The sequence below is a fragment of a genome, unplaced genomic scaffold (genome assembly GCF_019419815.1).
Source record: "Pyrus x bretschneideri cultivar Hongxiangsu unplaced genomic scaffold, Pyrus_bretschneideri_v1 Contig9, whole genome shotgun sequence".
Taxonomy (NCBI): Eukaryota; Viridiplantae; Streptophyta; class Magnoliopsida; order Rosales; family Rosaceae; genus Pyrus; species Pyrus x bretschneideri.
Window position 1 is genome coordinate 3387502 of NW_025999831.1, and position 142626 is coordinate 3530127.

The 142626-nt window shown below is 36.9% G+C and overlaps 10 protein-coding genes, 1 long non-coding RNA gene, 1 other non-coding gene and 1 pseudogene across 19 annotated transcripts; 9 read left to right on the top strand and 4 right to left on the bottom strand.

Annotated features, from left to right (window-relative positions):
* Nucleotides 1–6939: 6939 nt before the first annotated feature.
* LOC103928539 lies at nucleotides 6940–10729 on the top strand. Of its 2 annotated transcripts, none has more exons than XM_009337594.3 (3): nucleotides 6940–7284; nucleotides 8039–8386; nucleotides 10016–10729. In XM_009337594.3, the coding sequence occupies exons 1-3, from the start codon at nucleotides 7051–7053 to the stop codon at nucleotides 10538–10540; spliced, it is 1107 nt and encodes a 368-aa protein (XP_009335869.2). In that variant the 5' UTR covers nucleotides 6940–7050; the 3' UTR covers nucleotides 10541–10729. The 2 variants fall into 2 exon arrangements, with proteins under 2 accessions (XP_009335869.2, XP_009335870.2); XM_009337595.3 differs by having other exon boundaries at nucleotides 8042–8386.
* A 3904-nt stretch (nucleotides 10730–14633) lies between these two features.
* On the top strand, nucleotides 14634–15678 carry LOC108865647. The gene is made up of 3 exons (XR_007255361.1): nucleotides 14634–14830; nucleotides 15327–15398; nucleotides 15601–15678. It is a non-coding gene; the product is annotated as an uncharacterized LOC108865647 (long non-coding RNA).
* Nucleotides 15679–19479: 3801 nt separating this feature from the next.
* LOC103928541 (probable inactive dual specificity protein phosphatase-like At4g18593) lies at nucleotides 19480–20711 on the top strand. The gene has a single exon (XM_009337596.3). The coding sequence runs from the start codon at nucleotides 19732–19734 to the stop codon at nucleotides 20167–20169; it is 438 nt and encodes a 145-aa protein (XP_009335871.2). The 5' UTR covers nucleotides 19480–19731; the 3' UTR covers nucleotides 20170–20711.
* Nucleotides 20712–24181: 3470 nt separating this feature from the next.
* On the bottom strand, nucleotides 24182–24253 carry TRNAG-UCC. The gene has a single exon. It is a non-coding gene; the product is annotated as a tRNA-Gly (tRNA).
* Nucleotides 24254–25145: 892 nt separating this feature from the next.
* Nucleotides 25146–27957, top strand: LOC103928554 (fatty acyl-CoA reductase 2, chloroplastic). The gene is made up of 9 exons (XM_009337613.3): nucleotides 25146–25527; nucleotides 25656–25759; nucleotides 25845–26044; nucleotides 26158–26258; nucleotides 26353–26560; nucleotides 26650–26811; nucleotides 26915–26996; nucleotides 27174–27571; nucleotides 27795–27957. Exons 1-9 carry the CDS (start codon nucleotides 25146–25148, stop codon nucleotides 27955–27957), a joined length of 1800 nt encoding a protein of 599 aa, XP_009335888.2.
* A 714-nt stretch (nucleotides 27958–28671) lies between these two features.
* LOC103928542 (lipid phosphate phosphatase delta) lies at nucleotides 28672–31839 on the top strand. Its single transcript, XM_048576395.1, has 8 exons — nucleotides 28672–29028; nucleotides 29150–29245; nucleotides 29385–29459; nucleotides 29556–29686; nucleotides 30026–30129; nucleotides 30215–30343; nucleotides 31004–31119; nucleotides 31291–31839. The coding sequence occupies exons 1-8, from the start codon at nucleotides 28873–28875 to the stop codon at nucleotides 31699–31701; spliced, it is 1218 nt and encodes a 405-aa protein (XP_048432352.1). The 5' UTR covers nucleotides 28672–28872; the 3' UTR covers nucleotides 31702–31839.
* A 553-nt stretch (nucleotides 31840–32392) lies between these two features.
* LOC103928543 (serine/threonine-protein phosphatase PP2A-4 catalytic subunit) lies at nucleotides 32393–37667 on the bottom strand. The gene is made up of 11 exons (XM_009337600.3): nucleotides 37403–37667; nucleotides 36530–36586; nucleotides 36288–36371; nucleotides 35949–36020; nucleotides 35447–35518; nucleotides 35123–35163; nucleotides 34039–34105; nucleotides 33402–33593; nucleotides 33163–33252; nucleotides 32961–33068; nucleotides 32393–32831 (listed from the first exon to the last, which is right to left on the bottom strand). The coding sequence occupies exons 1-11, from the start codon at nucleotides 37493–37495 to the stop codon at nucleotides 32766–32768; spliced, it is 942 nt and encodes a 313-aa protein (XP_009335875.2). The 5' UTR covers nucleotides 37496–37667; the 3' UTR covers nucleotides 32393–32765.
* Nucleotides 37668–60897: 23230 nt separating this feature from the next.
* On the top strand, nucleotides 60898–65475 carry LOC103928546 (DEAD-box ATP-dependent RNA helicase 37). The gene is made up of 7 exons (XM_009337601.3): nucleotides 60898–61078; nucleotides 61525–62325; nucleotides 62414–62497; nucleotides 63474–63716; nucleotides 63904–64071; nucleotides 64179–64292; nucleotides 64871–65475. The coding sequence occupies exons 2-7, from the start codon at nucleotides 61573–61575 to the stop codon at nucleotides 65372–65374; spliced, it is 1866 nt and encodes a 621-aa protein (XP_009335876.2). The 5' UTR covers nucleotides 60898–61078; nucleotides 61525–61572; the 3' UTR covers nucleotides 65375–65475.
* Nucleotides 65476–65886: 411 nt separating this feature from the next.
* Nucleotides 65887–68757, bottom strand: LOC103928547 (protein WHAT'S THIS FACTOR 9, mitochondrial). Its single transcript, XM_009337602.3, has 2 exons — nucleotides 67185–68757; nucleotides 65887–66267 (listed from the first exon to the last, which is right to left on the bottom strand). Exon 1 carries the CDS (start codon nucleotides 68637–68639, stop codon nucleotides 67245–67247), a length of 1395 nt encoding a protein of 464 aa, XP_009335877.2. The 5' UTR covers nucleotides 68640–68757; the 3' UTR covers nucleotides 65887–66267; nucleotides 67185–67244.
* Nucleotides 68758–69026: 269 nt separating this feature from the next.
* Nucleotides 69027–73951, top strand: LOC103928548 (F-box protein At3g58530). 5 transcript variants are annotated; one of them, XM_048576710.1, is made up of 13 exons: nucleotides 69028–69272; nucleotides 69403–69462; nucleotides 69803–69886; nucleotides 70810–70952; nucleotides 71043–71103; nucleotides 71404–71474; nucleotides 71813–71899; nucleotides 71978–72050; nucleotides 72141–72208; nucleotides 72300–72368; nucleotides 72896–73001; nucleotides 73078–73169; nucleotides 73586–73951. In XM_048576710.1, the coding sequence occupies exons 1-12, from the start codon at nucleotides 69099–69101 to the stop codon at nucleotides 73141–73143; spliced, it is 1062 nt and encodes a 353-aa protein (XP_048432667.1). In that variant the 5' UTR covers nucleotides 69028–69098; the 3' UTR covers nucleotides 73144–73169; nucleotides 73586–73951. The 5 variants fall into 5 exon arrangements, 4 of the variants coding, with proteins under 4 accessions (XP_048432667.1, XP_048432666.1, XP_009335878.2 ...); XM_048576709.1 differs by having other exon boundaries at nucleotides 69029–69272; nucleotides 71043–71118; XM_009337603.3 differs by having other exon boundaries at nucleotides 69030–69272; nucleotides 70822–70952; nucleotides 71043–71118.
* A 1536-nt stretch (nucleotides 73952–75487) lies between these two features.
* Nucleotides 75488–81171, bottom strand: LOC103928550 (carbon catabolite repressor protein 4 homolog 1). Of its 3 annotated transcripts, none has more exons than XM_009337606.3 (12): nucleotides 80968–81171; nucleotides 78194–78947; nucleotides 77850–77936; nucleotides 77656–77739; nucleotides 77470–77556; nucleotides 77287–77373; nucleotides 77066–77119; nucleotides 76810–76901; nucleotides 76603–76717; nucleotides 76328–76475; nucleotides 76081–76235; nucleotides 75488–75676 (listed from the first exon to the last, which is right to left on the bottom strand). In XM_009337606.3, the coding sequence occupies exons 1-11, from the start codon at nucleotides 81123–81125 to the stop codon at nucleotides 76090–76092; spliced, it is 1812 nt and encodes a 603-aa protein (XP_009335881.2). In that variant the 5' UTR covers nucleotides 81126–81171; the 3' UTR covers nucleotides 75488–75676; nucleotides 76081–76089. The 3 variants fall into 3 exon arrangements, with proteins under 3 accessions (XP_009335881.2, XP_009335882.2, XP_009335883.2); XM_009337607.3 differs by lacking the exon at nucleotides 75488–75676 and adding an exon at nucleotides 75719–75980; XM_009337608.3 differs by lacking the exon at nucleotides 75488–75676 and adding an exon at nucleotides 75719–75992.
* Nucleotides 81172–101214: 20043 nt separating this feature from the next.
* On the top strand, nucleotides 101215–101962 carry LOC108865652 (putative defensin-like protein 165). Its single transcript, XM_048576668.1, has 2 exons — nucleotides 101215–101266; nucleotides 101802–101962. Exons 1-2 carry the CDS (start codon nucleotides 101215–101217, stop codon nucleotides 101960–101962), a joined length of 213 nt encoding a protein of 70 aa, XP_048432625.1.
* A 3196-nt stretch (nucleotides 101963–105158) lies between these two features.
* Nucleotides 105159–109621, top strand: LOC125473596 (annotated as a pseudogene).
* Nucleotides 109622–142626: the final 33005 nt, after the last annotated feature.

Genomic DNA, 142626 nt, shown 5'->3' on the forward strand with positions numbered 1-142626 from the left:
TTTAGTGATTTTTCAAAATTTATCGGAATTTAAATATTTTTAGGTTAAAATGTTCATATGATTAATTTAAGATAGTCTACATAATTTCTTTTTTAAAACAAAAGTTAATTTAAAAAAAAGGGGCTTTTGGATCTAGGTCCAAAAACTTAGATAGTTTTTGGGACCGAGTCCAGTTATCCAATTACATATTTTGATATCAATTTTACCCTTTCAGATAAAAATATTTAAATTCTTTAATTTTTTTTTATCATTTATTCAGTTTTTAAATTTTGAATATTTAAATACTCAAACTAAAATATTATCTAGTAACTACCTACTATTTATGAAGAAAACAAGACCGATATAATCTAGTAACTACCTACCTATTGTATAGGAAGAAAATGTTTTATACCTACACAGCAGATATAATCTACCTGCAAAACAAAAATAAACTACCTATTGTATTGGAAGAAAAATGTTGGCAACCTACATGGCGGAATATAAAAATATAAATATGATATAATATACCTCCATTAAAGGAACGAATTTGGAGGGAAGAACACAAAAATATCACCCATGAAAAGAAGAGACAAAAAAGAGGAGGATTGATAGAGGGAATTGTTTGGAAGAAGAAAAAAAGGAGGGATGAAACAGACTGGGGGTTGAGGTGATTATACGGCTATAACTAATCCTACAATTAAGGGATTAGTTAAACCACAAATTATCTCATAATTAAGAAATTTTGTGTATTTACTACAATTCGTAAGCCTAAGGGGTAAATATGGTACAAACCATAAATAAACATACATGGAATCTCAATTATTGGACCTATTTCAATGAAGTGGATTAATTCTACTAATGACTCACAAAATTGGATCTATATCAAGTTATCCCTAAAAAAAATTAGCCTTAATTTATTCTTTAATAATCTTGGTCTAAAATTTTAGGTCAAAAGAGTTGGAATAGAAAAACCGTTTCTGGACTAAAACCTAAATTTTCAGGGCTAAATATTTTTAGGTTTTAGGTCACCATTGAAGATGTTCTAAAAATGATGTGAAGTGTGTCTAATCCTCGTGCAAGACAGTATAGCTAGTCAGCAACAATAGAGTGCTCGTGGAGCAGCTGGAACCTCTGAACAATGCCACCTAACATCAACAAATTAGATAGGAACGCCGCCACCTAACCTCCTACCAACACCTCATGTCAAACCAATGTGGTGAGTCAACAACGTACTTAAACTTCAGTACATACCTAAACGCCCTTTTCGTCAAAAGCCACAAGCACTTGATGAATCCTTTACCTTTTTCCAAAAGTCAAAATCCGGATTTTAGTGTTTCGATCATTTCTTTCAAATTTCAAAACTGAGGAGAAAAAAATGTACATTTTATCTTTGCATTTAACAGATATTTAACGAAATAATTAATTAAATTTATTAACAGATTAAACTATAAGTGATTTGTATCTTAATTGGTTAAAAACATTGTTCAAACATCCGATGTCCAATGCTCAAAAACCTTTCCGGAGTGTAAATTCTTGTTTCGTTAGCTAAAAAATAAAATAATAATTGAAATTGGCGTATTTCTTTTTTGGTAATTAAAATTGAAATTGTGTGTTAATTGGTTGAAAGAGAAGGTTGTAATCAAGGTTTAAATGACTAACCAAAATTCGTAATCTCTAACGTATCAAAACACAAATCTATACCAAAATAAGGGTTGTATATGTAACAATTATGTACCAAATCATTGGTATGTTATGTTTAATACATATGTGCATTCATATATCATGAAATTACATTATGGTTAGTAGGATGTTAGTTGTACTTTTAAGTTTTTATAAATTAAAATTATTAAAATTATAAACAAAAACTAGGCTCTGTACATATGTTATTGATATATGTTGATATAAGCCTATATTTAATGTTGGCAAAAATCGACATATTCCTACTAGGTGCTCAACGAAATGATTCAATAAATATTTTTTTTGTAAAAATTTTGACTATTTTATTTAAAAATTCTAACTCCGCACTGTAGGCTTATAAAGTTAAGGTGTATTTGTTGCATAGGACTATTTCATGATTGGATTAGTTTCAATGGCTAAGCTGAATTGACTTGACATGAACTAAGTAATACAAGAATAATAAAGTGTTTGGTGCAGTGTTAGACTAAATCGTAAACTAATTTTGAAATCCAAGTATTTTTTTATATTTTTAATTCACTCTCGCTCTCTTCTCTCTACCTTTCCTTCTTTTTCTTTTCCCTTTTGTTTCCTCTTCTTTTCATTTCCAAATGCTGGGATTCCCTTCTTCTGTTTTTCTCCTTCTTTTTGAATTCGACAATAAGTAATGCTAAAGAAACTAAATTTATAAATTAAATTTGCAAACTAAATGATGTGTCACCAATAATAAATAAGCATTTTGATCAATACTTAGGTAAATTTTCTTGTCACTTTGTTTACAATATTTAGTCTACAAATTTAGTCTCTCTAACATTTCCTTTCAACAATTGCTTCTCCTTTTTCATCCATTCCCTTTTTGTTTCCTCTTCTTTTCCTTTCCAGACACTTAAGGTTCTTTGCTTTTCTTTTCTTTTTCGAATTCGGCAATCAGCCACAACCAGATGAACCCCAAGAGCAGCACCACTTGCCCATCGGTTAGGCGCAGAAGATTTGTGGAACGAAAAGGACATTTCCAAATCTGTGTCACAAACAAAGCAGAAGCTTTTTCGCACAAGAGGTTGAAGAGAGCGAAGAGGAAGACGAAGTCCATACGGGATTAGCAAACGACGCATGTGCAAGCGACGCAGCTCAGACGGAATTAGCGATCCCATATCTTTCGGGAGGTCTCGCTAAGGCGACCTAGCAAAGCCCTTAGTCAGAGCGAGTTCGACTTAATCTCATTTAAGTTAGTCTATGTTCGCACCAAACACGAATTAATCGTCCTAGCTAAGGTAATTCAGTCCAATGAGACTTGACGAGGGCAAACAAACACGGTCTTCTTCGGGGTTATAGTTTTGACTGTTTTTCTCCGGATCTCCGAACATTTGTGGACCAGTAAAGTCTGTCGATGAGACTTTTACATTTTTTTTCCACACACTCCCTCCTAAATTCCAAACAGGAATGTGTTTGACCAATTCTTTTTCAAGAATAACCACGTTGATAAGTAATCTGATCACAAGACAACATTCTTAGCATATACCGTCATCATCATGTACGTGAATCCGCATGGGAGTATTCTGAGTCTTTAATCATGAAGGCGTGACATGCATAACTTATTGCAATGCAACACCCACTATTCTTTGAATTGTTTTAAAGCATGCATGAATTAAAACTAGTTGGTAAGGGCAGGATGCCCACTCTCTTACTTTAAAGTTTGCATTTTTTTTTTCGTATATTAAATTTTAATTATTGTAAAAAAGAAAATTAGGCAGAGTTAACGTCAGCGATGACGTTGAAGTGCAACGTAAGAGAATGGAAATGACATCAATCCACTTTAGAAAATAAGACAAATACGAGTGTTTTCGCTGTTGGTATTCTTTCTGATCTCTACGCATTTCACTACTCTACCGGAAATTCAATGAATTATTTGCTACTCGTGCCCGCCAATATAAAAGACGACAATGCTACTTTCTTGTTTTGATTCACATGGTAGCCCATCTTGTAAGCCCACATGAATTACAAGTGTGGGTTGGGGCGACCATAACTGCCCAGCAACATATGATATGGCTTTCAATTTGCGTCGTGTGTTGCTTGAGCGACCTATCTCATCTCCCCATCATTTTGAAGTCAAGTCTTTGGCAAAGGCATTAAACATAGACTCGATGGAGAGTTTTGACAGTTCAAGTGAGACAATTTGAGTTAAACGGGTTTAAGTGAAACTCAAATTGAGTTTCAGTATACGTAAGTGTAATTGAAACAATTTGTATAGAAATCTAACGGTATATTGGCACGTACGCTTATTTTCAGACGCCATATACATTGCTAAAGAGAGAAGAAAAATGAATATATCACTAAACTAGGAACTAACTGATACAAAACCCTCGTCCCGAGGCCTTTAATTTTCAATTGCACATAAACACGTGGTGGTGCACCTATTCATAGCTCTGCCAAAAGTTGCTGACACGATTATCAGAAGCACCCAAAGAGGAGTAAAAGGGTGGGGATGGGAGTTTCCCAATTTGCACCAAACCATCAGAAACGCCATAATTGCAGATGGAACCGGATACCCTCTGAATCCATATATATTGAGTATGCTAAGTAAGCAATTTAGACGGTTGAAACTTGATCTAATAGCTATAATTATTATAATTTTTAAACGATCTTCATATTTACAGCCGTTGAATCAAATTTTAAATGCTTGGATCGTTTGCTCAGCAGGCTCAGTATTATTGGATCCGAAGGGAATCCGGTTCCAATGCAGATAGCCCATGATCTCGACACGTTACCTTGCAATTTCCTTGCCTCCTTTGAAAGCTCCTCCTTCTCCGTACACTACAAATATTTCCAAATTACAACCAGGAGAAATGTATTTTGGTAGAAAAAACAATGCCTCACGCGCAAGGGCATGCGAATGTTCCTTCGTAGTTCATATGTTACATTCTGTTAATTATGCCTCCACCAGTGTACGAGTGGTTGCGGCCGAAGAAGCAATGTCACTCGATCATTATCAAATTGACTACAGTTTTATCTTGTCATTTTTAGTATTCCAAACATTCGCATATGCAGTGGTGAATCTACGATTCAACATATATATATATATATATATATATATTTTTTTTGAGGATGTTCCTAGTGCTAAAGTACAAGTTTTCTAGATAGAAATAAAAAGCGAAGTACGCAAAAAAATTTCAGTTTAATAACTGAGGCATTTCGTTGAACACTTAGTATGCTTATTGTCGTCAGCTAGATTATGTTGCGCACATGTCAGCATATATGATAGATGATGCAATAATCTGATAAGTGTTATTGAGAGAATTTGTTAAAATATGTCTAGCATGCATTACATCAACACTTGATAGTCATAAAAGTGACACATACCAAACATTCAAAAGGTTCTCGAAAGACCTTCACATGTATGTTTCTTGGACTTTAAGTGGTCCGGAGACTGTCAATGTACATCCGCCACCGAGCATATACGTATGCTATGTGCTTGCTCATAGGTGAACTCATGACGCATTTGTACGAAAGATAATCACGGGGACAACCATTACAGTTAGAAAGGTCGTATATCGTATTGTGCTATGGACTCTTAAGTTGTTTGGGTTGGATTGAACTACCTTGTCGTAAAATAGTTCGGTCTTTTCCATGAGGGGTTGAAAACCTAACGCATGTATCTATGTTGTTTTTGGAACTTGTTGAAATATCTCATATCGACCGTATTTCTGTGAAAAGAAGAGTTTAAATATCCTAACCTTACTCCAACTAATATTGAGGCCTTTTATGATAAAACCTCACACCTGACGAACTGTGCAGGTAGTAATAACCCAGTTAAGGACAATATCAGTGTTGTTGGAAGTGGTCCGTCTCTCTGATGATTCTACAGAACTTACATAAACGAAATATAAATTTTAGAAAAATCGAAATGCAGTCACCTGACTTAATCAATACACATTATTAGTATATTTTTTTTCATTACTATTCTTGCATACATACAGATATCAATGAAAGCAGTTTATTGCATGTGAAGTGAAGTTTATAATGTCAACCAAATAATTAATTTATGTATTTGGAAGAGGGTGGGCTATTGAACTAGTACTGTCTAGTGCAAGTGACTAGTCCTTCAATTCAAGCATAATTTTGCAACCGAATGCCAAGAAGCTGTTAATCTCAATAAGTTGCCAGCATCATTGAAAGCACGTTTAAACTAAGCTAAAAGATATGCTTTTGTGAAAAATGATTCGAGAGGGTAGCACCATGGTGGATTAGGTCGTGGCTGGTGGCCCTCTTTATATAAAATTAACAATTACTTCCAGGCTCGTTCTTCTTAGCTTTTTCCTGCAAACGCACATTTTTTTTTCACTAATTTTTAAATTATGAGTATACTATAGTTTTATTCCCCAGATAACACTTGTTTTGAAATAGAACCTTCAAGTTAATATTTCGTCAAATTCAGTATGACTCATTTTTTGGGACAATATCATCGTCTAATTCACCATTTGTTTTTATGCACAACGTCTGGTCGAGCTATGTTACCATGTGTGTTAGCTTCAAACTTGAGGGCAATTGCGCATCTTGGATAGATATGCTACTTGGGTCTTGGGCGTTAGGGTCTTGGGTTTGTGTTTTAGTGTTGTGGTCTCGAGTTTGCGTCTTGGGTTTGGTGTCTTCGTGTCTCTAGCACCCACAACTTTTGAAGTTGAATCTCTTGCGTCAGGGTCTGGACTCTCGGTTATCAAATTTTTCACGCCGAGTTCAAGGTTTCGTGATAACATGTTGAGTGTCAAACTCATGAGTCCTTGGGTTGAGTCTCAAGCCAGGCCTTTGGCCTTTGGAAGTGAGAAATAATTTTATACTAAAGTTCTCATTTACGAGAGGAGGAACCTAAAATCTCTCACTTGCAATCAAGTAAAAATACAACTAACCAATATCCCTGTTTACTTTGCATATTTCGTATATTTGACACTAAGGGGAGGAGGGAGTTTGGCTAAGCCATACAATGAGCAACCTAATTTGGTATCGAATTCGTCATCTACGAGATTTGGACATAAGATCTCTCACTTAAGTGAAAAAAAATACCATCAGATCGTAATATTGAGTGACCTGTTTACTTTCTATATTAAACATATGGTTAGATCAAATTTGGTGTATATCCTAGCCACCATACGGGGCCTAATACAATGCCATTACTAATATTGTATGAAGTAATTGAAGTAAACTGAGTAGCACGCACCAAAAACTGCGAGTGGAAAGGGTAAATACAGAACTGCCCTCTCTTTTTTAAGCACTTGTTTCTATTAACTTCTCTCCCCCATTTCATTATGCTCTGCTTCTACCAAACATAAGCTTCCTTTTGCTTCTCTCCAAAAAACAGAGGAAGCACACAGCCATTGAAGAAGCTCAGAGATTCATAATATACAGATGAACCGGCTCGCACCGTTGTCGGAAGAGCCGAACATCAGCGGAGAAGAGGACGCCGCGAACCGGTCGAGCAAAGGCATTCTGCGGAGCACTCAGCCGTGGCGGAACTGGATCAAGACCCACCTTTCTCCCCTCGTGCTCTTCCACAAGAGGTCCGACTTCAATGTGCTTCTCAGTGTTCTTGGTTGCCCTCTCTTCCCTGTCTCTGCCCTCCCCAAACTACCCCTCAATGAGGTACCTATTTTCTCGCCACTTTCCATAACTTTTCCATCCTTATTTAGCAATGATGGTTTGATCATTGATTCATTATGTGTTTGGATACTTTGGTACCTTCATATGCAGGTCAATCCATTTATTTATTTATTACATTTTCTTATACAAACGATATTGGAGAAGGAAAAATCGAATACAGAACCTTGGATGCAGAAATAACAATTCTTAATTAACTAAGCTAAAAGTCTTGTTTATTTATTAACATAAAATTGTATTTGGCTTAAAAGTCGAGTTTAGACCACCTTTACCAATTACATTGCTGACCATTGGTCGCACATACATGGTTGTGAAAGTGGTTAGCAAGGTGACTAGTAACTGAGATACGTTGTTCACCGAACGATGTGAGAGGATGAGATCAAATAAATGACCTCGGCTACGAATATAACTGCTCGTAAATTCATAATTACTTAAGCAGCAAACCCGTGGTATTTTTCTTTTAGCGTAAATTTGTTTTTGGTTTAAAAGCTTTATTGGATTTACTTTTGTTGAGGGAAAGTGAGTTTCCATGTATGTGAGAATATAATAATGACTGGCCTTAGGCTAAATTAAAATTTTTATTAAAGAAAAAGTAATTAGAATGTAATTTAGTATGATTTAAATAGGATTTTATTTGTTTTCAGAAAAAAGGTACTGAAATATTTACTCTAATTTCATGCAGGGAAAAGTCTTATTGTCCCTCTAATTTAATGTTTTTTTTTCTTATGATTTTCTTAAGAAGGTTTCCTCAACTGCACAATACATAATACAACACTTCACAGCTGCCACCGGTTGCCGCAAGCTAGAAGGCAAAGTGAAGAACATTTTCGCAACTGGGAAAGTGACAATGGCAATGGTTGATGATCCCGGCCCCGGTGGTCGCTCAGCTGCCGGAACCACCGCAGTTTCGGAAAAAGGGTGCTTTGTGATGTGGCAGATGGTTCCTAACAAGTGGCTGATTGAGCTAGTTCTAGGTGGTCACAAGGTGGCAGCTGGTAGCGATGGCATAGTCGCTTGGCGTCACACGCCGTGGCTAGGTGTCCACGCTGCCAAGGGCCGCATTCGTCCACTCCGGCGAGCTCTTCAGGCAAGTCCTACTTAACTAAATATGTTTTAAATTAGTATAATTTAACTAAATCTTAGTTTTCACTGGGAAAACGTGCCAGACGGGACCAGGGACAAATAAATATAGGTGTTGCTTGTTAGGTAATATAGCATGTTTTTTCTCGTACATTTCCCCAAATAACATTAAAAATTAGTTGTTTTAATTTTTTTTTTTTTTTTTTTTGGGGGGTGGGTGGGTGATGTGCGGGTTTTTAGTTTGTGACTGCAGAAATATTAGGTAGGGTAGAGATTTTTCAGTGTCTAGGGTCATAAAATACGAGATAGTACACTATATATCGTTATACAAATGGTAAAATAATTGTGTTAAAAACTTAACAATTTAGAAAGTAAAACTTTCATTCACTTATATAATGATGCATAATGTGTCACCTGTGTTCTATGCACAATAAAAATTTTCGTTAATTGAGAGAGGCGTCACCAAAATTTAAGAACTAATAAGTCATCCTGCACTCCAGGTGCACTCTTCCCCAGTTGAAAAAATACGTACATACGGATGAAGTGCAAAACGACTCTTTTGGAGTGTATATAGGAACTCCAAAAGAAAAAAGCACGTAAAAACGTTCCTTTGTCAAAATTGCTATAGTTAAGCAAGAGTTGGCTTGTACATAGTAGAATAATGTACTCTCGGAAGATTAAGAATCTAGACCATATCGACATCGACTTTCATCATAGCGTGTAGTTCAGTTTCACAGTTTGACAATATAAATATTATGCGTATTTTATGTTACAAGGGTACTCAAAATATATAGAAAAGCACATGAAAAGAACAACAAAACAGCACACACCAGCAAGCACTCATCTTCTACTTAGAAAATTCCTTAAACATCCATGATGGGTAGTTTTGACAAGTTCCCTTTACGTTTGCATCTTCTACATATCTAACAGATTTGAAGAGAGAATTATAAGCAAAGATCTATAACGACCCCCCCCCCCCCCCCCAAAAAAAAAAAAAAAAAAAAAAAAGGATGTGTTAGACCCACGCTACCCATAAGCTGAAATGTGCTTTTCAGCTTGTACTATAAGCGCTTTATATCTGATTAGGTATTATCTACTTATTTTTCTAATTATTTTTTAAATCTTTTTGGTAGAGTTGCATATGCAAACTAAGACATGATCTTACCAGCCAAATTACCGGATCTTGTTGCAAATAATTTTCTTTCATTTGTTGATTTTTTTAGTATCTTTTGAATTTTTCTTGTTGCATGCATGTTAGGAATTTTTCTTTCCCTTGCATTCATTCAAATTCATGACAAACATCAAAACCATTGGATGCGTTGACAGTCAACAAATCCAATGGTCGTTTTTCGTTGATATAAGTAACCAGCTACGTATATCATCTCTTCTTACAATTGTGTGCGAGCTATCCTGCATTCATTTCGATTCATGACGAACACCAATACCATTGGATGTAACCTCGGCACAAAGTTAAACATATCCAATGATCTATATGCTCGATTGAAGATTATTATAATATATCCAGTTATGTATAATCTCCTGTAAAAATAAGTACGTGAATTCTACTGTTACATGTCAGATTTCACATACTATGATGTTATATCAATGGTGACGTTTTTTTATTTTTGGTTTGTAGGGATTAGATCCAATGGCAATATCAGCTGTATTTTCCCCAGCGCAGTACGTGGGGGAAAAGCAAATCTCCGGTGTTGATTGCTTCGTCTTGAAATTGTCAGCTGATCAAACGGATCTAGCTGAACGAAGTGATAGCACAGCAGAGATGATCAAACATGTAATATTTGGCTACTTCAGCCAAAGAAATGGGCTGCTAGTGTACCTAGAGGACTCTTATTTAACCAGGATCCAGTCACCTGGTGCCTACCCTACCTACTGGGAGACCACAATGTCGACGAAAATCGAGGACTATCGGACGGTGGAGGGTGTGATGATCGCACACGCCGGTCAGACAAATGTGATCATCACACGGTTTGGGGACAATCTAAAGACAGGGTCAGCGATCACGCGGCTGGAAGAAACATGGACGATTGATGATGTTGCATTCAACGTCCCTGGATTGTCCATGGATTGCTTCATTCCTCCAAAAGAAGTACAGAAAGATTACCCTAAGAAGAATTTTGATTGGAGATCACCATTGCATTAACGATGATGATGATGATGATGATCTTGATCACGATTAGTTGATAAGGGATTTGATTATATTTTGATCCATGACTTGTGTGAACAGTTGAATATTTTTTTACTCTTCCCGCTCTTAAGTGTCGAAGTGTAAATATCGTACATGCTTATGTACATCTTTATATACATATTTTTTACTCTTTCCCGTTTAATAACTATTTTGTTTTTATTTTTTTTCCTAGAGAAAGAAAGAAGTAGATAATTGGAAGCCTTTATGAAAATAGCTTGAGCTAAGTTTATTTTAACCAAAAATCATGTTATAACTTTATTTAATGAAAAAGAATTAAATATTAATGAAAAACCCTTAAATTTTAATAAAAAAAAGATACAAGAACTTAAATTTTAATGAAAATGACACAATTTTAATATTAAATAAGAAAAAGAAAAAAACCTGGCACGCTGGACTCGCGTGTCCATCACATGCATTGTTTATGAAACAGAACACTATTTATGAAACTAAACACTATTTATGAAATTGAGCGATATTACACTATTTATTGGTCCAGTTTCATAACACTAGTACAAAAACATGTTTGCGAGATGCATCAAATTTCGTCGCGCAAAGTATGTTTGCGTGACGTTTTGTGCGTCCCGCAAGATTTGGCGCCAAACCAAGAATGTTTTACCATTTTTTTCCAAACTTTGCGCGACTCAGGTGCACCTATGTCGTGCAAAACAGTTTTGGGGAGTCAATCTATTGGTTTTTGCTCAGCAATCTAAAATATGCCAAATTTTTTTATCTTGATCAAAATCATTTGACCCATAGAGAAATATGGAAGGTACCAGGGCAACAAATCAATGATGTTGAACTATTAGCCTAATTGTTACAGAGTTATTTTCTGTTTCTGTTTTCAATTGGAACTTTAAATGTTGTGCTGCACAAACACAAACCTTGCAAATTGCAATGTATATTTTCTTCCTTCATTTAAAAGTTTGAAGTCTATACTTTCTCTTTATAAATATATTGGAGAAACCAAAAGCAGAACTGGAAAAGAAGATAGTCACAAAACAAAGATAAATTGGTGATTCCCGTTTCAATCAATAACCACAAGTTCAATTTCAAAACATACAATGCAAATTAAAAAAAATTCAAAGTTTGGAAGAATTGAAATGAAAATCAGAGGGGTTAGGTTTGGATTTTGGATGTCATTTGGTTATTTAAAATATAACTTTGCACGACGTACCAGCCAATGCATCACACAAAGGCTATTTGTTCAATGTACAGATGCGTTGCGCAAAGTGTTTTTAATACTTTCATCAAGTATAACATAAGATTTTGTAGTATCCACTTGTGTAAATATTTTAAATTGATGATCGAATCAGTTCTTTGTATTCATATAGGGTCAAGGAGTGTAGCTGTAAAAAATCATCAAAATCAGAGTTAAAATAACCGTTAAATCGTGATTTTTTGTTTATAACCGTTGAAAAGTTTTGTCATGTTGCTTGATCTCTGAACGTTTGTTTTTTTGCGATTTTTGGCATATGCAATCTCGAAGTATATACAAACAAATTTGATGGTTGGATCGTTGAAATTAGTTTTGAACAATGCATATCCCATAAAAACAATAGATTCCCTAACACGTAGAGTTTATTAATACTTTCATCAAGTATAACATAAGATTTTGTGGTATCCACTTGTGTAAATATTTTAAATTGACGATCGAAGTAGTTCGTTGTATTCATATAGGGTCAAGGAGTGTAGCTGTAAAAAATCATCAAAATCTGAGTTAAAATAACTGTTAAATCGTGATTTTTTGTTTATAACTGTTAAAAAGTTTTGTCCAGTTACTTGATATATGAATGTTTATTTTTTGCGATTTTTGGCGTATGCAATCTCGAAGTATATACAAAGAAGTTTGACGGTTGGATCGTTGAAATTAATTTCGTACACTGCGTATCCCATCAAAATGATAGATTCCCTAACACTTAGAGTTTATTTATACTTTCATCAAGTATAACATAAGATTTTGTGGTATCCACTTTTGTAAATATTTTAAATTGACGATCAAATCAGTTTGTTGTATTCATATAGGGTCAATGAGTGTAGCTGTAAAAAATCATCAAAATCGGAGTTAAAATAATGTTAAATCGTGATTATCGTTTATAAACATCGAAAAGTTTTGTCCAGTTACTTGATCTCTGAATGTTTCTTTTTTTGGGATTTTTGGCGTATGCGATCTCGAAATATATACAATACAAATAAGTTTGACGGTTGGATCGTTGAAACTAATTTCGTACAATGCGTTTCCCATCAAGTTCAATGGTATATATATTTATTAGGTAGATTTTAATTTATTTATTTTGTACTCATAAGCAAAAGGGAAAAAAAATAAAAAAACTTTGCGCGACGCAAGTTTTGGGGTTCTTGAATTGCCTTTTTCTTTTGTGGTATCCACTTGTGTAAATGTTTTAAATTGACGATCGAATTAGTTCATTGTATTCATATAGGGTTAAATAGTGCAGCTGTAAAAAAATCATTAAAATTGGAGTTAAAATAACCGTTCAATCATGATTTTTCGTTTATAGCCGTCGAAAAGGTTTGTCGCATTACTTGATATCTGAATGTTTTTTTTTTTTTTTTGCGATTTTTGGCGTATGTGATCTTGAAGCATGGTTGGATCGTTGAAACTAGTTTCGTACAATGCGTATCCCATCAAAATAATAGATTCACTAATACTTAGAGTTTATTTATACTTTCATTAAGTATATATCCACTAGTGTAAATATTTTAAATTGATGATCGAATTAGTTCATTGTATTCATATAGGATCAAAGAGTGTAGCTATAAAAAAATCATCAAAATCAGAGTTAAAACTACCGTTAAATGATGATTTTTCGTTTTTAATTGTTGAAAAGGTTTGTCCCGTTGCATAATCTCTGAATGTTTGTTTTTTGTGATTTTTGGCATATGCGATCTCAAAGCATATACAAACAAGTTTGATGGTTGGATCTTTGCAACTAGTTTTGTACAATGCGTATCCCATCAAAACAATAGATTCACTAACACTTGGAGTTTATTTATACTTTCATTAAGTATAACATAAGATTTTGTGGTATCCACTAGTGTAAATATTTTAAATTGACGATCGACTTAGTTTATTGTATTCATATAGGATCAAGGATTGTAGTTGTAAAAAATCATCAAAATCGGAGTTAAAATAACTGTTAAATCGTGATTTTTCATTTATAGCCGTCGAAAAGTTTTATCCAGTTACTTGATATTAGAATGTTTGTTTTTTTGCAATTTTTGGCGTATGCAATATCAAAGCATATACAAACAAGTTTGCTGGTTGGATCGTTGAAACTAGTTTCGTATAATGCATTTCTCATCAAAATGATAGATTCACTAACACGTAGAGTTTATTTATACTTTCATTAAGTATAACATAAGATTTTGTGGTATCCACTTGTGTAAATATTTTAAATTGACGATTGAATTAGTTCATTATATTCATATAGGATCTAGAAGTGTAGTTGTAAAAAATATCAAAATTGGAGTTAAAACTACCGTTAAATCATGCATTTTCGTTTATAACTGTCGAAAAGTTTTGTCCCGTTACTTGATCTCTGCATGTTTGTTTTTTACGATTTTTGGCGTATGCGATCTCAAAGCATATACAAACAAGTTTGACGGTTGGATCTTTGAAACTAGTTTCGTACAATGCGTTTCCCATCAAGTTCAATGGTATATATATTTGCTAAGTAGATTTTAATTTATTTATTTTGTACTTATAACACTTAAGAAATTGAATGATATATATGTAAAAAAAATTATTGTGGGGTTTATGTAAAAAAAAAATTTGAATTTGAAAGGAGTGAAGTCACATTTTCGGTAATTTTTATAATAATTTTTTTTTTTGAAAAAAAAATACCTTGCACGATGCCCTAATGTGGTCATCACGCAAAACCACTTTGTGCGACGTATACCTACGTCGCGCCAGTTGTGATAATTTTGGCGGTGCAATAGTGAAAAATAGGCATTTTTTTTCAATTTTCCAATTTGGACTCCAACTCTTTCTTTCCCGTAGACCTCTCTCTTCCCTCTCGTTCATCTTTCCCTCTCTTTTTCCCGTAGACCTCTCTCTCATTTCGCAAGCTTGAACCCCAAATCTTGAACCCAAACCTGTCTTTCCTCTTCACAATCTCGAATCCAACCACCACCACTACTTTGTCCGTTGTCTCTCCCCCTCTCGTTCTAAATGACGGGCAGCCATGCGAATCTCGAAGTTGATGCGAATCAAGTCCCAAAATCATGGTAAGGGTTTCTGATTTTCGATGGGTTTTTGTTATTTAGGGTTTAGGGTCAAATTGCATGTTGATTTCTGAGTACTTTATCAAAATCTCCAGATAAAATTGGATGTTGGTTCTTGTTTAGGGTCAAATTGCTTTTTTCGTGGTGTGATTCGAGTTGATTATGTGAAGTTTTTGCAATTTTGTTGATCTGTATGTGTGTTTTGTGTATGAACATGGAGGTGGTCTTGCTGGACTAGGGAGGAATGAAGGTTTAGGTGATTGAGGAAAGTGAGATTTTATGCTTAATTGCTTGAATTTTGATGAGAAAACCAGTAATCGGATGTGGATTTTGATAAAAGTGAATCTTGTTTGCAGGTTATTTGCTTAAATTGTATATTTTTTTTGTTTGACTAAATTGGATATTTGGATGCGAATTGAGCATTGGATAGTGATATGATATTGTCTTAAGTCGATCTTCGTGTGTACATAGAATTGAGCATTAGATTTTTACGGCGCAGAGGATTATCAGCAATAAACGTGAAAGGGAAAATTGAAGGCGACATTGGGGGCCTCTCTGAATTAAGATCCTTGTGAGTATGATTGTTCCTCATTTCATACCAGCATTATGTTTGCAACATATTATGAACTGAACAACACACAACAAATTTGATGTCTAATTGTAAACATATGCATAAAACATATTTATTTTGCAGTGTCAGTTGTTTTGTTTAGCTAAATCTTGATTAGGGATGGAATTCTTTTTGTAACAAATCTGAAATGTTAACATTGCAGGGATCTTTCATTCAACAAAGGTCTCATCGGTTCTCTCTCTCTCCACGATTAGGGGATCTGAGCAAGCTAAACATCCTTTAAAAACAATTTACCAAGCAATTTTTCACATCTGCACCTTTTGAACTTCATATATGCAACATGAGTTTTTACATCAGATAAGTATATGAGACTGTTTTCATCGTTTAGGATCCTAGCTGGTTGCACCTTCAGTACTCAGGCATCTTTGCCCACTTGACATACTTAGGGCTACCTTCACTTTTGCTCTTCATTTGCTTATGGTATTTGTGTTTTATCGATATGAACCATCTTTTGTTTCGTACTATTTAGGACCATCTCTAGACGCTTTCTTGTACTTGTTTATTTTTTGCTAAGAATCTATTATTATCAGTCCCTCACCAGAAGTTACTATACTGTGGCCTATGGAAGAACAAAGACTTCTTTGAATATTATGCTCTGCTCGCTTATTTGCAAGTGGGGGGTTGAGTTTTTGGAGGCTGGTGTTGGTTCAACTCATTCCAAGTACACATGACTAGTGTGATGTCATTTATAAATTTTAACCTATCAAAACATATCTGGCTTTTTTGGTATATATTGTATTTTTAAATTGCAGGAAGCAACATCACCATCTCTCTCCTCTGTCTCTCAAACACACATATACACATGCACACACACAAAAACGTACATACAGACTAACAAATAGAAAGTTAGGCTAGGGGGTTGATAGATTAGGATAGGTCTCTTGGTTTAGGTTTGACTCTTTTTAATCAATCGTGCTGCCTTGGATTCATTACACTTTTCAATCTTTAGTTAATGTTTGTTCAGTTTTCTTGTTTTTTTCACACATGGTTTATTTGTTCAGTTTTCTTGCTTTTTTCACACATGGTTTATTTGTTCAGTTTTCTTTGCTTTTTTCTTCTAGTTTCAAATGCAAGAAAGGATCAGTTTTCTTTGCAGTGTTGGTTTTTGCTTGTTTTCTGCAAGTCATATGCTGATCCTTCTCTTTCAGCATCTTTCCATCCATCATATGCACGAACAAGAGCAATATGATCACTGTAATCTTTTGCAGAGAATCTAGATTTTGTTGTCCCTACTAACTGTATGAAACAAGATGAGAGAGAGAAAGATAGAGCACACATTATGGGGTCATTTGGGTACAATGCGAAAGGGAGAGTAACAGACCAGCACACTAGCATATTCAAATGGGAGTTCATTGATTGCGATAAACTAATAATATTTGCGATAAATAGCTCCGTAAACTAGACCTTATTTGCCCTTTTTTTTTTACGGTGTTACAGAGTGGATTGGCCAAAATAAGAATTACATTTTCATTTGTTTTCAACATGGACTGAATTAGAATATTACATTCCTTTACCAGTTAATTCAACCATCTTTTTTTTAAGCATCTATGTGTGCATTTATTTACAAATTTTGGTTAAAATTTAACATGCATCACACTACTTTGTATGGAAGTATTTATACGACTACAATTTTAGGTCATTGTATCTGGTTTGAACACCGCATACACATGCACACACACAAAATGTACATACAGACTAACAAATAGAAAGTTGGGTTGGGGGTTTGACAGATTAGGATAGGTCTCTTGGCTTAGGTTTGACGCTTTTTAATCAATTGTGCTACCTTGGATTCATTACACTTTTTAATCTTCGGTTAATGTTTGTTCAATTTTCTTTGCTTTTTTTTTTCTTCTAGTTTCAAATGTAAGAAAGGATTAGTTTTTAATGTTATATTTTTATTGTTCAAAAAGTGTATAGATGTCGCAGTTGATCACTCGTCGTCGGAATGTAACCAATGCGCCTCTCACATTATCAGCATCTACTGCTCCAACCGTGAGTGCTTCATTGATTGGGGAGACGGGTTTGTGAGACGGGTGCCTCTTCTTCCAAATCGAACACATCAGAGGTTGATGCATTGAAGGAGGAAGTGACAATCCTAAAAGGTCAGCTTGCGGTCCAGGGCGAGGAGATGAGGGCCTATGTCAAGCACGTGAGAGACCTTGCACAAGCTATACAGATGTCCGGCCTCCAAATCTCGCTACCAACACCTGATCTTGCTACACCTTCGACCTCCGAGCCACTTTGCCCTGCCGATACCCAGTAGCTTGATGTATCAAACCTAGAAGATTACTTGTAGTTTTTTCTTTTTTGTTCGAACATCTTGTATGTACATTTTCATATAATTTATAATTAAATACTTTTCCTTGGTTAATTAATCATTTTATAGAATTTAATTACAATATTTATTAAAAATTAAAAAAAAATATTTTTGACCAAAAAAAAAAAAAAAAAAAAAGTTTGCGCGACGAAAAAGAAACCTATGTTGCGCAAAGTGGCTTAGGTGCCTTTGTGCGACATAGGGATGTGCGTCGTGCAAAGCCTCTTTGCGGGACGCATGTTTCTTCTTCATTGTGCAAACCCTTCTGTCACTGCCTTGGTGTGACGGTTAGCGCGACAAAGGTTGGTTGGGCTAATTTTTGCGCGACGTTTTTTAACTTTGCGTGACGAAGGACCTGCGTCGCGTAAAGTGTTTTTTTGTACTAGTGTAAATAATGTCTATTTCTTGGTCCACTTTCATAAATAATGCCTAGTTCTTGATCATGTTTCATAAATAGTGATTAGTTATTTGGTTTAGTTTCATAAATATTGTATAGTAATTCGTACAGTTTCATAAATAGTGTTTATTTCTTGGTCCAGTTTCATCAATAATGTCTAGTTCTTGGTTCACTTTCATAAATAGTGTCTAATTCTTGGTCATGTTTCATAAATAGTGTCTATTTCTTGCTCCAGTTTCATAAATAGTTTCAACCAATTGATTTAGTTTTAGAAATGGTGCCTAATTCTTGGTTTCGTTTTATAAATAGTATCTACTTATTAGTCCAGTTTCATAAATAATTTTGGCAAAATTGAAAAATAACACAAATTAAATCAATAAAGTCAAATACAAAATATCCATCAAACTAAACACAGATGGTTTCAACTCCATATGTTCTTTTATTATTTATTAGAAAGTTTTAGAATAAATTCAATCATAGACGATTTTTGAAATTTGAAGATGGTAACCAGTTATGTCTTCCATGGACACGTTCATGTTCTTGGGAGACTTTCAGAGTAAGATGCCAAGTCCCATGACCATGAGGATTCAAAATTGCCATTGCCAACACCTTGCTCTTCATCAGAATGTTCTTCATCGCTTGGGGTTTCAAATACGAAACTCGAAGTCTTTGGTCTGTTTCAATCCCAACTCGATGTCGGCTGGAAAGAATAGAGTAGCTTTTTATTTTGCAAAAACCATTTTGAAATATCATAATTAACGCACACATCGCTACCAATTAAACGGTTTGTGATTACAAACAAGCCATTATAAAAGAAGTTATTATCCAGATGAGTTTTGTCATGTCTATCAGTAGTAAGCCTGCTGATAAGGGCCGTGCTCCTTGCACGCGCTTTTAATTAACTTTTTTTTGTGTCTTTTTCATTCTATTGACCTTATTATTAAATAAATAGTTTCATGATAGTTTTTTTTGTTAAAATCTAAAATTTTGAAACTTTTTTATTAGTTTTCCTTAAATAGTTACTATGATATTCTACTATAATCTACATTCTACGCTAAGACTAGTATAAGGGTTTGAACTTAGGACAGAATGAATTAAGAGGCCCTCACGTTAATCCACCACTTGCCAATGTATAGGATTTGTTTCTCCTAAAATACGTTTGATTTAATTTTTCTCTTTTGGTTTATTTGTTTATTTATTAATTATGGTTTCTTGCCACTTATTACTAACAGAACCCTTTCTAATCAATGAAGATAATATTGTTTGTTAAAAGAAATAAAAATTATGATTTCTTAAAATAAAATTAAAAAAAATTAGGGCTTCCTTTCGTAATTAGGATTAGGGTTTTCCTTGTTATTTAGGGTTTACCTTTTATTGTTTCCTAGTACAATTTGGATGTGGCAGCAATATAAACCCTATCCTGTTTTTCTATTGTGGTATTGAGACAAATTTGTGACCTTTATCAATCCGTTGGATTCCACTACTCTTGTGCTGTTGATTTACGAAGTTGATCTAAGACTCTCTGTATTTTCCTCTGCGTATTTAATTATCATCGCGAGATGACCAGCGAAGAAATTGAAATTCCCTCCGGAGTGGAAGCAGCAACCCCAATTAACGGAGGAGCTGAAGAAACCGCTACACCAGCAGCCTTCCGCTGCAAGAAATGCCGAAGAGTTGTTGCATCGCAGGACAATGTTCTGGATCACAAACCGGGCGAGGGAGAGCAATCGTGGCGGCGCAAACCCAAAAGTGGCGGTGGTGATGGCGGCAGCTCGAAGTCGGAGGAGGAGGGTTCAAAATATTGTTCGTCGATTTTTGTGGACGAGCCTCCAATGTGGATGAAGACGGCGGTCGGAGAAGGTGCAGTGGAGGGGAAGTTGTACTGCGGACATTGTAAGTCTCGGTTGGGTTGCTTCAATTGGGCAGGCACCCAATGCAGTTGCGGTGCGTGGATCACCCCCGCCTTTCAGCTCCATAAAAGCCGGCTCGACATATGATATCGATCAACCTCACAAAGCAAAAGCTTGGCATCAAAATAAATAATTATACCACTAAATCAATGTTTAGGAAATTATATATATATATATATATTAATATTGGCACCTACAAGTTCATTGTGTCCCTTTACTATATTATTGATCTTGAACAAAAATCAACAAATTGGTTGTTATTGTAAGTGCTTTTCTTCGGCACAAGGAATACTGGGGCTGGGGAAGGGGGACGAGACTCAAGAGTGCCCATCAAGTGCTCGTTGAAATGCTTTGTTTGGTAGATCTGGGCAACACGTGTTGGACTTGTTGCAAACACTTGTCATTGGCATATGTCGACAAATTCACTCGGGACCAGGCGACATACTCAATGATCAGAAGTTGTCGGCATATGTGAAAGGCTACTCGAAAGTTGTCAGCATCTGTCAACAAGCGTGTAGCATTATTTGACAAATGATTATATGTTTATCAAGTACTCGATGAAATGTTTTAATTAAATAAGTGATGTACCAAATTAACATTCATCGAAATAAATTTTAATTCACTTTTTATTTCTCAAGCTATGGATTGATTTGGTGGTTAAAACTTCCTAGCACCATTGCATGTTAGAGTCGAACTCTCTAGCAAGTGATGCATTGACCCCATAAGACAAAATGTTTGATGGACCGCACGTCGGGCATGACAGTTGGTGGTATGACACCCTTCTCAAAGAAATTGCATGACAGTTGGTGGTATGACACCCTTCTCAAAGAAATTGTGATTCTCTCACGTAGTTTGTCCGTAAGGTATTGATGAACAATTCGTTGGACAATACTTAACGCAATTACCATAAAATAAATCAAAATTCTTGATAAATGGAGAAACATAGAGCTTTGTTCAATATCACCATTTTTGTTCAATAAGATACCAAAATGGATGATTGAACCAGGAACGGAGAGCTCTCCCCCCTTTTCGACCCGACTGTTTGGTCTTAAGAATGCTAGTTTTCACCTAAGCACCACTGTTGAAGAACAAAAAAATATATATAACATATAAAAAAAACTAGAGTCCATACAAATTGGATCAAGTTACAAGACAAAATAAAAATGTAATCCAGCCCAAAAGATGAGGATGGGCTTTGCATACAAATCAACATCCATAAATAGAAATAAATAAATAAGATATGAATTCCTTCCTACTAAAGGGGGAAGTAACGTGCAAAACAGGGGCTCCCCATTTTCTGCAACAAAAAGACGTGGAAGACTGGGACAGTCGGTGAGAGAGGTTAAGAAAAAGTGGCGGAAGACATGGCCTCTATCTCCCCCACATAACAGCTCTAGAGCCGTCCTAAGATGTCTATAAATAGGCATCAGTAGACACAAAAAAGGAAGAGATACTCTGCAGAAAATAAAAGAAACTTTGAGAGAAAATACCAAAAAGCAACGAAGTACTGCCAGAAAAGAGAACAAGGAGTTCAACCATTCGTGCTTTCATGTCAAGATCCAAAGAAGAACATTCATCACTAGGTATGAAACAAGTTCTGTTAAATTATTTATTTCTCTTGTTTGATGTTGTGTTGCAGACAAAAGTGGGGTAAAAAAACAGAGGCGTAATCAACTACCTAGAGTCAGTAACCTTCATCTTATACAAGAAAATTGCCAACAAGCCACCAGAAAAGGTTTCTATGCAAGGAGAGTATCTTAAATGTTAGCCCGACTACTCCTCTACCAGTAGCAGTTTGTGAGTTAGAAATTCCAGGACCTACTCGTTAAGCATTTTCTCAACACAACATGTCTCTATGTAGACATGGAGGTGCCGGAAAAATGATCTTTACGGGGACGGTAAAAAATCTGCTAGTCAAGGCATTTTCTCGGCACAACAAAGGTTTTGAAGACAACAACGTTTGAAAGACATTAACATAAATAATCTCCAAAATCCCATGAATTTCTTCGGGGTGGTCTAAACCACCCCGTGAAGTTCCAATCAAATCTAAGTGATCCATACTCGCCGTCTACGCCAAGAAAGAAAGGAGCAATAGGTGTCACGGCAAGCAAAGGATTTGGATAAAGAAAGAGCAAGTTTCGTTCGACTCCAAATATTGACGGCAACCTGTTCTTCATTCAATCACCAACGGTGCACAAGGTTGTTGGCAAAAGCAGAACAACATGCTCCAGGAAGATGACACGTTACTGGTGTTCTATACTTTAAAGATCACTCCAGAAGATGAGCAAGAAGAAAAGTCTTCTAGATAACATGAATGCCATTCACATGGTTATCATGTCGGGTAAGGTCAAGAGACTTGAAAACAAAAAAGGATCATTCTAATTGCCATCTGTCAAAAAATCAAGCTAAGGAAGCAAACACAGGAAGCCAAGTCTTCTATGCAAAGTCATTCTTTGCGGTCCAATGAGAGAATAGGTGCATTTGTGGAGCCGTGACACTTGAAGAAGATTTATGGGTAGAGCATCACTTTGCATAAATGTTGATAGGAAAGAATAGCAAGTATCGAAGGCAGCAAATGGATGGGAGCCCAAAAAGAGGCGTACAATGCCTACTGTCAAAACCAGTCATATGACTCTCTACGGAGAAACAGAGATGTCGGAAGGTGATAATCGGACACTAATGCATCGAGACTCATTCAAAATATGGCAGACACGAAGAATGTGTATGAAGCATTTCACTGAGTATTGGAGCCAAAAACAAGGGGATCTCTGAAGCATTTCACGAGGGGATGCTAAGTGAAGTTTGCACCTCACGTGGGATTCTAAGTCCCACTTTAAGCCTTGGGCTAACAAAAGGAAAAGACAAATCAATGTCCTATTTCGCAAAGCCTTTAGGTGATATTACCGAAGGTCATATATGGGTTTTAAATAAATCCAATTAGGCATCTTATTTTGCCAAGTCTGAATACAAGTCTATAAATTCAAATCAAATTTGATTCATAAGTCAAACTTGTGGAGTTTCAAATACACCGAAGGTTGCATCAAGGGAAGAAAATAAGGGCTCCTCTAAAACGTGGAATGCAACTCACGTGGACCTTACAAGCATGGGCACCGTTGACTAAAGATGGTGCAAGTAAGCATGGAGGCACATCATGTGTGAAGACGATGCCGATATCGAATCCGTGGAGGACGTAAATCACTTAAATACCATGAACACAAACCATCTCAAAACACAAAGTTCGATGGACTTATACTACGTTAAATTTAATGGATCAAATTTCCGAAGTGGCCTATGACACGAAGTCGCTCCAAATATCAAAAGGCACGAAGCCGTATCAAATACCAAAATGACACAAAGCCGCTTCAAATGGCACGAAGCCGTATCAAATCCCAAATGGCATGAAGCTGAAAAAAAATCTCAAATGGCATGAAGCCGTATCAAATATCAAATGGCACGAAGCCGCAACAAGTCTCAAATGGCACGAAGTTGTGTTTTGCTCCAATGGCACAAAGTCCTTGCTCGCACGAGCTGAAACTGCATAAGGCACCAACAGCTCCAATGGCTCAAAGTCCTCTCTCGCACAAGCTAAAATTGCACAAGGTATCAAATGCTCCTTGCCTGCACGAGCTGAAACTGCACAAGGCATCAAACCCCAACAAATACATAAAGAACTACGAGTAACTTGATCCCTCAATGAGGGTACGTAAGCAATCTAGGGCTCGACCCAGGTGCAGTTGCAAAATCAAACACCCAAATCCCCAAGTTACGATTTATTCATATTAGAATCAAAGGGTTTTTTCCTTTTAACAAAGGATTGTAATTAATAGACGCATAGTCTAGAATGGGTTGAACTCAAATTAATAAAACCCTCTTTGAAAAATAAATGAGGGTAAAATTATATCAAGTGAATTATTTGTTTGCATATTGTGTACAATGTTTGCTCAACACCCACAATGAGAATTCTCCTTAAAAAAACCAAATTAAAAAAAAACAAATGAACAAGAAAAAGTATGAAAATATGTAAATTGCGTTTGCCAGGAGTCGAACCCAAATTAAAAAAAAAACAAATGAACAAGAAAAAGTTTGAAAATATGTAAATTGCGTTTGCCGGGAGTCGAACCCGGGTCTATTGCTTGGAAGGCAATTATCCTAACCGTTGGACTACAAACGCTTGACTTAACATTCTTTCAGATTGTCAGGTAATATAATAACATTTTATGTTTATATGAGATAATATAATGATCATTGCCGAAGGAAAATTTGAAAGGCAGGTTTATAGGCTTTGTTCAAATGAATGTTAACTGAGATCTATAGCCCTTGTCCACTAAAATTCAGAGATGACTAACTTAACAGAAAATTCTAAGATTGGATCATCAAATTAAGTGGTTGTTCGACAACAAACAAACAAATTGTGTTTCTCTATTAGGTAATTATCAACTGACATACTCATAGCTAAAAAAGAACCATACACAACTAGCGCCCGGCCTACATAAGAGCTTAGCCCAACTGAAGGCATCATATTTCTCAATGTTCCATCCACACCCTTTTTTACACCAGATTATTTTGGGTTAAAACTTGGAAATCATATGCTCATAAAAAACCAACCACACCCAAAGAACCACACATAAAAAAACACACAGTGGGAGTGGGAGGTGACAAGAGAGTTCCCGCCAAATTTGCCGTTGGTAAAAAAAGTGTGAAAGGGGGTGGCATCCAAAGAGTGCTCCCTCTTGTGCCAAAATCTCCCCTATAAAAACCAACTCCATTTCCACACATTCACCTAACTCCCATCTCACTCCTCCCTCCTCCCTCCTCCTTCCACCCTTCCTTTCTCTCTCTAGAAAATCAAGTTTGCAGAAACCATATCCAAACTACCAATATTTTTATCTCATCAAAATCTTAGGTAGTTTACTTGCTCCTTTTTCTCTTTTGGGATAGGAAGTGTTTAGATAGGGTTTCAACCCAACCATGCATTTTTTACTGCAACTTTTGTTTGTTATCCTCCTTTTTTCCTCTTTCATTTGATTAATTTGTTTTTTTCTTTTACAATGTCATTGGCAGTGATGGAAGCTGTGTTCCTCAACTCTTTCTCACCGCCGTCAGCAGTCGCGCCAGATAAAGTCTTGAGAGTGTGTGATCATAAGAGGAATTGGTGCTTGTTGAGGAGAAAAAAGAGTGTGGTGTTGTGCCAAGGGTCAAGTAGTGGCAATGTTGTAAAGACTGGCGGGTTTTCTTCCGCGGCAATGAGGGATGCCGGAAGCCTGGTTTTGACTCCGAATGATCAGAAGAGCCCGAAAGAGAGTAACATCGCAGTGAAGGATTTGGTGCCTTTTGGCGGCTCATCTTCCTCCTCTTTGGTGGAGATGCATGATGGCATTGGAATTGTAAAATTTCTTAGAGGAAAAGGGTTTTTCATAACTGGTGCAACCGGGTTTCTAGCAAAAGGTAAGAACTTTCTACTAAATACAGACAGAATCATACTTTTGATGTTTTTTTTTTTTCTTTGTTTAAGTTTGATCTCTTCTGATGTGTTGTGTACATTTATGTTGTTCTTTTTTGTTAAAAACATCTAGTTCTTATCGAGAAGATATTAAGGACAGCGCCGGATGTGGGGAAGATATTTCTATTGATCAAGGCAAGAAACAAGGAAGCTGCAATGGAAAGATTAAAAACTGAAGTATGTTTTTCTCTAATCTATTTATTTTTCTTCTATTTCGTTGCTCTTACTTTCAACTCTGATGTGCACGGTTGTTATTGTGTAGATCATAAATGCGGAGCTTTTCAAGTGTCTAAGACAAACTTACGGAAAATCTTATCAATCCTTCATGTTAAGCAAGCTAGTTCCTGTGGTAGGAAATGTGTGTGAATCAGATCTTGGCATAGAAGATGATGTAGCCAGTTTGATTGCGAAAGAAGTTGATGTAATTGTAAATTCTGCAGCCAACACTACATTTCATGAAAGGTTAAATGGCCTTTTACATCCGAAGTTTCTCATTTCTTCGCTACATGTATACGAATTCCTCCTAAAAATTGAGTTCGGATTGTGATATATTTTCGCACCGTTTTGTTTTTCAGATATGATGTAGCTATAGATATAAACACAAAAGGACCTTGCCACCTTATGGCCTTCGCAAAGAAGTGCAAGAAACTTAAGCTCTTTCTGCAAGTTTCGACCGGTAAGTAGCAGAAAGCTGGGATTTCTTCTATGGAACTGCTTTTGCCAACTCGAATTTTAACTAAGGATTGATGCTTTTGTCCTCTCATTTTCAGCTTATGTTAATGGACAAAGGCAAGGGAGAATTATGGAAAAGCCATTTTATATTGGCGAAAGCATAGCGGGCGAAAGTCACATATCTGAAACCCCACCAGGATTTTTTTCCCTTGATGTCGAAAATGAAATAAAATTGGCTTTGGATTCCAAGGGAGCTTATGAAAACAATGAGGTTGCTCAAAAGATGAAAGAGTTGGGTTTAGAAAGGTAATGGCTTCAACTTTTTAACATGACAAAACTAAGATCTGAATTAGATTGATTATTGTTTTAACATTACAAAACTATCATCTAATCAGGGCACGAAAGTACGGATGGCAAGATACGTACGTGTTCACCAAGGCAATGGGTGAAATGATGATTGATAACATGAGAGGTGACATACCCGTAGTCATAATCCGGCCTAGTGTCATCGAAAGCACTTGCAAAGAGCCATTTCCTGGTTGGATGGAAGGAAATAGGTACATCTTAATTGTGTAGTTTACCTTGAAACAGAAACGTCGTTTACATTTTTCAGATTTACATCAGCTTTGAAATAAACCTCTGCTGTTCCGATTTTCGCAGGATGATGGATCCAATAGTTTTGTACTATGGAAAAGGGCAGCTCACAGGTTTTCTAGTCGATCCAAATGGAGTACTCGATGTGGTAATGACTAGTTTTCTTTTCTTAAATTTGCCCTTTGGCATGGTTGGTTGATTTTATGACATTGACATGGAGAAATATGTACCACCTATACATGTACACACAAACATGTATGTATATGTGTGTATCACATGTTCATTCACTGAATTTTAGTTGCAAATTGGCATGACATGCTAGCAGGTTCCAGCAGACATGGTTGCTAACGCAATGTTGGCGGCGATTGCAAATCATGGAATGGCTCAGAAACAAGACATAAACATCTACCAGATTACTTCGTCAGTTGCAAACCCTTTGGATTTCCAAGAACTGAGCGAACTGCTCTATGAGCATTACAACTCCTCGCCATGCAAGGACGCGAAAGGCAGGCCAATCCAAGTTCCATCGATGAAACTCTTCAGCTCGATGGAAGATTTCTCTGCTCACATTTGGAGAGATGCCCTCCAACGAAGCGGGTTGACAGCGTTGTCTTCCTCAAACGGGAAGCTGTCTCACAAGCTAGAAATGATTTGCAGAAAATCAGTTGAGCAAGCAAAGTACTTGGCCGGCATTTATGAGCCATATACTTTCTATGGTGGAAGGTATGATACTGCATTGAATCTTTTGATATATTCTAAACTACTCTGATTAACGGGAAGGAGATCAAACTCAAGTGCAAGGGAAGCACACTCCGACCGGCCCAATCCACTCAAGCAGTGTGCTCCCCTATGCACCTACATCCGAATTCTCCGTAGTTTAAGTTGGATTAAAATATCGCTCGAGTAAAAGAAAAACAAGTGAATTTTAATTAATAAATTGGTGCAGGTTTGACAACAGCAACACTCAGAGACTGATGGAGAGGATGTCAGAGGAAGAAAAGAGGAAGTTTGGATTTGATGTTGGAAGCATAGATTGGAAGGAGTATATTACAAATGTTCATATTCCAGGTCTTAAGAGGCACGTCTTGAAGGGCAGAGGGGGTTTGTAGCTCAAACAAAATGCTGCCTCCCTTGTGGCCCTAATCAAAATATCTCAAGCCATGCAACTAATTTGTAATAAGCCAAATATTATTTTCCATTTTTCTCTTTTTCTTCTTTTTAATTAGCCTATAAATCTGGGGGAAGGGAAGGTGCAAAAAAGAAGTGTTGCCTTCTCTCTCCCAGTGTACTCTATTTCATTAAACTTCTATGATGCAAGAAAGAAATAGAACTGTTCGATCACAAATTCGGGAAAGACCGTCTCACTACGAGCAGTATTATATTATTTGTGTCATTGACGCCTCGTTAAATCTTAAAGGTTTTAAATTTATAAACATAGAAGATCATCAATATAATTTGTAAATTGTAATACAATAATGATTCAAAGTTAAAGATGACATTATATTTTATTTTTCTAGTTTTACAACTGACGTTCAAAATATTTGAACTCACAATCTCCTTGGTTTTGATTATAATTTTTTTTAATAATAAATTATTAGTTTGGCAATATTTTTTGTCAAATGATAAATTTGTTAAGTTAGATGTTAAATTAAAGAAGTTTAAACTTACGCTGTAATGTGAGAGTAACACTAAGGGCCACTTGTATTAGTTTGGCAAATATTTGGCAACATTTTGGAAAGTGGGACGTTCTTTCCTATGCGGAAGACATTTCTCTGCCGGTCAAAATCTAACTACAATTGTCCAACGAACAAATTGTTTTGCCAAAAGCCAATTCCTACCGTTTGTTTTCAATTTCGGTTTCTTTGACTTGAACAGGGAAAGAAAAAGAGAAGGTTCGGTTTTCTTTGTTTTCTGCGACTCTCATAGTCTCCTCCTTGTTCTTCTTCTCTCTGAGACAGAGAACGCAGAGAGAGAGAGAGAGAGAGAGAGAGAGAGAGAGAGAGAGAGAGACCGGAGAGAAGGGAATGGAAAGCATAGCGCAAGGGGCAACACTGTGCGGGATTGTATCCTGGATGATAATAGCTTCATATCTCGATGTGACCCGAAAGCTTCGATCTTTCCTGCAACCATGGGTGGCCCACCATGTCACCGCCGGCACTCCTCTCATCCTCCAGATCCAGGTTTCCCACCTTCAAATCCAATCCGGCCCAGATGATCATTTTTCTTCTGTTCCAACAAATTTCAAATTTTATTTGACTTTTTCAATTTTTTGGATTTGGGTTTTTGTTGGGTTTTTTGCAGAATTACCAGCATAGATTCTTGGATGCTTTCTTCTCTGCCTTGTCATGTGTTGTTTCTGTGCCATTTTACACTGCTTTTCTTCCTTTGCTTTTCTGGGTAAGCTTTTTCTTCTTACTTTAATGGTGAATTTTGGTTCCTGTGGTTGTTAATATGCCATTTTTGAGCTGTATGTTTGTTGTGTTAATCGACATTTTGAGAATTCTTGTCGTTGTTGCTTTTCGTTGACGGTTTTTAGAGCGGGCATGGAAAATTGGCTAGACAAATGACTCTGCTGATGGCTTTCTGTGATTATATGGGGAACTGCATAAAGGTAATCACTTCTTTCTTACTGTTTAGTTTTTGTATTCGGTAAGTGCTTTAGTTTCTGGTATCAAGTTATATATTTTTCGGCTTTGTGTGTTTATAGGATGTGGTATCAGCTCCTAGACCTCGTTGCCCACCCGTTAGAAGAATAACCGCTACGAAAGATGAGGAAGATAATGCCTTGGAATATGGATTGCCATCTTCTCACACTCTAAACACAGTTTGCTTATCAGGGTATCTACTTTTCTTCTTGTCGATGCAGCTTGTTTTTCAAGCATAAATATTTTTGCAGAGCTAAGGGTAAATTGTTTCAATTTTAATTAAGAGGTTATAAAATGTGTGTTGCTGGATCTTGATTTTGAACATATATTCTGAATGAATCGGGACAGTTTGTTTCACGCTTATTTCCCCAAGCTCTCGATTTATCAGTTTGAGGCAAAACTTGTGTTATTCAAGACTAACTAGCATTTTAGCCATGAATCGTCAACGCATGCATCAGAAAGCCAAGCGCATGCTGTATGAATTACTGTCATGTATGTACTAATCGTTTGCTCTTGGGTTAGGGGTTTCCAGATTCCTTTTGCATTACATCCTATCGTATGTTCAGAATGAAGATGCCCATGTTAAAATTGCTGGATTGGCTCTTGTTTGCTTGCTTGTGGGTTTCATTGGTTTAGGTGAGTTTATCTTTTTCTATGATTTGTCTACAGCTTGTTTATATTTATTGTTTAATCCCAAAGCTAACTTGTGTTTTATTGATAGGAAGAATTTATCTTGGCATGCACAGTTCTATTGATATCATAAGTGGCCTTGCTATTGGATTGGTGATTCTTTGGTTCTGGCTCAGTGTTCACAAATATGTTGACAGTTTTGTAGTCTCGGGACAAAATGGTAAGCACACTACAAGTCATTTAACTCATATATTGTGGTTGAAACAACCTATAGCACAAACCTAAGCGTTTAAAGAACTTAATGATGCAAGAAGAGACTGCAACAGTCAGGTGGGAGCCCAAAGGTGGTGAGCATGAAAAATACACAGATATGACCACCACATGCTCTCTTGCAAGTCAGAATTTGGAATACGGAAGCTTTCAGAAGGCGTTACCAACCTTACAAAGCATTCTGTGAATATCCTTGTAGGACTGAAATAAGCATGGAACTCGGTCTGATACATGAGATACATGCATCCGACATGGATAAAAGGCTTCTAGAAATGCTTTCAGTATCATGTTATAGCAAGGATGGGACAAATTGTTCTATCTAGTGCCGAACCGCCCCTTTACAAACTGGGGCCTCTAGGAACTTTGAAGTCATAAGTTGGACAATGTTTGTGGTGCACCAAAGTTGTACTATCAAACAATCATTGCGAATCAGGTTCAGATTAAAGCAGAATGCAGAAAAATGAACCTTTTTAAACATATTTTGTTATGAGTAGAATGTTCCTCAACACTCTTGGAATTGCAATGAGAAATCGGTTGTAGAAAATTGGAAATTATAACTTGTAAAGTCTGTATCCGTATGTAATCTTAATGCACACTGTTTGTATTGCAGTTACATCCTTTTGGGCTGCCCTAAGCTTGATACTGCTTTTTGCTTATCCAACTCCTGAGTTCCCAACTCCAAGTTTTGAGTACCACACAGCCTTCAACGGTGTTGCGTTAGGAATTGTAAGTAATCGACTTAACATCAGAATTGTAATTGTTGCTAAATTTGCATATTCGTTTACTATTACACAAGCATTATCTTATCAGGCAATTCTTATATTATCCTGTTAATATACTCAGGCTACTATTTTCCGCCCCGTAATGTTCATAACTAAAAACAACAATGTTATCCAGGTATCTGGGGTCCAGCAGACGTACCATCAGTTCCACCATGAAGCCGTTCCACGTGTATTTACATCACAATTGACCGCCCCTGGCTTTATCGGAAGAATGCTTGTGGGAATTCCGACCATACTTATCGTGAAGTTCTGTAGCAAAGCTCTTGCCAAATGGATTCTTCCAGTGCTAGCCAACACCCTCGGTATCCCAATAAGATCAACCACTTACATCGCATCGCTAAAGGGACCGAGTGATGGCAAAAAATCAGATGGTTTGAAGCAATCGGGTTATGTCCAAAAGCTGTTCATATTCTCCAGCCAAGAATCGTTAGACGTTGATACAGGTATAAGATTCCTTCAATATGCCGGCCTGGCATGGTCCGTTGTCGATCTTGTTCCTTCCCTTTTCTCTCATCTAAGATTGTAGGTAATGCTTCATTATTCATATTATTAGAATATGCACTTGCAATTTTCCAAATGGAAAGATGCTCTCTGTCCGGTTTTGTTAAATGTGTATATTGAAGTAATGAAACAAATTGATTTTGCTGTTTCCATGGAAACACTTCTGAAGAGTTGCACGAATTTTCGTTCAATTCGGCTCTCATTTGAGAGCTGCAAACATTTGAAGTTGCAGTATACCCAAAATGAAAATGGTAAGGGTGTTGCAACTGTTGTAACAACGCGCTATTCCTATTAATTTGTTCGTAAAAACACTATATTCCTATTAATCAGGGGCACATGCTCTTAACTACTTAAGCTACAAGCTCCGGTGTTGGCTATCTTCAAACGAAAGCATTTTGAACGCTTTCCTCGCAATGCCATACTGTCATGCAATGACCCCAACACTCAAAGCTCTTTGTTCGACACGTTTGTATCCTTCAAAGTTCAGAGCCTTGAAGTACAAGATAAACTAAACATCTCCCAATGAAGAAACAGCTGCGGAAGAGTAATCTACAAAACAAGCACTTGGATTTTCACAAGAAGACCATGTGCAATGGCTTAAAAAGTGCACGGGCACAGCGAGAACCGAAGGACATTCAAGATCCAGCGGTCTTGTCCAAGTGGGTGAGCAAAACAAGTATGAGCACAAAAAACCATGACATTGCAAAAACATTGAGTAATCGAAGAAAAGAGCAAAACATCCACTAATAATAAAGTCCCATGCACACCCATGGGAAGGGTGAGCAAAACGTACAAGGCGAAAAAGAAAAACGAAAATACAAAAACGAAACAGACATCCACACCTTCTGCTGCTGGATATGATACATAATTACGGTGAGTCAACAGCTAGGCGAACTATTCGATGGGAAATCCAGCAACGTTCTAGTGTAAGACAAATCAGCAGGCACCTTACCTGTGTATTTTACATCGGTCTTGGAATCCTATGACCTAGATTGCAAACCCAACAGTCATCTTGTGCAAAAACAATGTGCTACCCCAATCGTGGAAGAGTGGAAGAACCACAAAATAAATGACACCAATGCAGTAGTTTCAAAGAAAGTAATCGGGTGTTCTACGGGTAACATCTGGCTCTCCTCTCCTCGGAGCTGGCTCAAACTGCAAAAACGTAAAGCATATTTTGAAGCACTTGCAAAATTTATCAAACTGTGCCTTACCACTTATTACTTACGACCCTGTGTGTGTGTGAGTGAGTGAGAGAGAGGGGGAGACAGAGAGAATGAACACCTGAATGAAGGTATGGCCCCTGCAGTCATCGACTTCTAAAACAGAAGCCATGTTCCCGCAGCGATAGCAATAATTAGGTGCACTAAATATAGTAACCACCTTTTGTTCCTGTCCAAACAAAACAACGTTATATAAATCGACCTCATCCACTGTGTACCAAAGTAGACAATAAAATATCCCCATTTTACAGATAAAAAATTACATGTGCCCAGTTGAATCCATCCATGACCAACTGATGAGCTCTTGCAATCAACTTTAAATTGTTTGTATGATTAAACTGTTCAGATATATCCTGCAAAAAGGAATCGAGTACTTTGACCAGTAAGAACTATAAATTCCACAATGCAAACATCATATACAGTATATGTTAAGACGTCAATAGAACTCTGGGCAGTGTAATATCTCCAAAAATAAGAGTCCCAACGAAATATTTGATGTTACCTGGCCAAAAGTATATCCTGCACCACGAGGCGAAATACCCCAACCACATCGGTCATCTGGGTCAGACCATAACAGATCACACATCGGCCCTTCATGTGGAACCTCTTGAACACGATCAAAATTCCTTATGTTATCAAGGTTTTCAATTGAAGGGGACAATCCACCATGCAGGCAAAATATTTCTGACTCGACCTAAGAAGGAGAAATAAGCACATAGGAGTATCATAATAGGAAATCCACAGAAGTATTTCAGGAAGGCAAACTGAGACTTGTTCACTATCCACACTATTATTACAGTGAGGAGCCCATCAATGAGTAAAAGTGAGTCTAAACAAGCAGCAAACAAACAGGATCGGCTCAAATTTTATAAAGAAATAATCTGAAAAAGGTAAATCTCTCCTAATTTTTATCTTCTATCAAGATTCAAGAATGTTAGTACTTGCAGTGTTTTGAACTACCGTTATTCTTCTCTAACACGGAAAAACATCTTGAAGAGTTGTCCACTAATTACTAAAGTGTGCTTAATAAATGAGCAAGTCATAGAAATTTATTCCGTTTATGAAAATCGTCATTCCATCCGTATCCAAAGTAGTAACACATCATTTGATAGCAACCAAGTGGGAAACCAAATACTCACCAATGCTGTCAGTGGAAAGTAGTCAAAAAGGTCAGTGAAGATCTTCCAAACATTGGCATTGCCATACCTGTAAGTGAATAATCAGACAATGCACTGTCATTGATTTGCCAGAGGAGCTAGAAGCAGATTGCTCTACATGCATAAATTGTTGGAAACCGCCACATAAACTACAATTTAATCTAAAACACTAAAATACGACAAACTAAAACAATCTTTACATCACAATAGTAGATAGAAATGCCAAACCAGTACCCAAATGACGAACAAACAAGAGGCCTTAAGAGAATGATACAGAAGTGAAAGTCCATCAAGAGTGATAACCTCATGCTCTATTGCATCAGGTGTTGAACCATGCCACAAACACAAACAGACTACAATAGGAAGGATTCAGCATAATCTAATAGAGGCTTCAAAAACTGCAGTGTCCTGTAATTATAAGAACTCAAGACTTCACATCTTGTTCAGATGATGATAAGAAACAAACCGAATGTTTTAAAGAGAAGCAGTTCCTGACAGAGTGTTTCAAGCAATATTATGGCTAAAAAGCATCTCGATAACATATATATGCAATACATTAATATTAATATCTTCGATAAGGTCTTGCATAATTTGTGAGCTAGCACACCAGTTGGTTTGTTTATCATGCATAAAGCTTATGCTAACCAGGAGAATAAAAACTTCATAAACCTTGATTGGAGTAGTACTAATATGCCTTCTATTGTAAACATGAAATGGTACTAATATTCCTTCAATTGACCTCAGTCCAAGGCAGAAAAAGTATTCAGACTCGCATGGAGTTTACATCCAGAGATGGGGTAGTAACTCCAAGGGACTTTAGCAAGTATTCATACTTGCTTGTTTGAGTCTTACTGTCCAATAATGAGTCCAATAGTTCCTAAGTTTCAATCCTTTTTTTATTTGGTTTAACTAATGTAATTCCCCTTCTCCAATACCAATCATTTGTGGTTATGGATGTTTTCATGCTTCCAACATGAAAGTAGTTACAAAACCATATCCATTGACACAGGCGTTCAAGGTAAGTAGTATTTTCAAAACATGGTTATTTAGCGTGCAGAATACTCACTTTCGGAGACATTCATCATAAAACCCATAAACCTGAGTAATCTGTGAAAAAAAAAAAAAAACGAGTACGAAGTTATAAACCACCATAATGATTCCAGATCAATGTTCCAGCGCAATTTAAACTTCACAAATGCAGGGTAAATTACAATGTTGTAAAAAAACCAGCATTCAACTAAAAAATGAAAAGAAATTTGAATTTTGAACAGAATATCCTTTTGTTTTCTACAGGCTCAATATTAGTTGTAACCAGAATAAACAAAACATTAGCACATTTGCTGAAAGCAAAATGAAATCAGACAACATAAAATGGCGAAAGGTAAAATACCTGGCGACTTTCATGGTTTCCTCTGAGAATAGTGATTCGCTGAGGATAACGCACTTTCAGGGCCACTAAGAGCTGGATGAATAAAATAGCCATTATCAGCAATAAATGTTGACAGTCTAAAACAATAAAAAATTGCTAAACAAATTTCAGATGCCATGCATATTAAAGGAGGAATAATCCAGTTTCATCCTAAGCCGGTCAAAGTTGCCATTTGAAACAATTTGGTTTTGGCCCCTAAAAGAACTGTCTAGCCAAATTGTGACCGGCACCCTTATATGATGATCAACAAAGCACTCACCCCAAATGCGAGCTGAATTTCATAGATTGTCACTCAGTTTCAAGAAAAATAGATTGATTGACAAAATAAGAGATAGTGACTTTTAATCAAATGTAAAGCATTCACATGAAAGTATACACACGGACATATGGTAGCATGGGAAACAACTCTACAGCAGTACTTTTCATAATCATAAGAAAATCCAAAAGATTGAGGGTTGCATACCGTCACGGTTTCAACAGAATAATAGCCACGGTCCACATAATCTCCCATAAACAAGTAATTGGTATCAGGACACTGTCAAAGAAAATGATAAAATTCGAGCAAACCCTCAACAAGAATATTGGCAATAAAATCAACAAACTGGCAGATACCAATGGGAGGAAAAAGAACAAGGTAAGCAGAACAAGTAACGGAACAAATTTGAACACCACAAAATGATACAGATTGGGTCTTAGGGAAAGAGTTATAATTAATATAACAAGCAGCAAAATCGACAAAGTCAGTATCCATCATCTGAAATAGAAGAGTTGAATACAAAAAGGTCATAGTCAGAGCTGATACCTTCCCTCCAATTCGGAAAAGCTCTGCAAGGTCGTGAAACTGTCCATGAATATCTCCACAAATTGTCACTGGGCTTTTCACAGGCTGTAAGTACATGTAAATAAAAAATAATTAGTGTCTACCCATATAATTTGAAATGAAGAACAAAAATAACGATTTTTTCCCATACAAAATGCAATAAACAGTGAAATATGTAATGTAAGACAAATATAACAAGACACACTAAAGCCCAAAATCTTCACCTGAACATTGCTTTCTCCCATTAGAAGTTCCTTTGCTTTCTCGCATAATATTCTCACCTACAATGAAGCAACGGAGAAGAGATCATGTACAGGTTCTTTGATTAACTTTTTTACCAAGAGAAAATGGAGAAGATAGAAAATTGAGAACTTTTTTTTGCACTCATTACAAAACTTCAAAAGGAAAAGAGTAGGAAGTAGATGTTGACGAGGAACGGTTCTGATACTGGTAAATCTATGATGCAAGTGCACCAATTGTGCAATTGTGACAATTTCAGAGTTTCCCATGTACAAAATCATCAAATTTCATTGCCTAACAATGTTTACCCTCTGTCCATTAAAAACTCAAAATACCCGGCATCTCCCTCCAAATCAAGAGAAAATGGTTCATACTAAAACTGCTTATGGCAAAAAAAAAAAAAAAAAAAAAAAAAATTCCATATCAAAGAAACTTTTGTATCCCTACTAATAGAGCTCATGAGTTGTCCCAAAAATTGATAAACAAATCAAATGCACAAAAAATTTGAGACCAAGCAAGGTATTTGATAATAATCACAATAAACAGAACCTGAATTACATAACTACAAACACACATAAAAGAAAACGAAAAATCCCCCATTTGATCGCTAAGGAAACCAAGAAAAGTAAAGAATTTTTTCCCTCAAGAAAATACACACACAAAAATTCAACTAGAAATTCCAATCCCCACGGATCCAACAGCAAATCAAGAAACCCCATGATCCCATTTTCCCTCCCAAATTTTCCAGGCAACCAAACAGACACCAACCCAACCCTAATCCCCAAATTCCTCAATAAAACACCGCTCAATCACCCACCAAAAACCAAAGAAAGAAAACGAAGAATGTGTAACAGAACCTGTTGCTCCGAGAGTGGCTTGCACTGCATGAGTTGCTCGATCTGCTCGTTGAGATCGCTGTTCGTGTCCGACGATACCGAATTCACGCCCATCTTGCTTCTCTCGACTTCGAATTGGAAAATCGAATTGGGGATTTTACTGGTATCCGGATTAGGGATAACCCTAACCCCAGATTAAGATATTGGTGCCGGTCCTCACTCTCTGATCCTGCTTAAACCAGAGGTGGAGAGGACGGAGACAAATCGAAGGAGAGAGCGCGTGGAGGATGGAGCGAGTGAATTTGTAGGCTCTTCCGCTGCCACTTATTTATTGAATTACGTAATTGTCCCTCTGCAGTTTCAATTTTTAAACTGCATGCCCTTCGTTTTGTTCGCGTGGGCCTTCTCTTGGAATTGTGAGAGGCCTGGCCCAAACCCATGCTATCGGCACAACCCATGTTTAAAATATAAGGGTCTCACATCTCTTGTTATTTCTTACATATCTCTTTAATTTTCGATCGTCAAATTAGATAAATTAAAAAAGATCAAATAACAAAAATTAATAAGAAATGTGTGAGAAGTAAAAATGGGTGTGTAGATAGCATCCTCCAAAATAATTTGGGAGCTACTAGACCCACCTACATTTCTTGTTTCCCCACCCTCCTTATTTTCCGCTATGAAACTATATCAGGGTTAATTTTTTAGGAAAACTAACTAAAAGGACTTCAAAACTTTGAGTTTTAATAAAAAAAAAAAAAAAAAAAATCATGTTATAAGTCTATTTAATGGTTAGTACAAAGCCCACTTTTAAATGGCCCAACCTAAATAACAAGTTGATTTGTCAATTTTGCCCCTAATGGTTTTAGGTTAACTTACGTTAATTAATCTATTAGTTTAATTACTTTGAAATTAGCACAACCAACTGGAAGGGCTTGTTTTTGCTAAAACGTTGCAGAGTTCTTCAATTTGTAGATTTTTTTTCTTTTCGTGAACTGGGCAAAGGTTTTAAGAGTCTATTTTTTTGAAATCCTGATTTTTGTGTTGTTCGTTTAGGTCTTTCAAAGTAAGAATTATTCTTCAATTGAAGGTTCTTAGATTTTTTTTTTTTCCCCGAAATTGAAGGTTTTGAGATTTTTTTTTTTTTATTCATGATCTTCATTGTTGTTCATTGTTTTACTGGAGTTATGTAATTGATCGCCGTTCTTCATAGTTTCTTTGTTTGGAGGTAATTGGCACTGCATTACAGGTTCTGGATGAAGGTTTTAAGAGTCTATTTTTTTGAAATCCTAATTTTTGTGTTGTTCGTTTAGGTCTTTCAAAGTAAGAATTATTCTTTAATTGAAGGTTCATGGAAGGTTCTTAGATTTTAATTTTTTTCTCGAAACTGAAGGTTCTGAGATTTTTTTTTTTTGGCTTCGTGATCTTCGTTGTTGTTCATTGTTTCACTGGAGTTATGTAATTGATTGCCGTTCTTCATAGTTTCTTTGTTTGGAGGTAATTGGCACTGCATTACAGGTTTTGAGATTCTAGTTTCATAGTTTTTCGAGTTTTTGCATTGACTGATGTATTTTGTCTTAATTTGTGTTCAAATTTCAATATATCAAGTAGTTGATTCTTTTTTTCTTTTTCTTTTTTTTTTTTTTTTTTGAAATTTTTAGTTTTGATCTTACTATTTTGAAGAATTTGCAAGCAAGTCTTGATTTGTTCATCACGCTATGTGTGTTTAATTTTTCATAAATAGTGAATGTAGTTCTATAATAGTTTATGAAATAGTTATTATTATAGTACTTTTTAGCTTTTTAATTTTGTTTGTGATGTTTTATTTTAGAAATATTGTTAGTTTTTTTGTTCATTTTATATGAATATGATTTATGAAATAGTTATTCTTTTGTTTTACAAATATTGGGTTTCGTTTTACAACAAATTACTAAACAATTTTGGTTATGTGTTACATTTTGTCGTTGTGTGTTTAATTTTCATAAATAGTGCATGTAGTATTATACTAGTTTCTGAAACAGTTGTTATTATAGTACTTTTTAGCTTTTTAATTTGGCTTGTGTTGTTTTTTTTTTAGAAATATTGTTAGTTGTTGGTTCACTTTATATGCATATGATTTCTGAAACAGTTATTGCGTTGTTTTACAAATATTATATTACATTTTGTCATTGTGTGTTTAATTTTCATAAATAGTGGATGTAGTATTATAATAGTTTGTGAAATAATTGTTATTATAGTACTTTTTAGTCTTTTTAATTTTGTTTGTGATGTTTTGTTTTAGAAATATTGTTAGTTTTTTGTTCATTTTATATGAATATGATTTTCTGAAACAGTTATTGTTTTGTTTTACAAATATAGGGTTTAGTTCTGCAACAGATTATTAAATAGTTTTTGTTGTGTTTTACATTTTGTCTTTTTTTTTTGTTATTTGCATATAATATTTGTGTACTTATTTGTAATTGTCTTTTTTTTTATTCATTAGTTATGGAGAATTGTAAACTAGCTCAGTTTACATATGGTGGTTTATCCGTTATTAGTTTTATTTCATCAACTTCTACATTCGATCAGATTTGTCTTGGTATTTGTTATAGGTTTAAGGGTTTGAGACTTGGTTGGTTTGAGTTGGGATATGCTTTGAATGAAGATCATACTTGTCTCCTAGGTTGTGATGCCAATGTTATGAATATGTTGAAGGTTCTTGATGTTGTTGGAAAATCTATCATAGAAATATCGGTTATTGATAAATGTGATGGTTCTATATTTCAGTTACCTACGGAAAACATATCTTCATCTTGCCGTATATCAAACTCTATGATTGTTGTTAGTGAAAATGATCAATTAGGGAAGTATGGTTCTCATGGTATCCATAATTATATGTCATATGAATGAGATAGTTATATAGAATCTGAGAGGCAAGTTTTTAGGGGAGGTTGTGTTGATTTCCAAGATAGGTTGAAGAAGTTTCCGTTGAATGTGGTTTTGATTTGAAATATTTGAAAAATGATAAGAATCACATTAGTGTTGAGTGTTCTATGAATGAATTTGATGGTTATCTTTGGCATGTGTATGCATCAAAGTGTGATATTAATGACTTTTTTTGTTATTCGGAAGTTGTATAATGTGCATACATGTAAGAGTATGATTCGAAAGAAGAAAAACAAAGTTATTGGACGGTAGTTTGTTGCTTATCTCATCAAGGACAAAGTTCAATCAAATCTTCTTATTAAATCGAAGGAGATTATTTCAAACTTAAAATGGTTTTTTGGATTAGATATTAATTATGTTACTGCATACCTTGGCAAAGAGAGCGTAGTTTTTGAACTAAATGGTGATGATGTCGATGCTTATAAGTTCTTGCATTTGTATGTTGAATGTGACCGTTCAAGCAAACTCGGTTCTGTATTTAAGCTTGAAGTTGTACTAGAGACCAATAGATTTCTTCGTTTGTTTATTGCTTATGATGCATGGATAAAAGGTTTCATGTTTTGTTGTCCGATGTTATTCATTGATGGTACTTTTATCAAGAGCAAATACAAGGGCACACTTCTATCTTACTGTGCAAAAAATGAGAACGACCGTGAGCTAATACTTTCTAACTTTACATTCACTATTATCTATTTTTTTGTATTTTTGTTGTGCAAAAACTTTTCATAAATAGTCGAAGCATAGTTTTACGAAATAGTGCCATGACATTTATACTAGTAGTTCTATCACAGTTTGATAAGTAGTTGACAATTGACTTTATTTATTTCTTTTTGTTGTGCATAGATATGTGATTTTATTATTTAATAAAGGAAAAAAGTTGTAGATATACTTCAAACACAGTTTAAGAATTAGTTTAATCAGAGTTTCAGAAGTAGTTTATATTTTGACATTACATTTTCCTTTTTGTTGTGCAGAGATTTTTGAGGTTGTTTATGCTATTGTTGATTCCAAAGATAGCAAAATGGAGATGGCTCTTGTCAATATTATCTGGTTTATTGAGGCCTCAGGATAGGGTGATCACGTTTATGTCAGATAGACATGATAGTATTTTGAAAAACATTGTAGAATTCTTTCCAGATTCTCCACATTCATTTTGCATTGTTCATTTGAAACAAAATGTCAGTACTTTATTTCCAAAGGTGGCTGGTGAGGGACTAAAGAAGAAAATGATGAATCTTTTAGCAAATTGTGTGTAGGGGTGGGCATGGTGCAGTTCCACCCCTAAACCGAAACTGAAACAAAAAAATATCAACGGTTCAATTCGGTGTGATTCCGCTTAAATTTATTACTAAAACCGTACGGTTAGGTCTACACCGGTTCCGAATCGGTTCTTGCTGGTTTACGGTTCCAAATACTAAATTATTTGATTCAAATTTTGGCAAAGTCATCTTATTTCCCACCAAATGGACCTTGATTGAAATGAACTAGGCAATATAGAAGAAACTAATTTATAATTTAGGTTGATAGTATATTGATGAATATTATTCAACATTGCATTAGCCAAGACAACTGTTGCCGAAATTTATCTAATCCAAGCATATTGCATTGATAAATCATGTTGGGCAGCTCAACATAAGTTCCTTCTGACTAATTAGCGACCAAGGATCTAAAAAAGACCAACAACATTCTTCATTCACTTTCAACAACAAATAGTGAGAGACAATATTGGAATTATTTATGTTTCCATATGTTTGACGGCTAAGATTTGGGTTTATTGATAAAAGTGATTGCATATGATAAAAGCACAATAATTAATATTTGAATGGTTTCATTGTTGATACGTCCAAATTGAAAGTTGTAATCAAGTAATGTAGTTAACTCTTCTATAAGTATGAAAGCTTACGAGACGATCAGCAATCAAGTGATGCCATGCAATTGAAATATGTTCCTCTCAATGTAATTGTGACAGAGAAACCAATTGATGAGATAAACTATGAGGTAAAATGTATACGGGACCAACTTATATTCCTCTGACACTTGAAAGCATCATCATTTTGTCAAGCTACTTCTATTAGTTTTCACGCGCTTTATATAAAGCATATTAGACCATTTCATCATTGATAGAAATATAAGACGTGTTAATGTGTACAGCTGTTATCTTCTGCAACAGAATAGAAGCTTCCATCATATAAGACTTATTGTAAATGCAACTAAACAAGTCATGAGTAACCAGAGATTGCTTTAAAATTACAAAGACACAACAATCTTAGAATCAGGATGGCAATATTAGGTAAATGTCAAACACATGCCATCTCTTGTTTATCTTTGACCCCATCATCCTTTTCACAATCTCTATCCCTATCTCTATCTTCTACCTTCACTGATCTAGGTAAATGTCCTTCATTCCACAAGGATTTTGTGATAAATTAAGAATTAAAAGTTGGTTTGCAAGTCTATTGACAAAGTACAAAATATTTATTAAAAAATTACAAATTAACCCTCAGATCAAATTAAAAAAAAAAAAAAGGAAAAAAAAATGGTTCTGTTGAAAACCGTGCCAGTGCCCGAACTCTTATGATAAACTAAGAGGAGGATCTAACTTACATGGAACAAAAAAAGGGAACAAATCATGTTATGTACTTTTACTCATGATGTCGGCAAAGAACCCATCTGCAGGACAAGACTCAATTAGATAGTGTTAATCACACATATATAGTGCAGTTGAAAGAGAATGGAAAACCAATGGAACTCAACCATATTCCTAATCTCAAATATGAGAAAAGATAGAGAAAATACCAAGGAGGGAGAACAGATGACAAAAGTCATGAGTTGTCGCGGATGAGGGATGATGAGGGTCGTCACATAGAGCTGAGGTTGTGGGCTGCCTGAGGAATTGCTGATATTTTTGGATGAGGGACCATGAGTGAGGGTCGGCTATGTGAAATGGGGGAGTAGGGATGTGAGGCCATGTGAGTGAGGTGAGGGTGAGGTGAGTAAGCCCTAATTGGGATGGGATCCACTGCTTTGCAACTTGGTGAAACTAATTTTTCAACCTATTATACCAAGACGTGTGTATATATATATATATATAATTTATTTATTTATTATTAATAAAACGTTTGGTTAGGTTTCGGTCAGTTCTTGTTCATTCAAAACGGGAACGGGAATTAGTTTGAACCGGGCCAATTTAGTTTTTGACTTAAAGTTGACTTTTCGGATCAACACGGTTCTTTTCGGTTTTTTTTTTCATATGATTTGATGCGGTTTGGTGGTTTTTATGCCCACCAGGTATGCATGTACTCCATCTGATTTTAATGATTGCATGATGGAACTCATGGATAACTGGCAAAGGCATGTGAAGAATTTTTTGTCTAATTTGCCGAAATAGAACTATGCTATTGCCCATTTTTCTGGTAAAAGATAGGGATCGATAAGCAATGCACTTTTAGAATCTTTTAACATTGTGGTGTCGAATAGTCGTTATATGCCACTTATGGATCTTCTTGAAGATATTAGAGTTCGGCTGATGATTAGTATGGTTAAGAAGAAGATATTTGGTCAGATTATTTATACAATTTTGTGTCCAAAGAAAGATACGAAGTTGTTGTTGATGATGAAGGAGGACATGCATTAGAGGATTAGTTGTACTAATGTGGATGTTTTTGAAGTTAGGATGGAATGAAATCGGTTTGTTGTTTGTTTGGACGATAGGACATGTTTTTGTGTGCAATGGCAGTATAATGGTTTTCCATGTTCTCATACATTGCAAGTGTTGCATCATGATAGTCGTGTTGTATTTAAGTATGTTGATGATTACTGGAAAGCAAACTTTTATCAGGAAGACCAAAGAAATGGTGTGAGACCTCCAATTACGAAGATTCTATCTAGAAGACCAAATAAAAGTAAAATTAAATATGCTTGTGAAATCAGTGGGACTAAGAAGACCATTACTTGTAGCAGGTGTGGATGTTTGGGACATAACAAGATTTCATGTAAAGTTGTTATACAAGATGGTTGATCTTTTGAAAGATGGTTGATCTTTTGTGGATGTTCGAGACATAACAAGGTTTCAATAATATACTTCTTTTTTAAGTAAATATGAGAGTTTTTTTAGGGATTGTTCGTTGTTTTGCTTACCATTATGGCTGCATTTTCACAGTAGCAATCAAATTTCAGATCTTCATCTTTTGAACTTTGTTGAAGAGAATTGTAATGTGTCATTTTTGTAGTGTTGGTGTCCAAAACTACCAAGGAGAAGTGGTTGTAATGAAACAATGGGAAGAAAATCTTTAATACTTTTCTATATTGGTCCATTAATTGTCTGTATAGCTTATCCTTGCTTTGCATAGTTGCTTCAATGTTTTGTTCATTGAAGCTGTGTTGGTTTAATGAAAATTAATTTTAGTTAAGAATGATTCATGAAACTAATGTCTAGGGTAGTATGAATGAAACATCATAATTACATATTTTATATGTTCATATAACTATATACAGAGAACTTTAGTTGTATAAGTTTTCAACTTTATAATGTATATAGTTGATTAAAAAGTTATATGATGGATTTATAAACTTACAAATATTGTTGTGGAGACGTAGAAGTTCATTTGTTACTTTGTGTTCTCTTTTTTTCTCTTTTCATGTAGCAAAAAGAATCATCTATCTGAGTTTATATAGGTCCATTTGCCATTAAACTGTGCAGGTCTTCTTTCAACACCATTATTCGGTAATAGTTGAAATTTGTACTTTCTGCTGTCTAGTATTCATCGCTAGTCTTATAAATTACAATAATTTGGTATTGTTGTACAATGAAAGCTTTTTTATGTACTAAACGTTGATTTAAGCATGTTTGTAGTACTTACGTATTCTTTGTTAAGCTGAACTGAATCAATCTTTTTCTATTATCTGGTTTAAGCATATTGTACACTTGCAGTTGGGTCTATTGCATGCTTTTGTCTCTGTGATTTATTGGTGAAAAGTCATCCGGCTGTGATGAAGGCTCGTCTTTTAAATTCAAACTGAATGCGGGAGTACCTCCTATGACTTTCTTTTTCTTTTTTGTTGTTGTTCTCCCAATTGTTTGCGTTTTGCCTTGCACGTCATTCTTCTGGATAACATCATTGTTTTTTTTATAGATTTAGTGTCTACTTCTTGATTTATTACTTTTGTCAATAATGTAATACTTTTCTCCTAAAATGTTTGTTGTCCATCATCACATTCAGTTGTTTGTTGAATTCCTTTGTCATGGACTGTGCCTTCTTCATTTTGTTCCTTCTTTGATTCGGAAACAGCATTCGTTTTCTCTTTTTCCTTGTTCTTAGTCACTATTTGCTGTTGTAGCGTTTGAAAGTTTCTCTTCTACCTTTGATCCATTTTTATTCTTTTCGTTAACTTCCTTCTTTCTTTTTTTTTGCCTTTGTTGTGGTTGTTTATTGTGCCCTTTTTTCTGTGTGATTTGCGTTGGTTTTGCAACATTATCTTCTTCAGTAATGGTTTCAATTTGTAGATGAATAATTTCCTTCTTTGTATGTGATACATTTTCTATTTTTCCAATCATTTTCCTTTGTTGTGTCATTTTGGTGGTGGTTTATATAATTTGAACACTGGTTTTAGTTGAGCTTGACATTTGGAGTTTTATGTTAACTAAGACCATCTGCAAAAACAGTGATTTATATAAATGGCAATTACTTTTATAGTTATGGTGCAAATAGAAGAGTACAATAACATAGATGTTAAACTATTTCTTAAATTGAAGCTAAATTGCAAACTATTTATGAATTTAAACTGGAATATCAATCTATTTATGAAATTAAAGATATTTTGGAAACTATTTATGAAACTGAAGATATTTGTAGAGACTATTTTTGAAACTGAATCAAACTATTTCTGAAAGTGAAGATATTTTGCACACTATTTATGAACCTGAAGATATTTTTGCAAACTGTTTATGAAAATGAACCAACATAAGGGACTTTTATATAAAAGTGAAAACAAAGCAAATTTTTTTTTTTTGTAGATATGCAGAAATCTTTTTACTTTTGTTGAAGCGAGTAAAGTACAAAGATGAAATCACAGTAGTAAGTGAAATTTAGGATGATATAAATTTATACCAAGGTTCTAAAAACGTTCGGCGCTAGTCGAGCGGCGGGTTAGCGCCTAGTGCCTAGGCGGCTATGTGGGGTCTAGGCGGGCGCCTAGTTGGATTTAGGTAAATTTCTTGTATATTTTGTAAATAAGTGCATACTGACACTTACAAAAAATTATACTTGTATGAAATCCATGGATAAGATAATAAAAGAATGATAAAATGCAAAAATAATATCCAACAAGTCCAAAATTTAAAAACACATTAAGCATATATGTCATATAACCATAGTGAGGAGTATTGTAGGATGACATATGTACAACAAGTTTACAATTTAAAACCACATAAAATGAAAAATAGGAGGAAAATAAGGAAATATAGTAATGTAAGATACTTTTCTTTAGCATCCTAGAATTTAAGTTGATACACACCTATTCTATAAAATTAACAAAATTTCAAGGTATAACATAGGCACATGTAGTACCAACTGTGAATGAAAATGTCTGGACTTGAGGCTGATAGAGCAGTAAGAGTTTTTAAAGCCTCATTCCTTATGTTGTCATCTTTAGCGGCCCCCAACATATTCATGAACTCTTAAGCACCACCCATATCCACAATTTTCATTCTCCTTTCATATGTAAATCAAGAGAAGACATAAAAATTTACAACTTGATTTCACAGCTGGAGGTCAGAGAAATGAAACAAGCATTTATATGTTACACAACTCAAACACAAGAAAGTTTCTGAATACGATTCCAACGCAAATTGTAAATGGTAATTCATTACTAGGTGTGCTTTACAATATCAAAAGTGAATTGCTTTACCAACAAGGCAACCAACACCTATACATGTATGTAAAACAGGTAGAAAATGTACAAAAGAAATATTTCTTTCAACAAATGAAGTAATTCATAATCCTATAGTATACTTGAGAACAAGGCAATGCTTGCAACAACTGAAATGTGATTTCCAATCTTATCTGGGTATCCCATATACTTTGTAAATGTTTTTTAAGTTAAATAATATTTAAATGCAAGAAAGAAAACGGCAAAACCCATGTATGCACATCAACAAATATACAAATTAATATATAGCATCGTTTCCATTTAGGTTTTTCTAGCATTTACCTAACGCTTGTGAAAGTGGCAGAAATTATATATATGCAATTAAGCACAAATTGGCAAAGTCACCCAACGTAAGAACCAAATCATAAATGAAAATCAACATATGTTGAGGAGTGGCCAAACATTCTGCTTAGGATACAACCTACAACATCAACAAGAACCTTGAGACAGTACAGTCATACCTTAAACCCATTGACATCTAGAACTATTGAATAAACTATCCAAGTGAACCATAACTTGAGTTTAATTAATACCAGGTATATATCTAAATGAATGAGTTTTCTCAAAATTAGACATTGACATAAAAGAAAATCGAGCTACGAAAGTTACCAGGCATCAAACTCTTCTTCACCATATCCCTCCAAGACTCTTTCCGTGTCGGACTCAAACTCAACTTCTTCATCAGCTCCTTCTTCTTCTTTCGTGTCTTCATCCGATATAAAATCTTCTTCATGAAGTTCTTACTTCAACAATTTTAGAACTCTCCCTAGGCTCTAGGGAACTACCTACCTCCGATGTCTTTCCAATTCTCGAACCAAGCTCAAGTTCTTCATCACCACCCTCCACAATCCATCCTTGAACCATACTAGCTTCACTTGCAAGTAGTATGTCCACTTTCTTCTCCTTCTCTCTTTTCTTCTTGTTCATAATCCTTGCATTAAATTAGACATAGACTAAATTATTTAACCTTGTTGTATCTAGTCTATTCCTTTTCTTCGTATGTATACCTTCAAAAAAACTACAATTTCTTTCACAACCGGATGAACTTGTAGTCAATGAGAGAATCTTTATAGACATCCTTTGCAAATTAGGCACACCATTCCATAATTATGCCACCATGCAACTAATGAATAAAAAAAAGCACACAATTAGTAATGAAAAATAAGTAGTAAACTCAAATTTAATAAATAAAATATAAGCATATGTGAATATTCATACCCGGATTATAGTTTTCATCATTCTCAACGTATCCAATTTCGGCCAAATGTCTTCCAAATCCACCTTCTTTTACTCTAACTTGTGCATCTCAACATTTATCACTTGGTTTTGAACCTCATAGTTATCGGGCAAGAACTCAACACAAATAAAAATCCCCTCCATGACAATTGGATCATGTTGTATGCTTTGATCTTTGAAGAAATAGGTTCAAAAGGTAGTCCGCCAAATGCAATGGACTATTAAGCCGCTCACGAGCTTTTTCATCAATAATTTGAAGAATTGGTTGATAGTTGGCCTCATTATTCTTGAATGTCTCTTTAATCTCCATCTTTGCTATTTTGTAACTCTCCATACAAAAACCTCATCGATGGCTTATTATCCCCATTCACAATTTGAAGCACCTAAAATAAAGGTTCAAACACATTCAAGCAAAGTGAGACCCCATTCCAAAAATGTGCACTCACTACGGGAGCATATGCCGCTTTCCCCTTTGTAGCCTTGACATGTTTGCATTGTTCCCATTCATCGCTAGCAATCATAACCTTTAAGACTTTTTTCTTATCCATCAAGCTTTGCAATGTGAGGAAATAAGTTGTAAATCTAGTGACTCCGGGCCTTATTATGTCCCTTTTCTTGGTATACATCCTCATTAATACCAAAGTTTTATGATGTGCATAAATTAAGATAGTGAAAGCCTTTGTCTTGTCAATAACTCCTTTGAACCTAGGGAGATTACCAATCCCTTGAAACATGAGATTCAAAGTATGAGTGGCACATCATGTTTGCCGCCGCCATATTGTTAGAAGCATTATCGGTTACCACTTGAATCACATTTTGAGGCACAATTTCTTCAACACACTTGTCAACATATTCAAAGATAGATTCCCCGGTGTGTGCTTCACTAGAGCATTCCTTAGAAGAAAGAAATATGGTGCCTTCCTTACAACCATTCAAAGCCCACTCTTCTTCATGGTTCTTAAGTGACTTTTTTACTCTTTTTACCTCTTCTTTTAATAATGGCTCCCTTAATTTGTATTGGCTTAGAGGTAGGTAACTCGGGCCAAATTGACCAACCGCTTCCATCACACGCTTGAAGCTATCATTATAAATAACATGGAAAAGAATACCGTCTTCGTACACCCATCGAGCCACATATTGATCCACTTGATGTGCTCTTTCCTTCCAAATTGCATCATGGATGTTTTGTTGCCGAGTCTTTTTACTTCCCTCATTTGATGAATCGAGATTGATGGCTGATGCAAACCTATCCATAGTATTATGAGAGAAACAGAGATCATCGTATTATATATTTTATCAGCATTCAACATTTATGATTGTGAACTATCTTTGTATGTTTATCAATTTATTTTTTATGGTTTTTAGTTTCATAAATGAAGTTTGACAATTTTTCTTCCTTTGCATTCTTGCATTTGAACTGCAAGTTAGTTTATGCTAAAAGTTGTTTAATAATTTAGAGAAAAGGTTTCAATTGATTGTCATGCAATGCAGCTGCAAATTTGATGATTCAAAATTAGCTTATCCATCTTCCATACAATTTCTAATCCTGCAGCAATGCGCGGGCATCAATTTCTAGTTATATATATATATATACTAAAAGAGAAAATAAACCGAAGCACAATGTTGTTCTAGTTTTACCCCCTATTTTTTCCCTTTTTTTCAACATTGCCATTTTACCTTGCTGTTAAGTGTAGCAGCATTCTCGAACACGTGGGATCTTATTCCCTCGACACTTGCTGCCTACTCCCCCCTCTCACTCTTGCTCACCGCTCTATACTTGTTCATCTCCTTTGTCGCTCACAATCATCTCAAAAAACCTTAAACCATCAAATCCATTTTCATAATTTCTCTCAGAATCGACGCTTCTCTTTCTCTCTCACCGTTTCATCATCAACAAATCTCAACCGTAGCCGCACTACAAGCCCATCTAGATTGAAAACTCATGAAGAAATCTTGGTCGTCGGTTGATAATCGGACTACAACATCGTCTTGACTCACCCAGCATCAGCATATTCTAGCTTCAAACCCTCTCCGACCCTTCTACCCAAAAGCTTTCTCATCGATTTGTCATCTGGTAAGTTATTGGATTTTTTATTTGGCATTTGATTGAAGTTTTCTGTGCATAAAATAAGAAAACAAACTCAAACCCCCAAACTAACGTATAAAATTCTACAAATTCTCTCACACTTAATCGAATTGATCTCAAGTGTTAAGGTTTTAGGGTTTTGGTCTTCAAATTCCAACGAATTATTTCCGTCTAAATACCGGCAACACAATTGTTGTTTGGTTGTCGAGAAAATATGTAAAAAAAAAATGATATTCTTCTCAACATATTTTGATAATTTTGTTGGATAAGTTCGTCCATGCACCTTAAATTTTATGTTTGCTTAGTACATGTTTTCATAATTAGATCATATCAAGCTCCATTCATGTCCACTTCTATTCCTAAGAGCCCGTCTTTTGTCAATGGCGACAATGGAGGCTAGGCCTGAAGCTAAACCAGAACCAAAAGAAATTGAAGAGAGTTCTGAACCTCTTCTCAAATACGGGTAATCAAAACTAAAATATCCTTTTTATGAACACCAATCAGCTTCTTCGCTCGCTAGGTCCATTGTTCCTCATTTTGCATGTCTTTTGAAGGATATTTGAGGATAGAGATTTAATACTCCTCAATTTGGGATTTCTGTGTTGTAGATTTTGCAACAATAATTGCATGGGAGGCAGGGAAGCCGTTGGTGATGGAAAGGGTGAAGGTTGCTCCACCTAAGGCCATGGAAATAAGGGCAAAGGTCAAATATACCTTAGTTTATCACATTGAACTCTACTTCTACTGAAGGTCAGCAATAATAGCTACTACATACATATAATATACATAAATATATATATATATATTTATATGTTTGTGTGTGTGTGTGTGTATGTGATTTTAAATGATTAACCTTTGAGAATTGCAGATTTGTAAACAATGAGTAGAGTTTTCTAGGCACATTTACTTTAAGTGAATACATTGGTGTTCATTCTGGTTGTCTTTCCAAAATTAAGCCCATTGCTCAGTTGGATAAAGTTTGCATCCTCAGTTGTGCCATACCGACAAGTTTGGTGTCCTACTCAATGCTTTAGAGCCTTGACTTATGCATCATAAACTGATACTACATATTGATTCGTTTGCATTATATTGGATATTTTGTTTTTTAATATTAGGTTTGGGTTGTCACATCCCGGCCTGGGGCGGATCACTTCTCGGGCCCACTCTACCACCGTAGTACGATATTGTCCGCTTTGAGCTTACCATTCCCTCACGGTTTTGTTTTTGGGAACTCACGAGCAACTTCCCAGTGGATCACCCATCATGGGATTACTCTCGAGCGCTACTCGCTTAACTTCGGAGTTCCTACGGAACCCGAAGCCAGTGAGCTCCTAAAAGGCCTCGTGCTAGGTAATGATGGGAATATACATTTAAGGATCACTCCTCTGGGCGATGTGGGATGTTACAATCCACCCCCCTTAGGGTCCCGACGTCATTGTCGGCACACCACGACCAGGGTTAGGCTCTGATACCAAATTGTCACATCTCGGCCCGGGGCGGATCACTTCCTGGGCCCGCTCCACCACCGTAGCACGATATTGTCCGCTTTGGGCTTACCATTCCCTCACGGTTTTGTTTTTGGAAACTCACGAGCAACTTCCCAATGGGTCACCCATCATGGGATTGCTCTCGAGCGCTACTCGCTTAACTTCGGAGTTCCTATGGAACCCGAAGCCAGTGAGCTCCCAAAAGGCCTCGTGCTAGGTAATGATGAGAATATACATTTAAGGATCACTTCCCTGGGCGATGTGGGATGTTACATGGGTGCCCCTCTGAATTTAGTTAAACGAAAAATTATCCTCAGTTGCTGTTTATTGGCCTCTCTGTAAGTTTGGAGAAACTTTGTTGATCCCAAATTCTTTGTTCTAATAAATTGCGTTTATTTTTTTTTCTGTATTTATACTGATACATGCATGATCTAGGCTACTGAAGGTGCAAGAATTTCTGGGGTGTGACTGAGTATTGGGGTGGAGTCGGTGGACTTGAAGCCCAAGAGGTTTGACGAAGGTATTTATTTTTTTTATTTTTTACATTTGGATTTGGTTTAACAGGTAGTTTAGTGGAAAAACACATAAACATATTTTTGCTTAAACATTCTTTTCCTAGTCATAACTAAGAAATTTGGAGTAAATAAACTTGTGAATTCGAGTGACAATGACAAACCAGTGCATGAGATGAAAAATGATTTGCTATTGTTATTATGTGTTGGACATGAATCAACATAGATAGTTAAGTTATAACTTTAACTTATATTTTTATTTTCTTCTGTTTTCATCTACCCAAGTCTACAATGTACATGCAACTAAGGAGAAGACCGAGACATCAACCAATGCAGAAGCTCCTAATAAGACTAATTGCAGATAGCACTACAAATGAGCACCACAAATTTAAGCTTGATGTTGGTATGTGATTTTCACTCCATCTCATCTTTTTTTTATTATTTATTAATGTTAGTTTAATTTTCAAACCTTTTGTACGTATCAAGTAATTCTCCACATAATTGAATAATGGTCCTTTGTTTTTTTCTCTTTTTCACCCTCCATCAATTCATTGGTTAAATAGATGCTTTGTATATATATGAAAACTTGGTTTTGATAGGCACCAAAAGTTTGGCCATAATAATTTGTCGTTACAATAAGATTAATGATTTAATGGGGTTGTGTTTAATTTTTTTGGGGTTTAAATTAAAGGGTTGAGCTTGATGGCTTTACTCTCTTCTTTTGTGTCTTTCCTTTGCTGCATTATGTGTAAAATTCAAATGCGTTCTTCAATTTTTTTTTATTTTTTATTTTTTAGTTTTTTGGAGTTTTCTTGGGTAAAGTTTGGTTTTTTATGGTGAGTTCTCAACTAGGTTTTGCTTATTTTTCTGTCTCCAAATATAAGTTATTAGATGCTTTTCTTTGTTTTCTTCTAATTTTTAAATTTATTTTTTTGTTATTTAGTGTGAGAAAATAGTTTCAAAATTGGAATTTCCATTATTTGGGCAAAGGAAAACATGAAGAGAACACCAAGAGTGGTGTCGATGGAGAATCCCTTCTTTGTGGTGGAAATCGACGGTCTATGTGCAACATTTAGCCCATTTTATAAGAGCAGGGGTCAAAATGAAGAACCAATGACATGGGGATTTGTTTAATTTTATCAAGTTTTGTACTAAGGTAAAACTCCCCCCATTTAACGTAGTTTTAAATGTTGATTAGTATGTGTGTAAAGATGATTGTGAGTATGGTTGTATATATGTAATAGTAGAATTAGAAACACTATTGTAATTATGTGAAACTAGAGTTGTAAACCTGCGGCATCGCGTGGGCTTTTTTGCTTGTATACACACTATTTATGAAATTAACCAACACTGTTTATTAAATAGACATTCTATTTATGGTACTACAACATAATTACTCCAACTATTTATGAACAAAGACATAATAAGCCACGGTTTATTATGGAAGAGTAGAAAAGACACATTAAATGAACCATTTTTTTGTAGAATCAGTTAATTGTTTATAGATGTTATTTGGTCATATGTGATAGTTTTTTGTTTGGAGATTGTTTTGTACCTGTTGTGGTATGTCCTCTCTAGGAGATTGTTTTGTACCTGTTGTGGTATGTCCTCTCTATTTGATTCATCTTCGTTGTTTGATTCATCCTCTTGAGTATTAGGTTGCCTTCTTTTATTCACCTTCTTTTTTTGTCGTTTTTTTGTAGGTTCTTCATGTGGCTATTCAGAAGGAATGACATCCTTAATTTGCAAACAGTCACATTAGATAGGTGTCATTTTATATGATAAGTCATTATTTTTGTGTTGGAAAACACTATTTTTCAAAGTGAAATATATTGATTATTGGTGATTACCTTGATTTTTTCCACTAGGATATCTTTGATTGCTCTGTGGATCATGTTTGTGTCCCATCTTGTGATCACCGAAATCATGTTTTCTCGTCCTTCTATTGTCTCCACTAGATTTGTGCGAAGAAATATCCAGTACTATATGAATTAAGTAAGTGATGTTAGTTTGTGCAAAACTTTGTAAGAAACAATTCATGTTATTTTTATTAACTATGTTGGTTACTTACCAAAACAAGGACGGTACATCCACCAGTGGTTGATTCTTCTCCTTCCTCCCTTTTTTTATTTATTTGCTTTTCCAAGCATCTCGAACAGATAGTCCCTTATGCATTTGGCCCAATTGTAATTGTTTATCTGCTGCTAGTTCATACAGATATTCAGGAAACTCTAGGTGATGTAGGTTCTGGAGTTTGTAAACAACAATGATTGAACAAGGTGTGCGCATATGAGTGAAGCAATATCTTGTACGCCCTCAGGTGTTTCATCTTCAAGTGCTTTCTCATATGCCTCTACAAGATGCTTCTTCTTGACTACCTTGACATCTGTGAAGTACTTTTTGATGAGGTGGTCATCATCACCAAATTTGGTTGATTTGTTTGTATTTGGCAGATCAATTCCTTCGTTGTTCAATCTGAAGATTTGGACAATATCATCGCTGGAAATCCCATGTGATTCATGACGCCCAAATTTAAACTTTTGGTTTGTTGGGTTGTAGTAGTTAATGATTTTGATCAAGTCCATGTCGGACTTCCTCTTCCTTTATGACATAATTAAAGTCCTATCCATGTACGTCTTCAGTAGACTCCAAAATGGCGTCTTTGCTAGTTCATCACAGACATCTTGATGTCGTTGTAACATAGGGTTGTAGACTTTCATTGCTTCTGCAAACCCGGTTATGTTGCATCTGTATTATAGGTATTCCTTCTTCTGTTTAGCTTCTTTTTTCTTAGTTTTACCCTTCTTTGCAAGTTTTTTGTTGTTTTCATCTTCAACAATGAAAATTATTAGGATACTATTTATTGAACTATAACAAAAAAATGCATGTTATTTATGAAACTACACTAAATAGACTCACTCTATTTTGTGTAATGTACCAAAATAAACCCCATTGGAAAAAAAAAAAAAAAAAAAACTACACACAAATGGCAGAAACTAACCAAAAAAATGATAGAACTCACAATATTTATGAAATATGTCAAACTTTTTATGAAATATCTCACACTATTTATGGATATAGAACAATATAACCCACACTGTTTATGAATTATCCCACACTATTTATAAGGAAAGGGAGCAAAACAAAACAAAATCAACCTAAATTGTTTATGAATGGGATAAAACAAAACCAAAACAATCCTCAATATTTATGATATATAACTATTAAGAACTGTTTATGGATCTATAACAATATAACTACATTGTTTATGAAATATCCCACACTATTTATATGGAAATGGATCAAAACCAAATCAAATCAACACACATTGTTTATGAAAGGGATAAAAAAAAAAAAAAAACGAAATCAATCCACATTATTTATGAAATGGAGCAAATTGAATATTAGTCCAAAATAGCTGCCAATATTTATGAGATATAACAATTAAGAACTGTTTATGGATATAAACAATATAACCACATTGTTCATATGGAAAGGCATCAAAACCGAAAATTATTTCTAGAATTTAAGCATAATAACCTAACTATTTTGTGAAATTGATGAAAAATAACCCCCAATCTTTATGAGATGTAACAAAATATACACTGTTTATTGATGGAAAATAATATAACCCAAACTAACTATGGATTTGAGGCAAAAATAACACACAATATTGCTTGAACTATCATAAAGTTAAACATGAAATTGAAGAATAGTAGTAAACACACAGAATTTCAGTTTTGGAAATAATTGATTAGTTATCAAAATGCAGTTTCTAATTTAAAAATTGATAAATTATATGGAATCAAGAACATGCAAACAAGGATTTTAGTTTAGTACCTTTTGTTTGGAGGCAACTTGTTGCTCGTTGGGAATGACATGCCCAACCCTGATATTCTCCAAACACCAGGGTAGGCACATGCTAGGCAACACCCTAACGTGACGAAGCCATATTTGGATGCATGAGAACTAAAAACAATTAACTGACATAAGTAAAACTTGTAAATTTAATTATAATGAATATGCAATTGTGGAACATGTTCAGAGCATACAACTAATCCGAGACACTAAAAAGGAATAATATAAAATTGAATGAACAAAGAGATGGGTCTTACACCAAGAGGACTCGAAGATACCGATGCGGGAGTGCCTTGACGCGAGGATTGTACGCCTCGATTCTAACTTCTGAGGGGGCGCAAAACAAAACATGAGTGGACCAAGTTGATATATAAGTAAGGGAAGTGTTATTAGCACTCCAAAAATCTCATTCTACACTCTTCACAAGTGTATTTTTCTTTCATAATATAGAAAGTTTGGAGTGTAGAATGAGATTTTTGGAGTGCTAATAACAATTCCCATAAGTAATACTAACATAGTTATTCAACAACATACTAACTCCCAAAGTTTATGAAAACTCATATAGCATAATAAGTAATAGGTCTTTTGAAAACCCTAACATGTCATAAAACTTCTTAAAACATATATTATATTTATTGTGCTAAATAGTAGTAGCACAAAGGCGCGCGCGCACACATACACACATACATCTTCATTTGCCTGAAGGCACAACATCTCCCGACCGAAGCCATCAACCTACGCCCAGCCGAAACCATTATAAATATCTTCTGCCATAGGCACCACATCTCTTGGCCGAAGCCAATATCAATATCTTCCCCTCGTAGGCACTACATTTCCCGGCCGAAGCCAATATATAAGTATCATTCGCCCATAGGTTCCTACATCACCCGACCGAAGCCAATATATAAGTATCATTTGCCCGTAGGCCTTACATCTCCCAACCGAAGCCAATTAATGATTTCATTCGTCCGTAGGCAGGACATTTGAGTAGCCACTAAATAAGCACATAAAATCATAACATAATATTTCTAATACATATATATCTATCTCAAAACGGAGCTCAGTAGCTAAAACGTCATATCGTAAAACCACGTTCATAAGTAGGTATATAGTCATCAATCATATATACCACAAAGAACGTAACGTTGATAAAGCACAATATATCATAATGTGTAAATCCAATTTACTCATAAACATTTCATAAAACGTAACCAACAAATCATACTTTTCATGTATGCATTTCTAATAGTAAAATATGCATTTTGAAAGGGGTCCACTCACAGATATTTCGCCGTCGAAGAGCCATGCAAACAAGAGAGGACAAAAATGCCATACACAATTGCACCTAAGCACATAAAGGTACCAATTAATAAAACTCTACTAAAACGGTTGAATTTTGGGAAATGGACGTCATAAACGGATTTAGGACGTCAAAAAACATAAGGGGGACCTCTAGTACCCTTACGTGCTGCCACAGGACAACGGCCTGGAGCCACGCACCGTCGCACACGCCACCACGTGCTAATTTGGGTCGCCAGAAAGTTCGTTGGAAAAGTCGTCGGACCCGTTGTGGACGGCGGCAGAGAACAGTACCTCCGGTGGAGGTGCGTGTGCTCCACGCATTGTCTAAGACAGGCATACACGCACAGATCCATACACCACCCACACGCTGGCCAGGGTTCTGGGTTGAGACAACTAGGTTGGGGTAGGGGTTTTGGGCCAATATTGACTTGGGTTTGGGTTAGGTTTAAGTGGGTTGGGCTAAGTGAATTGGGCTTGGTTACATAGGCCTAAGGTTTTGGCCAGATTAGGGGATTAGGCTGGGTTTTGGGTTTGGGCCTGGGGTTCTGGGCAATTGGGTTTAGGCTTTGGGTTATCGGGTCGAGTCGACCGAGTTTCAAGCTGGTTTCGATGAAAAAGAAAGCCGGAGCTTTCTAAGCTCCAGTCAACCTCGAACCTCAACCACAACCTACGATCTACCCACCAAATTGAAAACAAACAAGAGTAGATTAGGATTATACCTTTAGTTTCCTAAGTAATGGCCGAAGTTGGCCGGAAAACAGTCTGAAACCCACGGTGCTCGCCGGAAGGATCGAAAAGCAAAGTTAAGTCTATCGATTTTTGGTTTAAAAACAACCTCACAAGGCTAGGGAAGATAACGAGAGACTGGAATAGGTCCGAATCAAATAAAGTTTACCTCGAATAGTTGATCTCGAAACCGAACTCACTGGAAGGGATTTTCGGGTCGTCTTTGTGCTTCACAGAGAATGAGGGAAAGAGAAAACCCATCCCTGGTGATGGGTTAAGGGGTTCGTTGTCGTTGATGTGTGGGTGGGTGTGAGCATCTCGGGGAGAGAGAGAAGGTTAAAGAGGGTGAGCTGAGAGTTTTGAGAGAGAGAGAGCTGTAAGTCACGGTGAGGGGAGAGAATAAAGAAGAAGAGTTGGGCCAAAGGACACAAACAAAGGGTGGGCCCCTCTTAGGCACACCAAACAAGACCAAAAAGCAATCCCATTTCAAAATATCTAGCCTAACAAAGGGAAATTACCAAAATGCCTTTTCATTTCGTAAATTCCAAGACGGATCGTTACAGGGAACTTATTGCTCGTCATGAACTTGTTGTTCGGCTGGAATTTGTTGTTCTTTTACCATTGTTGAGTAGAGTTTGGTTTGAAATTTGGAGTTTGAAGTTGTAATTGGGTTTTGCGGAAAGGAATCCGAATTGGTTTCTTTTTGCTGGTTTGGTGCAATTAATGGTGATGGAGTGGTGGATTGAATGTGGTAACCGTTATGTTTGTAATGGGCTTGAGTTAAAGTTTCGTCAGGGTTATTTTTGGAATAGTAATTGTTATGTGGGTTGGCCTTTTATTTGAGCCCGCGTTTTTTGTTTTTTAAGGGTTTGGGTTATGTCCTTATGATTAAAAATTAAGCCATTTTTATTAAATAATAGTTTATGGTGATTTTTGGTTAAATTAAAGTTAGTCCAAGCCATTTTCGTTAAAACTCCCTAATTTTTATTAGCTTTAGAAGTCATTACACAATAGGTCGAATGTGTGACTAAATATGTCAATTAAAAGTGGGTGGGGAAATAGGATTAAGGGGTGTGATAACAACTCTTAATAGATTGTGAGAATTATTATCCCTTGTGCAAACAAAACAAACTTCTTAGAAATAAGATTCTTCAACCTCGGGAGTCATGCACCTAAAAAATAAGCTCAAAAAGGCTAAACCTTAGAAGACATAAGATAAACACCGTACTATCACCTAGAAGACAATACAAGGACAAATGACAAAAAAGGGCTATGAATCCCCTTAAACCCTTAACGCAAAGAGAGAGAAACACCACCCTTTGATGATTTTGCAATCAGCAACAAAACTCTACTACAATTAAGGTTCTAAAAATTAAGAGTTAGGCGCTAATTAGGTGGCAGGCAGAGACCTAGGCAGATTTTTTAATTTTAATTAAATTTATTGTCTCATAATAAAAACATGTAAATAAGTGACCAAGATTGATTGAATACATAAAATGTAATATGTATTCAAAGTTATTTTATAAGAAAAAAGCTTAAAGTTATTTTACAAGAAAATTATCTCCAAACCTTAACCTAAACAAACAAACAAAAATTGAACCGCCTAGGACCGCCCAGAACCGTATAGACACTTCATCAATTTTCTGGGCCGCTTTTTAGAACAGTGGCTATAAGTCACCCTAAACAAATGTCGAGCTTCCTACTCTTACTCCTTTGTCAAATGCACCAAACAGAAAACTACCACCTCAAATTTGAAACAACAGTCATCGCTTTGACAGCCAAGGTTGAACAATAAGTCATAACCATTATAAAATGCTATTCTCATCAAAAAGAGAAAGCGACCACAACCATAAATGCTCATGCAGCAGAGTAAGAGGTCTACCCCTACCAAAATAGAAATAGAAAGAAAAGGGATCAAGAAGAATGCAAACTCCAAAACCAAAGATTGAGGTTAGGTAGAGGTTAGAGTAGGACTTTCTTTGTTTCTCTCTTTACCAGCTGTGGTTTTCATGCTAATTATCTTTCTTTTACCATGGACGTCTTTTTTATAAACTAATAATAATTGATTTGCTTAATAAAGGTATATGAAGAGGCGACATAATTTCAACTAAGTGTGTCGTGTCTGGATAAGTTGAAACATGTATATTAGATATAAATACAAACGCAACATTACATACAAACAAATTCTTAATTACATGGAATTGAGTTCCCTATATTGTAGAAAGATTAGAGACCTCAGAAATCAAGCATGCAGATTTTTAACCCTCACAATTTCACGCTTCACCGTCCGGTTATTTTTATGACGGCAGCCACCTTTCGCCCTCCAAATTGTACGGACGCCAATGCATTTAAAGATAAATTTTTAATTTTATTTTAAAAAAATAATAATAATTTCCTCGCAATACGTCTCGGCAGCGTAGAAAAAGGAAAAGGGGAAGAAAGAGTTTTGGTCCCATTTGAAAAGGAGAAGAAAAATCTCAGAAAAAAAGAAGAGAAAATCTTATCGAGGAAGAAAACGAAAAACCGGAGCTATATCTTCGCCTGCGGTGCGATCCTGCCGTTCCTGCGCTCAGAAAAGCTAGGGTTTCTTAATTTTTATCTGGTTTCCGATCCGATTCCGCTGCTCTCACTGCTTATCGAGGTTCGACGTTCTCTCGGTCTCTGTAATTTTTGAGCTTTTTTGCATGTGTTTATCTGCTTTTCGAATGCTTGCTGTTGTTTTCGTTTTGAATTTTGATCTGTGTACTTATTTTTCCGATTTTTCGTGTATCGACATTGTTTAGTTTTTTTTTTTTTTTGCTCAGATTTGTGTTTTAAGTTTTCTGCGTGATGTTTATTCCGCTAAACATTAATCATATATTTTTTTTTAAAGTTAATCGAGTTTACTGTTAATGTTATGTAAATTGTTACTAAAGTTTTCATGTTAACCAGTTTCTAATGATAATTTTCGTAGACGAATCCCCCTTGAATGGTATAGTGGTAAGATTGATCAGGGTTTTGATCTGCAAGATATATAGAGATAAATCATGAGACCAATTTTTATTTGGAATCTGATTTTTTTGTTCGTTTGTGTGTTTGGTGCGTTAGGTTACGAATTGAATTTATTGAAAAAGGAGGGGTCGCGTTTTTCCAATTATGAGGACTTCATGGGCGGATTCTGTAGCAAATTCTCAAGGAGAGAATTCGACTGCTGGTTCATCTGACAATAACAGCTCATCTCGCCCTACACGATCAACTTATGTCCCACCACATCTTCGTAATAGGCCGCCTTCTTCTGATGCCCCGGCTCCTTCACAGCCTGCCCCATCACCAGCCAATGACCGTGTAGGTTACAATGGGCCTGCGCCTGGCCCTGCCTGGGGTGCTGGCAGTTCTAGGCGTGATGTTGGGCGCCCGGGATATGGTTCCAGTGGTGGTCGAGGTGGTGGTGGTTGGAACAATAGAAGTGGGGGATGGGACCGTGGGAGGGAGCGGGAAGTAAACCCTTTTGCTGATGAAGACATCTCAGAACCGACGTTTAGTGATCAAGAAAACACAGGCATTAACTTTGATGCTTATGAGGATATCCCAGTGGAAACTAGTGGGGATAATGTGCCACCACCTGTGAATACTTTTGCAGAGATAGACTTAGGGGAGGCATTGAATTTAAATATTCGGAGGTGCAGGTATGTGAAGCCAACTCCTGTTCAGCGTCATGCAATACCTATTTCTCTTGGAGGTAGAGATTTGATGGCTTGTGCTCAGACGGGTTCAGGGAAGACAGCTGCTTTCTGCTTTCCAATTATTAGTGGAATCATGCTGGGGCAGTTTGCTCAGAGACCTCGTGGAGCACGTACTGTGTACCCCCTTGCTCTTATTCTCTCACCTACCAGGGAACTCTCTTGCCAGGTTAGATTGTGCTTATGCCAGTAACATAACGTGTATTCTAGTGGTTTATAGGCAAAAGCTTATTGTTTCTGTTTTGGCTGGTTTGCAGATCCATGAAGAAACTAGAAAATTTGCTTATCAAACTGGTGTCAAGGTGGTAGTTGCTTATGGAGGAGCACCAATAAACCAACAGGTTTGTATAACTTGACTTTGATTGTGGCTTACTGATACTTTGGATCCTTGTCTACTTGCATGTGTTTATGTATAAATATATAATTAGTTGTGGGACCCACTCTACATTGAACTTCAACAATCCAAACCGTCTATTTTGTAAATCTCAATTCAAAGATCATCGTTGCAAAAAATCAATTCAATCCAAAACCATTTGCCTATTTAATTGTCACGACGAATTTTCAATGTTTCTTTAAACATAGTGTTTGTCAATTTCTTCGAACTCAATTAGATGCCTCAAATATTTCCAATTTGGCTAATATTTTGCAAGTATGATCTATTAATAGACAGTTCGGGTTGTTAAAGTTCGATGTGGTGTGGGCCCCACAACTAATCCCCATTTTTATTATTTGTTTGTTCATTTTTCAAGGTTCTTTATTATAGAATGAAGGCTCAGGTTATATAGGCTGGGTTGGTTTTAGGTTTATATGTTTAAGAGAGGGAAAGAGTGAGTCTGCGAACAAATCATTGAACATAATTTTGAGGTTGTGGTTATAGTTTTTTTTTATTCTTTTTTTTTTTTTTTTGCGTGGGAGATGTTTTTGGATGACTTGTATTCGGTTTGGTCCCAAGCCCATTCAAAGTATTAAACTTTTAGGAAATTTGGTTTAGGTCAATAAATAATTTCATATTTCAGCATAGATCAATGATCATTTCATTTTCTATCATAGGTCAGTTAAAACAGTTCCCCTTTTCAACTAAAGTCAATAAAGCAATTTTCCTTTCCAACTAAGGTCAATACCACTTGCTTAACTTTCTCTTCATTGATATCTCTCCTAAAAGCACAAAATGTTGATTGACTCAATCCTGTTGTGGAAAATTTTGTGACCTTAAATAAATTATTATTGGTGCTTATTCTTGATGCCACTTTCACTTTGTTTTTTGTTTTTGTTTTGATGATTCACCTCTTACTCTTTTGTTTTCCAATATTGTGTCAGTTGAGAGAACTTGAGAGAGGAGTTGATATTCTTGTGGCAACTCCGGGACGATTGGTAGATCTGCTTGAGAGGGCAAGAGTGTCATTGCAAATGATCAGATATTTGGCTCTTGATGAGGCAGATAGGATGCTGGACATGGGTTTTGAGCCTCAAATTAGGAAGATAGTGGAGCAGATGGACATGCCTCCCCCAGGTTTGCGACAGACCATGCTGTTTAGTGCTACGTTTCCAAAGGAGATACAGGTGTGTTTTAATCGGTAGCTGGGTTCCCTGTTGGATTTTTCTTTACTTACTGACTTGTATATAGTCATATTAATGCCACATGAACATTCTATATAGTCATATTGAATGCTGGTAAAAGTGGTTCCAAACAGTGGAATTCCAAACTGAAAGTATCTGATAGCTTTTGCAAATTTTTGTTGGAATGCAGCGACTGGCATCAGATTTTCTTTCAAAATATATATTTTTGGCTGTTGGAAGGGTTGGTTCAAGTACTGATTTAATTGTTCAAAGAGTTGAATTTGTTCATGAGTCTGATAAACGAAGTCATCTCATGGACCTCCTTCATGCACAGAGGGAAAATGGAGCTCATGGCAAGGTGACATGGAAGGAATACTCTTTGTTAAAGTTCTGTTGATTCTTTTGAAGAATTGGTATATCAGTATCCTGCATTCTATTAATAGTCGTTTGTCATTGAATTTGCAGCAATCTCTGACATTAGTTTTTGTGGAGACAAAGAAGGGAGCTGATGCATTAGAACACTGGTTGTGCATGAATGGGTTTCCTGCAACTACTATTCATGGTGACAGAACACAACAGGTAAATTGTTTGGCAAATTGATCTTGTAGTCTATCAGAAGTGATATTTGTTTCCTTATGTTTTGTGTCTGATGTTATTCGTCGTGAAAAAAGAAGTTGATCTCTCTCTCTCTCTCTCTCTCTCTCTCTAAAAAGAACTTTGTTGACCTATTTTGCTGCTATAGCTGAGCGAATTATTCTTCTACTTTTCCTGCAGCAAGTTTTAGTAATTCTGAACCATCAATTTTTCCTTCTAGTCATGTTCTAAACCATCTTTGAACCTGTGAGATTTCTCCTGTCTGGTTAATACGTAAAATTTCCAGTTTGCTAAACTGGAAGAAATTTCTTTGGTTACATTGGAGGGAACCGAACACTAGACGTATCCTAATCCTAACTCATTACCCCACCCTCCACCACTTAAGCAAACCCCAAGGGCAAACTGGAAGTAATTTCATCACTATGAAATAGCGATTCTTAGTAGAAAACTTCACTTGGTTGTAATTGTCATCCTTTTTTTCCCGTAGTATTTTATGATGACCATGCAAGTTTAGCATTAACCCGAATCCTCATATTGTTATGATGTGATGTACTTGTATGCAGGAAAGAGAACATGCATTGAGATCATTCAAGAGTGGAAATACACCAATTTTAGTGGCAACAGATGTTGCTGCACGTGGTCTAGATATCCCCCATGTAGCTCATGTGGTAAATTTTGATCTTCCAAATGACGTTGATGATTATGTTCACCGGATAGGTCGGACAGGGCGAGCTGGCAAATCAGGATTGGCAACTGCCTTCTTTAATGAGAACAATCTCTCATTGGCAAAACCACTCGCTGATCTAATGCAAGAAGCAAATCAGGAAGTACCTGCTTGGCTTACTCGTTATGCATCAAGGGCTTCTTATGGCGGTGGAGGCAGAAGGCGATCTGGGGGAGGTCGGTTTGGTGGCCGTGATTTCAGAAGGGACGGCTCTTCCAGTAGGGGTTCAGATTTTTACAGTGGAGGAAGCAGTGGTGGTGGATATGGCAACTCTGGTGGCTATGGTGGCGGCTCTGGGGGTTATGGTGCTGGTAACGGTGGTATGACCAGTGCCTGGGATTAGTGCTTCCATTAAATGCTGGATGTTGTTCCTCTTCTTTTTCTTTTTTGTCCGAGTATATAATATTATCCTCATAAAAATTAATGGACTATACATTTTGTTTCCTTTTCCTTTGTTGTTTATTTTCTAGTTCTAAATTTTCTTATGTGGTAACTTGAATGTTGGATATTTGAGGGGACAGGAGAGGATTGTTAGTTAACCTAGTTTTGTGGAAGCACCAGAGACTTGGTATGTTTAGCCGTCCGTCGTGGCTTCCCACATTCTGGGCTATTTTCCGCTAACGTGACATCATTTTACCATAAAAACATCAACATTGAAGCTGTTTATTTGCTATATCATCATTTGCAGACTATTTACAAAAATTCAAAAGATTTGGTTAGTCGTCTATTTGAACAAAGAAATTAACAGCTCACTGTGAGAACCGTACTTGTTACCATAACTGTCAAGTTGTTCGACAATAAGTATGGCTAAATAGTATTCAAACCGAATGAATTTTTCTAGAGATGACCTGATGGTAAAGGAAAAGAATAGTTTCGATTATACTTATTCTTCGATATAATGATGTCACATTTAGTGGGAAGGAGGAAAGTTCTTGACGCAAGTATTGTCTTAAGTGGAGAAAGAAGGTAGCACAAAACACATCTACATCTCTCACTATGCAACGGCATCAGAACATTGCAAAGAGGCTGACGCAAGGAATCAAAATAATAATTGCAACTTCGTATCATTGGTTCATGGTGTGGCATAAAAGTGCAATTGCGTGCCATGAAGCTTCACACTCAATTTCAAATCCACTGTTGGAAAGAGTTTGATGATTTCACCTCAAAGGTTCTTCCTGCATCCTCGAAACATCGTCTTCGTATTACACTTGAAATGCTGCACCACTTGAAGAAAGGCTGAAACATAATATCATTCAGATGAGCCGTCAAGATTACAGACACGTTGCGATATTTCTCATGTTAAAAAAAGAGAAGCAACACTACCATGTTACGCTATTCCCAGTGTTATCAGAACTGTTCATGTTACTGTGTCTCTAAGAAATAACATAATCTGATATCTTTCATGAGAACAAAATATAAGAGCACCTAATAGCTATCGAACCAAATGACAACACAATCAACAAATTTAGAACCAAATAATTCCTTTGGTTTTATCTCAAATAACAACCAACCAATCTACAACATTTTGGGAATCAACCCAACACATGGATTCCACAGAACATAGCACGTTGTAGATTTTGTTTCCACAATTCAGTTTGAACAAGGATGTTTAAAACAGATTTCAAATGCTGCTATCTAAACGCTAGAGTACTCGAAGTTCATCCTAAACTTTATCCAGTAATAGTTTTATATGCCATGTTGTGGTTTCCACAATATGATCCTCATTTCAGTCAGCAGTTCATAAGTTCCCAAATCTAAAACTGAGAGACCGAAAGTATGTACAACGGTTTGAAGTTGATATTATAACATTGTATTGAAGGTCACATTACAAAACGAATGGGAAAATGAAATATGAATTTGGGAAAAACGTACACAAAACAGAAAGCATTCTGAACGGAACTTGGATTCTTTGACGATTCCATTTTACTTAAAAGTAAAAAAACCAACAAAAAGCAAGCTTGCAACGTTTCAAAGATTATGTTTGCAATTAGTCAGAAGGTTAAACCTAAACATCAATACCGTATTGTGCAGAAAAATTTAAACATCTCAAGCAGCAATCCCGAAAACAAACATTTTAGTACAGAGATGAGAGGACAAAAATCCGTTAACTAAGAAAAATCTATGAAATCAATCTTTCTGGTGAAGTTGCTTACTTTAAGGTGAGTGCAATTGACATGGAATGTAAGCACAATGTCTAACTTCTGATACAATCGTCAATCTTCATCAGACCCTTCCGAATCTGAATTCGATACTTCATCTTCATAGCATTCATCACCTGTTCCAGCCTCTTCCTCTTCAGATTCTTCCTGCCCACTTTCACTCTCCATACTGTTAAGTAAAATCTCTTCCGGGGATAGCATGTTCACACCTTTACCCCGATAAAGAAGCCCTGTTCTCATGACGTAATAGAACTTCTCTCTCAAACTTGTGAGGGGATGTGGGTTCACTAACTTCCCTCTATGGTACCCTTCCCTGAGTGAAACAGTGGTTGTTTTACACTTCAACGAGAGGTAGAAAATCCCCGGATACCTTGTGAAGATTCTCGTAAACTTATGTGGAAGATTCAATTCCTCCCTCAAGCTTCTCAAGTAGTTCCTCTTAGTCTTCTTATGAAGAGTCAAGCTCAAGAACTCATGCAAAACTCCAACTACCCTTTTCTCCATAAGATCACTCTTAGGATCAATATGCCTAGAATCCTCATATGGCGAAATATACGGTAACTTCTGGAACTCCTCCATCCATGCCCTAACCTTCTTCTGGCCACCATAACCCCTTGGAAAATTCATAGGAAATGCCAACACCGTCTGCCCCCTTTTGAACTGCCTATACTCATCCCCTAAATCACCACCCTCTCTACTTCTCTGCAATTCCGAAACCGCATACTCTTTAGGCCATTGTATGGCCTTCAAGCATCCGACCCCATTCGAGGCCTTAACAATCCGAAAACAATCAGGGTATTTCGGAACCAACATTTTTTCGAAACCATCAGGCAAACCCAGATCCCATTTCAAGGGATACAACGACTGGAGAGGCAAAGTCTTAGACTTTGTCATCATAAGCACTCTACAGAGCCTCTCCACAGTGTCACTCTCATGGGTTTTGTGTATACTTTGTTCTTGTGAATCCAACAACAATGCAGTTTCTGTTAATTTGAAACATGGCAAATTGGCGTAACGGGCATGTGGGAATTCTTGGAAAAGAGTTGGGTACCTGCGGAGGAAGCGGAGGACGGGGACGGTGAGGCCGAGGAGCTTCTGCCAGTCGGCGAAGGACTTGGCGGTGAGGAAGCCGGTGGGAGAGCGCTTGATTGCGTCCTTGAGGAGGCAGGCGGCTTTGAGGTCGGTCTCGGTTTCGATGACGTGGTCGATGCTTCGGTTTTTGACCCATTTGAGGCGGACTTTGGTTATGCCCCGCTGTTGGTGGTGGCGGTGGAGGAGGAGGTTGGTGGGTGAGGAGGAGGGGGTTCGGGGTTTTAGGAGAGAGAAGAGGTAAGCTTTCATTTTGCTCGGGGTTTTATTTTTGGGCTGAAGCTTTGGAATGCCGAGTACACCATGAAATCCAATGTAGACATTTTTTATTTTTGTTTTAGAAAGCCATAGCAATTTCATAGATTACAAAATTATAAGAGTTGTCGTATGAGCATATTTTTGTGTGCTCAATTTATTGATTTAGAGATAATTCAAACGAAAAGGTACAAAAGTAAACTCGTAACAGATACTACAAGCAAGTATTTTGATATAAGTCTACCACAAAGACAGAAGATGAAAACAAACTTATATATAGGCACAAGTAATATCATCATGGGTGAGCGAAATCATAAGCGAAGCTCCATCACTCGATAGGTGAGACATCACCCGCTAGATGCAATCCATACAACGTACACTAATCCGAGACGGACTTGGGCTAGGCCTAAAAGTTGGGCGTGCCATCATTCTCTGGGTAAGTCCGGCCCTGCCAATAGCCCAATACCAATAATTAGCAGACGCTGTCACTCAGCTGCCAAACATTTCCCAAGGTACAACCAACGCAGAACCAAATTCACACGCTCTCTCTCTCTGTAATAAAAAATGGAGGAGAAACAAGTAGAAGCTGGGGAGGAGGAAGTAACTTGGAGCAGAGAAACCATTCCCAAAGTTCTGAAAATAGTGAGCACAAGACTTCCGCAGAGAGACCTCATCACTCTCTTGCTAGTCAGCCCATGGCTCAACGCAACTCTCATATCCTGCCCCTCCATTTGGCTGGTACTTTTTTTTTTCCTTCTTTTTTCTCGACTTGATCCTTTGTTTTTGCTTAAAAATTGAAAATTTGAGATGGGTAAAAGAGTGGTGTGTATATGTGGTTTTGTGACATGGGTTTTGGTTGTTGTTTCAGCTTTTGGATTTTCGAGAGATGAATAATGCTGGGAATCGCCTTGTGGATGCTCTTTCATTGGTTAGAAGTTAGATGTAGCAAATTTGATTGCAATTGTGTTTGTTTGATACCGGCATTTGATGATTAAGGGGTAAATGTTAGCGGAAAACACCGAAATGACCATGTTTTGGTGATCTTAGCACAAAATAGTGCCTTTTTTGTTTCAAGGTCATGTTTTAAGAAAGAAGAAAGGATGGTTGGTTTGTCCATTGTAAATAGAAGTGCAATAAAAAATTGTTCTTCAGTGATGCTATATTGGTGTTTTGAAAATGATTGGGATGTAGTGTTTGCTTCTTGTAGTTTACAAAATGCTTCAAGTGGATGATTGTATTGATATGGATTCCTGATGCAATATTTCCAGGCGAGATATCGGCATGTGAAGCATATAAACCTTGAATTTGCACAAGACATTGAAGACAAGCATCTTGAACTCGTAAAGAGCAAGGTAACATTCATTCTAGTATGAGCTTGCGGCCAATTTTATATTTCAAAGAAGTAAGAAGATATTGGTTTTCTGGTGTACGAGGAAAGAACGTTGTAATGATAATAACAATAATAATAATGCTTGTGAAAATTAGCAGGTTTATAATTGTAACGATTTTTTCACTCCATTTTGCCCTAAATTTTAACTAATACAAACGCCAGAGAAGGTGCAGTTGGAAGATTGTTGATTTGCCAGCATCAAGGCATTATAATGGGTTTTAACGAGTCTGTATTGTAGGGCACTGACACTCATATGAGCATTTCTTGCCACACAGAAAGCATACCATAAAACAGTTTACCTATGTCTTGTCAGTATTTGTAAGGTATGAGAAGCATGACAGGGTTAGGACTAATCAAGCTTGTGATTAAGTCTAAATTTTGGGTTAAGCTTCCAGACTTTATATTTTCGACTTGTAGAATCAACAAGGGAATTATTATTGGCACTCCAAATTTCTCATTATACACTCCAAACTTTCTATATTTAGAAAGAAAAATACACTTGTGAGGAGTGTAGAATGAGATTTTTGGAGTGCCAATAACACTTCCCATCAACAAAGCTTCTATTCTTATCTTCTAAGTTATTTGTGGTTTCTTGAGTTGGGGGATCTTACAGCACAAGACATGTTTGTGTAGCATGATATTGCAAATGGAAAGGAAACCTGTTACTCTACCAGACCTAGCTTTTCATAACTTCTATCCCTTGCACAGCAGATCACCTGTTATTATAATTCTCACGTTCCCTTCAAAATGTGGAATCTGGATGAACTGGCTAAATGTAGTCATTATAATACTTGTGTCAAAGAACAATGAGTACTTGATGAAGTATACAATATTGTTCATAGACAGATGCTTTTTGATACCTCTGATTGTGTAAAAGAAAATTATGCGTTTCTACAGTGTCGAGATTCTCTTCAAGATCTGGAGGTTTTGAATCTTAATGGCTGCCAGAAGATATCTGATAAGGGAATTGAAGCTATAACCAGTGCTTGCCCCAGTTTGAAGGAATTTTCGATCTATTGGAATGTGAGGTATTAAAGTTTGATTTGTCTTTCAAATCTTATTTCTAGTTGAAATGTTGTTTTCTTTCACTGAATTTGGGAATATGCATTGAATTTCAGGGTAACAGATATAGGTATAGGGCACCTGGTGAAGAACTGCAAATATGTGGTTGATCTGAACGTAAGTGGCTGTAAGGTACTTGTCACTTGGTCCCATCCTATTTCAGTGCTTTGTGAGTTGCAAACTATACACTTTGAAACATATATGCATAATCTGTATTGTTTCTATTCAACCTTATCTCTGCAAAAGATTGGTTTTTATTGTCCTGAAGTAGGTTATGGTATGCTTCAGATGTATCCCTTATTTAAGTAGGTACCGTATGTGACTGTTATATGTTATATTGGCTAGTCAACCTTTAAGTTTTAATATTTATTTGTGAAGAATTTATTTCAATTGTTTATTTTGATGTGGAAAGCACAGAACCTTTCAGACAAAAGCTTGCAATTAATTGCTCAGAATTATCCAGAATTACAGTTGTTGAACCTGACAAGGTAGGAAACACTGATCTTAATCACATCATCTGGCGAAAAGTTAATTTTGTAAGAAATTTTAATTTTTATCTGCTTATGCGTCACACCGACCACACTTAGTGGGATAAGGCTTTGTTGTTGTTGTTGTATGTGTCACAACAGGAAATCACACCAATGATTTTTTGATTGTGTGGTTTCCAGTTTATGACCTATCTAAAAAGGAATTGCTTAGCTATAACCCGACACTCTTCCTCTGAATACACTTTACGTTCTACACAAACCAGTGGTGAAACTGATTATCCTATGAAAAAGCCGCAACCTCCCTTCCGTGCCTACATATTATAACTTTTTATTCACAGGTGTGTCAAGTTAACGGATTCTGGCTTGCAGCAGATATTGCACGGTTGTCCTAGTCTCCATAGTCTAAATTTGTACGCCCTGTCAAGGTATTTGATATTCTTTGTTTATCAATTTGAGCTAGTTCTTCTTCTTGTATTTTGATTGGCTGTATTTTGTTTGCTTAGCTTCACTGATGAAGCTTACAAGAAAATATCACTTCTTTCCCATCTTAAATTCTTGGATTTATGTGGCGCCCAGGTAAGATTAACTAGATTTAGTTTTGCTGACATAATTCTTTTGGAACACTTTACGAAAATGATGGTAAATAATCATGGAATCACATTTCAGAATCTGTCAGATGAAGGGGTGGCTTGTATAGCTAGATGCAAGGGCCTTCTTTCTCTCAATTTGACATGGTAAGTTGGTAACTGAAGCACTCAAATAAACATGTATATGAAACAAAAGAGACGCATTACAGTTTCAAAACCAATCTCCACTTTCTAATAGGTGTGTACGGGTCACTGACATGGGGGTCAAAGCCGTTGCGCAGGGTTGCACATCTCTTGAATTTCTCAGGTAATCCGTAATCTTGATAAGAATTTTTAAAGAATGTAAGGCTCAACTCTGGCCTCTGCATTCTTGACTTGAGAAATTTCAAACTCTGGTTACTTATTCAGTTACAGTATATTTGAATGTCTTTGACAGCTGGGATGGAATCACAAGGTTGAAAATTTTCGGCCGGTCTGCAAGAGCAGTCACTAATGTTGCTCATCTTCTTTATTTCTTTATTTAAAACCCGTTTGGAGACCTAGAAGACATTGGATTGAGCTACAAAATTGCTTTGTGTAACTGGTTAAATCTAATTTTAGGGTTTCCCGTGCAGTAGGCCGTATAATTCAATTAAAAAAATTAAATAAAGTGAAGTTTAGGAAATATCATAGTTATTTTGAAAACCAGAGTAAAATCATACATGCAGCAGAAACAGAAAAAGTGACATTGTTGGATACTTTTATTTTTAAGTAAACCTACACGGTTCCCATGCTATTGAATGAAACCTGCAGGACTTTCAGTGATCTTACTGACTTGTGAATGAAACAGTGCAGCTTGTTTGGGATAGTTGGGGTGACCAATAAATGCTTGGAGGCCCTTTCGCTGACCTGCTCAAACTCACTTACAACTCTTGATGTTAATGGATGTATTGGAATTAAGGTTAGTTTGTATTTGGTAGAACTTTTAGTTACTACAACTTTGACCAATTGTTCTAATTGTATTAATATTCTTGTAGAAACGGAGCCGTGATGAATTGCTTCAGATGTTTCCAAAGTTACGGTGCTTTAAAGTGCACAGCTAATGCTCCGAAAACTTGCAGATGAACAGGTTCGGTTTTCTGTCCATTAAGTGGCTTTAGTAGATAATAAATGGCAATCTGTCCATTAAAGAAAGGAATTTGGTTCTTGAAGCTCCATATGGGTTACTTCATACAAACTTTAAAAAGACAGGAATGACAATCGGCTTTCCGATTGCTGCTATCTTTCTTTCATATTCCAATCTTTATATGCTAGTGACTCTTCCTAGATTGTGAGTATGAGAATATGGTTTGGCAAATAAGGAAGTCGGTTCACCAATGTTTCGGGGCAGTCCTCATCAGTTCAAGTTTTAGTGAAATGCTTATGTGCACTGACTTGTACTACATTAGTCGTGTTGGTTTGAATGAATATGTTGCATTTGTCTTTATGATTAAGTTATATAACCATTTAAACATCCTTGCCCATTGCCTTTTGTATGTTTTTCAGGATTAATCTCCGGGGTCATTGATAATAAATCGAAGGAGATGCGAGGGTGGGTGCTGCGGTATTTCATGCAGCTCGACTACTGTCATCTTCAGTGTATCTCAACTTAGGAATGTTACGGGTCTGCGTCACACTAATTGAGCTGTGGTTGGAATGGTGCAATGTGCATCACATTATAATTCATGTTAAGATTGTTTATCTGGGTGACAGAAACCAAATGAAGTTTGATTGCGGCGTTATGTTTGTAGTTACGAGTTTCCGAGCAGCATTTTTTTTTTCATTGAAGTCCCCCCAGATATTTTGTTAGGTTCGTAGCCAAGGCAAGCCAGTCACTTTCCACAGATAAAAGTACGTTTTTTAGCTGAGACACGGTCATTGTTTCTCTTATCTTTTCATGTCTTTCCATCCTCGTCTCTTTTTTTTTATTCTCCCTTAGACGAATACAATTTTAAATTTTTACGGTGTTTTAAAGTATTCAAACTTATATGCAAGAGAGTTGTAACAGAGTTTGATCGTGGCCGGCCTGCATTGTTGTCGGCCGGAGGTTCGCTTATTGCAGGCACGGCATTGATTTCAATTCTCGGGTTGTGCCCGCATCATATACTCTTGGTCTCGTCTCGAGTTGTGCCTTTTCCTCAATCGTGGGAAACAATTTGGCCCGTGGGACATTCCATGTACTCGGGAAAGTGTCATTTTTGCATGTTTAAATATCATCACTCTCAATTTCATGTTGCTTTATCTATCAATTTTTGGAGAAATTTTTATATGCTCGAAAAACAAAATGATACACCATATGTCATAAAAATAAATAAAGGAAAGTGTTAAGTGTCCCCGAGTTCCTCCATTTGTCTAATATGAGTAAATTGTAATAATGATCGCTTAACTTTAACTCAATTGGAGTAATGATCCATCAACGTGTAGCTAGGGTCCATCAACTAAAAATAAAAAACCATTGGTCCTTCAATTTTAATTCAACTGGATCCCTTAACTTTAACCCAATTGAAGCAATGGTCCCTCAATTTTAACCCAATTGTAACAATATTCCTCCCAATATAACTCATTTTGACAAAATTCTAACGAAGTTAACAAGAATAGCCATAACGCCACATTTTGATGAATTGAGAAACCCCAATTGTAGCAATGGTTCTTTCAATAGTTTATTTTGACAAAATTCTAACAAAGTTAAAAAAACCCATAGCTACACATTTTCATGATTTAAGCAAAGTTGATGAAAAGAACCATTGCTCCAATTTGATTAAAATTGAAAGACAATTGCTACAATTTATTGCTAATATAATGCCTTGATGTACCACCTCGTGTTCCAAAGATCTCTCTAACTTTTGAGTCCATATTCGAGGCAGCAGTCACGCCCATTCTTTTAGAACAAAATTCAAGTCCGGATGAACATTCATATTCCCTCCGAGGATGCCAGAAGCGATAAAACAAAATTAAAAAACCAATCAACCACGCGGGCATTTCGATTGACGATTAGTTTGTGTTTTTCTTCCTCATTTCGGACTACAACTGCCAATGTTTTGAATAACTGAATTTTTTTTACTTCCAACATTCATCCCCGAGAAGAAACGAAAAAAGAACGAGTAACCCTCACTCACACATGTATAAAAACCATTTATGCTGAAATGGAAAACCAAATGCACTCAGTGGCAAACAAGATGAGCTACTTCAATAGAAAGACGGAACCGAAAAGGAAAAAAACATCAAAAACTTATTCCTCATCCTGTGTTTCCTTACCAAAAATTAAAATGGAAGAAAACGGGGAGAGGGCGATGCAAACAGATCCACAGGAGCACGGGAGAACCCGAGGTATAAAAGAGAAAAGAAGCAAGCAATTGCAGGCCTACTAAACACATGCCTTTCAGGGATTAGGCAAAAACGAGATCGGAATTGAGCAGGGATCATAATAGCTTTTCTATAAAGACAAAGGTGGCATAATACAAAGCAGATCATAAGCAAGGATCCCGCAAGGAGATACCTGGAAAGAACTTTGGGGCATGATCTACCATTCTTACAATAACTTAACTCAATCCAACAGCTTCTTTCAGCCTTTTTCATGGATGCCTCCGGAGCTCTCTCCTACAAGCATCGAGGTTGCAATCAACACAAAAACCACATAAGTGGAGCCACACAACACACGCGCGCGCAACACAGGCGTTTATGCATTCATTATTTATAAGAGAACACAAGAAACGACAATGTTTGATATTTCAAATTGAGAGGTTTTCTTGAAGTAGAAAGCGTTACTCTTAGCCCTGAACCAACTAAGCGGATGTCACACCATCAACCTTAGTGATACAATCATATTTAGTCACACTGGATGTACTTCATTAGTGTACCTGATCTTCCTCCCCCTAATGCCAAAATCTTCCTAAATTGATCTCTGAGAAAATGACTAGAAAATGAAAACAAAAAAAAAAGAAACAAAAACAAATGAAGCCCAACAAACAAGAATATAAAACAACAAAGATTTGAAAGACTACCTGAATGTGTCAACGTCTAACTCTAGGCTTGCAGCGAAACTCGGCTAAAAGTGCAATATGATCTGATGACCACTCTGGAGAAGGAAGGGCTGTGTCTTTCCTTAAGCTTTCCTCGTCCAAGAGTTCCAACAAGGACTCCACCGTTAAGGAGTCAGCTGCAATCACATGTTAACTTTATGAATAATGGTCTATCACAGTGAGGCATCAAAATGAACAGATCAAACAAATATGTAATCCATAAACTTACCGGTGTAGAATATGTAATCTAGGGTACCAATGAAATCTCTAGTGCAATTTGTAAATAATGGCTCATTTGTGGTGGGATCCATTCTCCTTCTCTGCTGCTCCATCCCAAGACCAACTCCCAATCTTGCGAATGATGAATATGCACTAACCTGTGAGTTGCAATAGTAATTCAGATCAACACAAGCCCTATAACCCAAAATCACGCATATTCCACATTCCCAACAATAACAACAAAAAGATGATCAAGAAGCCAGTACAATAGAAAGCATGTATTACCAGTGGTAGCTGATGTATCAGCTTACTGAGAGGGCGCAGTATATTAAGAGGATCCACTTGTAAATCTGTATGCGATGGATCTACCTTTCCCATAGCCAGAAGTGTATGAGGAGCGCTGCAACAAAGTTCAGCAGTACCTTAAGCAAGCAACATACCAGTAATAAATTCTCGAATCCAATTAAAAATCATCAGTAACAATCAACAGACCTTCCAGGAACTGAATTAAAATCCCCACACACCAGCATCGGGATATCTGCACTGGCAGCTATTTTCTCTAGTCCTTTTAAAAGAGTGTGAACCTGATAAGAAACACAAGAAAACACAATATTAGGAACAGCTTCTATGATAGTAGGCGTAAGGGCATGATTAGTTTAACAAATCTCACTGCACACTTTCGGAATGCCATTTTATAAATGATCAAAACCATACACTACTGTATGGAAGAACCAAAAATACAAGTTACCTGCCAGAGTTTGACATCCTTCAGATCTTGGTGGACATTTACATGTGTATTTGCCTGTATTCCATACCATCAGAAAAACGTGTTACAAGATGCCTTGAAAGATGCCCGTGCATTGAAATTGGGGCAGTTGAAAAGATTACAAATCCCAAAGAGTACAACAAATTCAACTTATAAGACCATTCAAATATTACAAGTACAAAAACACAACATGCATGTCCTACCACACAAAGAAGTTGCCGTTTCCCAGGATTATCAGCTCCCTGATTGCTGAATTTTGCTTCCAGAACCACTATGAGTGCAACATTATCCTACACACACATTGAGATCCAGGCATGAGCTTCTTAGAACAAGATCAATTTAAAAAGATCAGGTTCAGCACTAAAATCCATAAATATCAAGCCCACCTTAACTAATCGATTTAAAGCACTTTTCTTCTGATTACTTGGAATCATTGCATCAGTCAAAGACTGAGCAGCCTTATTAAATTCAACCTGCATAAACACAAATTGCTTCAGACTAAGAACGAAATAAAACATATATAGATATATATATATATATATATGCACTGTTATATCTTGCACTCTCCCAACCTCATATTTTTTGACATGTGAAAATCTGTCTCTACGGAAAAATGTTGCACAACCATCTATTGTTTGTGTGTTTCCATTGTAAACCTGAAGCCAAAGAACGTAAATTAAAGGCCAAAAGAATTTCAAAAGCCATGAACATAAGTCAGATGAAGTTTATTCAAGCTATAATATGTATAAAGGATGAGCTAAGAGACCTCATTTGTTTTTCTCTTATATAGTGCTTGATAACCATGTTTGTCCAGCTCGGGGGCAAAAAATTCCTCAAAATGATCACTTTGAACCTGAGAGGGACAATGATCAGTTCGAACAACACAAAATGCATATAGCGCTTTCATAACTTACACTGAAATGGATGAGCTCTTTATGACATGTAGCATTCACTAATTCCACATATCTAGTCCAATAATAACCTAATCTTCATGAATCCAAGAAAATTGGCTTGAAGATATCAAGACATTCAAGTAATGCTCTACTTATCAATATCAAAATTATTAAAAAGGAAGTTCGTGAAAAGAACTGATCAAGCATGAATGTGTACCTCCTGAAGACAAACAATATCTGCGCGATAGCCAACAATTTCCCGCAGCAAATTTTGCCTGCGGTAGGGCCACGAAAGTGCCCATGAAGGGCAGTAACTGTATGATTCACTGGTGGCATACACATCAGACAAAATGTTGTATGAAAGCACAGTAAAAGTTCCAGAAGATGAAATACGGCCATCTGAATCTAAATGCCCCATGACGTCAACTCCATTGACAGGAACCAGACGCCGTGGACTGGGAGAGGGTGCTGGAATGACACGGGAAGTTAATATGGTATTGACATGTCCCACAGGTACTTTTGATTCAGCATCAACTACAACGCATTCAAACTTAAGAACATGCCCAATATCATCAGCGGTTGGTGTATACGTTTTAGAGCGGCCCACTTCAAACCATGTTTCACCACCACTCCTTTGTGTAACAGCTGCAGGATATAAAGGTGCTGAACCATTTGTCAAACTCGTGCTTGACACGGAACCAGTTAAGCTAGTGTTAAGGACTCCAGATCCAGAGCCATTGAAGCGTCCAAACACCTCTTCTTCCTCATTTCCATTTTCATTTACAGCACTAGCAGCACGGTCATGCAAAACACGGTGATGCTGCCATGCATCTGAGAAGCACTTAGGTGAACAATGGTAACTTTTGGCAACAGGTATTTTGGCCTTAACACAACCTAGACACTGCAATGTGGCTTGCTCAGATGGATGTACACTACAGATAGCAACTTTTTTATCACTTTGTACGCGATACCTGCAACCAAGATCAAGAATGGGGCAACATAAATCACTGAAACCGTCATTAAACCAAAAAATAAAAGATTTAATCCATATTAAAGATGTTTATTTTAAAGACAGATTTATCAATATTTAATCAATCTGAAGCCTCAACATCAATCAGCTTGCTGAATTTACTAGTTCCCTAGCTTACCTCACTCTACATATGGAAACAATGTTGAAGATCAATTATGTATTTAAGAAGGATAAAAATTAGTCAACTGATTCATGAACCTAAGCATCCTCTAACCAAATTCGATGCGCTAAAGTGGCATAGACATGTAAAATCCAACACTAAATACTAATTATCATCAATTTTTGAATAAGAAAGAAGGGACGTCATGCCAAGATCTTGTCAATATGTGCCTGGTAAACAGATAAATATGCTGACCCGAATCAACTATCATCATCATATGTGCTATCAGGTGCAAATTAAGCACCCAATATTTTGTCATTGAATGATAGAATCTCATCATGTTAATTGCATAACACAAAGCTCAAAGGAGTAGGCGACATTTCTCCCCACATGACCGGAAAAATAAAATTTAGTGCGTCCTCTGACACGACTAACTGCCGACACTAAAATAAAAGCTTTAAAAATATCCTCTAGTTGGTTTATAACACAAAACAGCACAACTGATGAATAAGAATTTAGGTCAACTGCACATCAAAGGGAGAGTGAAACAAGGGTTCCTTCGTAAAATAATCTATCGTATTGGCCCACTGGAAAAATATCCCCTTTTTATATAACAAACTTAGAAGATTAACCTGCTTTGGACTTGAAAGGACAAAAATGGGGTCAATATATGAATCAAGATGTGGATTGAGATCTCGAATATCTAAACTGCAATCTCAGCCCACATCTTAACTTGATCTTGATTGTGAATCGGCCCTAACGTCACCTAAAACAAGTTAGTTTTAAATTTTATTTTTTTAAAGGTTAGTTCTCTAATTGGACCAATGCAAACTGGCTATGATTGAAAAAACTCAAAAATATATACGGAAAGATAATTAAAAGTTAGTCAAAATTCAGTCAGGTTTTTTCTCTTTCTTTCTTTCTTTCGTTCTTTTTTCTTTTCTTTTTTTCTTTTTTTTTTGGGGGGGGGGGGGGAATAAAAGAATGGAAAAAAGAAATTGCCAATTCTGGACGTAGGTGCAAAGGTAAGCGTGATACCGGTGGAGGATAAGTATCTATAAGTGGAGCTATAAGCTGCAGCCTGGCCACTAGTTTTCACCACAAGCTCAGAAGCAGAATAAATGCTTTAATATATTTCTAATACATACCATTGGGCGCTCCAAACACACGTGTATTACCAACAAAAAAAAAAAAAAAAAATAGTAGTAATGCAAACTGGATTTCCAAACTGGTATCAACAATTTGACGTTTATCAGTGCTACAGTAGTTGCAGCATTCATAACTCTCCTATTAATTCTTACTATAACAAACTATTCTAGACTTGTAAACTCTAACTCGAAACCCAATTTGGCACGGTTGTAATTTACGAAATGAGCTTTGAGTCGGAGACGAATCATTTACCTTTCATTTGAAGTAAATGATGCTATTGAGATCATCAAATTTTTCTAATTCAATTACACAATTAAAGGCAATTAGTGCAGTAATACATCATCAGAGAAAAAATTACACAGAATTCAAATCCAAGAACAGAATTAAACAGTGATGAATGTAGAACTACAAATATACAAACTTGCCAAACGATGTTATGAAAAAAAGAAAAAACAAACACACCAAAAGATACAATACATGAACACATTACACTAAGATTCAACACACCTAGAACCTTTTCCCTATAGACTATAATAAAGCTACAACCTTTGCCAAAACCCGCGTAACAACACTACCAAACAAACCAACCCAGAAGCCCCAAATACGCTTAAAGCCCCCAAGATACCAGAAAGTGAAAAATCCCGAAAACCAAATGAAGCAAATAAAAAATGACAAACAAAAACTGAAATTGATCGGGGAAATTGTCACTTACCACTTGTACCTCAAGAAGTGGCCATCAAGAGGGGCTGACTCCGGCACATCGTCTGTCGTGACATTCTTGTCAGGCCGGCGCAGGAGCACGTATGGCGTGAGCTCGCAGCCTACAATGGGAATATCCGAAGGGAGGTGCACGCGTAGCACGCTCAGCATGCTTTGTTTTCGCTTCTCACTCTAGGCAGCAGCAAAAATCTTGACAGCAACGTAACCCTATCCTACCCAATCGAGAGAAAACACACGAGCGATGGAGGCGGATACCTGGCGGATCCGCCATTTACTTGACCCGAATCCCCGCCAGCCTTGACGGAGCCGAGAACCCCAAAACCCTAAAAGAAAAAAATCAGTCCCTGAAATCGAACGCCACAGATCGAGAGCTTTGGATTGGGAAATTGTGGGTTTCGGAGAGGGCGGAGAGGGAAAGAAAGGGCCTTCTTTTTCCTCAAGAAGTGATTTCAGTGGATCGATTGGCGGAGAGGGATCGAAGATTGTAGAGAGATACAGAGGGACAGAGAGAGAAAGTTGGGTTTCTTGAGAGAGAAAGAGGGAGAGGGGAACAAGGGGATCGATAATTAGGGTTTTACAGAGGAAGTGAAAGTAATCTTGTTTGCCTCCAACTCCATTTCCTGAATTGAGAGAGACAGAGCGAAGAGAGGGATAGAGAGGAGGGAGATGGCTCTGGCTCTTCTTTTATACCGTACGAGTCTCTCTACGACTTTGGCATTGGTTTTGGTTTCTCTCCCATTTTTGTTTTTGTTTTTTTTATTTATTTTTGAGCGTGTGATTGTTTTCGTTTGGTGTTTTTTTGCCCCTCTGCCCTTTTGGGTTTTGGATTTGGTTTCAAGAAGTTTCCAACTTTTATCCGGCTATACTAGTTGGTAGATTATACGATGAGACAGTTAATAGTTAGATATATTAGTTTAATGGATTAAATAAAGAATATAATTATCAACTGTTGCGTTTTGTGGTTTACAAAATATAATTTAATTAGATGGTATCTCTATCTTCGAAATAAAAATTTGTGTTTATATTGTTCTAAAAATCCTCATCTAGACGCTAGGTAACTGGCCACCGTTCTGATTAATGGCTAGCCGTTTGAAAATTAAAAAATAGCACCTAGACCAGCTTAGGCACCCGCCTAGGCTGCCCAGACCCGTCTAGACACCTACCTAAGTTGCGACTCACTTAAATAAAAAATAGATAACTTTCAATTTACATTTAATTTGTTTCAATAAATTGTAAGAGACTTGTTAAATACTTAAATGAACACACATTATATGTTTGTTCCCCATGTTTTTATTATGTTCCAATACTTCATAATACATATGTCATTCTATTTTGTAGTTTATGATGAAATTATATATATTTTAAGTATAAACATACACTTATTTACACGAAATATAATGGATTTACTTAAATCCGTCTAATCCACTTTGGCACCCGCCTAGATCCCGCCTAGCAACCTAGGCGCTAAGCCCTAACCCGCCGTCCAACTAACGCCTATCGTCTTTTAGAATCTTTATTTATAAATGGATTTATTGGATGAATTTTTAAAGTTGGGAGCAAAATAATTGAAAATTGGGAGAGAGCAATTAGAATTCCTATTCATGATGATTTTAGCTTATTTTATCTTTGTTTATCTAATTTTGTTCGAATTTTCAATTATGTTGTGAATTGACATATTCTTTAGGTAAATTATATTTTAACACTTAACTTATGAATTCGATGCAATGTCAGACCTCTGTTAATCAATACGTTAATTTACCACTAAATGATGTGTCAATTGTGATCTCACATTTTTACTGATGTGATGTCAAATTTAAATCACGTGGACAAATAACCAATTAAAATTATACGAAAGTATGAAATGGTATGGCAGGGTAACAATGGGTTTTGTGATTCAGCGCAGCGGTGCAAGGGGTTAGGGAAGCTAATGTTAGGTCTTTTGAAATTAATATAAAGATTGTATTATATTTTCATAATTTTAATCTGTTGTTTGTTCATGTGGCACAATCTTGACATAACATCAGAAAAAATATGAGACTCACAGTTGATACATCATCATTTTACGATCAAATTAACGGATTGACTAACGGAGGTTTAACATTGTAACAAATTTGTAAGTTAATGTATAACATTGCAATGTTCAAAAAATAAGAAACAAGTTTGTCACCCAAAATTGAGGATGCAAAACATAATTTACCCTTCTTGATGCCATCTCATTGGTAGTGAAGATTTTGCATGGAAGGGTTTGTTTAGTTTACAAAGGTATTAAGCATGAGCACAAACAAGCATATTTTTCTGTGAAAGTTTCTTAGAATATGTGTTATTTTCTTAAAATATTCATCACAACCAACCTTGTTTTGCTCTTGGACTAACGAGGCATAAGTGAAAGTGTTCTATGTACATGTGCATGCATGAAGACATAAGTGAAAGTGTTTTCCCCATGTATTTTGTTTGAATTTGTGATGTGATTGGCAAGGGAATACATCAATTGCTCGTTTCTTGGAAAGAAACTCTAGTTTTCCTTCATGGATTTTGGAGTGAAGGATTTTTCTCATAGTCTGGCAAGCAGTGGAAGGATGTCTCATGAATTGATAATATATCTCGGATTCTTCTTGTCTTGTCCAGAGATAGGCTTGAAAAGTCTTGGTGGTTTAATGGCTCCGGTGGCAAATATGGTGTCTAAAAGACCATGGAAATCTTCATCATTTCACAACAACGGTGGGCAAGCTTATCTGCCTTTATCTGTCTCCCCACTTACTTTCGTGGGTTGAAGTTGTGAGATCCCACATCGCCCAGGGGTGATCCTTAAATGTATATTCCCATCCTACCTAGCACGAGGCCTTTTGGGAGCTCACTGGCTTCGGGTTCCATAGGAACTCCGAAGTTAAGCGAGTAGCACACGAGAGCACTCCCAGGATGGGTGACCCATCGGGAAGTTCTCGTGTGAGTTCCCAGAAACAAAACCGTGAGGGCGTGGTCGGGGCCCAAAGCGGACAATATCGTGCTACGGTGTGGAGCGGGCCCGGGAAGTGGTGCTACCCGGGCCGGGATGTGTCAGATTGGTATCAGAGCGAGGTTTTGTTCAGAGCATACTTAGGACCTTCTATTATTGTAGTAGTGTGTCTGCCATGACATCATTTGGATGTCATGACTTCCGGATTTGGTGTCATTCGGGATAGTTGTGCAAACCTTTCTCTGTTTGAATTTTCACCTTCTGGTTGAAATACAAGAATTCGTGTCGGGATTGTGCCTCAGTAGTGATGAAGTGGATTGTTGGATGACTTTCGACATCGGATCGATACTTTACATCGTGCATTCCCTGAGAATTTCGGACATAATTGGTTTTACCTAGGAGCGTTGAGAAACGGAAAAGCCCTAAGTGAGTTGAATTTGGAAGATATGAAGCGGTTTTGTACTTTACGATGTGCATTCTCAAGGAATGGCGGGCACAGTTCGTGTTACTTGGAAGCGACGTGTTCTAGAAATCTTAGTTTGAGGAAGTTTGGGCGAGACCAGTTGTAGATACGAAATGACGATGCCACTCTGCAACATGCGTTCCCTAGGAATTGCGGGCAGAGTCGGCTCTACATCGAAATCTCGAGAAGTGGAAAAATCTTGACGCTACGAGTTGGTTGAGATCAACTAGAACCTTGAAACAATGACATCACTCTGCGACATGCGTTCCCTAGGAATAGCGGGCAGAGTCATATTGCAGTGGCAACTACTTGAAATATTCGAAGTGCGTGTTTGAGAAAGCAAGTAAGCGCTAGTGGTGACGACGATTCGTAAGTGGTAGTTGGCGGGAGCAAATCAATGTTCTCAGGCTCATTACCATTGAAGAAACTCGTGTGAATCGGTAGAATGAATCTTCGATGATTGTTCTATGAGTAACCTCCTTGCTTACCTCAATGACGAAGTCAAGTTCCTTAACCTTTGACCGTTAGCTCTACACCAAATTCTTCGGGCATTGACTTCATTTAAATTAGATAATTTCTTAAGTGACTCTTCGGTAGCAGACGATATTCCCACCAAATTTCCAAAAGGAGTTGCGATCCTTTTTGTTGTTGTAGTTGGATTTGGTTGATGAAGATCCATACTTGTTTGGATAAACAGACTTCTTGAACTTCACCTGGGTTTGGCACTAGACGGTAAATCCTAGCACCTTGTTCACATACTTTTTGGTGGAGGTAAACTTAGCCTCTTGCGTGTAGCCCAACTGACCAGTGCTTTTATCCACTAACTGTTCAGCTTTGTAACTTTTCAATGTAATGGCTTGAGACTACCATATTCATCATTGTACGAAGATCGAGCTTTACTTTGAACTTCTCTGGACTCATTGAGCTTTGGTTTGCCCAAGAGCATCACTTTGAGGTAGCCAATCGTGTCATTGCATGCTTACACAGACTGCTTTGTATCTTTCTTCTTCGTCATTCTGTTGGTTCAGAGGTTCTATGTTTAATTTTTGAACGTTGAAACAGCTCTCACAAAGTATTGTGAATTTCGAAATGTCTTTGGCCTCGTCAAACCTTATTAACAGTTCTTGACTATTTCTTGAGCTTATACCTATTTCCTTTTTGGCTAAGGAACCAGTCAACCTTACCGTGTTGATTAACCAAATAATCATAAACAGTGATTTCTATTTCTGCATCTTTACCTTCCTTCACTTGTTTGTTCTTGGCATGATTTCTCACTCATCCAGATATCTTGTACTCTAGTTTTGATAAACTTGTTTTGATCCTCAAATTCTTGAGTGTTCTTTTAGCCTGCTCTACATGGTTTCTCGCTCAATCAGTGAAGAATTCACGATCGATCAATTCGGCGAAAGTATGCACCCAATTCTTATCGTTTCAGACAGAAATGTTTGGGAGCATAATTTTTTCATAAGCTTACCCTACTAACCAGAAAGAGTTCTATGTGGTTGTGAGGTTGGAGTCGTCCTGTGGTAAGAGGCTGGTGAAGATTGTGGTGCAGGTGAGCAGTAGATTGCATCATTATCTTCACGCTGAATTGAATGGTCACCACTCATTATATTGCTACAATTAATAACCATCATATCGTACCTTGGTAAACCTTTTTGATGATGTGATGTGTTCGCCTCAACGTAGCTTTCCATTACCTTGACACCAGGATCCTTCGGTTCGTGAGCACGTGAGCGTGATGTTTGTGCGATCTTTTAGTAAGAGTTGGATGAAGGTTTGAGTACAGAAAGTCAACAAATTGTATCACCATCTTACTATAATTCATAGGCATCACATTGGTTTTCCAATGTTATGTGTCGTCTCAACTCATCTTTTCACTGTTCCGCTTCAAGACTCGTTTGTTATAAGTACGTGGTTATTGAAACACTTCTAGCAGATCTGTTTAGTGCACTCTGAGTTGGCACCATATCGTGGTCGAGGCGAGAATTGAATAATCTTTACATTTCTCTCGAAAGGTGTGTACTTTCATTTGTCTTAGGTTGATCACTTGAGAGTCCTTCTTTCTATCAACTTTGACCTTGTTTTACTAGAAATCTGCAACTAAGCAAAATTGGAGAGGTGGTTTGAGCACTACAATGATTCCCAAGAGATACTGCTTGTTGGGAAAGGTGACTTTTCATTTTCTGCTTGCTTGGCTTGATCTTTTGGGTATACTATTAGCATGGTAGCAACTTCCTTTGAATCCCAAGGTACAGTTTTCAAATGGGTTCTTTGTTGGCAAAACACTGGAGTAGTTGGTCACATTTGGAAGAATTGAGGAGGAAAGTATGCTTGATACTGGATAGAGTTTTATGACGACAGTTTCTGTTTTGTTCGGTTTGAGTACGCCATTTTTGCGGCATGGTACGAGAGTTCTACAGGCAATACTAGTTAGCAGAGGAGTATTGGGAACTAGTATTCGAAAGATTGAATTTACGACGCGTGAAATTGGGCACCCTCAGCAAATTATTGCTTGCTTATCGAGACAACAAATGTGTGATCGATATCACGGGCGCCCGACTGTGGTATTGAAAACTTATTCGTTGGGTTCGTTAAGCAAGTGGGCAGAAAGATTCGTCTTCAGCAGTTGGTACGGATTTGCTATTGTTAGGACTTGACCTAGAGACACATCTTTTCTCGGAGTACGTGACGTTCGTATACTTAGGCGAGGCCCACTCTTTTTTTTTTCAGTTTTGAGTTCAGTTTTGATTTTCAGTAAGTATTTTAACTTCCTTTTCTTTAATTATTTATTTTGTCGTTAAAATGTTTTGGGGGAGGTATTTCCATTTTCAGTTTTAAGTTAAGCGTGAGTTTTCGACCTATATGTTAGTACATATCTATTTTGACTATTTTGGTACTATAGTATTTTGCGTACTTATTTTTGAACTTACGTCTATATATGTTTTCGACTTTATATCTTATTAAAGTATGTTTCTACTTTTACACTGATGGGAAGAAAGTAAGAGCTTGGAGGCATGATAGAGGACTTGGCAACCCGCTCGCGACGGTGTGGCATATTCTCTTTGATGCACCCACTCTGACTTGAATTCTCTTTATACATATATTCTTCTTCCTATTTTCGAGTATTTCAGTTTAAGTTGTGAATTTAAATTTCGGGACGAAATTTTTTTAGGGAGGGTAGATTGTAACAACCCGTCCCGGGATTTACGTAAGAAAATGGGTATTTTTGTATTTTCACTAAGTTTGAAGGATACCTTCCTTTTTAAAATTGTTTTTGAACCTTAATTGGTGAGCCCAAGGGGCCCACCCCCTGTTTTGTCCCCCCTGCCGTGTCCCTCCTTTCTTCTTTCTTCTTCTTTTCCTTTCTTTTGTTTTGTTTTGTCTGCACCTTTTCCCTTCCTTCGAAACTCCCCCATTTCTCTCTTCTTCTTCCCCGTGAAACACACACACACACACACCCATGCCCACGCCTATAACTCTTTTCTAACCCCGTGGTGGTGTTTTGGACGTCAAACCACGAAGAAACCACCTCGGGAGACATTTCTCAGTTTTCCGGCGAGCACCGTCCCTTTCGAGGCAATTTCCGGCCAAACCACGGCGAGTTGGCCGGCGTGCAAGGTATCAATCTCTTCGTCTCGCTGAGTACTACAACTTTCCTTTTTGTTTCACCTAATTTCATTGAGTATTGAAGAAGTTATGCTCATTTGAATCTTACCCAGTTTCCGGCGGACACCCGTGGCTTCCAAGCTGTTTTCCGGCCAACTCCGGCCACAATGACGGGAACCAAGGGTATATTTCGATTCCTTACCTTCGGGGCTTCAATTTGGTATATTGAATGACATGTTTTGGTTGAGTTTTGAGCTCCAACGGAGCTTAGGAATTCTCCGGCCGAGAATCGGCCTTCTCCTTCCTTGGACTCCGGCGAACACCCAAGGCCTTAGGGCCGTGTGAACCAAGCCCAAAACCCTTTTTAATTGGGCCATTGGGCCGTGAGGTTAAAGCCCAAACCCAACCCACCTAAAACCCAAACCCAATTATCCTAACCCAAACCCTTTAGGCCCAACCCGGATCCAACCCAAGTCCAAACCCAATACCCAAACCCAATTCACCTAAAACCTAAACCCATTTATCCTAACCCAAACCCTAAAGCCCAAACCCGTGACCCTGAACCGTGACCCGGACCCTGACCCGTTGACCGTTGACCCGGTCAACGGTCAGCGTTGACTTTGACCGGTCAACGGTCAACGTTGACTTTGACCTCCGGGTTGACTTTTTCGATTTTCGTGCGGGACCCCTCCTAGGCTAATTTCGACGTCCTGAACCCGTTTCCGATGTCCGTTTTCCCAAATTCAATTGTTTGAGTAGAGTTTGACTAAATGTACCATTTATGTGCTTAGGGGCAATTATCGATGGCGTTTCCTTCTTCGCTAGATGACGTGGCTTTTCGACGGCGAAGTACTGTGAGTGGACCCCTTCTAAAAATGCATGTTTGATAGTAGAAATGCATACATGAAAAGCATGATTTGATGATTATGTTTTATGAAACGTTTTGAGATAACATGCTTACTAAGGCTAGTTTGAATTATTACTATTTTTCCTATAACCCATGTTCTTATAGAATATCTGATGGATGACGATATGATATTTAGAACATGTTTAGAACACTTCTTTATAGTATAGATGATGGATGACTTTATACTATGAAGTTGATTTTCAATATATGTATGTTCACTGGTTTTGTACTTACCTAGTGGTCCTTTCCGCTACGGGACGTAGGGATAGATCCGGTCCGTCCCGGGCGACGGTTTGGTGTTGGCATAGGGCCTGGAGTGTGTTTTCCTCTGACTGTCTGCTCAGAGACGGGGAGCCGGCACGGGGCCTGAAGTGTATTTTCCTCTGACTGTGTGCTCAGAGACGGGGAGCCGGCATGGGGCCTGAAGAGTTATATCGGACATTCACTAGTGTTTATTATTTATGCGAATTATGATTTGAGACATTGCACGACATGCTAGGTTTCGGAAAACCTATGTTTATCATTATATATATAAGTGTTTTCATAAAACCTGGGGGTTAGTATGTTGATAACTGTTTTATTATATTATATATATCAACTTGGTCCACTCATGTTTGTTTTGCGCCCCCTTCAGGACTTAGAATCGAGGCATACAATCCCGACGTTCAGGCACTTCCGCATCGGCATCTTCGTGTCCTCTCGGTGTAGGACCCACTCCTTCGTTTCATTCAATTTTATATTATTTTCTTTTAGTGTTCTAGATTAGTGGTGTGCTCTGAACACGGTCCTTATTTGCATATTCATTATTCTTTTATATTTATAAGCATTATTTATCCTTTGTTTTCAGCATTTGCACTCAATAAATGGCTTTCGTCACCCTCGGGTGTCGGCCAGCACGTGCCTATCCTGGTATTCGGGGAATATTGGGGTCGGGGCGTGTCAGATTGGTATTAGAGCCTAACCCTGGTCGCGAGTGTGCCGACGAGGACGTCGGGCCCCTAAGGGGGGTGGATTGTGAGATCCCACATCGCCCAGGGGTGATCCTTAAATGTATATTCCCATCCTACCTAGCACGAGGCCTTTTGGGAGCTCACTGGCTTCGGGTTCCATAGGAACTCCGAAGTTAAGCGAGTAGCACACGAGAGCACTCCCAGGATGGGTGACCCATCGGGAAGTTCTCGTGTGAGTTCCCAGAAACAAAATCGTGAGGGCGTGGTCGGGGCCCAAAGCGGACAATATCGTGCTACGGTGTGGAGCGGGCCCGGGAAGTGGTGCTACCCGGGCCGGGATGTGACAGAAGTGGCTTGTGACTTATTGTCAAGGGCCAAGGTTTTGTGTGCTTCCCTCTTTTCATTCTTCCCAGACCTTATTGTGGTTGCTTAACAGACATGTTAGTCTTTCTTATTACTACAAAAAGCCTCAAGAATTGGTTAAACCAATATTCTTAAGATACATTATGTACTTCGGAGCAATATTTGTTCATGCAAACTTTCACAAGGGCATCTTCATCTCTTTTATCGTAACAATTGAGAGTTAGGTCTAGGAAACGACGTAGCTAACTAATAAGCTAAGCTCTTCTCATGCTTTTGGCAAGTATTGTTAGAGTTGGGTTGTGGCAACCTCTCTTCATTCTACAAGACTACAAATACTTACAAAATTTGGTCGCCAGATCTTTCTAAGTTTGGATAGAACTTGGTATTAGTGTAGTATATCATGTATAAACACGATCAGTCAGACTCTTTGACAATTTTCGAATGGGGATATTATGATCGTTGTCTTGAGGTTGTAATGAAGAATCTTATATGCTTCTTTGGCCTATCATTTCTTCCATCAAAGTGACAAAGCTAGGAATTTCACAATTTTCGGTTATTGTGGTTGACGAACAATCTTCCCATCTTTGGAATTACAGTGTAATTCCTTTTCTAGCATGACAATCACATATATTTGGATGACACAAGATGGTGATTTTGTTCAAACCCTTTTTTGGCAACTACATCCAACTCCTCGTGCTGTATAAGTGTGATGGAAGGGTTACAGTTGTAGTTAGGTTTTGAACAATGGGAGGATATGGTGGTTTAAAGAAGAATATTTTAAGGGAAGATTAGAAAATGAGAAGATCTGAGCGTGAAAATAAGGGATTTTCTAACACTCATAAGTAGCTTGTTCTGCTTGTTGCGTTGTGTTCATCAAACCAAACAATATAGCTTCAACTTATGGGCGCTTGAATCTTTGAAAACCTAGCTTGAAACTCCTTTGGTCTTCTTTCCTCTTCTTGTTTTTCCAAGTCTTCTCTTTCGTTTTCGATTGTTCCAGCTACGTCATTACTTTTTGGTGTAATACTTTAGAGAAGCAGTAGCTCCGTGAAAACTAGAGGCAACCATACTGCCCAAAGACTTTCTCTTCCTGCAACAAACTTTACACTAGAATACTATTTTTGATGCCGTTCCTTCTTGATTTCTCACTTGTTTTCATGTGTAAGCTACGAAAGGTAAAATTCCTTTTTGCAATAAGTCAAAACAAAGTTCAGGGTCCTAGGTGAAATTAGGTTTTGATGGGTGTGGTTAGAGTTTAAGGTATTTAGTTGGTTTATAGAGAATGTAAAGATTTCATCTTTCTTAGCTACCTCCCCACATAAAATTAAGAGAGTGAGCTTGAGTTTTGGTGCTCCCAAGAATCATAAAACCCCTAACAAACTTGAATTTTCACATGGACTCAATGGGCTATCGTAACAGTCAGGACTGATGTAGAGATTTTTGAGGTCTGGGACGATGCAAAAAAATGTGCCCTCACTTCATATAAAAAAATTATTTGTTTTTAGACGTAAAACATTGATAAAATTATATTTAGAAAAGCACTTCAAACTCAATAATTTAGAAACATAGAAAAACTAATTTATTTTGTATCGAGAGAAGGAAACAAAAAAACTTCAGGTTTACATGTAGATAAATTATGAGTTTTGTCTTCCATCTGAACTTTTAAAGTGTTTTTGTATAAATCGTGAGATGTTTTTTCTTATTTACTAACCTCGTCAATATAAGACTAAAAAAATAATGATATTTTTGAGTCTTCAAGGATATGTATAAGTAATGAATGGGCACCAAATTAAACCTTTTGATTTGCAAATTTGGTCTAAAAATTTAGTCTACGCATTACCCTTTGTTGAAAATTAGACTTGAATTGAAATGAATGTTTAAAAAATAGCATCCCACATATTTATTAGCTAGTAATTAAAAATAAATTAACAACCAAACAAAAATTCGTAAAAATTGAAAAAAATAAACATGCACATAGCCTTTCGAACTTAAGACCCCTCATCCTAATTTTAAATACAAAAATCATTGCTTCTAATCAAACTTCTAATCATTTAGCCAAATTTTATGAATTTATACTGTTATGAAAGAAAATTTGTAAAAATTGGAATTTAAATAAGCACACATGGTGTTTTGAACCCAAAACCTCCTCATTAATTTTAAACAATAAAATCACCGATTCTAGTTAAATTTCTTTGTTATTAAACCAAATTTTTTATAAATTTATACTCTTATGAAAATGTATATAAATATGTCACACTAATAATTTTGGTGCCCCTAATTTTTTTGGGCCCCGGACAATTGCCCTACCAGCACTGGGCCTGGGACGGCCCTGGTACCAGTCCACATCGTAACTTAAACTTACTCATCAAACACCCTTATTTGGCTTGGCCCATTTAAGTGTGTGAAGTGATTTGACAAGGTAAAAATGGCTTGGCGTGACTTGAATTTAGATGGTAGGTATCAGTGAATTAATATGTTAATGTACTATAATGTTATTTTATAGAGTCACGGTTATTGGTGTTGATTTGAATGTTGTGCCAGCTGGTAGTGAGGACGTTTCCCCTAATCATGCGCCTTAGTTAAGCTCTAGGTCTCTCGATGGTGTGGCAGACAGTGGGTTGGAACTATGTGGGCCTCGACTTCTCTCCCAACCAGGCCCAGGTCAGCATTTTTGCCCTTGTGGACCACAATGTAAACCGTGACCATGATGGTAGACGTTTCAGGTTTTCCTAGGGTTGGGAATTTTGAACTGGGCTCAGATCCTTTCAATCTTATGCCAATTATTGAGCAGCTTTAACAAAAGCGAAGGAAGAAATCGTGTAGACATCGCAGAAATGGTGGTTTTCTAATAGGTAGCTCGCTATCTATTCCCCAAGATAATCTCAGGTTGCCATTGTCGGAGCTTGGAAAACGTCTTCAAAGGGAAGGTTAGGAGTTAGAGGCCCCTCCCGGATGACGTAGGAAACTCATGGATAAGGTGGAGACACTTATTTTATTGGCGAAGGTTGACGGAGTTTAACCCCGCCAGGCAAAATGAGTTGCTTTAGTTGGATCTGCTAGGGGCTTGGGAACCTCCGTGCAGTTCATGTGCTTCAACGCCTAATTCATAGTAAAGATCCCATGGTAGTGTGCCTAAGCAAGACTAAAAGCAATGCTTGTCAGATGGAACGCCTACGCTTTAAATTGAACTTTGATCAAAGTTTTACAGTAGATAGTAGAGGTAACTCGGGTGGGTTATGTGTGTTATGGAAGGAAGAGCTTAACTTGAACTTGCGATCTTACTCACATAATCATGTAGATTTTGATGTTAGGGTGCCAAGGGATGTGAAATATTGGAGGTTCATTGGAATTTATGGTTTTTCAGCAGTGAGTGATCGGGCTAAGTCTTGGCAGATACTTGGCACCTTATGTGGGAATGTGACTCATCCTTGGCTCTGTATTGGTGACTTTAATAAGATTCTCCAAGCTAATGAACAGGAAAGGAGTAATCCTTGGAGCAATGGATAAATGGAGAGCTTTTGGGAAATAGTGAAGAAGTGTAGGTTCATTGATTTGGGCTATTATGGGAATAAGTACACTTGGTTCACTACGAGTGGCGGTGGTATTAAGGTGGGGCTGGACCGTGCATTTAGAATACAACTTTTGAATAAGACATCTTCTGATCATGTTCTAATTTTATTAACTTGGGAAGGAAGTAATATTAACCTAGGGAAGAGGCTTTTCCATTACAAGGAGGCTTGGAATATGCACGAGGGATGCGTTGAGGTGATTTGGAATGAGTGGGAATTAAATGTGGAGGGCTCGCCAATATATCAGGTTATGGAGAAAATCAAAGCAACAAGGATAATGTTGACAAATTGGGCTCGTAGTAATGCCAGGATGAGGCCGCGAGAGATTAGGGAAATTGAAGACAAGCTTACTAGTCTGTTGGGTTACCCTTTCACGGAGGAGTCGATTGAACATAAGAAGTCCCTTATTGGAAGGTTGAATTTTTTGCTAGAGCAAGAGGAATTATTTTGGTGCTAAAGGGCGAAGGAGAATTGGGTCAGGCTCGATGATCGCAACACTAAGTACTTCCACCAGAAAGCTAATAGAAGACAAAAGCAAAATTGGTTGCATGGGTTGATGGATGACAATGGTTTGCGGCATAAGGACCAAGGGGGTATGGTATGTGTGGTGGTTAATTATTTCACCATGTTATTCAAGTCTAATGAGGTTGTTGATTTTGAAGATATTTTATGTAATGTTGCACCGTCGGTTACGAAAGAGATGAACTCTGAACTTAGGAGGCCTATCACAGATGAGGAGGTGAAGTGTGCTGTATTTCAAATGCGTCCTACTAAGGCTCCTAGACCCAATGGTATGTCACCTGGTTTCTATCAAAAACATTGGGCAACTGTAGGGGCTGATGTTTGTAATGGCATTCGAGAAATGGTGTCATCGGGGCATATCCTTCGCAAAATTAACTATACACACATTACTTTGATTCCCAAAGTTAAGGAGGCGACTAAGATGTCTCAGTTGCATCTTATCAGCCTATGTAATGTGTTGTATAAAATTTTGGCGAAAGTTTTAACTAATAGATTGAAAACCATTCTCCCTCATATCATTTCACCTACTCAAAGTGCTTTCATTCTAGGAAGGTTGATTTCAAATAATTACTTAGTAGCAGTGGAGGTTGCTCATTACAGGCACAAAAGGGCTTCAAGGTTGAATGGGCTTATGGTGTTGAGGCTGGATATTAGCAAAACATATGATAGACTGGGGTGGAAGTTCTTGAAGGCTATAATGAGGCGCATGGGTTTCTCTTCGAGATGGATCCATACGATAATGATATGTGTGTCTACCGTGACTTATTCTTTCAAGCTGAATGGCGATCCAGTTGGGTATGTGCAACCTGGTAGGGGAGTTCAATAAGGGGATCCACTTTCCCCCTATTTATTTGTTATGTGTGCCGAAGGATTACGGTTTTCCTCACAAAAGCAAAAGCTGAAGGCATTTTGAAGGGTATCAAAGTATGTCGCCAAGCCCTGAGCATCCATCATCTATTTTTTGCATATGATAGTTTTTTGTTTGCTAGGGCTACATTACAGGAATGTCAGAGTATTAAGCATGTTTTGGGAGTGTATGAGTTGGCATCGGGGCAGGCCGTGAATTTTGAGAAAAGTTGCGTGTTCTTTAGTAACAATCTCCCCAATGTTGATAAACAACTTCTTGCTCACTGTTTGGGAGTGAAGAGAGTGGAGTTTCACGATAGGTACTTGGGCCTACTGGTGCTTATTAGAAATTCGAAGAAGGAAGCTTTTTCGTATGTCAAAGATTGGCTTTGGAAGAAACTTCAAAGTTGGCGTGGGGGCTTGTTGGGTTGCGCGGGTCGGGATATGCTTGTAAAGACAATGGCTCAAGCACTCTTTATATATTTTATGCAATGCTTTCTTCTTGCCAAATCGTTCTGTGAAGAACTGAATGTGATGATTGCACGATTTTGGTGAAGTGGTGATCCGGGCTAGAGGAAAATCCATTGGCTCAACTGGAGACAATTATGTAAGCCTGAATTAGAAGGGGGGCTGAGATTCAAGGATTTTTATGCTTTCACCTAGCATTGTTGGTGAAATAAGCTTGGAGGTTTACCCACCAACCTGATTCCCTCGTATATTGTATTTTTAAGCACGGTACTTCCCAAATACTGAGTTTCTTAATGCTCCGGTTAATGCCAATGGGTCGTATGCATGAAGGAGTATTGCGGCTGCGAGGCAGGTGATAATTAAAGGGCATCAGTGGCAAGTGGGAGATGGGGAAAATATCAAGATTTGGCATGACAACTGGCTACCAAGAGATTCCTATTTTAAAGTGCTAAGTCATATGCCGGTGAACTGGGATAACAAGGCTACGGTGGACAAGCTTATAGTTTCACACTCACGGCAATGGAATGTTGAGCTGCTTCAAGAGTTATTCTTTCAGGAAGAGGTGGAACAAATCTTAAATATTCCATTAAGCTTCCAGACAATTGGAGACAGACGAGTTTGGCACTACGAGTGTCATGGGAAGTTCTCGGTGCGGAGTGCTTATCATGTCGATAGGGAGATTGTCTCTGCGGGTAGGGATGGTGCGAGCGTCTCGCCTTCTTTGCCAGATGATGGTTGGGATAGGTTGTGGAGGAAGCTGTGGAATGCTCATGTACCAGGGAAAGTCAAGATTTGTGCTTGGAGGGCATGCTTGGATGCCCTACCTACAAGTCAAATCTCATTAAATAGAAAGTGAATGTGGATAATCTATGTCTGCTTTGTGGGTCATCTGATGAGTCGACAGAACATGTGGTGATGGATTGTAGTTTGGCAAAGGCTACGTGGTTTGGCGGACTAGGTCTTAGATCTGTCGATGGGGATGGTCAACAATTTTTGCAGTGATTGTTAACCACAACTATTCAATCTTCCTCATCGGGCTTTGAGCTATGTTTGATGGTCATTTGGATGCTGTGGAAGAATAGGAATGATATGGTGTGGAATGGAGCAGGGTTGTCGTCATAGGAATTGGTGGTCCGATCGGAGAGTTGGTTGCAGGAGTATCAACAATGGCACAGGTCATCTTCAAAGAAATCCAACTGTCCTGTCCAACGGTGGAGTAAGCCAGGTGTTGGTTGGGTCAAATGCAATTTTAATGGTGCCTGAGTTCAACACGAGATGAAAGGTGGCTATGGTGTTGTTTTGAGGGATCATGAAGAAGATCTCATAGCAGCAGCAACTGGCTTTAGTGGAAGTGGAAGGACAAGTTCTGCTTTCGAGGCTGAGTTACTTGCTGCACGTCAAGCAATGTTATTGGTTCAAGAACGTTGTCCAAGTGATTCCAGTATCATCTTCGAGGGTGACTCTAGCTTGGTACTGGCTGCCATGAAGGGCCAAGATGACGATTGCTTGCTGATAGGGCCTATAATTAACAATCTTCATTATCTACTTCAGTCTTTTCCTCAATGGATGGTCACCCATATGCCGAGGGAAGGCAACTCTACTGCACACCGTCTTGCTCGTATGGGTGTAGGTAGTAACCAATCATTTTTATGGTTTGAAGACCCTCCTGATTTGATTAGGGATATTTTGTTTGAAGAAAGTTTATAATTTTGATGTATTTTCTTTTGAGGATAGGTTATTTTCGTTGTGCGGGACACTCTTTTCCCTTTGACCAAGTTGAAAGCCCCACCAAGGTTTTATTGAGGCTCATTGTGCACATTATCCTCATATTGTACGTGTTCAATTTGATTTGCAATGAATATCGTACTTCTTTCAAAAAAAAATAAAAAATAAAAATAATACTCACTATTACAGCACCCGACTTCAAAGAAATTTCAGAAATATTTCAGCTTAAAATTTCATTTAAAAAAAGAGTTGAAACTGTAAGTTTCAATCATGTAGCAAATTTGATAGACTTTTTGCTCGCATACAGTCAATTCAATAGCAAAGAGTTATTGAAGTCTAATTTTTAGACAGATATATTCCAAAACTTAAGGAGATAATTGTTAACAAACTATCTCAGCTCAATAATCACTTTCAATTATGTAGCTTGACAGATTTTCTGATTGCAAAAATTGCTAATTAACTTAATATTTGCTTTAAACTGCATGGTTAAACACCCTATAAATTCACTCACTTGATCCCCTCACTCCATATCTCTCTTTTCAGTTTCTCGCCGATCTCTCTCAAGAAAAAGAAGTACAGGACGAAAAGAGAAGATGAGTTTCCGTGCAGCTGAAGCTATAATGCTCTTGCAACTCTCTATGCTTTTATTTAGCAGCTTCATTGTGTTAGGTCAAAACCTTCACCCGATAGTTTCCCCGGCTCATATCCTCCTAATCACCGCCATGGCCACCACCACTACCATCACACACTGAGCTACTCATAGGTGCACCCTCCAACCCACTCTCCCGTTCATCCTCCAAGCCATGCTCCGGTTCACCCACCACCAGTTCACTCACCTAGCAATTCACCGGTTCACCTGCTAGGCCATGCACCGGTTCGCTCACCAAGCCATGTACCGGCTCACTCAACTAACCGTTCACCAATTCATTCACCTAATCGTTCACCCACCAAACCAAGCAGCGGCTCTCTCACCAAGCCATGCACCGGCTCAACCACCAAGTAACCGCGCTCCCAATAGTGCACTAGTTCCCTCACCTGCTCGCACCCCGGTTCAACCCCCTAGTCATTCTCCATCTCCCCAGGCACCACCAAAGAGATTCATAGCAGTTGAAGGAGTTGTGTTATTGCAAGTCCTGCAAGTACTCTAGGTTTGACACCCTCGTGGGTGCCTCGCCACTTCAAGGTTAGTCCAAGTTAGCTTTCGTTATATATTTTTATACCACATATGACATTTCTATTTCACAAAACTGATTTCATTGTTGAATGTTGACACACTGTCTAACACATTGAACAGTTGATCATGATTAATTCCATTACTCTTCCAAGAAAATATGCCTATTGATCCACATGTTTACTACCATAATTACCAATTTTTAGGGTTTAGATCTTTTATTAATTTTTTTTTATTTTTTTAGATTTCATCTTTCATTTTTCTGTGGCAGATGTTACTGTAAAGCTCTTGTGCAACAATTCTAAGAACCCAATGGTAGTTAAAGCCAAGACAGACAAGAGAGGCTATTTCTTCATAGCAGCCCCCAAGAACATCACCACCTCTTTGTCGCATAAGTGCAGGGTCTCACTTTTTACATCACCGTTGACCTCTTGCTCGAAGCCGACTAATTTCCACGCGGGACAGAAGGGTGCGATCTTGAGGCCAGTGAAGGCATTTGTCACCAAAAAACTCCCGTTCAGTCCCTACTCAGTTGGTCCATTTTCCCTTGAGCCTAAATGCGTCTCTCATTAATTTTACAGATCCTGTTCTCTTTTATTCTGTTACCACTTCGGAATAATGTGCCATTGTTAAGGTCATCCCAAACATGCTGATTGAAATTAGTACTCTTTTATTTGTGTTTCAATAATATGAATGTGGTAAATTTATTATCAACAGATTTTTTAGTGCTTTTTTTTTTCTTCCATTAATTGGTATTGATGAGGAAATTAGTAATTTTTCTTTTAATCACAAAAACATTGTACCTAAATTGGGTCTCACATTTGTAATTTCCTTGAATATTTTTCGGCCAATCCTTAATCTCATTAGCCTCTCGTCCCTGCTCACATATATGTTAAGTGGCTTTTTCTATTTTTGTGTGACATGAAGAAAGTACAGAAACATGAGGGATGAATGTAAACAATGTAAAATAGCTTTTTATTTTGGATTTTTTGAATTTTATTATGCGTGTATTTTCTTTTAATGTAACGAATGAATAATGTACATCATTGGGTTCTTCAATGATGTAGCATGCATTAATTCAAAAATATTGTTTGTATAGCAATTGTCAAGGACTTTGAAGCAAATCACAACATGACCCGTCTCCGAAGACCAAAAACACCAACGCTAGTCGTTGCAACCTTACTATAATTTGCAGCGTCACAAGATTATTGTATTGTTTTATAATCAAATACCAATTATCCATGAGCGATCACTACACCTTTTGCATGTGGCAGAAAGTAACTTCCACAAAATTTACTCTATTAGTTTTCCAGGCAGGGATGCCCATTGTTAAATCATATAAAATAATGAAACAAATTACAAAAGATAAACATTAGGAAACGATAACTTACGTTGATGTGGCAAATCATATAAAATAATGAAACAACAACAAAATAAATACTTATCTTTTTGTAGAGCAAAAACCGCTCTTCGTCGATCCTTGATTAGAATAAGATTTTAAATTGAGATGTGTAAGTTTGTTGTTCTTAAGAGTAGATTTCGCCTCTCGGAGACAATGTCTAGGTGTAGCATGTTACAACACCATACTCTCCAAGATACAACCTATATGTGATCCTTGTGTATGTACACTTGCAATACTTGAATCTACGAACAACTCGATTATTTCCTTTGATTTTAGAACATCAAAACAAACAAGGAGAATAGCTTATAGTGGACAAAAAGGATTCCAATCATACAAAGAATATTGAATCAAAATCTAAAAAGAAAGGGATTGATTTCACATTGTGTGTAGGAAAACGTTGGTCATTTACTATGTATATAAAGTTGGAGAATTAAAGAAATAATTGTCAAATTAATAATCAAATGAAGAGAGGAATGGTTGCAAAAGTGCCAACGTCCCAATTCTTTTGAAATCGTAGGTAATAATGCCAACGTTATTGACTCGAATTTTAATTCAATTAATAAATGAATGTGAAGGAAAATGCATGAATTGTCACAATCAAATGTAATTCTAGTAATTATACATCAAAAAACAATAGAATGTATTGTAAATGAATGGTTAAGTTTAATCAATAAATCAATATTACTTGTAACAAATTAAATAGATTAGTTGAATCCCGCTAGGATTTTAGCATAAGGAAATATTATACTCTCAAAATACTTGTTTAATAATAATCCCCACCCTTCCTATATATATATTCCTTGTCCATGGACTTGCTGCTCCAACGGTCTTCAAAATAATAGATATTAGTAAACACAGTATCGAGGACTCGAGATGTCTAAATTTTCTTTCTTCCATTTCTTCCTCCTTGTTCTTGTTTTCTCAAGTTTCCTTGGTTTATCCTATCGCATTGTTTCGGTTTTTCTCCATTTTTTTTCCTTTTGTATATTTGATTTGTGGAAACCCTGAATCAAATACAGGGGAGAAGTTTATCACTAATACTTTTACAAATTTGGTTCACATGCATGTACGCAATTAATTTTATGAATTAAATCAATAAGATCTTTTAACAAATTAAATAGATTATTTGAATGTAGCTAGGATTTTAGTACAAGGAAATAGTATAATCTCAAAATACTCGTTCAATATTAATCCCCTCTCTCCCTATATATTGTCCATAGACACTTGTAATTTACCATCCCACAAAGTGAAATACAAATACTTTATTAGCTAATAAACACAAGTGCTAGAGATGTCTAAATTTTCATTCGTCCATTTCATTCTCCTTGTTCTTATTTTCTCAGGTATGTTTGGCTTATCCTTTGTAGTTATTTTGGAGTTTTAGTTTGTTTTTTCTTTTGGGTTATAATAATTTCAAAATCATTGTGTTTTCTTGCATATGTTGATTCAAAGTGCTTCCTAGAATTTTATCTCAAATATTTTCATTAACATGTTAAAGACTAGGTATAGTGATTTTGACGATACAACAAATGTTAAATCCCAAAATTATTTTGGCAAGTCAGTTTAGCATGATGCTTTCAACAATACTAGCTATTTTAACTAGTGTATTTGAGATGCCTGATTGTAAATAGTTAAGAAACATGAATGTAATCTTCGTACTCTATAGCCTCTCTCTTACCCCCTTTTCCTTTTTCTTCAATTAAGTTAGGAGCTTGAGTTAAATAACACACACACAAACCATGTTATATTTTATTACGCTTTATAAATTAAATTAAATTAAAATTTGGTTTATATTTTGTGAAAAACAAAACTTATTCGCGCTTATTCAACTGTCTTATAATTTTGTAGTTGCATTGAAGCATGGAAACTTGTGACAAGTTTACGCACAAAAGAGATGCCGAGAGTTATTGTATCCAAGCAATTGCACGTTATTGGATTGCGGGGAGAAGTGCTTTAACAAACACCATGACCAAGGACATACATGCATTGCCAATCCTGCAGGCACTGACTATGCCTGTTACTGCATCTATAACTGTTGATGTCTCTGCTGGTGGTACTTCTTTTGACCCTGATGTACTCTCTTTTGGTATATTCAGGTTAAAATATAAAATGAAAGTCTAGCTTCTATTAACGATGGAATAATCTACATACTGTAAAAGAGAGGCAATTGGCCAGAATTACAATAAGATTCTCTTTTTAGCATAGTCTTTCTTCAAAGATTGGTGGTCAACACACAGTTGTATGATTTCAGTTTACCTTTTACACTCTATTCTCTATCATGGAAGCGGCAGCAGCTCCTATGGGCTGAAACATCTAAAACCACAAATATTCCACTTGCACAAAACCAAAGAAATCAAAATCTTTGCCAAAATTCCCTCAAATTTCTTTTCTTGGTAACCGTAGGCTCAATTTCTCAGAATTATTATTAAAAATCACAATGTCTTCATATTTCACTGTTGAAAGATCAAAGAGTCCTATCACGCTAGCAAAACTAATGTTAGCCGTGGTGATGAAATGAGTTTATATGTGACATGAAGAATGCATACAAGTAGTGAGGGATGTAGGATTTTAACATTGAGTGGTCCCAATATAAAAGCTCCGATGATAATAACATTGAAAAATTAAACAATAGACTACAAACTTTCCATTCATAAGCTTTGTACAAACAATACTGCAAGCTACAAAGACTAAATTTTTATCCACGATGAGGTTTCATTCTTTGAAAACATATCATGATAGTTTCATTGTTAATACAAGAAAAACATATCAATGATGATTTGAAACTATCCAAAATTGGAGTTTAACTATCCAAAATTAGAATTGAACTATTTGGAATAGGGTTGTCTGAATTGATCGATGATGATTTTCGCTTGTAATATAATTTCATACTTCTAATTTCTACACATCAATTAATCAAAATAAAAACTAGGGTTAATTACAAAAAACTACCTCAAGTATGGGTCAAATGACACTTTCATACCTCATCTTTTAAAATTGACAATGTCATACCTCATTTTACGAATTTGTGTCAATGTTATACCTTCCGTTAGTTTGGCCGTTTATTCTCAGTTAAATGCTGACGTGGCTTGATCTGGGACCCATTTTTATTAAAAAATTAATAAAAAAAATTATTAAAAACAAAAAAAATCATTTAATATTATTTAAATATTAAAATAATAAAAAAATTATTTAAAAAAAAAAAAAAAAAAACCAACGTCAATCTCCCTTCCCCCCCCCCGCCCTCTCTCCCTTCTCCCCATCTTCATCTTCTTCCCCTTTCTGCAACTACAACCCAGAAAAACAGAAGAGAAAAAAAAAAAAAAATCAATTTGTTTTCCTTGCTCCTCACCCCCTCTTCTCCCCACACCCACGCACCCAACCTCCCCACCTTCGCACCCCAACCTCGCACCCACTATCTACAACCCCTAAAAAAAAAAAAAAAAAAAAAACCCAGAAAAAAAAAACCCATTCTCCTGGGCGAGGAGAAAATGGGCGGCGGGGGTCCGGGTGGGGGGAGGGGGGGAGAGGGGGGGTGGGGGAATGGGTGTGGAGAGGAGAGGGTGGGTGTGAGGGGGGCGAACTGGGTTGCTGCTGTTTGTTTTTTTTTTTTTTTTTTTTCTTCTTCTTCCCCTTCTGCAGAGGACGAACTGGGGGGGGGTTTTTTTTTTTTTTTTTTTTTTTTTTCTTCTTCCCCTTCTGCAGAGGACGAACTGGGGGGGTTTTTTTTTTTTATTTTTTTTTTTTTCTTCTTCCCCTTCTGCAGAGGACGAACTGGGGGGGGGGGTTTTTTTTTTCTTCTTCCCCTTCTGCAGAGGACGAACTGGGGGGGTTTTTTTTTTTTTTCTTCTTCTTCTTCTTCCCCTTCTGCAGAGGACGAACTGGGTTTTTTTTTTTTTTTTTTCCTTCTCTCTTCTTCCCTCTTCTTCTTCTTCTTCTTCTTCTTTCTTCTTCTTCTTCTTCTGCAGGGGGACGAACTGGGCTTTTTTTTTTTTTTTTTTTTTTTTTTCTTCTCTCTTCTTCTGCTTCCCTCTTCTTCTTCTTCTTCTTCTTCTGCGGGTTAGGTTGGGGGGGGGGGTGGGGTTGGGTGGGAGTGGACGGGTTTGCTGCTGGTTTTTTTTTTTTCTTTTTTCTCTTCTTCTTCTTCTTCTTTCTCCTTCTTCTTTTCTGGGTTGCTGGGTTGCAGGAAGATGATGGGGATTAGAGAGGGGGAGATGCACGAAATAACCATGGACCTACAGAAAAAACCCAGAAAAAAAAAAAAGAAAAAAACCCAGTTCGTCCCCCTGCAGAAGTAGAAGAAGAAGAAGAAGAAGAAGAAGAAGAAGAGGGAAGAAGGGGGAAGAAGAAGAAGAGAGAAGAACAAAAAAAAAAAAAAAAAAAAAAAAAAAAAAGCCCCAGTTCGTCCCCCTGCAGAAGAAGAAGAGGAAGAAGAAGAAGAGGGAAGAAGAGGGAAGAAGAAGAAGAGAGAAGAAAAAAAAAAAGGGTCTTTATAATTTTAATATTTAAATAATATTAAATGATTTTTTTTGTTTTTAATAATTTTTTTATTAATTTTTTAATAAAAATGGGTCCCGCATCAAGCCACGTCAGCATTTAACTGAGAAATAAACGGCCAAGCTAACGGAAGGTATAACATTGACACAAATTCGTAAGATGAGGTATGACATTGTCAATTTTAAAAGATGAGGTATGAAAGTGTCATTTGACCCAAACTTGAGGTAGTTTTTTGTCATTAACCCTAAAAACTATATCAATTGATGAAGCTAAAAAAAAAAAAGTTAGCTTACATATGATCCAAACAATAATCACAACAAATTAACAATAACTATAATTTATTATGAATTTAAAATTTTCATCCAATACATGTCAATTTTAACAACTAGTATGATTAATTTAGACAGGTGGAGGCGTGAAGCAGCTGGTGGTGGTATGGTGATCGGTTGGGTGGTGTTAGAGGAAAGATGGAATTATAATTTAGAATTACCCAATAATGGGATTGGTGGAGATCTCGAGTAGGAGGGAAGAAAATATACTTTCTTTAATTAAAAAGGATCTCATTAACTTTACTTCATAAGAAAGACTTTCTTTTAATTATTTTGTTTGAAAGGGCTTGGCTCAAAATAACGTTGTTTTGGCCAAGTCTTTTAAAAAAAAATGAATAGTTTCTTCTCCTTTGTGAGTCATTTGGAGAACCTACAACCGCCGGTCCGCTGTTTCACTCTTTTCCTCAACTAGATGCCCAAGGTGGTTCTTGGAGGTCCTTGGAGGTATTTGTATGCGGACGTCGATATAGTAGATACCGGACTAGTTAAAAGAGTAATTCCTAATTTGGTAAGTGACGAAGAGAATGTGCCTTTGTTTAGAGTGCCTATCCAGAGAAGGTGTATACGACAGTTCAAAGTTTGGATCCTTCTAGTTCTCCGGGTCCTGATGGCTTCAATGGTTATTTTTATGTTGTATGTTGGAATACAGTTGGTCCAGATATGGTTTTGGCTATTCAGATTTTTTTCATTGGCGGGAAATTCCTCTTCATTTTAATTTTAGTAGTTCTTATTCCAAAAGGTTCCAGTGTAGATTCAGTATTGTCTTCAAAATCATCACTTGCATTCTTATCGACAGGTTGGGCTCAATTGCTTCCAGGATTGTATACCCTCAAGAACATGTTTTTCTTAAAGATTGAACCATCTCAGATGACACTATTCTCACTTATGAGTGCATGAATGTCCTTAATAAACGATGCGTGGGAGGTAATATGGCAATCAAGTTTGATATTCAAAAGGCCTTTGACACTTTAGGCTGGTCTTTTTTGTTACACGTTCTAAAAGATTTTGGTTTCTCTCATGTGTTTGTTGATTGGGTGGAGGAAATTCTACGACATGCTTATCTATCTTTATTGGTTAATGGACAAGTTTCTGGCTTTTTCTCTTGTTCTAGAGGTGTTCGACAGGGTGATTCTTTGTCTCCTCTGTTATTTTGCTTGGCAGAGAAGGTTTTGAGTTGCGGTTAATCGATGTTAATTTCATATGGCGAGTTGGTTTCGATGGATGCCCAACGGGGTCTACGTGCCCCTACTCGTGTTTTATTTACTGATGCTATTATGATATTTTTATGTGGCACATGTGCTGATCTTAGATGCCTTATGAGTTTTATTATGAAATATGAGCTTTACTCAGGTCAAGTAATCAACAAATCAAAATCATTGGTCTTTTGTAACTATGAGCAACTAGGGGTGGGTTCGGTTCCATTCGATTCGGTTTTTTGCCGAAACCTAAAATCGAATTGAAGTTACTATTCAGTTCGGTTCGGATTTTTCATTGATTTTTTTCGGTTCGGTTTTTTTTCAGTTTGATTTTTCTCGGTTCGATTTCGATCCAGTTTGGTTTATTTTTATTTTAAAGTAAGAAAATTTCAAAATGCCAAATTAGAATGTTAAGAATAAACTGATTACAAGATGGACTCAAATTTGGAGGTTAAAAAAAGGCCATTCATTCTATTTGCATCTATTTGATCTCCTTTGCATTTGCTGCATGACATGAGCAAACATTCAGGAAACCATTCATGTGATTCATCATGCATATATCTAAATTACCATTTCTTTCATCTCAACTAATTCTCTCAAATATTTTTCAACTAGGTTTCTGCAACAGGTTCAGTACTTATCACTTTATCTATATATTATAACTTATATTCTATTGATTTTACTACTAATTTACCTGACTTTACACACACACGCATACATATATACATATATGTACACACTCAAAAGGAAATAAACATATATTGGGGAAAGGTTCTAAATTAGTATGGACAAATTTCTGAACTGGCAGGTGCAAGGTTACTGTTCAATCAATCATTACCCTGGTATTAATCACAAACTAACTTCGGTTTGGCTCGGTTTAGTTCAATTTCCGAACTCCAAAAACCAAAGCCGAACCAAATCATTTTGGTTTGGTTCGATTTTGTATTTTCGGTTCAGTTTTTTTTCAATTTGATTTTTTCGGTTGTGGTTCGGTTTTCGGTCCCCCTTTTTTTGGGTTTTTCCAACCCACCCCTATGTGCAACCAAGGTAGAGTTCTATCATGAATCTTCTAGGTATTGTAGTGGGTTGTTTTCCATTCAAATATTTTGGTATTTCCATCTTTCAAGGTTGGCCCATTCAGAGTTACTATGAGGACGTTGCAGATAAAGTAAAATGTAAACTCTCGACTTGGAAGAGCCTTATGCTTTCTCAAGTGGGTCGGTTACAACTAATCATGTCTTTCATCTAAAGCATTCTAATATATAGTTTTCAAGTATGCACTTGACCTCTTCTTTTTTAAATCAAGTCTAACGTTGGATAAGGAATTTTTTTTTCTGGTTAGGTCATCAGGACTCTCGTGGCACTCTTCTAATTTCTTGGCATGTTTGTTGTCACCTAAAGCATCTTGGTGGTTCAAGGTTAAAGGATTTGGCGGTTCTATATTGTTCATTGATTTTAAACTGTTGTTGGGATATGATGGATTCTTCCTCTCTAGTGGTATTTTCATGTGTGCTTGCATCTTGCATAGATGTTTGATTTCTCTTTCCACTTTTAAAACATCATCGTTGTGGCTGGGTTTTAAAAAAGTTCTTTATTATCTCTTCACATTCTACTTGGATTGTGGGTGATGGTTCTCAAGTTTCTTTTTGGCCTAATAATTGATTGGGAGTTACTGTCGGATTTCACTACTATTTTTTCTAAAGTTGCTGCTCTAATTACAGCTAACCCTCTTACATTGTAGGCATCTTTAGACTCTTTATGTTAGTTTGGCTCTCTCAAGGCAAAACCTAACTATTTGGAAAGTCTTACATGGTTGTCTTCTCACTGATACGATGCTCAAACATAAGAGAGTTTCAATAGTTTCTTGTTGCTCATTTTGTAATTCAGCTGTTGAGTCTCTCCTACATTATTGTTAGTTCATTGTGAGGCTTAGTCCACTCCCTCACTCCCTTAGTGTAAATAATATCGTTTGTTAAAAAAAAAAAAAAAAATCATTGTTAAAGAAATTTCAGAACTATTTCAGCTTAAAATTTCATTTAAAAATAGAGTTGAAACTGCAATTTTCAATCATGTAGCAAATTTGACAGAATTTTTGCTCGAATACAGTCAATTCAGTAGCAAAGAGTTATTGAAGGCTAATTTTTAGACAGATTTCAAAACTTATGGAGATAATTGTTAATAAACTTTCTCATCAGCTTAATAATCACTTTCAATTTGGGTAGCTTGACAGATTTTCTGACTGCATAAACTGCTAATTAACTTAATATTTGCTTTAAACTGCAAGCTTAAACACCCTATAAATTCACTCACTTGATCCCCTCACTCCATGTCTCTATTTTCAGTTTCTCGCCGATCTCTTTTAAGAAAAAGAAATACAGGACGAAAAGAGAATATGAGTGTCCGTGCAGCTCAAGCTATAATGCTTGTGCAACTCCTATGCTTTTATTTAGCAGCTTCATTGTTTTAGGTCAAACCTTCACCCGATAGCTTCCCCGGCTCATCCTCCTAGTTGCCGCCACAGCCACGGCCACCACCACGACCACCATCACACGCCGATCAAGCCACTCACTGGTCCACCCTCCAACCCATTCTCCCATTCATCCTCCAAGCCATGCTCCGGTTCACCCACCAAGCCAGGCCAGTTCACTCACCTAACCATTCACCGTTTCACCTGCCAAATCATGTACCGGTTCACTCACCAAGCCACGTACCGGCTCACTCACCTAACCGTTCACCGAGTCACTCACCTAATTAATCGTTCACCTGTTCACCCACCAAGCGAAGCACCGGCTCACTCACCAAGCCATGCACCGGCTCACCCACCAAGTAACCGCTCTCCCAGCAGTGCACCAGTTCCCTCACCTGCTCGCACCCCAGTTCAACCCCTAGCCATTCTCCATCACCCCAAGCACCACCAAAAAGCTTCATAGCGGTTGAAGCAGTTGTTTATTGCAAGTCCTGCAAGTACTCTAGATTTGACACCCTCGTGGGTGCCTCGCCACTTCAAGGTTAGTCCAAGTTAGCTTTCGTTATATATTCTTAAGACAATATTATTTGACAAAATTAATTTCATTGTTGACACTGTCTAATGCATTGAAACAGTTGATCATGATTCCATTATTCTTCCAAGAAAATGTGACTATTAATCCACATGTTTACTAGCACAAATATAACCAATTTTTAGGGTTTAGATTTTTATGACTTGTTTTTGTTTTTTTTTTAGTTTTCATTTTTCATTTTTTGTTTCTGTGGCAGGTGCTACTGTAAAGTTGTTGTGCAACAATACTAAGAACCCAGTGGTAGTTAAAGCCAAGACATACAAGGGAGGTATTTCTTCATAGCAGTCCCCAAGAACATCACCACCTCTTTGTCGCATTTTTCATCGCCGTTGGCCTCTTGCTCAAAGCCGACTAATTTCCACGCTGGATTGAAGGGCGCGATCTTGAGGCCAGTGAAGGCATTTGTCACCCAAAAACTCTCGTTCAGTCTAGTCTCTACTCAGTTGGTCCATTTGCCTGTCAGCCTGAATGCGGCTCTCATTAATTTTACAGATCCTGTTGTCTTTTATTTTGTTACCACTTCGTAATAATGTGCCATTGTTAAAGTCTTCCCAAACATTGCTGATTGAAATTTGTACTATTTTATTTGTGTTTCAATAATATGAATATGGTAAATTTATTATCAATTGTCATAGCCTATTTTATTTGACAAGGAGAAGGGGGCCGGCAGCAAGGAGAGAGAGTGGAGAGAAAGATGTGTTAGTAGAATTGTGTAAGGGAATGTGCATATTATCCCTCATACGTAGTGCTTTTATTTATAATAATAAGGGAGAGAAGAAATCCATCATCCCCAAGGAATGCAAGTCATAATAAGAAAAGATAATTAGAATAAAATCTAATCTAGGATTTACACGATCACACTTTAATAGGAAGTTTATAACACTCCCCCTTGAGTGTGTAATACTCAAGGTAGATTTGGCATCATATAGAAGTTGAGGAAGTCGACTCGTCGGCACTGATTCTGGGAACAATGCTATTCTTAATAAGGTAGGAACTTTCATAAGGAAGTAAGTCTCACTAAAAAGCCTTAAGGCTATGGCAAAAACCCGAGTAGGGACAAAATCCATAGTCTAAGGAAAAATGTGTGAGAAATGCAAAGTCAAATGAAACGTCTACGGGACGTCAACAGGGATATGATCAACCCAAGGTGGGTGCCTTGTTAAAACCTAGTTAGGGACATCAATGATGGGGTAAAGGTCGCAGAAGCTTCGAATATGACCCACAACTGCTCTCAACCAAAAGCACTCCTGAGTTGCTTCGTGTAAGGGCGGCAAAATCGGCACTTAGACCGCACAACAAAAAATGCACAAATTCGATATGTCAGGTTCGTATCTGGTAACCAATTGAAGGGCACTATATGGTTGGGCCGCAACAGGCCTCATGTGGACCAACATGGTTGCGTGCAATATTGCATGGCCTCAAGCAACGATCGGGAGCTTGGTACGTATGACCAATGATCAAATAATCATTTGTAAAGGCTTAATAATGCCTCTGCCAAGCCTTTCTGGACGTGAACATGGGGTACAAGATGTTCAACTTCAACCCTAACCAAGATGCAATAGTCAAAAAAAGTTTTAGATGTGAATTCTCCAGCTTTATCCAATCGAATAGATTTGATAGGATAATGAAGGTGGTGAGCCCTGAGCTTGATAACCTGAGGCAACAGTTTGGAGAATGCAGCATTTCTTGTGGATAACAAGCACACATGTGGCCAATGTGTGGAAGCGTCAACCAAAACCTTAAAATATCTAAATGGTCTGCATAGAGGGTGAATCGGTCCACAAATGTCCCCCTGAATCCTTTGTAGAAAAATGGGAAGATTCAAGCGAATCTTGTCATAAGAAGGCTTATTACTAAGCTTTCCCATGGAACAAGTTTGACATGTAATTCCTTGAATCAAACCTAAATTTCGGGTTGGTGGGTGTTCGTGTGAAGATTTGAAGATACGGCGCATCGTTATTCGTCCAGGATGTCCCAAACGATCATGTCAAAGTGTAATTTCATGCGCAGTCCTAGTGGTAGGGTCGGCCACATAGTGGCATTCTATGGAGCGTATGGTCGTAGTGTACAGACCACTCGGAATACGCTCCATCTTTTCTATAATACGCTTCTAGCCATATTCGTAGGAAATTATGCAAAGAAATTCAACTTCGTTTTCTACGTGGGTTTCAACATGGTAATTATTATCTCTAATGTCCTTAAAACTCAACAACATTTTTCCGGAATGCGGAGAATAAAGTACCTCATCAATGGTCAAAATTGTGTCATTGGACAACATTATATGTGCCATACCGTATCCTTCGACCAGGTTGGATGGGCTTGAGAGGATTGTTAGAGGTGCAATCTTAGGTATGAAATTAGTGAAATAGATGCATTCACACAAAATGGTATGCATAGTTGCACTATCTGCCAGACAACTAACTTTCCTACTAGTCATACCTAGAATGAAAAATTAATTTGAATCGGTCATATGCATAAAAGTTCTAAAAAAATATATCAATTCAAAATAATTTCAAGTATTCAGGAACGGTAATTAATTAAAAACATAATATCCAAAAACAAATCACCAACAAATAATTCAAACATAAAAGGAAAATTATTCAAAATTTAACCAAAAAATAAAAGGGCGGACAGGGGTTCGACCACTAGGTGGAATTCGACTCCAATGTCTAATTTCAACTAGAAAAATAGTTGATGTCTAAGATTTTAATCTTCCATATGGGTAACGACCTCTTGAAAGTCAGAAACCTTCATCTTTGTACTCTCTGGTTAGTCCACTTGCATAAAGTTTGATTCAAACTTCGTAGGACAAGAATGATATTCAGCTACAACCTTCTAGGGAGCTCAGCAAATAGGGGACCAATGGTCCTTTGAACCAGTGATAACACATGTCCGCATCCATGGTTTCAGGTGCTTTACCCTTATTCTTGAAGTTTGGGGCCTTGGGAACGAGGTTTGGGCACTTCTGGGCTCTATTTCTTCCCTTAGACGGGCCTTGACTCTGTTGACCTTGACGGGGTGGCTTCTATCTGCCCCAACCATGCCACTTTTGGCGTTTTGGGCGTTGGTTCATGCTATAGTGTGCTACAGGCACAGTAGTCGCCCCAGTAGGTCGAGCTTGATAATTTTTCACCTACAGCTGATTATGCTTTTCAATGAGAAGTAAAACAGAGATCAAATCCGAAAACTTAGTGCACTTTGAGCTCTATATTGTTGTTGCAAGACAATATTAGTAGCAGAGAAGGTTGAATAGGTCTTCTCCAAGAGATCATCTTCAATCAAAGTTTCGTTGCAAAACTTTTAATGTGATCGGATTAGACAAACTTTAGAATTATATTCATTCACAGACTTAAAGTCTTGGAAGCACAAATGTTGCCAGTCATGTCTTGCTTCAGGTAAGAAGATGTCCTTTTGGCGATCAAAGTGATCAGCCAAAGCAACCCATAATGCTCGTGGATCCTACTCAGCATGGTACTTGATTTGCAGGACGTCATGAATATGTCTTCGAATGAAGATCATGGTAGTGGTTTTCTCAGCTTCACTAACCAGATTGTCTTTCTCATCTTCAATGGCAGGACGCAAATTCTTTGCAATGAGGTGGAGTTTCACATCTTGGACCCACTTGAGGTAGTTTTTTCTAGAGACCTCCAAAGTGGTGAAGTCGAGTTTGTTCAAATTCGACATGTTCCTATCACAAAATAGATGGACAAGATGTGGTCAGTGCAATGGAGAAAAATATCAATCCCTTCACATAGAAGTAGAACATTCAGGTTCTAATAGACATGTATTGGTTAAAATTTGCATGAAAAACTTCGGGTTTTCATGGGTGATGCTTTTAAGGAAAACTTCAGGATTTCTAACAAGGCATATTTCTAGAAACTTCAGGTTTCAAAATAATTATGAACTTCATGTTCATATGTTCCTGCAGACAAACGCAAATATATATACAGAAATATGCAACAAGAAAATATGCAAATAGAACTTCATGTCTATGATTATAATTGAATTAATTATTTGGACTTTGGGCCAAATTTAAAGTGTGGGTGAAAAAATATAAAACTCAAATTGTCTTAAAAAAAAATAAACAATGAAGCTCAGGGCTGAAAAATATGGGCCAAAGCCCTCGAGTGGGCTGAACAAATCTTGCCGTGAGGTCCATACCCAAATTGGGCTGGAATTGTCTCTGGTAAGCTACAAGTCCAACACGAGAGAGAAAAAAAAAGGGGGCCGGATCTAAAGGAGAGCCCATGAAAGGATACAGATCTAGTGTACTAGGGACACCATAAAACCTAGGCTAGTGTCACATTTTGGGCTAGGCCACTTCAGGCGAGCCCAGTTAAGAAAATCCTTTTTTTTTTCTTTTTCAGCAATTGGGCCGAACTAATAGTTTGGGCCGCTACAGGCGAGCCCAAAGAAGGAAAAGAAATAGGCCGAGGAAACAAAGCCCAACTGGGCTCGGGTTAGGACCAAAGACACCCCAGCTATAGCTGGGTGCGCTCGCTGGGGAAAAAGATCAGCGTTGTCGCTTCAGGCGGCTATGTTTTGGGACAATCATGTTCGGGGCAAGTTCGTGGGTCAATGGGGACCACGAATATGAACGGAGATAGAGAAATCTCAATGTTCTAACAAAACCCTAGAAATTTGGATCGGAAAAATTTGAAAAATTCTAATGAGATTCGCGGGAATCTTGGTCAATCGTTGTCAGGGACGAATTGTAGGTGGTCAAAGCCGTAGATCCATGGGTGAGGATTGGCTACAGGCCAACTTGCAACGGTGGAAACACCATAGAAGGCGTCGGGATTTCTGGTTTTTCAAATCTGGAGCCCTCACCTTCGGCTTGGGGTCTCGTGGCTCGGCACTGCTCAGCGACACAGGTTGCAAGCCAGGGCGAGCGACTCGAGGTCATGGGTTCGAAGAACCCTAGCGTTTTTCGATTTCATTTTTTCTTTTTCTTTTCTCAATTCAATTCACTGCATATATAATTTGATACAATTCATGGCAATATAAAATTCACGTAATTCAACAACTATGGATATAATGCATACACAATTTATGTAGAATCTAAAATTCAAAAAACGTAAAGTTGGGTCATGCATTATGATGAATGTTCATGCTATCAGGGCTGCAAAAATATCGAGATAAAAACCGTTGTTTTGGAAGAACTTGATTGTGTAATGATATGGATGAAATAGTTTGATGCATAAAGCTTCCACATTGGATTGCTAAGTGCATCAGTAGGAGCATGCTAATAACGTGTTGTAGCCTATTTTATCTGACAAAGGGAAAGGGGCTGGCGGCAAGGAAAGAGAGTGGAGAGAGATATGTGTTTGTAGAATTGTGTAGGGGAATGTGTGTGTTATCCCTCCTACATAGTGCTTTTATTTATAGTAATAAGGGAAAGAAGAAATCTTTCAACCCCAAGGAATACAAGTCATAATAGAAAATGATAACTAGAATCAAATCTAATGTAGGATATATACAATCACACTTTAATAGGAAGTTTATCACATCAATAGATTTTTTAGTAGCCTTTTTTTTTCCCCTTGCATTACTTGGTAGTAAATTAGTAATTGTCAAGGACTCTAGAGCAAATCACAACATGACCTGTCTCTGAAGACCAAAAACACCAAAGCCAGTCATTGCAACCTTACTATAATTTGGAGCGTCACAAGATTATTGTATTTTATTTAAAACCATCTAACCACTTTCTACACCCAACTTAAATTTTAAATTTTAATTATCTATTTTACCCTATTGCATAATTACTGTTAAGTACAAGATGAAATTAATAATAAAAATCAAATTTATCAATATAGACCCAGATACTATAATTAAAATGTAGCATTACCCTTGTTTATTCTATGTTCATTCCAACTAAAACCCTAATAGTTCTAATAGAGAAAAACAAGTTTTTCTATTGATGGATAGTGATTTTGAAGTTTTTAATCCTCCTACTAAGGTATGACTCGATTTATGGATATTTTGTTTGTTTGCTTCTTTTTTGGATTAAATTTCATACTTTTCATATATATTGTATTTATTTTTCTTTGCCGTCTGTATGTGCCCCAAAAACCAATGCAAGGACTTTTGATTAGTACTGCAAAGACATAAAATGTGATTCTTAGTGCAAATAAAGATTGCTCAACCTTAAATATGAATTAGCGGGTGGCATGTCTTGCACCTTTTTTATTCGAAATAGCTCCAATTTGTTTATTTGTTTATTAACATAGCAGCAAAACACCCAACCCTGTCACTTCAAAGTTTCTTAAAAAGTACATAAAAATACTCGAATGAAAAAGGACTGAACTGGAGCTTGCTTAGCATTCTCTTGGCAAATTCAAGTCTATGGAATGATCTCTTGGATCCCAAGTCCATGGATGGGTTGTGATAGCAGAAAGAAAAAAGCAGCTATGGAAATGCTAGCCCTATACAGCATATGCAATTATAAAGGGAATGAGTGTAAAAATAATTTTACATTTTGAATTGGGTTTGAGATGGTAGTTTAGGTAATAAATTTGGTTTAAAGTGATATTAATTCTTTAACAAAACAACATGGGTGACAAGAGTAAGTTGAGTGTAGAAAGAGGTTAGATCGATTCAAATAAAATTTTCCTTCATTTATTAATTGAATTAAAATTCTAGCCAATAACATTGGCATTATTACTTACGATTTCAAAAGAATTGGGACGTTGGTACTGTCGCAACCATTCGTTTCTTCATTTGATTATTAATTTGATAATTATTTCTTTGATTCTCCATCTTTATATACATAGTAAATGACGAACGTTTTCCAACACAAAATGTGAAAAGGGAAATTTTTTTTGAACTCATCTAACATCTTTCTACATACAACTTACTCTTTCCCATATTGTTTTTTTATTAAAGAATTAATATATCTTTAAACCTAAATTTATTACCTAAACTACCCCCTCAAACCTAATTCAAAATGTAAAATTATCTTTACACCCATTCCCTTTATAATTGCATATGCCATATGGGACTAGCATTTCCGTAGTTGCTTTTTTTCTTTCTGCTACCACAACCCATCCATGGACTTGGGATCCAAGAGATCATTCCATAGACTTGAATTTGCCAAGAGAATGATAAGCAAGCTTCAGTTCAGTCCTTTTTAAATCGAGTATTTTTATGTACTTTTTAAGAAACTTTGAAGTGACATAGGGCTGGGTGTTTTGCAGCTATGTCAATTAATAAACAAATAAACAAATTGGAGCTATTTCGAATTAAAAAGGTGCAAGACATGCCACCCGCTAGTTCGTGGTTAAGGTTGAGCAATCTTTATTTGCACCAATAGTTAAGTTTTATGCCTTTGCAGTACCAATCAAAAGTCCTTTCATTGGTGTTTTGGGGCACATATAGACGACAGAGAAAAATAAATACAATATATATATAAAGTATGAAATTTAATCCAAAAAAGAAGCAAACAAACAAAATATCCATAAATTGAGTCATACCTTAGTAGGAGGATTAAAAACTTCAAAATCACCATCCATCAATAGAAAAACTTGTTTTTCTCTATCAAAGCTATTAGGGTTTTAGTCGGAATGAACATAGAATAAACAAAGGTAATGTAGGGTTTAATTATAGTATGTGGGTCTATTGATAAATTTGATTTTTGTTATTAATTTCATCTTGTACTTAACAGTAATTATGCAATAGGGTAAAATAGACAATTAAAATTTAAAATTTAAGTTGGATGTAGTAATTACATGTCAAAAAACTTACTGCTAGGATATTGGCATAAGGAAAGTTTATAATCTCAAAACACTTGTTTAATAATAATCCCCACCTTCCCTATATTCTCCTTGTCCATGGACTTGTTGCTCCAACATTCGACAATGTATCAGATCTTAGTAAACACACAGTGTCGAGGACTCTAGATGTCTAAGGTTTCCTTCTTTCGTTTCTTCCTCGTTCTTGTTTTCTCAGGTTTGCTTGGTTTGTCCTGTCGCATTGTTTCAGTTTTATTCCATTTTTTTTCCTTTTGTATATTTGATTCAAATTTCAACGTGCATGTATTAATCTGTTTAATTTTAATAATTTTGCAGTCGCTTTTGTAAAAAATGCAAAGAATATTTTGCAGAAGATTAATTTCTTCAATTGATACTAAGAGACTTTATACAAAGAGAGTACTTGCCGAAGAAGTAACCTATCCTACATTCTAGGGTTTACAGATAATCACAAATAAATTACAAACAATTTACAAGATAGTTTCCTAAAACTAAGCCAAGATATCAGGAATAATATCATTGACTTCTCAACACTCCCCCTCAAGTTGGAGAGTGGATATTGAGAACTCCCAACTTGTGAATGATCTTTGAGAAAGTTTCCTTCCCTAATGGCTTCGTGAGTACATCTGCAAGTTGATTGGAAGAAGGAACAAATCTCGTAACAACTGAACCGTCTTGTATCTTGTCCCGGATGAAGTGATAGTCCATTTCTATGTGCCTAGTTCTCTCATGAAAAACTGGGTTAGCAGCAATGTGAAGAGCTGCTTTATTGTCACAATGGAGCAGAGCCGGTCTTTGATGCAGTATACCTAGATCTTTCAATAAATATCGTAGCCATGATAATTCACAACAAGTTCCAGCCATGGCTCGATACTCGGCCTCCGCTGATGATAAAGACACAGTCTTTTGTCTTTTTGACTTCCAAGAAATCAATGAAGAGCCCAAAAAAATACAATACCCCGTAGTTGATCTTCGTGTTATTGGACAACCTGCCCAGTTCGAGTCACAATATGCATTTAAGGCCAAATCATTTTCAGAAGAGAAGAACAAACCTTGTCCAGGTGTATTTTTGATATATTTCAAAATCCAAAGGGCTGCTTCCTTGTGTGGTGTGCGAGGCTCATGCATAAACTTACTCAACACATGCACATAATAGGTTATATCCGGCCTAGTGATTGTTAGGTATATCAGACGCCCCACCAATCTTCTATATTGGGCCGGGTCTTTGAGAATTACACCATTGTCTTATAACTTAAGATTTTGTTCCATGGGAAATTCAACGGGGCGAGCTCCCAAAAGACCTCCATCTTTTAATATTTCTAAAGCATACTTTCGTTGGGAAATAAAGACTCCTTTCTTAGAACGTGATATTTCGATCCCAAGAAAGTACTTTAGATTGCCAAGTTCCTTGATTTTAAAACGACCATTAAGGAACTGTTTTAGGGCATCGATAGCATTCGAATCATTCCCCGTAATCAAAATATCATCAACATAAATTAGGAGGGCTGTAAAAGACTTGCCTTGTTTCCGGGTAAATAACGCGTAGTCAGCCTTGGATTGTTCAAAACCAGCGGATTGAACAGAGTCAGAAAACTTTGCAAACCATTGACGGGAAGCTTGTTTCAACTCATATAAAGACTTGCTGAGGCGACAAACCAAGTTCTCCCCCTGTCGCCGAAAACCTGGAGGATGAGTCATATAAATTTCTTCATGAAGGTCACCATGAAGAAAAACGTTGTTAACGTCTAACTGATGAAGAGACCACTGCCGTGAAGCAGCAAGAGCCAATAAACACCGAACAGGGACCATCTTGGCAGTAGGAGAAAACGTGTCATGGAAGTCAACACCTTCAAGCTGGGTATAGCCCTTGGCAACCAAACGTGCCTTATAGCTCTCAATGGAGCCATCAGAACGGTGCTTAATCTTGTAAACCTAACGGCAGCCAATGAGAGTTTTGCCACGGGGAAGGGAAGTAAGAGACCAAGTTTGGTTAGCTTCCAATGCCTCTAATTCAGAAGCTATGGCAGCTTGCCAATGAGGAAAACGAGCAGCTTCCTCGTAACTCCGGGGTTCAACCTGTTGAGTAATATGGGCAAGGAAAGATTGCTGTGCAGGTGAGAAACGATGGTAAGTAAGGTAATTAGCGAGTGGATACCGTGTACCTGGAGTGTGACCAGACGACAAAGACAATGGAGGATGTGGTTGGGTAAGCTTGAGAGTAGGACAATCATAATCACGTAACTTGGGTGGCGGAGAAGAATGACGGCTAGAGCGACGGAGCACCGGGGCAAGAGCAAGCGCTGACGTTGGGAGGTCAGGAACGGTAGGTGCAGGAAGCGGTGCAGGAGGCGTGGGAGAGCCGGCATCAGCGGAATGAGACGACTCAAGTGGAATCATAGGGTCGGGGGGTGACATGGGATCTGGTAAGTGAGGTAAAATAAGTGGGACAGGTGAAGACACAGGTTGAGGGGAAGAAGAAGGCGAGGTTTGATAAGGAAAGATGTTTTCATGGAAGACAACATCACGACTAGTAAAGATTTGGTGAGTGGTGAGGTTATATAACTTGTAGGCTTTCTGACCAATAGGATATCCTATAAAAATGCATTTGTGGGCACGAGGAGAAAATTTGTGATTCACATTAATATCAGTGGCAAAAGCAAGGCAACCAAAGACTCTAAGGTGTGAAAAAGTAGGAGGTGTAGAATATAAACGTTCAAAAGGCGTTTTCTTGGAAAGAATGGGTGTGGGAAGACGGTTAATGAGATGAACGGCTGTGAGCACACATTCACCCGAAAAATGGAAGGGAAGATTAGCTTGAAAACGCAAGGCACGAGCGGTTTCAAGTATATGGCAATGCTTGCGTTCTACGACCCCATTTTGTTGAGGCGTATAAACGCAAGAATGTTGGTAAATCACTCCATGATCTTTAAAGAAGTCACGAAGAGAAAAAAATTCCCCACCATTGTCAACACGGATTTGACGAATAGAAGTGTTAAATTGAGTTTTGACAAATGAAAAAAAATTCTTAAGAATAGATTGTGTTTCATTTTTGTGTTGCATAAGGAAAATCCATGTGAAGCGAGAATAATCGTCTACAATGGTTAAAAAATACTTTGCTCGAGAAGTAAATGCAACTTTAAAGGGTCCCCAGATATCACAATGAATCAAAACAAAAGGTTTATTAGAAGAAATAGAACTAACATGAAAAGGTAATCGATGTTGCTTGGCTAAAGGGCAAACATCACAAGCATTATTAGATGCAAAAGGGAAATGTAACAATTGTTTGGACATGAAATCTAAACGAGGGGCTGACAAGTGACCCAAACGCCGATGCCATAGCTCCGTAGGTGAAAGCACAAGGTTGCAGAATCGCCGAGGATGCTGAGATTGCGCAGGAGCCAAGGCCACCAAGTAGTACAGCCCGCCTCTTCGCTTACCTAAACCAATCACCGTCCTCGTCGTTAGGTCCTGCATAACACACCAAGAAGGAAAGAAAGTTACTGAACAATGCAATCCACTCGTAATACGACTTACTGACATCAAATCTACTTTAAAGGTAGGCACACATAGCACATCTTGCAATCTAAAAGTAGAACTCAAAGGAATGTGACCGGTGGAAAGTATGCGGGCTGTCTCTCCACTGGGTAACAAAACAGGTGACAGTTTCTTATTTTCAACACCATTAGTTAACAATTCTGGTGAGGAAGTGATATGATCTGTTGCACCACTATCGATTATCCATCAATGGAGATGCAAAGAGGGATTTGACAAACCTGTCTTGGCGGCATTGGCATTGGCCTGTGGCTGTTCATCACTACCCTGACCATTCATGATTTGAAGAATCTGTTGAAACTGGGCATCAGAGAGCCCAGACATAACGGACTGCATCTTCTCTTTGGTGGCTGCATTTTCCGAGACATGATTTGCCGAGGAAGAACCCCGCTCCGTCTTAGGACGATGGTTCCCTATCTGTGGCTTAACCTTATGCAAACGGTGTCCTGGTGGATACCCATGAAGTTTATAACAGGTATCAATGGTATGGTAGTCTTGATCACAATGAGTACAATGCAAGGGTTTGCGATTAGAAGGTTTCGAACCACTGTGACGCACAACCATGGCTGCTGTGCCTGTAGTAACTCGGGAAGAAGCAAGGCTTCTTTACTTCTCCTCCTGGGAAATCGATGCATAGGCTTGACGAACAGTTGGAAGAGGATTCATCAACAAAAGCTGCCCTCGAACAGCACTATAGGAGTCGTTAAGTCCCATGAGAAACTGCATCAACTTGTTCATCTCATTATGTGCTCCACAAGTGCAAGAAACAGAGTCACTGTAGGACGACAACTCATCCCATAAACTTTTCATCTTCGTATAATATGCAGCAATAGAGAGTTGATCTTGTGTAAGTAAAGCAATGTCCCGTTGTAGTTGAAAAATTCGAGGAGCATTACTTTGGCAATAGCGCTCACGTAATTCTTCCCAAATTGCATGAGCATCAGTCATATAAAGGATACTGTCAGCAATATCCGAGTCAATGGAATTAATAATCCATGCTACAATCATGTCGTTGCATCTCTGCCATGAAGCGTGATCGTCCGGCTTGGTCTTGACAGAAGGTTAAAGGACAGTGCCATCAACAAAACAAAGTTTGTTTTTGGCACTCAAGGAGATCTTCATAGCACGAGACCAAGTTGAATAATTATCCCCATTCAAGGGCTTTGAAACCAGCATCATGGCTGGATGATCAGAATGATGAATAAAAAAAGGGTTGGAAACATTAGCCTTTGCATCGGAATTGCTTCCAGAAACAGCGTTGGTAGCCATGGCAAACGACGGAAAAGAACAGAGAAACAAAAGGCAACGGAAGGAACTAGGTTTTCAGCCTAGCTCTGATACCATGTAAAAAATGCAAAGAATATTTTGCAGAAGATTAATTTCTTCAATTGATACTAAGAGACTTTATACAAAGAGAGTACTTGCCGAAGAAGTAACCTATCCTACATTCTAGGGTTTACAGATAATCACAAATAAATTACAAACAATTTACAAGATAATTTCCTAAAACTAAGCCAAGATATCAGGAATAATATCATTGACTTCTCAACAGCTTTGCATTGTGGAAATGTGCCTCAAGCTTATGCACAAAAAAGATGTGAAGAGAAGTTGTATGAGAGTGCACATTACCGGATTGCAAGGAGAAGTGTTGGTTTAAACACCATGATTTAGGATCCCAGTGCATTGCCAATGTTGCTGGAACTGATTATGATTGTTTTTGCTTCTTCGATGGTCAGTGATTCATTTGAGCGATACACAAGAAATTAAGTTTTCAATCGATTTTGTTTACAATGAATAATTTTAGCTATTGGCCAAAATGTATGTGATGATGTTTTAGTTTTTTCAAATTATATAGTGATCGAGTGAATTCATAATTGATAATTATATAGTGATTCATATTCATGTGGTGCACACGACCGCTTACGAAATGTTTGGTTTCACTAGCATTTTTTATTTTTTAACTTTGTGGTCAGCGTAAACGACAAATGTGTTTTCATATGGCTTGATCTATTAATTCGCTTTGTTGGTATATTTAACCAATTACCAAATCCTTAAAAGTTGTGATCACATAAGATGTCAAACATGGACAATTGATAATGTTGCTCGTAGCATGAAGCTTATGAAATGTTTGGTTTCACTCGCATTGTTTTTGTGAGGTGAAACAATAGCGATTTTATTGATAGTTATATAGTACAATCTTTAAAGATAACATCTCAAATAATATCTAGAGCATCATCAAACCAAACAAATCCGACTCATGGACTAGGGCCAACTTAGCTATAATCTATATGCCGTGACATTTGCACTACGTCGGATATGTACAATACGAGGCTAGACAAAGATCTCAAACTAGATTTCACATCACACTCCAATATGATACAATCAAGTTGCTTTGCTAGGATCAAATAAACCACCTCCCTTGCTACCAAAATCTCTGCTAAGAATGAAGTTGCAACATTGGAGATTCTACGACAAAAGTACCAATGAACTTCCCCGAATGATTACCTATCACATTGCCAAGGCCTCCCAAACATCCCTCCGCACTGAAACCACCATCATGTTGAGTTTCAGCCAGCAAAGAGGTGGTTAGCACCAAACTGAAAGAGAAGAAAGAGGCTTAGACAATGACTTTGGTTGCACTTGAAAAAAAATCCTGGAGACAAGTAGACGCCAACTGAGCTACTTGGGACGGGTCTGACAACACACCTTCCCAAAGCAGGGAATTACAAGCACAGCAAATACTGTTAAAAAGCATCAATAGGGTATCAGTCTTAGTCTGGGGCCATTGAGATATCATCTGCAACATCCAGTTACACAAGGACAACGAAGAAATAGCAGACGGGCTGATCTGAAGGGGGAGGCAAAAAGCACAGCCCTGACAGACGAACACTTAACTAGCTACGTGTGGCACCGACTCCGAATAGGAACCGCAAAATAAACAAGTAGTGTCCAACACCAACCCCTTTTTCACCAAATTCTCACGTGTAGGATGATATTTGAGCATGCCTTCCATATAAAAATTTCGGTGCGACCTGGAATTCTGGCCTTCCGAATTGTTGCATTCCGAAGAGGGTGAGGTCATTAGAAAGAGATGAAGAACCAGTGACATGGAGCTTCCGGACCACTTTATAAGCATTTTTAACTGAGAACGTACCTTTAGAGTTGAAGAACCAGTGACAACGAAGAAATACCTTTAGAGCATTTTTAACAAAAAAGTTAATAACATGCCTTTTTCAGCTTACAGTATCGTTATCGATCAGAGAGAAGACAAACGATAATAAAACTTAAGGGAATGGAGTAAAATTTAAACTCAAAATACAAGGTGTTGAACAAAATATGTATCTATCATGCAATTCACCACTTTATAAACTTGAGTCATTTAATTATTAAGGTTGGTCGCATTTTGCGCTTCCCAGCATTTTCTTTCGTTGCTTCTCAATATTACTCATATTTTCTTGTTTTAACTTTTTTTTGGCCACAAAAAGGAGGGGGTAGGATTTGAATCCAAAAGGCAATAAATTGAAGGGAAAAAAATACTTTGTATGTCCAAACTCTATCCATTACTTGTACTTCACGTGTATACTTGAGTCATGCAACAGTCAAGTGCTGTTACATCATCTGCTTCCCAGCCTTTCTGTCGTTTCTTCTCACATTTTCTTGTTTGTTTTTTCATGCCTACACAGCATGTTCCTCACTTCAATCACTTGTCACCTCACTCTTTCAACAGTTAACAATTATATTAGCAAAGATTAGGGGGCTGTAGCCAAGTACACGTTTTTTTCAACAAAAAGAAATTTGGTGGACTTTACCCACTGCACTCCGGCAGTCACAAAGACAAAGTCAGTCAACTATCCACATGATGAATGCATAATTACTTTTTTTTTTTTTTTTTTTTTGTCAAATGATAAATTTGTTAGACTAGGGAGCCAACAAGATTTGAATTCACTGTTAATTAGAGCTTATCTTTGAGGCTTAATTTTCTGATATTATTCTTCTCACCAAGGAGGAAAATATATAATGTACAATAGTGTTTTACTAGGAAAGAAACATCAAATAATTTAATTACAATCTGATTACAAGGACTCAAATAGGTAACTAAACTAATTACAAAAAGTCAACTCTCCAACATTCACCTCGTGATGCAAAGACCAACACTCATCTTCACCACTATGGTAGAGGGCCACTCGTTGAATGCATAACTAAATTTACTACGTAGTTTTCGGCCTCTAAAATACCAAGATAAGATAGCTTCAATTCTCAATCAATATGAAACCAAGAAATATTTGGAATTTGAAAAGTAAACTTTTTTGGTCAAAGTAGCCTTTTATATTCATGAAGAGCAGAAACCCTGAATCAAATACAAAGGGGAAGTTTATCACTAATACTTTTACAAATTTGGTTCACATGCATGTACGCAAGTAATTTTATGAATTAAATCAATAAGATCTTTTAACAAATTAAATAGATTATTTGAATGTAGCTACGATTTTAGTACAAGGAAATAGTATCATCTCAAAAGACTCGCTCAATAATAATCCCCTCCCTCCCTATATATTGTCCATAGACACTTGTAATTTACCATCCCACAAAGTGAAATACAAACACAATTGCTAGAGATGTCTAAATTTTCATTCGTCCATTTCATTCTCCTTGTTCTTATTTTCTCAGGTATGTTTGGCTTATCCTTTGTAGTTGTTTTGGCGTTTTGTTGTTTTTCTTTTGGGTTTATGATAATTTCAAAATCCTTATTTTCTTGCATATGTTGGTTCAAAGTGCTTCCTACGACTTTATCTCAAGTATTTACATTAACATGTTAAAGACTGGTTATAGTGAATTGTCGATACAACAAATGTTAAATCCCAAAATTATTTTGGAAGTCAGTTTAATATGACGCTTTCAACAATACTAGCTAGTTTAACCAGTGTATTTGAGATGCATGACTGTAAATAGTTAAAGAAACATGAATGTAATCTTCGTACTCGATAGCACATCTCTTACCCCCTTTTCCTTTTTCTTCAATTAAGTTAGGAGCTAGAGCTAATTAACACACACAAAAACCATTTTATATTTTATCACATTCTGTACATTAAATCAAAATTCGGTTTATATTTGTGAAAAACAAAACTTATTTGCGCTTATTCAAATGTCTTATAATTTTGTAGTTACTTTTAAGCATGGAAACCTGCGACAAGTTTACGCACAAAAGAGATGCCAAGAGCTACTGTATAAAAGCAAATGCACGTTATTGGATTGCGGGGAGAAGTGCTTTAACAAACACCATGACCAAGGACATACATGCATTGCGAACCCTGCAGGCACTGACTACGCTTGTTACTGCATCTATAATTGTTGATGTCTCTGCTGCTGTGGTACTTCTTTTGGTCTTGATGTACACTCTTATAGTATATTCAGGCTATAATATAAAATAAAAGTCCAGCTTCTTTTAACGATGGAATAATCTACATATTGTAAAAGAGAGGCAATTGGCCAAAATTACAATAAGATTTTCTTCAAAGATTGGTGGTCAACACACAGTTGTATGATTTCAATATACCTTTTACACTATGTTCTCTATCATTGACGTGGCAGGAGCTCCTATGGGCTGAAACATCTAAAACCACAAATATTCCACCTGCACAAAAACCAAGAAATCAAAATCTCTGCCAAAATTTCCCAAATTTCTTTTCTTGGTAACCGTAGGCTCAATTTCTCAAAATTATTATTAAAATTTTCAATTTCTTCATATTTCACTGCTGAACGATCAAAGAGCCCTATCACACTAACAAAACTAATGTAGCCATGGTAATGAAATGAGTTTATATGTGACATGAAGAATGCATAGAAGTGGTGGGGGATCCAATATTTTAACACAAAGTGGTCCTAATATAAAAGCTCAAAGACAATAAAATACTTAGAAATTAAACAATGAACTACAAACCTTTTATTCATAAGCTTTGTACAAACAACACTACAAGCTACAAAGACTAAATTTTTATCCACGATGAGGTTTCATTATCTGAAAACGTATCATGATAGTTTCATTGTTAATATAAGAAAAAACATATCGATGATGATTTTAAACTATCCAAAATTGGAGTTGAACTATCACTGATCGATGATGATTTTCACTTGTAATATCATTATTTCATACTTCTAATTTCTACACATCAATTAATCAAAACAAAAACCATGTCCATTGATGAAGCTAAAATAATAGATAAGTCAACTTACATATGATCAAAACAATATAAAAAAAATTACAACAAATTAACAATAACTATAATTCATTATGAATTAAAATTTTTCATCCCATACACATCAATTTTAACATCCTTTATGATTAATTTAGACAAGTGGAGGCATGAAGCAGCTGGTGGTGGCCTAGTGATCGGTTGGGTGGTGTTAGAAGAAAAATGGAATTATAATTGAGAATTACCCAATTCGAGAAAGTGAATGCAAAATGGGATTGGATAGAGAATATACTCTCTTGATCTCCTTCACGTTGCTTAATAAGACTTGCTTTTAATAATTTTGTTTTAAATGGTTTGACTCAAAATGACATTGTTTTGGCCAAGTCTTTTTTCAAAATGAATAGTATTCTCCTTCGATAATCATTTGGAGAACCTGCATTCGATGGTCTGCCATTTCAGTATTCTCCTCAACCAGATGCCCAAAATTGGGTGGTCTCGGAGTTCTTTGGAGGTATCCACTGTATCTGGACAATGATACAGTAGATACTGGGCTATTTAAAAGAGTAATTCCTAATTTGATAAGTGCCGAAGACAATGTGTCTTTTCTTCGAATGCCTTATTCTAAAGTAGGCGTATACGACAGATCAAAGTTTGGATTCTTCTAGTTCTCCCGGTCCTGATAACTTCAATGGCTATTTATATGTTGTATATGTTGGAATACAATTGGTCGAAATATAGTTGTGGCTATTTAAAAAAAAAATTCATTGACGCGAAACTCCTCATCATTCTAATTCCAGTAGTTCTTATTCCAAAAGGTTACAGTGCAGATTCAGTTTCCCAACTCCGTTCTACAACTCTGGCCAGTTGTCTTCAAAATCATCACTTGCATTCTTACCGACAAGTTGGGCCTGATTGCTTCCAGGATTGTATCCCCTCAACAACATGTTTTTCTTAAAGATCGAACCATCTCAGATGACATTATTCTCACTTCTGAGTGCACGAATGTCCTTGATAAATGATGTACATGAGGTACAATCAAATTTGATATTCAAAAGGCTTTTGACACTTTAAACTAGTCTTTTTTGTTACGCGTTTTAAAAGTTTTTCGTTTAGTCCACTTGCATAAAGTTTGATTCAAACTTCCTACGACGAGAATGATATTCAGCTACAACTTTATGGGGAGCTCGGCAAACACGGGAGTAATGGTCCTTTGAACCACACTGATAACATATGTCTGCATCCATGGTTTCAGGTGCTTTACCCTTATTCTTGAAGTTTGGGGCCTTGGGAGCGACGTTTGGGCACTTCTAGGCTCTGTTTCCTCCCTTAGATGAGCCTTGACTCTGTTGACCTTGACAGGGTGGCTTCTAGCCACCCCTACCATGCCTCTTTTGGTGTTTTGGGCATTGATTCATGCTATAGTGTGCTTCAGGCACAGTAGTCACCCCAGTAGGTCGAGCTTGATGATTTTTCATCCACAGCTGATTATGCTTTTCAACGAGAAGTAAAACAGAGATCAAATCTGAAAACTTAGTGAATTTCTGAGCTCTATATTGTTGCTGCAAGACAATATTAGTAGCAGAGAAGGTCATATAGGTCTTCTCTAGGAGATCATCTTTAGTCAAAGTTTTGTTGCAAAATTTGAAAAGTGATCGGATTCGACAAACTTTAGAATTATATTCATTCACAGACTTAAAGTCTTGGGAGCACACATGCTGCCAGTCATGTCTTGCTTCAGGTAAGAAGATGTCATTTTGGCGATCAAAACGATCAGCCAAAGCGACCCATAGTGCTCGTGGACCCTCCTCAGCAAGTACTCGATTAGCAGGGCGTCATGAATATGTCTTCGAATGAAGATCATGGCAGTGGTTTTCTCAACTTCACTAACCGGATTGTCCGTCTCATCTTCAATGGCAAGACGCAAATTCTTTGCAGTGAGGTGGAGTTTCACATCTTGGACCCACTTGAGGTAGTTCTTTCTAGAGATCTTTAAAGTGGTGAAGTCGAGTTTGTTCAAATTCGACATGTTCCTATCACAAAATGGATGGACAAGATGTGGTCAGTGCAATGGAGAAAAATATCAATTTATTCACATAGGAGTAGAACATTCAGGTTCTAATAGACATGTATTTGTTAAAATTCGCATGAAAAACTTCAAGTTTTCATGGGTGATGTTTTTAAGGAAAACTTCAGGTTTTCAAGCAAGGCATATTTCTAGAAACTTCAGGTTTCGAAATAATTATGAACTTTAGGTTCATATGTTCCGGCAAACAAACACAAATAAATATACAGAAATACGCAACAAGAAAATATGCAAATAGAACTTCATGTCTATAATTATAATTGAATTAATTATTTGGACTTTGGGCCAAATTTAAAGTGTGGGTGAAAAAAATATAAAACTCAAATTGTCTTAAAAAAATAAACAATGAAGCTCGAGGCCCAAAAATATAGGCCAAAGCCCTCGGGTGGGCTGAGCAAATCTTGTTGTGAGGTCCAGACCCAAATTCGGCTGGAATTGTCTCGGGTAGGCTGCAGGTTCAAGGCGAGAGAAAAAAAAAAGGGGGGGGGGGCGAATCTAAGGGAGAGCCCATGAAAGGATACATATACAATGTATTGGGCACACCATAAAACTTAGGCTAGTGTCACATTTTGGGCTAGGCCACTTCAGGCGAGCCTAGTTAAGAAAATCTTTTTATTTATTTTTTTTTTTTCTTTTTCAGCATTCGGGCTAAACTAATAGTTTGGGCATCTGCAGGCGAGCCCAAAGAAGGAAAAGAAATAGGTCGAGGAAACAAAGCCCAACTGGGCTTGGGTTAGGACCGTAGACACCCCAGCTGTAGCTGGATGTGCTCACCGGGGAAGAAGACCGGCGCCACCGCTTCAGGCAGCTGTGTTTTGGGACAATAATGTTCGGGGCGAGTTCGTGGGTCAATAGGGGCCACAAATATGAATGAAGATAGAGAAATCTCAACATTATAACAAAACCCTAGAAATTTGGATTGGAAAAATTTGAAAAATTCTAATGAGATTCGCGGGAATCTTGGTTAATCGTTGTCAGGGATGAATTGTAGGTTGTCAAAAACATTGACCCATGGGCAAGGATTGGTTGCAGGCCAACCTGCAACGGTGGAAACACCATGGAAGGCATCGGGGTTTCTGGTTTTTCAAACTTGGAGCCCTCGACTCCGACTTGGGGTCTCATGGCTTGGCACGGCTCAGCGACATAGGTTGTAAGCCTGGGCGAGTGGCTTGAGGTTATGGGTTCGAAGAACCCTATCGTTTTTCGATTTCATTTATTCTTTTTCTTTTTTCAATTCAATTCAAAGCATATATAATTTGATACAATTCATGGCAATATAAAATTCACATAATTCAACAACTATGGATATAATGCATACACAATTTATGTAGAATCTAAAATTCAAAAAACGTAAAGTTGGGTCATGCATTATGATGAATGTTCATGCTATCAGGGCTGCAAAAATATCGAGATAAAAACCGTTATTTTGGAAGAACCTGATTGCATGATGATATGGATGAACTAGTTTAATGCATAAAGCTTCCATATCGGATTCCTATGTGCATCAGTAAGAGCATGCTGATAACGTGTTGTAGCCTATTTTATCTGACAATGGGAAAGGGCCTGGCGGCAAGGAAAAAGAGTGAAGAGAGATATGTGTTTGTAGAATTGTGTAGGAGAGAAGAAATCCTTCAACCCCAAGGAATACAAGTCATAATAGGAAATGATAACTAGAATCAAATCTAATGTAGGATTTACACAATCACACTTTAATAGGAAGTTTATAACATCAATAAATTTTTTAGTAGCCTTTTTTTTTTCCCCTTGCATTACTTGGTAGTAAATTAGTAATTTTCAAGGACTCTAGAGCAAATCACAACATGACCTGTCTCTGAAGACCAAAAACACCAAAGCCAGTCATTGCAACCTTACTATAATTTGGAGCGTCACAAGATTATTGTATTTTATTTAAACCCATCTAACCACTTTCTACACCCAACTTAAATTGTCTATTTTACCCTATTGCATAATTACTGTTAAGTACAAGATGAAATTAATAATAAAAATCAAATTTATCAATAGACCCATATACTATAATTAAACCGTAGCATTACCTTTGTTTATCCTATGTTCATTCCGACTAAAACCCTAATAGCTCTGATAGAGAAAAACAAGTTTTTCTATTGATGGATGGTTATTTTGAAGTTTTTAATCCTCCTACTAAGGTATGACTCGATTTATGGATATGTTGTTTGTTTGCTTCTTTTTTGGATTAAATTTCATACTTTTTATATATATTGTATTTATTTTTCTCTGCCATCTATATGTGCCCCAAAACATCAATGCAAGGACTTTTGATTAGTACTGCAAAGACATAAAACTTGATTCTTGGTGCAAATAAAGATTGCTCAACCTTAAACACGAACTAGCGGGTGGCATGTCTTGCACCTTTTTTATTCGAAATAGCTCCAAGTTGTTTATTTGTTTATTAACATAACAGCAAAACACCCAACTCTATGTCACTTCAAAGTTTCTTAAAAAGTACATAAAAATACTCGATTTAGAAAGGACTGAATTGGAGCTTGCTTATCATTCTCTTGGCAAATTCAAGTCTATGGAATGATCTCTTGGATCCCAAGTCCATGGATGGGTTGTGGTAGCAGAAAGAAAAAAGCAGCTATGGAAATGCTAGTCCCATACAACATATGCAATTATAAAGGGAATGGGTGTAAAGATAATTTTACATTTTGAATTGGGTTTGAGAGGGTAGATTAGGTAATAAATATGGGTATAAAGTGATATTAATTCTTTAACAAAACAACATGAGTGAAGAGAGTAAATTGGATGTAGAAAAAGGTTAGATCGGTTCAAATAAAATTTTCCTTAATTTATTAATTGAATTAAAATTCTAGTCAATAACGTTGGCATTATTACTTATGATTTCAAAAGAATTGGGACGTTGGCACTTTTGCAACCATTCCTTTGTTCATTTGATTATTAATTTGATAATTATTTCTTTGATTCTCCAACTTTATATACATAGTAAATGACGAACGTTTTCCAACGCAAAATGTGAAAGAGAAATTTTATTTGAACTCATCTAACATCTTTCCACATTCAACTTACTCTTTCCCATATTGTTTTTTATTAAAGAATTAATATCTCTTTAAACCTAAATTTATTACCTAAACTACCCCCTCAAACCCAATTCAAAATGTAAAATTATCTTTACACCCATTCCCTTTATAATTGCATATGCCATATAGGACTAGCATTTCTGTAGTTGCTTTTTTTCTTTTTTCTGCTACCACAACCCATCCATGGACTTGGGATCCAAGAGATCATTCCATAGACTTGAATTTGCCAAGAGAATGATAAGCAAGCTTCAGTTCAGTCCTTTTTAAATCGAGTATTTTTATGTACTTTTTAAGAAACTTTGAAGTGACATAGGGCTGGGTGTTTTGCAGCTATGTCAATTAATAAACAAATAAACAAATTGGAGCTATTTCAAATTAAAAAGGTGCAAGACATGCCACCCGCTAGTTCATGGTTAAGGTTGAGCAATCTTTATTTGCACCAATAATTAAGTTTTATGTCTTTGCAGTACTAATCAAAAGTCCTTTCATTGGTGTTTTGGGGCACATACAGACGACAGAGAAAAATAAATACAATATATATAAAAAAAAGTATGAAATTTAATCCGAAAATGAAGCAAACAAATAAAATATCCATAAATCGAGTCATACTTTAGTAGGAGGATTAAAAACTTCGAAATCACAATCCATCAATAGAAAAAACTTGTTTTTCTCTATCAAAGCTATTAGGGTTTTAATCGGAATGAACATAAGATAAACAAAGGTAATGTAGGGTTTAATTATAGTAAGTGGGTCTATTGATAAATTTGATTTTTGTTATTAGTTTCATCTTGTACTTAATAGTAATTATGCAATAGGGTGAAATAGACAATTAAAATTTAAAATTTAAGTTGAATGTAATAATTACACATCGAAAAACTTATGCTAGGATTTTGGCATAAGGAAATATTATAATCTCAAAACACTTGTTTAATAATAATCCCCACCCTCCCTATATTCTCCTTGTCCATGGACTTGCTGCTCCTATATTCTCCAAAGTATCGAGGACTCTAGGTGTCTAAGTTTTGCTTCTTTCGTTTCTTTCTCGTTCTTGTTTTCTCAGGTTTGCTTGGTTTGTCCTATCGCATTGTTTCAGTTTTTTTCCATTTTTTTTCCTTTTGTATATTTGATTCAAATTTCAAAGTGCATGTATTAATCTATTTAATTTTAATAATTTTGCAGTTGCTTTTCATTGTGGAAATGTGCCTCAAGCTTATGCACTAAAAAGATGCGAAGAAAAGTTGTATGGGAGTGCACATTACCGGATTGCAAGGAGAAGTGTTGGTATAAACACCATGATCTAGGATCCCAGTGCATTGCCAATGTTGCTGGAACTGATTATGATTGTTTTTGCTTCTTGGATTGTTAGTGATTCATTTGAGCGATACACAGGAAATTAAGTTGCCGATCGATTTTGTTTACGATGAATAATTTTAGCTATTGGCCAAAATGTATGTGATGATGTTTTAGTTTTTTTCAAATTATATAGTTATCGAGTGGATTCATAATTAGTTTTTTTCAAATTATATAGTTATCGAGTGGATTCATAATTGATAATTATATAGTGATTGATATTCATGTGGCACCCACGACTGCTTACAAAATGTTTGGTTTCACTCGTATTTTTTATTTTTTAACTTTGTAGTCAACGTAAACGACAAATGCGTTTTGATTTGGCTTGATCCATTAATTCACTTTGTTGGTATATTTAACCAATTACCAAATCCTTAACAGTTGTGATCACATGAGATGTCAAACAAGGACAATTGATAATGTTGCTCGTAGCATGAACCTTATGAAATGTTTGGTTTCACTCACATTGTTTTTGTGAGGTGAAACAGTAGCGATTTTATTGATAGTTATATAGTACAATCTTTAAAGATAACATCTCAAATAATATCTGGAGCATCATCAAACCAAACAAATCCGCCTTATGGACTAGGGCCAACTTAGCTATAATCTATATGCCGTGACATTTGCACTACGTCGGACATGTACAATACGAGGCTAGACAAAGATCTCAAACTAGATTTCACATCACACTCCAATATGATACAATCAAGTTGCTTTGCTAGGATCAAACAAACCACCTCCCTTGCTACCAAAATCTCTGCTAAGAATGAAGTTGCAACATTGGAGATTCTACGACAAAAGTACCAATAAACTTCCCTGAATGATTACCTATCACACTGCCAAGACATCCCAAACTTCCTTCCGCACTGAAACCACCATCATGTTGAGTTTCAACCAGCCAAAAGGTGGTTAGGACCAAACTGAAAGAGAAGAAAAAGGCTTAGACAATGACTTTGGTTGCGCTTGAAAAAAATCCTGGAGACAAGTAGACTCCAATTGAGCTACTTGGGACGGGTCTGACAACACACCTTCCCAAAGCAGGGAATTACGAGCACAGCAAATACTGTTAAAAAGCATCAATAGGGTATCAGTCTTAGTCTGGGGCCATTGAGATATCATCTGCAACATCCAGAGTCTTAGTCTGGGGCCATTGAGATATCATCTGCAACATCCAGTCACACAAGGACAACAAAGAAATAGCAGACGGGCTGATCTGAAGGGGGAGGCAAAAAGCACAGCCCTGACAGACGAACACTTAACTAGCTACGTGTGGCACCGACTCCGAATAGGAACCGCAAAATAAACAAGTAGTGTCCAACACCAACCCCTTTTTCACCAAATTCTCACGTGTAAGATGATATTTGAGCATGCCTTCCATATACAAATTTCGGTGCGACCCGGAATTCTGGCCTTTCGAATTGTTGCATTCCAAAAAGGGTGAGGTCATTAGAAAGAGATGAAGAACCAATGATATGGAGCTTCCGGACCACTTTATAAGAACTTTTAACTGAGAACGTACCTTTAGAGTATAAGTGATGATCCTCTGGCCCAAACAAAGAGTTAATAACATGCCTTTTCCTGCTTGCAGTATCGTTGTCGATGAGAAAGAAGACAAACGATAATAAAACTTAAGGGAAGGGAGTAAAGTTTAAACTCAAAGCACAAGGTGTTGAACAAAATATGTATCTCTCAGGCAATTCACCTCTTTATAAACTTGAGCCATGTAATTATTAAGGGTGGTCGCATTTTCAGCTTCCCAGCCTTTTCTTTCGTTGCTTCTCAATACTACTCATATTTTCTTGTTTTAACTTTTTTTTGGCCACTAAGAGGAGGGGGTAGGATTTGAATCCAATAGGCAATAAATTGAAGGGAAAAAAAATACTTTGTATGTCCAAACTCTATCCACTACTTGTACTTCACGTGTATACTTGAGCAAGGTTCTAAAAAACGCTAGGCACTAGTCGGGTGGCGGGGTTGCGCCTAGCGCCTAGGCGGACTAGACGGATTTAGGTAAATTTCTTGTATATCTTGTAAATAAGTGCATATTGACACTTACAAAAAATTGTACTTGTATGAAATCCATGGATAAGATAATAAAAGAACGATAAAATGCAAAAAGAGTATCCAACAAGTCCAAAATTTTAAAACACATTAAGCATATATGCCATATAACCATAGTGAGGAGTGTTGTAGGATGACACATGTACAACAAGTTTACAATTTAAAACAACATAAAAATGGAAAATAGGAGGAAAATAAGGAAATTTAGTAATGTAAGCTACTTATCTTTAGCATCCCGGAATTTAAGTTGATACACAACACACTTATTCTATAAAATAAACAAAATTTCAAGGTATATAATTAGAACTTAGACTTTAAACAAATTTCACAAAAATAAAAAAAAATAAAAAAAACCACCCAGCCGCCTAGCACCGGCGAGGTCATTTTTTAGGACATTGTACTTGAGTCATGCAACAATTAAGTGCCGTTACATCATCTGCTTCCCAGCCTTTTCTTTCGTTTCTTCTCACATTTTCTTGTTTTTTTTTTCATGCCTACATAGCCTCTGTATACATGTTCCTTACTTCAGTCACTTGTCACCTCACTCTTTCAACAGTTCAACATTTATATTAGCAAAGATTAGGGGGATGTAGCCAAGTACACGTTTTTTTCAACAAAAAGAAATTTGGTGGACTTTACCCACTGCACTCCGGCAATCACAAAGACAAAGTCAGTCAACTATCCACATGATGAATGCATAACTACTTTTTTTTTTTATCAAATGATAAATTTGTTAGATTAGGGAGCCAACGGGATTTGAATTTACTGCTATTTAGAGCTTATCTTTGGGGCTTAGTTTTCTAATATTATTCTTCTCACCAAGGAGGAAAATATATAATGTACAAGAGTGTTTTACAAGGAAAGAAACATCAAATAACCTAATTACAATCTAATTACAAGGACTCAAATAGGTAACTAAACTAATTAATAAAAGTCAACTCTCCAACACTTCCCCTCAAATTGGTGCATAAATGTCATTCATGCCCAACTCAACAAGAGAGTTGTAGAATGCTTGACTCGCAACAGCTTTAGTTAAGATGTCTGCTAATTGATCCTCTGACTTTACGAACGGGAATTGAATAATATTCCCATCCAACTTCTCCTTAATGAAATGTCTGTCAACTTCTACATATTTTGTGCGATCATGCTGGATTGGGTTGTGTGAGATATCAATGGATGTTTTATTATCTCAAAATAAATCCAAGGCTGAATTCGAATGACGCCCGAGTTCTACGAGTAACCTCTGAAGCCATAATAATTCACATGCTCCTTTTGCCATACCCTTGTATTCCGCCTCTGCACTTGATAAAGCAACCACTTTCTGTTTTTTACTCTGCCAAGTCACTAAGTTTCCCCCCACAAATGTAAAGTATCCAGATGTGGACCAACGATCAGTAACGTTGCTTGCCCAATCTGCATCGGTATAACCCTCTATTCGGCAATGATCATTCTTGGAAAAAACATGATGCCTCTACCCAGTGAGGACTTCAGGTATCGTAAGATGCGTTCAACCGCACCCATATGTGCCTCACTCGGGGAATGCACAAATTGACTAACAACACTTACTGTGTATGCAATATCAGGCCTGGTGTGAGATAAATAAATTAACCTCCCAACTAACCTTTGATAACGATCTTTATTAGTGGGAACTTGATCAGGGTGCACGGCAAGATGGTGATTTTGGACTATAGGGGTGTCAACCGGTTTACAATCAAGAATTCTGGTTTCAGTTAATAAGTCTAGAACATATTTTCTTTGAGATAGAAATATACCCTGTTTAGATCGAGCTACTTTTATACCTAAGAAATATTTCAAACCACCAAGATCTTTCATCTCAAACTCAGTTGCTAGGTAATCTTTGAGCCTTGAGATTTCCTCTTTGTCATCACCCGTAACAATCATATCATCCACATAAATAATAAGTGTCGTCAATTTCCCCATTCAACGTTTCAAGAAAAGTGTATGATCGAAATTGCTCTGCCTGAACCCATACTTCCTCATAGGTGTCCGGAACCTATCAAACCATGCCCGAGGTGATTGTTTCAATCCATACAATGTCTTATTCAACTTACACACCATTCCGGGTTATGAAACCGATGCATAACCAGGTGGAATATCCATATACACTTCTTCTTTAAGATTACCATGTAAGAAAGTATTTTTCACATCAAATTGTTGTAACGGCCAATCCAAGTTAGCCGCCAACGAAAGTAACACTCTTACCGTATTAATCTTTGCTATCGAAGCAAATGTTTGTGTATAATCAACAGCATACGTTTGAGTGTATCCCTTGGCCACCAATCATGCTTTGTATCGTTTAATTGATCCATCAGCTTTGTACTTGATGGTGTACACCCATCGACATCCCATTATTTTCTTTCCTCAGGAACTAAATCCCATGTTTAATTTTTCTGAAGTGCATCCATTTCTTCCTTCATTGCCTTGGTCCATCGATCATCAGATAGTGCCTCCTTCAATGAACTTGGTGTGCTATGATTGGATATTTGTTGTACAAAAGCTTTGCTGGGTTCTGATAATTTATGTGATTACATATAGTTAGCAATGGGATACTTAGAGCCTTTCATTGTTTCCGGTGAATATCGATTGGGTGGCTTTCTCCGGTTATGCCTGAAAGGTAATTGATAATTCGGAACATCGGATACATAAGTAGGGATAATAGATCTTACCTCAGGAATATTCTCAGGAGTATGATCATATGGTGTTACTATATTTTGAGACGAGGGGGAGTAGTATCAGTAGAAGTTTCAAGATCGGCAAATGGCAGCACTGGTGCCATGGGTAAGGACGGCACTGCCGTGCCTGCCGCTGGTTCTGTGGGTAGTGATGTTGCTTCTATTGGTTGGGCTGGCAATGTAGCCATTACAGGCTCGGCTAATAATGGCAGCGAAAAATCAATGCTAGCAGCCATGGTCCAAACTTGCTCGTCATACAGTGTCTCCCCCTGAAGATGAAGGTTGGAAGAAGCCGAAGAGTAATACATCTCAGACTCGGAAAAAGTAACATCCATGGTAGTATACATCCGACATAAATGAGGGTGGTAGTAACAGTACCCTTTCTGATGTAGTCCATACCCCATAAAAACGCAACGAATAGCACATGGGTCAAGTTTTGTTCGTTGATTTTTATGTAGATGAACTAAGGCAACATATCCAAAAACTCGCAGTGGGAGCACTAAAACGGACTATAGAAGCACGAATGTAGTAAGAACTTGCAAATGTGTAAGAAAGTTCAATACTTTAAATGACATGCGGTTGATAAGGTAAGTGGCAGTCTGAAGAGCAACGTCCTAATAGGAGCGGGGAACATTCACCCCAATCAATAGCGATCGAGTTGTTTCTAATAGATGGCAATTTTTGCGCTCAGCCACCCCATTTTGTTGAGGAGTCTGAGGACAAGTAGTCTCATGAAGGATTCCGTGATTAGTTAAATAATGAGTAAAATCATTATTAACATATTCACCGCCATTATCAGAACGCAAAATCCGGATTGTAGTAGAATATTGTGTCTAAACCAAGGTGTGGAATGTCTTAAACGCCAGAAGCACATCACTTTTATGCTTAAGAAGGTATAACCATGTCATCCGTGTGTAATCATCTATGAAAGTTACAAACCACCTAATACCAGATGAAGTAGTAATCGGAGATGGTCCCCAAACATCTGAATGAACAAGACTAAAAGGAATAACACTTTTATTAGAATTCAACGGATAAGAAATACGATGACTCTTGGCAAGTACGTAAGTGTCACATTTAAAGTCTAAAATTGAACAACCAACAAATAAATCCGGAAACATATGCTGTAAATAACTGAAAGAAATCTAACGCCGCTTGTGATCAACGGCTCCTTGGGCGAGATTGACCTATCCTGTACTAACATCGTCCATAAAATAAAGATCCCCCCTCTTAGTACCACAACCAATTATCTCCTTCGTGAGAATATCCTAAATAAGACAAAACTTCGGATACAATAGTACACAACAGTTCAATTGCTCAGTAGCTTGGCCAGGAGACATCAATTTATGCTTTTGTGAAGGTACAAGTAGTGTATGCGACAAAGAGAGGGTAGGCGTGAGTTGTACAGTGCCAGCGCCAATTACCGGTGAGGTGACACCATTAGCATTAGTAATATTTCGTCGAAGTGGAACAGTATCACAAGCTAAATCAATAGGGTCATAAGTCATATGGTCTGTGGCGGCACCCGAGTCAATGATCCAACTGGACTGAGTATCACCATAATTCATTAAAAGCATAACCACAATTACCTGAGGACTCCGAAGGCATGTTGGAGAACTCGAAATAGGAGAAGGATTCATGGTAGGGTCGGTTAGGGTAGTAGTGTTTAGTATAAGGGTAGGATCGGTTAGGATGAGGTTGTTTTCACCGTGGAGTGTTGGTAGGTTCTCCATGGGAGGGTCGAGTTTGCTAGAGGGAGCGAGTAGAGCAAAAATCCTGGGATCTCTACTATGATACCATGCTAATTAGAGCTTATCTTTGGGGCTTAATTTTCTAATATTATTCTTCTCACCAAGGAGGAAAATATATAATGTACAAGAGTGTTTTACAAGGAAAGAAACATCAAATAACCTAATTACAATTTGATTACAAGGACTCAAATAGGTAACTAAACTAATTACAAAAAGTCAACTCTCCAACATTCACCTTGTGATGCAACGACCAACACTCATCTTCACCACTATGGTAGAGGGCCACTCGTTGAATGCATAACTAAATTTACTACGTAGGTTTTGGCCTCTAAAATACCAAAATAAGATAGCTTCAATTCTCAATCAATATGAAACCAAGAAATATTTGGAATCTGCAAAGTAAGCTTTTTTGGTCAAAGTAGCCTTTTATATTCATGAAGAGCAGAAACCTTGAATCAAATACAAAGGGGAAGTTTATCACTAATACTTCTACAAATTTCGTTCACATGCATGTACGCAAGTAATTTTATGAATTAAATCAATAAGATCTTTTAATAAATTAAATAGATTATTTGAATGTAGCTAGGATTTTAGTACAAGGAAATATTATAATATCAAAATACTCGTTCAAAAATAATCCCCTCCCTCCCTATAAATTGTCCATAGACACTTGTAATTTACCATCCCACAAAGTGAAATACAAATACTTTATTAGCTAATAAACACAAGGGCTAGAGATGTCTAAATTTTCATTCGTCCATTTCAGTCTCCTTGTTCTTATTTTCTCAGGTATGTTTGGCTTATCCTTTGTAGTTGTTTTGGCGTTTTGTTTGTTTTTCTTTTGGGTTTATGATAATTTCAAAATCATTATTTTCTTGCATATGTTGGTTCAAAGTGCTTCCTACAACTTTATCTCAAGTATTTACATTAACATGTTAAAGACTGGCTATAGTGATTTGTCGATACAACAAATGTTAAATTCCAAAATTATTTTGGAAGTCAGTTTAATATGACGCTTTCAACAATACTAGCTAGTTTAACCAGTGTATTTGAGATGCATGACTGTAAATAGTTAAAGAAACATGAATGTAATCTTCGTACTCTATACCCCATCTCTTACCCACTTTTCCTTTTTCTTCAATTAAGTTAGGAGCTAGAGCTAAATAACACACACAAAAACCATTTTATATTTTATCACACTATATAAATTAAATTAAAATTTGGTTTTTATTGGTGAAAAACAAAACTTATTTGCGCTTATTCAAATGTCTTATAATTTTGTAGTTACCTTTAATCATGGAAACCTGCGACAAGCTTACGCACAAAAGAGATGCCAAGAGCTACTGTATAAAAGCAAATGTACGTTATTGGATTGCGGGGAGAAGTGCTTTAACAAACACCATGACCAAGGACATACATGCATTGCGAACCCTGCAGGCACTGACTACGCTTGTTACTGCATCTATAATTGTTGATGTCTCCGCTGCTGTGGAACTTCTTTTGGTCCTGATGTACTCTCTTATGGTATATTCAGGCTATAATATAAAATAAAAGTCCAGCTTCGTTTAACGATGGAATAATCTACATATTGTAAAAGAGAGGCAATTGGCCAAAATTACAATAAGATTTTCTTTTTACCATAGTCTTTCTTCAAGATTGGTGGTCAACACACAGTTGTATGATTTCAATATACCTTTTACACTATATTCTCTATAATTGACGTGGCAAGAGCTGTTAGTGTTTTGAGAAGCAGCAGAGCACGAAATCAAGAAGAAAACCAGTAAGATTTTGATTTCTACTCAGACAAAAAACACGAAAAAAATGAAGGAGCAAAGAGGATGAAGAGTTCTGTAAAATTTCTGATTTCATTCAGCTATGACTGAATTGGTTGCAGCTACAAAACATAGAGTAGGGGTGAGATATAGCCGTTTAAAGGAGCACTCACACACCCATTACACACACTCAGGTGAATCTCACATGCTCACATATAAGTGAGATGTTATACCATGAGACACACACATCTAGCCTATTAGCTTTGATTTAATCTGAGCCTTAAATTTCAAAATAAGAGTAAAAGCTTTGAATTACAAAGAAACAGAACATGTTAATCAGAAGCAGCTGCAAATCTTAAACATCAACACTCCTATGGGCTAAAACATCTAAAACCACAAATATTCCACCTGCACAAAAACCAAGAGATCAAAATCTCTGCCAAAATTTCCCAAATTTCTTTTCTTGGTAAGCGTAGGCTCAGTTTCTCAAAATTATTATTAAAATTTACAATTTCTTCATATTTCACTGCTGAACGTTCAAAGAGCCCTATCACACTAGCAAAACTAATGTAGCCATGGTGATGAAATGTGTTTATATGTGACATGAAGAATGCATAGAAGTAGTGGGGGATCCAATATTTTAACACAAAATGGTCCTAATATAAAAGCTCAAAGACAATAATAATACTGAGAAATTAAACAATAGACTACAAACCTTTCATTCATAAGCTTTGTACAAACAACACTACAAGCTACAAAGACTAAATTTTTATCCACGATGAGGTTTCATTCTCTGAAAACGTATCATGATAGTTTCATTATTAATATAAGAAAAAGCATATCGATGATGATTTTAAACTATCCAAAATTGGAGTTGAACTATCACTGATCGATGATGATTTTCATTTGTAATATCATTTCATACTTCTAATTTCTACACATCAATTAATCAAAACAAAAACCATGTCAATTGATGAAGCTAAAAAAATAGATAAGTTAACTTACATATGATCCAAACAATATAAAAAAATTACAACAAATTAACAATAACTATAATTCATTGTGAATTTAAATTTTTCATCCCATACACATCAATTTTAACATCCTCTATGATTAATTTGGACAGGTGGAGGTGTGAAGCAACTGGTGGTGGCCTAGTGATCGGTTGGGTGGTGTTAGAAGAAAAATGGAATTATAATTGAGAATTACCCAATTCGAGAAAGTGAATGCAAAATGGGATTGGGTGGAGAATATACTCCCTTGATCTCGTTCACATTGCTTAATAAGACTTGCTTTTAATAATTTTATTTTAAATGGTTTGACTCAAAATGGCGTTGTTTTGGCTAA

What these genes read in the sequence shown, in the direction of transcription:
- LOC103928539 (XM_009337594.3), top strand. Translation starts at nt 7,051, where the DNA reads ATGAACCGGCTCGCACCGTTGTCGGAAGAGCCGAACATCAGCGGAGAA. An exon ending in CCAAACTACCCCTCAATGAG is followed by an intron (nt 7,285 to 8,038) that starts GTACCTATTTTC and finishes GATTTTCTTAAG; the next exon opens with AAGGTTTCCTCAACTGCACA. An exon ending in CACTCCGGCGAGCTCTTCAG is followed by an intron (nt 8,387 to 10,015) that starts GCAAGTCCTACT and finishes TTTGGTTTGTAG; the next exon opens with GGATTAGATCCAATGGCAAT.
- LOC103928547 (XM_009337602.3), bottom strand. Translation starts at nt 68,639, where the DNA reads ATGAAATTGCTATGGCTTTCTAAAACAAAAATAAAAAATGTCTACATT.
- LOC103928550 (XM_009337606.3), bottom strand. Translation starts at nt 81,125, where the DNA reads ATGCTGAGCGTGCTACGCGTGCACCTCCCTTCGGATATTCCCATTGTA. An exon ending in CACTTCTTGAGGTACAAGTG is followed by an intron (nt 78,948 to 80,967) that starts GTAAGTGACAAT and finishes TCTTGGTTGCAG; the next exon opens with GTATCGCGTACAAAGTGATA. An exon ending in AACGGCAACTTCTTTGTGTG is followed by an intron (nt 77,120 to 77,286) that starts GTAGGACATGCA and finishes TATGGAATACAG; the next exon opens with GCAAATACACATGTAAATGT.
- LOC103928548 (XM_048576709.1), top strand. Translation starts at nt 69,099, where the DNA reads ATGGAGGAGAAACAAGTAGAAGCTGGGGAGGAGGAAGTAACTTGGAGC. An exon ending in CCTGCCCCTCCATTTGGCTG is followed by an intron (nt 69,273 to 69,402) that starts GTACTTTTTTTT and finishes TTGTTGTTTCAG; the next exon opens with CTTTTGGATTTTCGAGAGAT. An exon ending in ATGGATGTATTGGAATTAAG is followed by an intron (nt 73,002 to 73,077) that starts GTTAGTTTGTAT and finishes ATATTCTTGTAG; the next exon opens with AAACGGAGCCGTGATGAATT.
- LOC108865652 (XM_048576668.1), top strand. Translation starts at nt 101,215, where the DNA reads ATGTCTAAATTTTCATTCGTCCATTTCATTCTCCTTGTTCTTATTTTC. An exon ending in CCTTGTTCTTATTTTCTCAG is followed by an intron (nt 101,267 to 101,801) that starts GTATGTTTGGCT and finishes ACTTGTGACAAG; the next exon opens with TTTACGCACAAAAGAGATGC.
- LOC103928542 (XM_048576395.1), top strand. Translation starts at nt 28,873, where the DNA reads ATGGAAAGCATAGCGCAAGGGGCAACACTGTGCGGGATTGTATCCTGG. An exon ending in TTCTTCCTTTGCTTTTCTGG is followed by an intron (nt 29,246 to 29,384) that starts GTAAGCTTTTTC and finishes GACGGTTTTTAG; the next exon opens with AGCGGGCATGGAAAATTGGC. An exon ending in ACGGTGTTGCGTTAGGAATT is followed by an intron (nt 31,120 to 31,290) that starts GTAAGTAATCGA and finishes AATGTTATCCAG; the next exon opens with GTATCTGGGGTCCAGCAGAC.
- LOC103928554 (XM_009337613.3), top strand. Translation starts at nt 25,146, where the DNA reads ATGGAAGCTGTGTTCCTCAACTCTTTCTCACCGCCGTCAGCAGTCGCG. An exon ending in GGTTGGATGGAAGGAAATAG is followed by an intron (nt 26,812 to 26,914) that starts GTACATCTTAAT and finishes CGATTTTCGCAG; the next exon opens with GATGATGGATCCAATAGTTT. An exon ending in TATACTTTCTATGGTGGAAG is followed by an intron (nt 27,572 to 27,794) that starts GTATGATACTGC and finishes AAATTGGTGCAG; the next exon opens with GTTTGACAACAGCAACACTC.
- LOC103928546 (XM_009337601.3), top strand. Translation starts at nt 61,573, where the DNA reads ATGAGGACTTCATGGGCGGATTCTGTAGCAAATTCTCAAGGAGAGAAT. An exon ending in GAGCACCAATAAACCAACAG is followed by an intron (nt 62,498 to 63,473) that starts GTTTGTATAACT and finishes ATATTGTGTCAG; the next exon opens with TTGAGAGAACTTGAGAGAGG. An exon ending in ATGGTGACAGAACACAACAG is followed by an intron (nt 64,293 to 64,870) that starts GTAAATTGTTTG and finishes ACTTGTATGCAG; the next exon opens with GAAAGAGAACATGCATTGAG.
- LOC103928541 (XM_009337596.3), top strand. Translation starts at nt 19,732, where the DNA reads ATGACCAGCGAAGAAATTGAAATTCCCTCCGGAGTGGAAGCAGCAACC.
- LOC103928543 (XM_009337600.3), bottom strand. Translation starts at nt 37,495, where the DNA reads ATGGGCGTGAATTCGGTATCGTCGGACACGAACAGCGATCTCAACGAG. An exon ending in ATTCTGTTGAAACCGTGACG is followed by an intron (nt 35,519 to 35,948) that starts GTATGCAACCCT and finishes TTATTCATCCAG; the next exon opens with CTCTTAGTGGCCCTGAAAGT. An exon ending in CAGGATATACTTTTGGCCAG is followed by an intron (nt 33,253 to 33,401) that starts GTAACATCAAAT and finishes TCCTTTTTGCAG; the next exon opens with GATATATCTGAACAGTTTAA.